Here is a 143608-nt window from a genome sequence, read left to right as displayed (position 1 = left end):
CTAAAGAACTCTGGGAAAAAGCAGTGAAAGCAGAATAAGATGAAATGGAAGAACGAATAAGTACTCTTGAAAGACACAGAAATAAAAAGAACTAAAACAGAAAAGGAAGGAGAAGTACGAAGGAAAAGTACGAAGGAAAAAGACCGAAGAAAGACTTCGGGAACTATCTGACTCCATGAGGAAGGAAATAAGAGTTATAGGAATCCAGAAGGAGAGGAGAGAGATGTAGGAACAGAGAAAATATTCATGGATATATTGAAGAGAACTTCCCAAACGCTAAGAAGGATCTGAAAATTGATATACAAGAAGCAAGAAGAACACCAAACTTCCATGACGAAAGGAAAAATACAGCAAGACACATAATAGTAAAGCTCCCAAGAATCCAAGACAAAGAAAAAATAATGAAACTAAAAGAGGGAAGAAACAGATAACATTCAAAGGGAAACCAATCAGACTGACATCAGACTTCTCTGAAGAAACTACGGGCAAGGAGAGAGTGGAGGGACATAGTCAACAGACTCCAAGAAAACAGATGCCAACCAAGAATACTCTATCCCGCAAAGCTCTCCTTCCTCTTTGAAGAAAGAATATGGACCTTCCCAGACAAACAGAAACTCCGGAATTTCATTGCGACTAAACCCCCACTCCAAAAAATACTACAAGGAGTCCTAAAGCCAGAACCTCAGAGGGACGAATAACAACAAAAGAAGGCCAAAGAAAGTTATTAAAAGAATAAATAAATAAAATCAAAGGAAAGACAAACACAATGGCAAATACAGATGCTAACATATCAATACTAACTCTAAATGTAAATGGACTAAACTCTCCAATAAAAAGACACAGAGTTGCAGGCTGGATTAAGAAACAAAACCCAACCTTTTGCTGTCTCCAGGAAACACATTTAGCTGCAAAAGATAAAAATAGACTCAAAGTTAAAGGATGGAAAACAATTCTACAAGCAAATGGACCAAAAAAGAAGGCAGGAACAGCTATACTCATATCAGATAAAACAGATTTCAAACTTAAAAAGATAAAAAGAGACCCCAGTGGTCATTACATTATGATCAAGGGGATAATACTTCAAGAAGAAATAACACTCATTAACATATATTCACCAAACGAAGGAGCACCAAAATATATCAGACAACTATTGGCATCTCTGAAAACAGACATCAGAGAAAACACATACGTAGTGGGAGACTTCAACACACCACTATCACAATGGATAGATCAACAAGACAAAAAATAAGTAAAGACACTAAAGCTCTAAATAAGGATCTAGAGTGCTTAGGCTTAACAGACATATATAGAACACTAAACCCAAAAAAATCTGAGTATACATTTTTCTCAAGCGCACACGGATCATTCTCTAGGATCGATCATATACTGGGGCACAAGACAAACATCAACAGATACACCAAGATTGAAATCATACCAACCATCTTTTCTGACCATGAAGGCATCAAACTAGAAATAAACCATAAAGAGAAGGCAAGGTATTCTCCTACCTCGTGGAGATTGAAACCCACACTACTGGAAGTCCACTGGACTAACGAGGAGATAAAAGAAGAAATTAAAAAATTCTTTGAATTGAATGACAAGGAGGACACCAATTTCCTAAATGTATGGGATGCAGCAAAAGCAGTAATAAGAGGAAAATATATAGCAATAGATGCTCACATCAAGAAACAAGAAAGAACTCAAAGAAACAACCTAATCTCGAAACTCAAAGATCTAGAAAAAGAACAACAAAATCCCCAAAACCAGTAGAAGAAAAGAAATAATAAAAACCAAAGCAGAAATAAATGAAATCGAAACTAAAAAACAATCCAAAAGATCAATGAAACCAAGAGCTGGTTCTTCGAAAAAATAAATAAAATAGATAAACCTTGCCAGGCTCACAAGGGCAAAAAGGGAGAAAGCACAAATAAATAGGATAATAAATGAAAGAGGAGAAATCACAACGGACACAGCAGAAATCAAAAGAATTATTAATAACTACTATGAACAGTTATATGGAAACAAGTTTAACATCTAGAGGAGATGGACAAATTCCTACAACTCTACAATCACCCAAAGCTAGATAAAGAAGAAATAGAACACCTAAACAGACCAATTACAATTAGCGAAATTGAAATGGTAATCAAAAACCTCCCCAAAAACAAAAGCCCAGGACCTGATGGATTTACAAATGAATTCTACCAAACATTCAGAGACGAATTGGTACCTATCCTTCACAAACTCTTCCAAAAAATTGAGAAGGAAGGTATAATACCTAACACGTTCTATGAAGCCAACATTACACTAATACCAAAACCGAACAAGGACAACACAAAAAAAGAAAACTATAGGCCAATCTCCCTAATGAACACTGATGCAAAAATCCTCAATAAAATTTTAGCTATCAGAATCCAACAGTGTATCCATAAGGTAATTCACCACGACCAAGCAGGATTCATTCCAGGGACACAAGGATGGTTTTAACATCCGAAAATCAATCAACGTTATCCAACACATCAACAAAAAGAAATATAAAAACCATATGATAATATCAATAGATGCTGAGAAAGCTTTCGACAAAGTGCAACACCCATTCATGATAAAAGCCCTTGAAATTCTTGGGATACAGGAACGTACCTCAACATCATAAAGGCCATATATGACAAGCCAACAGCCAGTATCATTCTCAATGGTGAAAAGCTGAAAGCAATTCCATTAAGATCTGGAACAAGACAAGGATGTCCACTTTCACCACTGCTTTTCAATATAATACTGGAAGTCCTAGCCAGAGCAATAAGACAAGAGAAAGACATCCAAGGAATCCAAATAGGAAAAGAAGAAGTCAAACTATCACTCTTTGCAGATGATATGATAATATACATAGAGAACCCCAAAACGCCACAGAAAAACTAATTCAACTCATCAATCAGTTCAGTAAAGTGGCAGGATACAAAATCAACACGCAAAAGTCAGTAGCCTTCCTATATACAAACAATAAATCTGAAGAAGAAGAAATCAAAAAACCATCCCTTTTATTATTGAAACAAAAAAATCAATATTTGGGAATAAATCTAACAAAAGAGGTAAAGGACCTATACAAAGAAAACTATAAAACACTGTTAAAAGAAATAGAAGAAGACACAAAGAAATGGAGAGACATCCCCTGCTCATGGATTGGAGAATAAACATTATTAAATGGCCATCCTTCCAAAGCAATATACAGATTCAATGCTATTCCAATCAAAATTTCAATGTCATTCTTCAAAGAAATAGAACAATTATTGATGAAATTCATATGGAATCACCAAAACCCCGAATAGCCAAAGCTCTCCTGAAAAAAAAGAAGGGAATGGAGGCATCACACTCCCAGACTTCAAACTCTACTACAAAGCCATAATCATCAAAACTGCATGGTATTGGAACAAGAACAGACATACAGACCAATGGAATCGAATAGAAAATCCAGAAATAACCCACAGATTTATGGTCAACTAATCTTTGACAAAGGAGCAAAGACTATGCATTGGAGCAAAGAAAGTTTGTTCAATAAATGGTGCTGGGAAAACTGGGTTGCTACATGCAAAAGAATGAAGCTTGACCACTACCTCACACCATATACAAAAATCAACTCAAAATGGATTAAAGAACTAGACATAAGACCTGAAACCATAAAATACATAGAAGGAAACATAGGTGAAACACTACGTGATTTGCATATCAAAGACATCTTTACAGACACATCACCCAAAGCAGTGATAGTGAAGGCAAAGATCAACAGCTGGGACTACATCAAATTAAAGAGCTTCTGCACAGCAAAAGAGACAATAACAAAAACAAAGAGAAACCCCACCAACTGGGAGAAAATTTTGCACCCAACACTAATGATAAAGGACTGATCACAAAAATCTGCAAAGAGCTGATGAGACTCAACAACAACAAAGAAAATAATCCAGTCAAAAAAATGGACAGAGGAACTAAAAAGAAACTTCTCTGAAGAGGAAATGCGAATGGCCAACAGGCATATGAAAAAATGTTCAACATCACTTGCAATCAGGGAAATGCAAATCAAAACTACCATGAGATACCATCTTACACCAGTGAGAATGGCACATATTAAAAAAACTAGCAACAACAAATGTTGGCGAGGTTGTGGAGAAAAAGGAACTCTTCTGCACTGTTGGTGGGAGTGCAAACTGGTCCAACCACTATGGAGAGCTGTGTGGAGATTTCTGGACCTACTAAACATAGAGCTTCCACAGGATCCAGCAATTCCACTCCTAGGTATTTACCCAAAGAACACAGAAACATCAATTCCAAAGAACACCTGCACCCCTATGTTTATAGCAGCACTATTTACAATAGCTAAGCGTTGGAAACAGCCCAAATGCCCAAAAATAGATGACTGGATCAAGAAGATGTGGTACATATATACCATGGAATATTACTCAGCATTCAAAAAAGATAAACACATGCAATTTGCAGCAACATGGATGACGCTGGAAGGGATCATGCTCAGTGAAATAAGCCAAAAAGAAAAGGAAAAATACCGGATGGTCTCACTCATAGCAGGGATCTAGAAAACTTAAATAAGGGACCAGGAAAATGAATAACTATAAGAAAGTGAAAATCAAAATCAACAAAAACTATGAACCAGAGACACTTTTTGGGGAGTGGGGGGCGGGAGGGAGGGATTGGGGTCAGAATGGGGGGATTGCAATTGTATGGGGAATATAAAAATAAAAATAAAAAAAAAAAAAAAAAAAGAAAGGTCAGGCCTAGAATCTTCTATTGATTCTTTAAGCAAAGCACATTTTTTCCATATACTTGAGTTACTCTCTGTATAAGAAAACCATACAAATGCCTAAATGATTCCAATCAAAATTATTTTTGTTAAAAGTTCTCATTTGCTTGAATCCTTTGAAAAACATAGTGTTTGCAACCCAATCAAGCAATCATTTGAGTCCACTTTCCTTCATCTGAAAATAAAACATAAATGAATGATCTTTGGTCCAAAGATGTAAAAGAATAAAGTCAGAAGATAATGCATACCTATCTAAACATGAAAACCAAAGTGAGTGCTGTTTTTCTGACTCTGATTCTACTAACACATTTCAGAATAACTATGAAGATGAAGACAATTACTATGACTCTTGTGGTTATACAGTCAATGAGCATTTTATGGCCTTTATATACACCTTAACCAGTGTGGTCATTGTTCTGGAATATTTCCTCGCTGATTATGATATTCTCTTTAATTTTTTAGTTTTACAAGTTAGTTCTATTATAACAATTATACTTTCATGGAAGACAATTTGCCCTCTGGAAGATAAGCATCCACAAACCAAACTCAACCAGGTATCTATACTTACAAGCAAAGACATAGTAATAAAGGAAATATGGCGTTTTTGCTTTCTATCAGTCATATATTTTGAACTAAGATAAAGAACACCAGAGGCTCTGCATGTAGCTAAACATTTCACAGGCAAGACTGAAAAAGACACCAGCATAGCACTTTTGTGAAGAAATCAAACTGGTTGTATCACCATCCTAAGGTTTAGGCCTTTGTCTCATGAACTTGAGACAGCTTCACTACTATTAACCAATAAGAACACATGATTTGTGCTCACTTCAGCAGCATGCATATAAAACTGGAAAGTTACAGAGATTAGCACGGCTCCTGCACAGGGATGACTTGCAAATGTATAAAGAGTTCCATATTTTTAAGAGGCTAATTATTGCTACAATGCAATAATAATATATAAAATATTTACATGTTATATAATCTATAAGTTATATATTAAATCACATTATAAGATTATCAAATTAATGTTGTACACCTTAAATTTCTACAGTTATATGCCAAATTTTAATTAAATTTTAACATGTGATAAAAATGTTTCTAAGAGTACTCGTTGCAATCTTGTTGAGAACAATGTGGTATCAGAAAAAAACAACACATGATTTAGATCTCAGGAGGCAAATAAATAGGGGAGAGGAAGATTATACTAGCCTAGAATATTCACTACAAGGACAATCTAGAACAAATTCTCATCCAAATTCTCAAACCTAGTGGGAAAAATTCTAATGTAATCGAACTCATTACATTTGATTCTTAATCACTCAGCTCCGTGGATTTATGAGTGAAAGTAATAATGAGTTTTATATGTAATATAATCAAGTATTCAAAAAAAAAAGAAAATGCTTACTATCAACAGAAACAGATGCAAGCACCTTCTCTAATTCTTCTTCCGGAAAATCAATCCTCAGATCTTTCAGTATAGATTTTACATCATCAACGTCTGTTTTTCCCTTGGTGACTTTGGGTAAGGTCTTTGCATGTTCGCTAACTTCTATCAAAAGAAAATATTTTCAGTTTAGGTACAATCATATTTTAAGTAATTAAATCAAGCCATAAATTAAAAAAAATCAGTATAGATACCTAGATTGTTTTCTGCAAAGGTGACATAACAGTCAACCTTAAAAACTCTCTTTATGTAGGTATTTAACTTTCCCTTAATACACATAAAATAGAAGATCCATTGTAAGGCAAACTCACAGTAGGAACAACCTTTGGGATCTCTGTTTCCTCATCCCACATCCTTTCCTGTGTCCAGTGTCCTCTGCGCTGCTGCCAGTTACTGCCACCTCAATCTGCCTCTTTCCTATTCCTTTATTAAAACGTAACTTGTCTTATACTTGATTCTTTTACTTTGTGCTAAGAATCTTGGTGCACATGGTAATAGATAACTACTCTTCTAGGAGTTGTTATTTAATAATTAGAAACCAATACTAATGCAAGGGAGAATTTTTCCTCACATGCCAGTCTCTCCTCTATTTAATAACAAACATTTTAATAGTGGCTTAATGTCAGGCAATACCTTGAGACGAAAGGTAGGAATTTCTGATGCTAAAAAATACTAGAGAACTTTTCTTTAGAGGGAGAAACTACCCTTCATATTGCTTTATGGAAGCAATTATCAATTCTCTCCAGAGAAAATCTGTATTTGTTGTATAATATGATTCATCTGAATTTCGTACTGTGGGACTCTGGATTGATGACCTCTTACTGTGATGACTGAACTTGCTTGTACAGAGTGCTGAGTATTAGTTTAGTTACTTTATATTCCTCGTATCTGTGACACTGTCTGGTATTTATCTTTCTCCTTCTGGCTTATATCACTTTGCATTATCACTGCAAGCTCCTCCAGGTTGCCACAAATGGCATAAGTTTACCTTTTTTGATTGCTGAGTAAATTTTATTGTGTACATATACCACATCTTTTTCTGATCTACTCATCTGTTTTGAGGCACTTTGGTTGTTTCCATAATTAAGCTATAATAAATAGCACTGCACTAAACATGACAGTGCCAAGTTTCCTTTCAAGTTAGTGTTTTTGAATTTTAGGGGTAGATGCCTAGAAGTGGAATTACTGGATCCAATGGCAGATTCATTTTGAATGTTCTGAGGTACCTCCATACTGCTTTCTATAAGGGCTGGACCAGTTTGCATTCCTACCAGCAGTGTAGAAAGCAATTATCCCTTTTCTCCACATCCTTGCCAGCAGTTCTTGCTTCTGGTCTTTTTGATATGGACTATTCTCACAGGTGTGAGATGATGTCTTATTGTGATCTTAATTTACATTGTGATTTGCATTTTCTTGTTCCCATTGGCTGTTCAAATGTCTTCTTTGGAGAAGTGTCTGTTTAGTTTTTTTTTTAAATTGGATTATTTGTTTTGTTTTTATAGAGCTTTATGAGTTCTTTGTATATCTTTGATATCAATCCTTAGTAAGATGTATGGTGTGCAAATATGAGAAAGTAAAATTTTGAATGGATACCCATGTGTAAAAAACAATCTTTGGTCCATTCTTACTACACATACAAAGATTAACTCATAACGGATCATATATTTAAAATGTAAACCCAAGGTCATAAAAATTTTAGAAGAAAATAAAAAATAAAATCTTTGCAATCTTAGGTGAGGCAAATTTAATACATGATACCAAAAGTATAATCCATAAAAGAAAAAATAGACTCATCAAAATTAAAACTATGTCCTTCTAAAAACAGTTAAGAAAATTAAGAGACAAATTAAAAACTCAGAGAAAATATTTCCAAAGTATATCTTTGATAAAGGACTTGTATCCAGAATATATACAGAAATAAGAAAACAACCCAACTTTAAAATCGGGCAAAAGATTTCAACAGATACTTTACTAAAGAAGACATACAGATGATAAATAAGCATATGAGAAGATAGTCAATGTCATTAGTCATTAAGGAAAGGAAAATTTAAATCACAATGAGTAGGCACTATCAAATTATTAGCTAAAATTAAAAGACTGACTATATCAAGCATTGGGCAAGAATTTGGAGGAAATGAACTCTCATACACTGCTGATGGGAATGTAAAATGGTGTAACTACTTTGGGAAAAAGTTTTGGCAGTTTCTTATACGGTTAAACATACACCTGTCATATGATTGTGCCAATCTACTCCTATGTTATTACCCAGGAGAAATAAAAGCATATATGTGTAATGAGTTATATACAAATGTTCACAGACTCTTTATTCTGAGTAGCCAAAAATTGGAAACAACCTAATGTGTATCACTAGATAAGTACATAAACTATAGTATATCTATAAAATGGAGTACTATCAGTATGAAAAGGAATGAACTGACGATATATACTACAACATAGAGGAATTTCATTATGCCAAGTGAAAAATTCAGCCCCTCCCCACCCCAAAAAAAAATCACATTCACTTATATAAATTTCTGGGAAATGAAAACAAATCTACACCAACAGAAAGCAGAGCAGTGGTTGCCTGAAGATGAAGAAGAGAATGGGGAAGCTAGGACAGATTGCACAGGGGCATGAGGAAGTTTGGAAGGTGAGTGATATGTTCATTATCTTGTTTATGATGATGATTTCATGGGAGTGTGTATATGCCAAATTTTATCTAACTGCAATTTAATTATAAAAATATAGATTTTTGCATGTAATTTCTACCTTATAACATTGTTTTAAAAATAATAGTAATGCCAAAAATCAATGCAAGCCAGACAAATATCTAAAATTAAATACTGACTGACTCACCTTCAAATGTAGGAGCTGACTTATTTGTGTCCAAAGCTTCCAAAATTTGTTTGAGACTTATTGCACTATTTCCTAAAACATAAAGTACAAGGATAGGAAATGGTAATATGTAAATAATGATAATAATAAAGTAATCATAATGGAAATTTGGGGCAGGACAAATTTTATAATTCTGAAAATTCACTAGATTATAAACTAATAGTTCAAAAGTTTTATGTAGAATCTATTCCCTTAAAACAAGAAAAATTCTAACTATATTAATTTATTTGATTGAAATAATTAAAATTTGATGCATATGCTTTATAGATTTTATGCCAAGTAAACAGAGGATGCCTCTTAAAAATATTGCCAAGAAAAAAATATGAAATTTAATTAGCTCTCAATATGTCTATGTTCTCATTATACTTTTAAGATGTAGTTTATCTAAAACATACATATTACAACACATTTCCCAAGCACATAGTAAAACTAGGACTTCGTTAAGCTCAACATAGATTATTCTCTCAAAAATGACTCACCATCAATAGATGCTCGATCCAGAATCTCGTGGAATGTCTTGCTGCTTAATGGAATTCCAGCATTCAAGAGTTGGGAGTACAATTCATCTACAGACATCTTATCATTTTTGATCTTATCAAGAGTTTTCATCTCTTTATATAAATCTGTATATACAAGAAAAATAGGGGACATATGATGAAATTGGGGTGAAGTCATGTTTTGAGACTTAATACCATAGTCTTCAGAGAACTAGGCGTATCAGAAGTAATTCTGAGTTAAAGGACTTTCAAAACACATAAATGGGCCCTGCTTTTTCGTAGACGATTAAGAAGCAAAATTTATAATATCTCTAGCCAGGTAAAAGTTGAGTTTCTTTAAAATTTTTGTACAAGTTCACTTTTTCTCATTAATACTTCTCTCCAAGGGTGTTTCTACTACATGTTCCAGACTTTTATAGACTGCAAAGCATTTCAAGAACAGGTAACAGCTCTTAAATGAGGTTAAGTAGTGTAAATAGAAGACAAGTAGTTGGAGAGAACAAAACTTTGAAAAACATAAAACTGCTATGAACTAAAAGATAGTCACACCCTATCCTGGCATTAGAGAGCTTTTCTTTTTTACCAGTCCACCTACTAGTTTCAGATGCACTAGATTCTTTTCTTTTACATGTTTCACTGTAGGCAAGGAAAATAAGAAGATGGAAATTGACAGAGGTAAAAGAAAATTGTGTTAGAGTCCATGGGGGGAAGGCACATGTACTTTCATAACAATGTACACACTGAGGAAAATTATTTGTTCTAAGAAAGCATATTCTAGGTATGTAATTCTAAATAATTCATTACTCAAAGCATAGATTGACTACAATAAGGAGGAAGGAAGGAAGGAAGGAAGGAAGGAAGGAAGGAAGGAAGGAAGGAAGGAAGGAAGGAAGGAAGGAAGGAAGGAAGGAAGGAAGGAAGGAAGGAAGGAAGGAAGGAAGGCATCCTTAGGAAAATATTGAAAAAAAAAACATAGGAAAACAAGCTACATAGTAGAAAAGGCAGACTACCATAGAATGATCATAGAAACGTGTTAATTTTATTCTACTATACTTACTATGAAATGGTGTTGATGGCTTAGGTGAATTAATAAAAGCATCAATTACATCTTTTAAGATTGTTTTGCTTTCTGCAAAATTAAGAAAGTTTAAATTAAATTTTAAGCTCATTAAAGCATGGACCAGGTATTATTTTCATATTATTCCATTTCAGATGTCTGTACCCATAATGCATAGTAAGAAATACCTTTACATTGTGTGCACACCCACACACACACACACAGTTTCAAGAAATGATACCCTAACCATGTGATGCACACTATCTTCTGATGAATTTCACATTATTCCATTTCCATTTTAAATGCTATCTATGACTTACTAAACTTATTTCACAACCCACTATGTAATCCACAGTTTTAAAAATATACATAGGTTATATAGTACAAAAGCATACATGCAGTGATTTTCATTAAATACAAATTCCTACAAAGAGCATGAGACAATGCATAGAGTTACTCCCTGTGAAGAGGCTCTACATAAGAAAGAAAACAAAAAAAGAGAAAAAAATTTGAAAAAGACTTTTTCTTAGTCGTTTTCTGTTTGGTGAGAAAGAAAAATTAAATTTTCCCTATCATTCCTCCCTACTTGACACTGAAACAAACAAAAACTGTTCCTCAAAGCAAAAATATAAAGCTATGACTCCCCTTACCAAGTACTTGGAATAATGGGATTCAAGACATACTACTTAGGGCCTCCCTGGTGGCACAGGTAGTTGGGTGCGGAGCTGTGAAGCTGTCCGCAGCCTCTGCAGTGCAGGTTCAATCCTGGCAGGCTGCAGAGATACCCACAAGGTGTGGCAGACCTCTCCTGTCTTGCCCATTGCTACTCAGCAGTGTATTTCAGTCTGCCTGTTCCATTCCCTGCTCTGTTTCAGGTAAATCCTCTCACCCTCCCATGCCTCTGGCCTATACCCCGGTTCTTGTATAAATAAATAAATAAATCTTTAAAAAAAAAGACATACTACCTCTAAAATATGGCTCATAAGAATTTTAATTTTTTTTTTAGAATTTTAAATATTTTAAGCAGAAGACATTTGTGAAATGGCAGGTGGAAAGAGGACTCTCACCTCCATGTCCCCTGAAGCAGGTCACAAGACCCTCATGTGAGAGGTACCCTTGCTATACCCAAAGAAAAAGAGCATTATCTCCAAAGGCAGGAAGGTGAGTGACAGGGAGAAGAATCCTAATGAAAAGGCCTGGCTAAGTTCTCCCCAGTTTACTATACTTAGCTCATATCCTTTCCTCCTGTTACATTTTCCCATAACTTTCCACTCATCAAACCCAGCTTTAATTAAAACAGTCAGGTTCAACCACTTGTTCACGTCTTTATTGCCTTTTGAATACTCCCATGTCGTGTCAAATTTATATTAAATACATCTATATGCTTTTCTCTTGTTAATCTGTCTTGTTATAGAGCGCTATTGCTATTGAGAACCTCTAAGGGCAGAAGGAAAAGATCTGTCTGCTGCCCCTAGAGGGGGTGTTCAGGTAACAGAAGCAGGTAATCCGCAGATTGAATGTAGCTGAGATTCAGTCATGTTCACTGGCCTAGATTGTGCTGAGGATTGCCACACAATCCCTAGCACTTCCTTTTTTCTTATACCCAATTTATTAATTTATATTATGTGCCTGACCGCTGTGAACATTTGAGTTAGCTGCCCCAGGCCTAGAAGCCTACTGTAATTTGTTTAAAGAACAGTTACTAGAGCTCTGGGGGCTGTACCTCTTGAGGTGACAGGATGATTTGACCCACCTTAACTCCCTCTCTCCTATTCTAAGCAGTTAGCTTGGCCTTAAGTGGTAGACTAAGAGTTTTTTTTTAAAGACTGCTTTTGCAAAAGCCTAAACTCATTGAAGGAAAGATACCAATGTCTAAAGAGAGAGGAAGAATACCTGCTGAGAGAGAGAGAGAGAGACAGAGACACTAAAGTCACATGGAAAAGAATGAAATTAGTCTGTGGGATTATTCTGTCCCTCAATCTTTCCCCTTATGCCTCACCCCCAGGTGCAAGATCATCATGGGCTTAGAAACATAATGGAAGGAAATTTAAAAGTTCTTCTTCAATCTCCTATTTCCCCTTCCCACAGTATGATGTGACACTGAAATGGGGGAGGGGAGCCCCAATAATGAACCAACTGACCCTCAGGGTTAGATTTAATTTAATTGAAAGAAAATAAATGACTTCAATTTCTAGTACTATAGCAGTTAAGACATCTGAATCAATCCCACCACAAAAACAACTAAAAATTCTAAATAATACATTACTTTTTAAAATTTTTAAAAGCATCAATTTGCTGCCAAGAAAGTAAGAAATTCCCTGACTAAACAATTGATGGAAGCTATAACCAGGAACATGGCAACTGCTTTTCAACTAAGAGTCTGCCAAAGACAAAATGAAAACAAAACAACATCAGACAAACTTTAGTTTGCATTTTTCAAATATTTGTACAAAGCCTAGGTTCTTCCCAAACTGGGAAGTCTGTAACCGAATGCGCCTCTATGGAAAATATGGAGATACCGCAAAAAAAAAAAAAAGGAAATCACATATGATCCAGCACTACCTCTACCCAGAGAATGTGAAAACACTAATACAAGAAGATTGGTGTAACTTATGTTCATAGCAGCATTATCCACAATTGCCAAGGCATGGAACCAAAAAGAGATGACTAAAGAAATTGTAGGATATCCTCAATGGAATACTACCCCGTAATTATAAAAGATGAAATAGTGCCTTTTTGGAAAAAATGGATAGATCTTGAGGTGTGGCACAAGGGGTTAAGCACAGCACTATGAAGCTATCCACAGCCTCTGCAGCATGAGTTCAATCCCCAGCCAGGGCACGACCCACATGGCACAGTGGACCTCTCCTGCCTCGCCCGCTGCTCCCCTCAGCAGTGTATTTCAGTAGATCCTCTTGTTTTGCTCCCCACTCTGTCTCTGGTGAATCCTCTCCCCCAACTCCCACACCTCCGGTCTATATCCCAGTTATTGTATGCATAAATAAATCTTAAAAAAAAATTTAGCCTGTGTGAACATACACACTCTAAATAGGAAACTTCAGAAGTAACTGAAATACTTACTCTCTGTTGCATAGTTCTGTAACACCTTAGATTGCTCTTCATTTAAAGGTTTCTCCAGGCTCTCCAAGGTAGATAAAAGGTCTTTAACTTCAACTTTCCCATCAGAGACACTATTAACAATGTTACGTGTATCTTCTATTCCTATTGTGTATAAGGGGTAGGGGGGCAGAAGGGAGAAGAATAAATATAAGATACTTAGTTGACTATCCAGACAGATAAACATATAACAACCTGGTTTTGGGTGAAATGTAGTATACGTTTTCTGGAATATCTGGTCTTGAGGTTTTGCCTGACTGGAATAGTCTCCAAACTGAAAGTGCCACACAATTTACAGGTTTAAATACTTATACTAATTATGATGGAGGATTATTAGTGCTTTGGTGGTGGACAGGGTATGATAACATCCATTTTCACAGGTGTAGACCTATATATACCCCTAAAACATATTCAGTATTGTGAACCAATGTTTCCTCAGTAAATATAGTTTTAAAAATAACGAATACTTATAACAGAAAGCAAGAAAATTTGAAATATTTACCTTCCTAGTTCAACTCATGATGCTAAACAACACAACAGCAAAATGACCTCAAAGAAAATAATGCCAGAATATTCAAAAACTAAAAAAAAAATCCCTTTTTCTTTTCCCAATGTTTGTAAAGAATGCTAGTGTTGCTGGTGACATACCAATAAATTGGTATTTTATTAACTTAATTTTTGTTACCCACTTATACATGTTAATCTCTTCCATTTCCAAATTATAACCGTCTTGCCATGTCCATTTTTCCCATCATTTTAATTCCTAAAGTTCTCTATTTTACTAGTTATTTTTAAAAACCAAGTTTTGGTTATATGAGTAATTATGTGTGTGTGTGTGTGTTCTATTTCAGTTAACATCTACTTTCAACTTCATTAATTCCTGACTGTAGGGTAAATGAAAAAGTATCAGGCGGGGCCTCCCCGGTGGCGCAGCGGTTGAGCGCTGGGTTGCGAAGCTGCCTGCAGCCTCTGCAGCCGGTTCGATCCCCGGCTGCTCCCCGGCCACCAGAGGAGGGTCCCACATGGCGCGCAGACCTCTCCTGCCGCCCGCTGCTCCCCTCAGCAGTGTACTTCGGTCCTTCTGCCTGCTCTGCTCCCCGCTCTGGCTCTGGTGAATTCTCTCACCCTCCCACGCTTCTGACTGTACCCAGTGCATGTATCAAACAAACAAACAATAAATAAATAAATAAATAAGACATGCCTCTAGAAAATTAAAAAAAAAAAAAAAAGAAAAAGTATCAGGCTTTTCTGCCCTTCCACCTTCAGGATTGATGATGGATCCTTGTGGTCCTGAAAGCATGCCTGATAGCGGGCCTGGAATAGGGTGTGGGCATATGTAGATGGGATTCACCTGGGCTAAGGCTGGGCTTATAAGGGCGGCATCATGGGGATGCCAGCAGAGCAGAAGAAGCAAAGAGTAGAGCTGAAGAGCAGAGAAGCAGAGAGAATGTGAGAGAAGGCCGGGGAGCCCAGAAAGACTGAAGACTTGCCTCCCGTGCCCCCGCCACCCCCCACCTCTGCCTGCCATGTACCTGGTAAATCCCAAAAAAAGCCTGCAAAAGCCCCCAAGGGCTCCAGGACTCTCTCCTCCTTTACTCCGTCTGCTCGGATCATAGAGATCCTGACCTGTGGCCATCCTGCCGCTACACTGACAAATACCTTTATTTGGGGGATGGGGGTCATTTTGCTATTTTTTTTTTATGTTGCTAGTTAACTTCATGTGTTGAACATTTAAGAGAAATTATTTTCATTGTTTCCTAATTTCTAATAGAACTACTATTTTGGCCACACTTTTAATGTTTTGATATGTAGTATTTTCATTGTCACTGTAGTGGCAGAAATGGACGGTACAGGTTTTCTGTGACCCAAGCAGACGGAGTAAAGGAGGAGAGAGTCCTGGAGCCCTTGGTGGCTTTTGCAGGCTTTTATTGGTATTTACCAGGTACATGGCAGGCAGGGGCACTGGGGGGACGGGAGGCTGGCAGGCCTCCCAACCCCAGCAAGTCTTCACTCTTTCTGGGCTCTCTGGCATTCTCTGGTGATCTCTGCTTCTCTGCTCTCTCTGCTTCTACTCATGGTTCTTCTTTCGTTCTGCTTCTGCTGGCGTCCCCGTGATGCTGCCCTTAAAAGCCCAGTCTTAGCCCAGGTGAATCCCATCTACCTATGCCCATACCCTATTCCAAGTGTCCGCCATCAGGCATGCATTCAGGGCTGCAAGTTTCCCTCATCTATCCTAATGGCGGGAGGGCAGAAAAACCTGACATTTTTCTTACCCTACAGTCACCCATTTCTAAGATTATCTAACTTTAGATTTAATTTATTTAAGAGTTTTATTTTATTTATTTATTTATTTTTTAATAATAAATTTTATTTTTATATTCCCCATACAATTGCAACCCCCTTATTTTGACCCCAATCCCTCCCCTCCCGCCCCCTACCCCCATAGAGTGTCTCTGGTTCATAGTTTTTTGTTGGTTTTGATTTTCACTTTCTTATAGTTATTCATTTTCCTGGTCCCTTATTTAAGTTTTCTAGATTCCTGCTATGAGTGAGACCATCCGGTATTTTTCTTTTTCTTTCTGGCTTATTTCGCTGAGCATGATCCCTTCCAGCGCCATCCATGTTGCTGCAAATTGCATGTGTTTATCTTTTTGGAATGCTGAATAATATTTTAGTTTTATTTATTCTTTAATCAAAGAGTTACTTAGAATAGCATTTCCTTCTAATCTTGAAAGCAAATTTTTTCCTAAAAGATTTTAGTTTATTGAAATTTTTCTTGTGATTTAAATACATCATCTTTTTGTGGGAATTCTATAGGTATTTGAAAAGAATGCATATTCTATGTTCTTAGATACAAAGTACTATATGTTTCCTTAATCAAGATTATTAATATCACTTCAATCTAAATTTCTTTCTCAGTCTCCTTCAATCTATTTTTTATCTTTCTATTTAGATTTATGTATTCATCTGAAATAATATATATGGTTTACACACACACATTCCCCTATATATACACCAATCTAGAAATGTGAAGTTTGTTCAAATTCACTTCAAATTTCATACTTACTTTGGGACTCTATAAATTCATCAGAGTTAGCCAATTCTCTGATGAAATCCTTAAAATTCACCATTTCACCTTCAAAAAAAGAAAAAAGTTTAGATATTCTTGTAATAAAAATATTTTGAAGTTATAAAGCCTGGACATTAAAATAAACTGGAAGAATGGCAATCATTTTGTGAAATATGTGATATGTAAAGTACATCCCAAATAAAAGCTACCAGAGATATTACTTTGGAAGTAATACCATTACAATCAATACAATACAGAGTAATATCAATACAATACAAGTAATATCAATACAATTCAAGTAATATCAATACAATTCAATACAAATTCATCCATTTATAAGTAATAAAAATATTTCTGATTTTTAAAAGATATTTGGGTGTATTTCCTTGGGTATTTATGATGAAGTTTCTGAAACCCAAACTTTGGTTTAAAGTGAAAGAATTACTCACCATTAGGGTAAATATTATCCAAAGTTTTCTTTATCGTATTATCTGGTAGAAAGATTCCTATAGCATTTAAATTTTGCTGAAGATCAGAAATGGCTGTAAATCCATTACTGTATGTATTGATGTCATGAAATTGATCTTTATCTCCTAAGAAGACATAATCACCTTCAGTCTTTCCTTTATATTTTAAAGATAAGTGGAAAAATTGCCCAATATATAAAATAATATAAAAGAGAAAAGGGAGTATTTGTATTTATTTATTTACTGTTCCTAAAATAATTTCACAAAGAGCATAAATATAAGTCAGAAAATTGGGAGGAAGGAACAAAAGCACAAGAAAAATAAATACAATGAAAGAAATAGACAAAGTACCTTCCATAAGCTCACATACATAAAATCTGCAGCAATACCAGATATGTATACACCTAAAAATTACTTCAGAAAAATAAAGCAAAAGCTGAAGAACTAAAAGAAGGACTTGATGAATCCACAATCAGAATTGAAGATTTGAACTCTTTGCAATTTATAATTAATAGAACAAGTAAACATCAGTAAGAATTAAAAGATTCAACCAAGCTTTGGAAACAACTTAAGTTCCCATTGACAGATGAGTGGATAATGAATGGATGGCAAATACAAAATAGAATACTAATTAGCTATAACAAGAGATGACATCTTTCCATTTGCCACAATATGGGTGGACCTGGAGGGTATTATTCTAAGTAATATAAGTCAGGAGAAAGAAAAATAATGGTTTCACTGATATGTGGAATAAAAAGGGAAAAATAAAGGAACTGTCAAATGTTAAAAAATTAATCTCCTAATCTCAGAGAAAAACAGATCATCTATCAACAGTAAATTTCTAGCTGTACCAAAGTAAATCTACTCACAATTTTGAGTTTGGGTTAAGTTTAGCAGTGTACCTCATAATTAAAACAAAAAGTATATAATCTAGTCTTGTTCTGCTTTGTCTTCATTCTGTTTCTTAGTTATCTGTGCTTTAACTTTCTAATCCTATATTGTTTTAGCATGAAAGCCACTGTTTGTCTTTCCAGATGTGGGCAGAAAATACATCGTAAATAAAACTCACCCGTGGTATTAGGAATTAATGTATTGGCAACATTAATCATAAATTCTTGAATGGTAATCTTGCCACTCTCTGTAATGCAAAGCAAAATTTAACTGAAGCAACCAGTGTTTGTGAATCAATTAATATAGCTGAAGCTAGTAGTCAAGTTATAACAAGGTAAGAAGCTTGGGAATCAGTTTGTACTATTCCTTCTTTCTTACCTTCTGCATATGTATGAGTGTCAATTTCTGTTCAGTTTATTTTCAAATACTTTTATAATTTATCATTGTGTTAATTAATGCCTCTGCTCTTACAACAGCATCTTTAAAAACCAATTATCATCATATCACTTCCCTCCATTAATTTTCACATGTGGCAAGGGAAGTGAATTTCTTTAAAAAACAAAAAACAACAAGCAACTCCCAATAAGGCAGTGAGAAGATAAACACTATTGGCTTTCATATATGTAAAATTTAAAATGTAAGTAAATAATTTTTAAAAGGCAAGATCACAGAAACAGAGAACAGAGTGGTGGGTGTTGAAAAGTGGGGGAAGAGAAATGGGTGAATTAGTTTTATTTTCTTTTAGCTTAAATAAATTGAAAAAGTAAAAACAAATTTTTTTAATTTGAAAATTTTGTCACTTCCCTGAGCACCAAGTTAGGCAAAAACTACCCAAAAAGATAACAAACACATTGTGGGCAGGAGAGATTATAGACCAATTTTTCTTACACATGTGTTAAAGTCTAAGTAAAATACTAGCAAACAGACTTTAGCAGTACAACCAAAAAACAAAGAAAAAGTTCTAGATGCCATTAAGACATGAATTCTTATTGAGGGAAACTGATTCTCAGAGGAGGAAAGAAAACTTAGATATTACAATGGTTTGTGGCCACAGTACCAAAGCATATATAGTATATTTGGTATTAAAATTCCTGAGTTGAGAGGGTGATAAAAACCAAAATACTTAAAGCATTTCCTTAAGGGAGTGATACATTTTTTAAAAGTTTAAGAAACACTGCTTTAGTCTTTTTGACATGCGCCATTCTCACAGGTGTAAAGTGGTGTCCAGAGTCACTTATATGTGGAATATAGAGAAATAAAACAAAGGATCAGATGAAACCAAAGCAATAATAAAACTCTAGAAATCCGACTATAGGGGCCTCCCTGGTGGCGCAAGGGGTTAAGATGCAACCTATGAAACTATCCACAGCCTCTGCAGCACGAGTTCGATCCCTGGCCAGGGAGCAACCCACATGGCGCAGCAGACCTCTCCTGACTCGCTCGCTGCTCCCCTCAGTGTATTTCAGTATATCTGGCTGTTCTGCTCCCCACCCCGTCTCTGGTGAATCCTCTCCCCACCCCCTCCCTCCCCACACACACCTCTGGCCTGTACCCCAGTTCTTGTATATATAAATAAATCAATCTTAAAAAAATTAAAAAGCTGACTATAGAATTGAGGCTACCAGAGGGGAATAGGAAGAGAAGGGGAGCAAAGTGGGCAGGGGGCCCAAGGGACATAGTGGAGGACTTACTAGTGCCTTAGTGGTGGGTGTGGTGTGGTATCATACACCTGAAGGTCTGACCCTATACCTCTAAATCATGTACAGTATTGCAAACCAATGTTTCCTCAATTTAAAAAAGCCCTGCTTTAGAATAATGGTAGTCACTTAAAGTTACTTTCTACATATTATCCAAAAACCCAAACAAATTAACAGGTAGATCAAATAAAATAACCCACAGACCATGCCTATAGCTTAACTAAAAGATAGAGTTGGGAAATAAAAATCTAAGTCCAAGAGAGTTTGAAACCAAGTGACAGAAGGAAGAATGAAGAAGGATGCTTGTCAGGCAGAAGACATATAATAACACTTAGTGTTCACCCATAAGAAAAGCCTACCCTGGGCCTCCCAGGTGGCGCAGCGGTTGAGCGCTGGGTTGCGAAGCTGCCCGCAGCCTCTGCAGCGTCGGTTCAATCCCCAGCTGCTCCCCGGCCACCGGAGGAGGGTCCCACATGGCGCGCAGACCTCTCCTGCCGCCCGCTGCTCCCCTCAGCAGTGTACTTTGGTCCTTCTGCCTGCTCTGCTCCCCGCTCTGGCGCTGGTGAATTCTCTCACCCTCCCGCGCTTCTGACTGTACCCAGTGCTCGTATAAATAAATAAATAAACCTTTAAAAAAAAAAAAAAAAAAAAAAAAAGCCTACCTACCCTGAGTGGGGAAATAAGAACAGGTCAGAAATCTAATGGATCAGAGCCCTAACCTCTGAGAAAAGAGCATAGAGAAACAAAGGACCCAAATGGCAATCTTGAGAGAGAACAGTATCACAAGGGGTTTGCTGATGAAGAAAAAAAAACAGCTACAGATGCAGTCCCTACTAAATGACATCAAAGGTCAGAAGAATAATAACCATCAAAGGTGAGATTTATTCCAGTAAATGTTCTTTACTGCAGAGACAGAAGAGGGCACTCTTAAACTGTCTAAGTCACCCAATACCTTCAACTCTTCCAACAAATCAGAACAGCAATGGACAAAGGAAGATTTGAAATGAAAGTTGACAAAAATCAGAAAAGAGAAACACAAAGTCACCTCAAAAAATAGACACAGGTAAAGATATGCAAAGTAGAAAGGATATGACTAAAACTGTGTCAAGTAAATAATACTGTATTATTCAAAGTTTTAAGGGACTAGGTCTTAAACGTTCTCACCACAAAAATAGAGGTCAGTCAGCCAACTGGCAGCAATGTCTATTCATCCAGCTAATGTCCCTGATGCCAGTTGTATTAGCGAGACCACTAGCAATACAGACCATAAATCAACAAATCTTTGTCATTTCCCATGCTGATTCTTTCTTTTAGCTGTTGATTCAACTTTGCCCTTCTCTTTGCCCTTCTCTTGTATCCAGTCAATAATATGGAAATCATTATATAAACACCCAGAAACGGTTCATCCAAAAGATCCAGTGAGTAAGAAGTGTTAATGCTACCTCCATTCATTATTATATAATGATTCCAACTGCTGTGTGACCATTTAACAAACCGTTACCTTCATCAGTTTGAAAATCTATAACACCTGTAAACCTAGAAGTTTCTCTTCACTATTTACACTTGTTATACTGTGGTGGCTGTTTCTACAGCAGCCTCTATGGAATAGCTGCTCAAAGTCCATTTAGCTGATTATCTTGCAGCTCTGAGGCACAGCAAAAAAACAGTAATTGTTTTTTGCATTGCTCTTGGATTCTATATCTGTTCCAGATCTAAAAACGAGATATGCTGGGAGCTCTACCTGAAGAAAACGGAACCAACCAAGAAAACCATTGCAATTTAAAAAATAACTGGTGTCTTCTACTGAGAGTTGATGGAAATACTGCCATGTGGGACTTTTTGTCTGCCTTCAAGCACAAGAGCAGCATTAAGTTAAACCTGCTTGCTTTGGGGGGGCTCTAGAGTCAACCTCCTACTCAAAATTAAAAACAAAAATCCCCAACCTCACTTTCCTGTTAAAAGACTAAAGCGAATCCCTACTCTAGGGGATGAAGGAGAATGACTTTCAACACCACACCCACCTGCCTCCTTATGGAGAACTGGGGTCACCCAACCGATAGAAGTGGGTAGAGAAGTAGGATCAGGAATGCAATAGGTAGGTCTCAGCATCCACGCCTCACATCGTGGTATTGACATGAAACGTATATCTCAATTTTTTAAAGAAAAATTCTGTGGAGCTGAGTTTTGGGGTTTTTTTAAACATCTTTTTAAGATCACAAGCCACTAATATGAAGATTGAAAATGAGGATGTCATTACAAATGAGGAACACATCAAAAAGAAAAGAACAACTATCAAGGACAACTATCCAAAAAATCTGAAGTGTCAGATGAAATGGACAAATTCCTACAAAACACCACTTTCAAAAATTAACAAAAAGTAGAATATTTTCTTTGAAATCACATGCAATTTAGGAAATTAAGTCAATAATACAAAACTCTCCCATAAATAAAACTCTAAGACCATATTGGTTCACCTGTGAGCTATACTAAACACTAGAGGAAGAAAAAGTCTCTTCTAGAGAATGGAAAAATAAAGAATACCTCCAATTTATTTTAAAATGCAGCAAGTTAAATAGTCATTAAAATAATGAAATCATTTTTACATTTATAAATCATTTATAAATGATTTTACATTTATAAATCATTTTTACATTTACCTGCTTCTCCGAGTCAACACTATGTACAACCCCACTGAGGTATCCCTGGATATCAGTATACTATAATTTCCACTTGGCAACAGCATCTCCAGGAATTCATTCCACTACATGGAAGGTATTCACAAAATAACGTCACTTCCCAGGAACCACCACTGGATTTCCAAAGCAACAGGATAGGACCTGACTTTCCCCTTTGCTTGGTTCCATGGACCTCAGGGTGAGCCCACCAGTGGTAACTATGTCCCACCCTCTCTGATGGAGGATGTGTTATAGATGCATTCAAACTACTAACCATGTTCAGGTACATGTCTTAATACTTCATTAAGTAAAGTATTAGCTGCATGGAGGTCACTGTTCATCAATAATGTCTTGAGGGCAGGAATATCAATTAGATCATTCTGGAAAACTTGCGTAGTAGATAATAGTAGCTGTGTAGCTGAAAAGAGCAAACAACACCTATATTTATAACAGCACTATTTACAATAGCTAAGCTTTGGAAACAACCCAAATGCCCAAAAATAGACGACTGGATCAAGAAAATGTGGTACATATACACCAAGGAATATTACTCAGCAATCAAAAAAGATAAACAGTGTTACACTGAATTAAAGACTTTTTACATGAACTATTGGTATAGTTTCAAAAAACATTGTGTATTGTAATATCTAACAGTTATTGAGCATTTACTAGGTGCTGGATACTGTTTAAATACTTTTTCTTTACCTATCTAAGTCTTATAATCCAAAGCAGGCAATTATATGACTATTTTTCAGATGAAAAATTGCAATTAGTGAAACTAAGTCATTTACTGAAGAATATATAGATAATAAATGGTAGGGACAGGATTCAAGTTCAGCCACTATAGTTCCAAATCCCATGCTCTAAACTACTGTGCCTTTCAAGTAGTTATATGTAAGTGGTAGACCTCTGTGCCCATGGCTATATAACACTTCACATAAATAATTGTGAAGCATTACAAATAAGCTTTACATCAAAACTATATTGCATTATTTAGCATAAAGTTACTTCACAGAGACAAAATAGATCCCCCCAAAAAGAACTCCATGCTATTTGTATTTGTGTATTTATCTCACAAATTCTGACAGCCTTTGTTACTTTCCAGCATCTTAAAACAGTTGTTGTGGTTGTTGGTGCTGCTTAATTTAGTTCAGATTTTATAGTTATACTTAGCAGGAAAGTTGGTATGATACAAGTTACATAGTGAAAGTTGCAAGGAGATCAAGACTTATAAATAATACTGATTACCTGCTTTGGTAAAGTTACTGTTTAGATTATTCACTAGAAAGGTACAGCACATCTCCTAACCCCCCTGGTATAGGATGGGTTTTTTAACATAGATGCACTCAAACTACCATGTGGTATAGAGGATAAGATAAAGATCAGTGAAATGGAATTGAGAATCCAGAAGTACCCATGTATTTATGAACAATTGATTTTTGACATGGCCATTCAGTGGGGAAAAAATAATCTTTCCAATAAATGATGCTGGGAAAATAGATATCCATATACAAAAGAATTTAAAGCAAACTATTTCACACCAAATGCAAAAATTAATTCAAAATGTATCAAAGATTGAAATGAAAAAGATAAAACTATTAAACCTTTAGAAGAAAACATTAGTGTAAATCTTCATGATAAGGCAACAAAAGAAATGACAAAAGAAAATATAAATTGGACTTCACCCAGTTAAAAAAATTCCATGTTTCAAAGAATGTCATCAAGAAAGAAAAAACACAACTCATAAATGGGAGAAAATGTTTGCAAATCATGAATCTAACAAGGAAGAAATATTCAGAACATATAAAGGACTTTATATATTACAACTTGGCAAATAACGCAATTTTAAAATAAACATAGCATACATATATTTGCGGAAGATATACAAACAGCCAGTAAGCACAGGAAAAGATGCTCAATATCACTAATCATTAGGGAAATGAAAATCAAAACCACATGAGATAATTTATATCCATTAACTAATAATGGCTATAATAAAAAAGACAAGCCATAGCAAGTGTTGGCAAGGATGTAGAAAAGTCATACATTATTGGTGGGAAGGTAAAATGATGCAACTGCTTTGGAAACACTTCATCATTCCTCAAAAAAGTTAAACATGAAGTTACTATATGGACTAGCAATTCCATTAGTAGGTATATACCAAAGAGAAATAAAAGATATATTCACACAAAAGCTTGTACTCAAGGTCTCCCTGGTGGTGCAAAGGGTTAAGCACCACAGTATGAAGCAATCTGCAGCCTCTACAGCACGAGTTCAATCCAGGCCGGCCAGAGAGAAACCCACATGGCAAAGCAGACCTCTCCTGTTCTCACCCGCTGCTACCCTCAACAGTGTATTTCAGCCCGTCTGCCTGTTCTGTTCCGCACTCTGTCTCTGGTGAATCCTCTCACCCTCCCACACAACTGACCTGTACCCCGGTTCTTGTATAAATAAATAAATCTTAAAAAAAAAAACCATAGACTACAAATTAAAAACTTTAAATCCATATATTGATTTTTATATATAATTTTTCGTCTTTATTTTTCAGTCACTGTCCTTTGAAGTATTCACTTACCTTGGGAATCTTTGATTTGTGGATTTTCCTTAATTCCACTTAAGAAATCTTTTAAATCCACCTCATTATTATCTGGAAGGTCAAAATTAAACACACTAATGTTAAACACCTGATATTGAAACAAAGTCTCTGATTGACAACAGTTACCTAGAATTCCATTCTACTTTATTTCCATCTCAAATAATTGAAACTATTTCAATAAAACCTTTCATACTTTTCACACCCATTGAGAGGTTAATAATACCAATAACTAACATTATTTGAGTTCTTATTCAAAAGTAAGAACTTAAGTAACTTTTGGTTTCCTTGTACCTACTAAGCATCATTTTATGGTGCTTTTACATTTATTACCTCATGTCATTTTGACAATAATTCTATGATGCACGTATCCTTACTATGCCTATTTCTAAAATATGAAAGCAAAGAGAGATTATGTAATTTGTCAAGATCACAAATCATCTCTTATTGGTTTGGATCCTATATTTATAATTCCACTATGAGAACCCCAATTCAAAACACAAAAATTCAGGTGAATTGGTGGTGGGAATTTTACAGGAACTACACCAGAGAAGAAAAAGCATGCATTGCACATAAAGGAAGAATGATGATGTAAAATACATATTTAAAAAAACATAAAAATTGATCCAGGTCAATAATAATCTGGAGTGCCTGGCAAAAGTAAGAACCAAACTGCTGAAGAGACATTTTCAAACCTAGAACTCATGGATTTCCATGGAAAGAAAAAACTGGTTAATAGGATAAGTGCAAAATAAAAGGTCACCTAAAACCAATGAAACTCAGCAACTGTATTCCCACATGAATTGATTTTTTTAAGAGTGAATGTGTCTAGGATAGAAAATCAAATACATATTAACTTGAGTCCAAGATGGAAAACAAAAGTAAATATGGCCACTTGGAGGCAAAGCCCAAAATTACATAACTGTTCTTTTAAAATATAGTGGACCTTCAGGTATTTCCTTGAGTTGAAAAACAAAGTGGGACATGTACTATAAAAGGAAGTTGAATCTCTTTGGAAGGAAGATTACATATCAAATTGAAACTGTTAATATCATGTCTTTGTTTTATTATATGATGTTTGATACTTTTCCATCCATGCTTTAAGTAATGAATGGCAATTATCTAAGCATATACAGTATGCAGATGAGAATGGATAATTAAATATGACCGATAAATATTTTTTTAATTGAGATAACATGGGGTTTACAGTGTTGCTTGTGATTTAGAGGTACAGGATTTCCCCCTTTACATGTTGTTACCATCTTACCTCCACCATCAAAAACACCTACAGTCCTCCACAGTAGTCCATTGTGCTCTTCCTTACTTAGATCTCTCTCCTCCCACTCCTACTCTGATAGCCTCAGTTCTGCAGTGAGATTTCTAGGATTTGTTATTAGTTTGGCTTTGAAAGATTTGAAAGGCTATATGCATGCCCATAATCATTGCAATGTTATTTACAATAGCCACACCAATAAATATTTACATTAGTAAAGTGCTTTGACGTTAATTTGTATCAACCCAAGTATCTAGTATGACTTCCTTTAGCATCTTACCCTCATATATAATCTCTAAGACTGCTTCCCCCACATAGGGGGAAAGGAAAGGAATCTCCAGTGAAAAAGATGCTCACCATTGATGTCACAATATTTAAGGGCTTCCCTGAAGTCCTCTTCAGCTAAATTAACATTCAAAGTTTTCAGGGCATGCTCCAAATTAGGTATGCCAATTTTGCCATTATCAACATGTGACAAGATACAAGCAGCTTCCCTAAAATCTGCAAAGATAAATATATACAAAATATTATTGTTTTAAAAAATGCAAAAATATTTGTCCAAAGTCCACTGTAAACTCTCAAATATTTATTTTAACCAAATCTCTGCAGCAAAAAAAGTCAAACATTTTCTATTTATAACCAACAACCCACTTAATTCAAGTAGCATTTGAAAACAAAAAATTTGTGGCAAAGACAATGTGGCGGGTTATCTGAATCTGTTCGTATATAAATACTGAATGAGCTGTAAGCCTTTCTTAGTTAAGTTACGCCTAGCAGATCTAAAGATTTCTATCAACTGATGAGACAAATGAAAACTAAATTTTGGGACTGAAGATTTTGATCCCAGGGCCAAGTTCACACTGTGTTTTTGTGTGAATCAGAAAAAGACATCCCCTTTCTACGTATTAACTTTAAAATAGCACACCTGCAATCTACTTCTAGGGCTCAGGGCTCAGAGCACACATTGGAATATGAACCGCTTTTCAACCTCCACTGTGTGCAAGGCATAATCCATACAACCAAATGGGGCAGCCCTGTTGATATCAGATCAATTTAAAATATAAAACATAATCATTATTAGGTGTTCAATTTTTCATCAATACCATTTCACACTTCATTTCTCCCTCAAAATAAAATTTTTGTATATTTCCATAGTCCAAAAATTGTTGCATTACACCCTCAGGCCTAAATTTTCATGGAGGATACTTGGGGGGAAAAAAGTATCATTTTATGATACTAGTCCTACATCCATTCTACTAACATTTATTTTATACATATTAAGATATGAAATAAAAATTCTCTTATCAAAGAGTGTCTTGGAAATTCCTTGAGGATGGGACTGAATCTATAATGTCTATAAACAAAATGACAATATATTATATAGTTGTACTATCAGAAAAATGTCACAAGATATCATAGAAGTACTGCTTTAGCGAATGAACACTCTGGTAAGTGTTTTGGGGAGGTAAGTGATGTATGTGCTGAGTTTGGTGAGGAAATATTCACAAATCAACAACACATGCAAAGACATAGAACCAGAAGCAAATAGAATTAAAACATATCAAATAGTATGGCTACAGAATAAATACAAATGTAGGAGCATTAAGAAATAAGTCTAAAGAAATAAAAGATTCATTCATTCATTAACTGCCTATTTACCATTATGTGAGTTAACAACAAAAGAGATTTGGAACAATAAATACTATGTAAGTCTTATCAGCTATTACTGAGAGGCTGCTAGAATCAGGATTGTGCTTGATCTAGAGAAACAACAGAAAGTCAAATGGAGACATGGTCCTTCGCCAAAGGTCACTTCTAAACAAGTGGGAGAAAGAAACATTAATCAAATAATCAAAACTATGAATGAATATTTATAATATGAAATAAGAGCTATGACAGACATGGTTTAATAAGAGTATATCACAAAGGAAACTGACCTAGACTAGCAGATAATGATAGGCTTCCCTGAGGAACCAGTCGCTACTCTGAAAGATGAGTTAGCTTTAATTAGACAGAAAGGGCCAGAGAAGAATATTCTAGGGAATATGCAACAACCTTGTGGTAGAAGAATACAGTTTACCTAAAAATTGAAAGGAAGTCAATATAGTTGAAGTACAAAACGCAAGGCTAATGGTACAAAGTTGTGACAGTGAGACAAGGGAAAGTAGGAGTTTGATCTTTATCCTAAAAAGGATGGAAAATGTTATTAATAGGTTGAGGTAACATGATCAAATTACTATTTTGGGGAAAACTCTTGCTATGACTGGAGTGGGCAGAATGGACTAGCAACCAATCCCACTGGTATTTAACAATAAAGAACAAAACTTTTATAAGGAACTTAAAAATAACTTTTATAGGTAACATTTTCTCATTAATATCTAAAGTTCTTACCATCAGCTTTTGGCAATTTCAGATTTGAAGATATAGCCTTTTTCCTAAAATCTGCAAATTTAAAGAGATTAGACCATAAGTAATAGATCTACCTAGTCTGAAAGGAAACCAATGAATAATCAAGATAAAATACTTAAACTCTCAATAACATTTATCATTGATGACCATTCCCTTCTCAAAAATCTTCCTCTGGTGTCCAGAATATTATTCTCTCTTCATGCGCCTCTTCTTAGACTCCTCCATGGATTTGTCATCCTCCAACAGGGTTTTAAATGTGGCCAAGTTTCTAATGCCACAGATACTTTCTTTCTCCCTATGAGGGCAGTCTGAACTGTCCTTTTCTATCTCTGCTTACCAACCTTTGTATTATCTATCTAATCACAGAGTCTTTTCTAAGGACAAATTGTAGTTCACCCTTTCATCTCACACACCCCCTACCAGAAATGCAAATTAATAGGGATTTATTTGAGAGATAAGTGATAGAAATAAAATCTTTCCATTTGCATAGATAGAACAGTTTAGTATGTTGGGGAATTTTATAAGATAACTCTAAGACACTTTTCTCAATCTCAGCATAATTAACATTAGGGCCAGATAATTATTTGGGGTTGGAATTCCTACCCTGTACACTGGAGGATGTTTAGCAGTGTGACTAGCCTCCAATCACCAGATCCAGCTATCCTCTCCAACCAAAACTGCTGTTGGGCTTTGCCAGTTGCATTCTGTGACACAAATCTGATTTTACTTTTTAGCTGAAACCAAATTTAAAGACGGGAGATTAATTTCTAAATATGGGTAAAATCCATTTGGGTACATCCCAGATGAGAATATAGATAGATGAAGTAAATTCTTTGTAAATAGAACAAACAGCAACTCAACATCTTATATATGGAGTGTTATAGAGGCAAACATTTTAGCCTAATTTTTCAATAATAACTTGTACTTCTCAAAGGGCCTTTAAAACTTAAAAAAAAAAAAAGCTAGACAACTATTAACACCTTTCTAAAATTCATAAAAAGGAAAAGAGATAATTTTGAAATGAAATTACTCTAGGAATAAACATTACCTTCAAGGCTATGCAACAATATATATAAATACTTTGAGACCAACTTTACAACCCAGCACAGGAGATCATCCAGTAATTTGATACTGTTATAAATAAGTTTCTGTGGTATATCCCTGAATCTGGTCTAGTAAATCTGGTCTATAGATTTGGTATTATTTAGGAATTAATAATTGGTAAAATAATTTGAAACTCTTAGATAAAAACATAACAGGAATTTTTATTACAAGCTTCTGCTATTTGCTTAATCAACTCACCCTGAATTGAGGAATCATCCAGTATTTCTTGAGGAACATGATCAATGGAATTAATTCTACTGGTGTTTTTTTGTACATCTAAATACTGGTCCTTATCAGACTGGTTACTTTCTTTAATGCAGTCCAATGCCTTCATGGCCTCATTCAATGCTACAAACACAGAGAATATACATACAACATGAAATTCAGTCCCTAGGATCTAAAGCACTGGAACAAAATAACAAAACTGATGGATTTTTAGATTTTCACTCTCCAAAATGGCAGTCATTAGCCATAGCTGGTCGTTTAAGTAACAGAGCAACCTATTCTTCACTCCTAGCTTTCTGTAGTCCCTTACCTTTATCCTTAATTATGTTAAATGTCTTTTTTATGAATGGTTCCTCTGCAAACAAAAATTTATCAAAGTTTCTCTAGTTTTCCTATTAATAAACTCACTATTTCAGTAAATTACCCTTAATTCTTCATAATGGCTCTCAAACCCCAATTTTTTTTTTAAGATTTATTTATTTATTTATACAAGCACTGGGTACAGTCAGAAGTGCGAGAGGATGAGAGAATTCACCAGAGCCAGAGCAGGGAGCAGAGCAGTCAGAAGGACCAAAGTACACTGCTGAGGGGAGCAGCAGGCGGCAGGAGAGGTCTGCGCACCATGTGGGACCCTCACCCAGTGGCCGGGGATCGAACCAGCGCTGCAGAGGCTGCGGGCAGCTTCACAACCCAGCGCTCAACCACTGCACCACTGGGGAGGCCCCCTCAAACCCCAATTCTTCCCCATACCCTTTGCTCTTGTCAGCTAGCTTCACCCAATTTAGAGAAGAATCATAATCTATCATGATTAGCAAATTAACATTAAATATTCAGATTAGGAAATTCATGCCTGACCTCCTTTAGTTTTAAAAAAGAAAATTTCACATTTCTAAAATAATTTATTTTTAAAAAGGCATCCCTCAGGAGTCATTAAAAGAAATGGATAATAAATTACTTTAAATTAGCTAAAGTAAAACTATAAATTAATAGAATATTTTGTTCTATGACATGGTCACTTGACATAGTTTCAAAATCAGGTCACATGAGAAAGAATTGAAGGGAAATTTGAGCCTAGAAAAAAGATGACTTAATGGGAAGGAAAGAAAACATATGAGTTTTCACATTTCCTAATGAAAAGCCCAAATGTAAAATATGGTTCAGGGATGGAAATGTTAAGCAAGATTTCCACCAAATATGTGGAATAATTGTCTACTTTCATAGTTGTTCAAAATTATGGTACAAACTGCCTCAAAAACTTACAAGGATTGCCAAGACCAACAATGGATTGAATTTACATTATATTAGTCTATCCCTGAAACCCACTAATTTAATTTTTAAATAAATATATAAAAATTGAAGAAACTAGTGCACTAGAAAGCTATCAAATCCTGTACTACAGACCTCATACTCTGATCACAATAAGATTAAACATAAAGAGAGATAATAATTAATTCAAATTTTTTGAAATTTAAATCTTTCTCTTAAAGAGCTCTAATATCAAGGAGAAAATCAAAATACACTGGACATATTTTAAAAACAATAATAACAAACAACACTGTTAAAGTTTCACAAAAATGAAAACTGGTGGCTTTAAAATACATTTAATTTTCAGCAAAAATAAAGTAAATTTGTAATTCAAATAATTTAGAAAACCTACCAAAATGGCCATAAGGAATAAAAGGGCATTTTATGAAGATAAAAGCAGAAGTTAATTTTTTAATTGTAAACAAACACTAAAGGTTAATGTAAGAATTAGCGATTCAAAAAGAGAAATAAATGCTTGCTAGCAAATAAAGAAAAGGGATATAGATATAGGTACATATATTCAAGAAAGAGAAAATAACCAGATACAAAAAAAAAATCAAAATTATCAGTACATAGGACTGTACTAATATTCTAATAAAACACCTAAATAATTTCTTAGGAGAATAAAAGTTACCAAAACTGACAAAATAAGACAGAAGATGTTAAAAAAAAAACCCAAATCTATCAAAAACAAAGTCAAAGATGAATAATAAACTAGAAAAATCCTGCAATAGATAAAATATTAACACCCTTATTATATAAAACACTATCTACAAATTCATATGAAAAAGACACAACCTAATTAAATCATGACCAAAGCACATTCACAACATGAAAAATGTTAACTCACTAGTAATTAAATAAAAACATTTAAAACAATAAAAATATTTTCACCATCAGAATATTCAATATACATCACCAGCTATCAAAGTATGAATTCTTACAACCCTTTAGAAGAATAATTAGGTAGTAGCTGTTAGTACCTTATAAATGCATATATTTTAGGCTAGCAGTTTGACTTCCATGGAATTTATCCTACAGGAAAACTTTGTATACATGTGCACAAAGATGTAGATGTATAATACACGCATGTTTATCAAAGTGTTTGTAATAGTGAAAGATTGGAAATAATCTAAATATTCATTAAAAGGGTGGTGGGTAAAATTATAATCCATCCCTATAATGGAATATTATGCAGTCTTTAAAAAAATGAGGTAGCTTATATGATATAATGGAATGGAAACAATAGCCAATTTTTTTTTAATAGAGGCATGTTTTATTTATTTATTTATTTGATTGTTTTTTGTTTATACATGCACTGGGTACAGTCAGAAGTGCGGGAGGGTGAAAGAATTCACCAGAGCCAGAGCAGGGAGCAGAGCAATTAGCCAAATTTTTTAAGGCAATTGTAGGATATTATGGACATAGCAGTCTTATTTTTAAAGAATTTCAGACTAAATATATATTCAGAGACATAATTGTTTAAAAGCTTAAAAGTATATTTATCAAACACTAAGGGGGTATATACAGAGAGAGAGAGATGTGCTTTGTATTTCTTATATTTCTGGGCAATAAATTTTTCACAAAAATTACTATTAGTAAATAATAAAGGCATTTTAATAATAGGAAAAGAGCTCAACCTTGTGATTTTTCCCAATCTTTTTAATCACAAACGCACAATGCTTAAAAGAAAAAAATAAACAATATAGTAAAGCTCACCATAACTGGGAGTATTGAAATACAGATGAAACAAACACTTGGGACAGATGGCAAAGAAGATTCAAACACCAAAGTTAGGGTTTGACTAGATAACATTTGAACAAATCCTGCATTGTGGACTTTCAACAGTTTTACCATAAACTCTTACCAATAAAATTGGAAAATGTCTGGGTGTCTGTCAAAGCCTTTACACAGTCTTTAACATTAATCATGCCATCTTCTGGAAGAAAAAGAGAAAGTTGACAGACAAGAATTCCTGGACAAGGTAATATTTAAAAGCTAGTATCAAAATCAAAATCAGCATACAACTTCTATTTTTTTTAAATAAATTTTATTTTTATATTCCCCATTCAATTGCAACCCCCTTATTTTGACCCCAATCCCTCCCCTCCCCGCCCCCCATCCCCCATTGAGTGTCTCTGGTTCATAGTTTTTTGTTGATTTTGATTTTCACTTTCTTATAGTTATTCATTTTCCTGGTCCTTATTTAAGTTTTCTAGATTCCTGGTATGAGTGAGACCATCTGGTATTTTTCTTTTTCTTTCTGGCTTATTTCGCTGAGCATGATCCCTTCCAGCGCCATCCATAGCATACAACTTTTAAATATTTCTTGAACACTTTATTTATAAGTCTCCTTGAGCTCATTTTTATCCATTATACAATAACCCTACAAGATTATATACTAGTTCTGATTCTATCTGTAAGGGAACCAATACACTAAGATATGTATAAAGACCAATAACTTCACTCTGCTAAAGCAGCAAAGTTAGAGTTTCTATTCACAGGACCTGAATTCCCAAATTATTCCTCAGTCCTTGAATCAAAATATATCTGAGGAAAGAGATTCCAACAACCCGACCCCCTCAAAATTTCAACCTGCTTGCTGAAGGTATCTTCATAACTGCCTAAGAAAAATTTAAAGACTTATATGGAAGATTATGTTTACAACAACATAAGCAAATACCTATAGATATTTGCTCCACAAAGGAATCCCATTTGCTTGAATAAAGACCTTGCACATTTACCTACTAAAAACAAAACAAAGCAAAAGCAAACAAATAACCCAGAGAGTAATATTTAAATGTTTACCAGAAACAAAATCTGATTGAAGAATTTTCTCTGCCTCTTCTGAAGGTGACTTAATCCCAATATTTCTTAGAAAATCTTCCAAGTTCCTCCCAGCTATCATGTCACCTTCAAGCAAATCAAGAGCTGAGACAACCTCCTTTAATTCTAGAAATAGAAAAAAAAATGTTATTTGGTAATTGAACTAACCTCTGATTTAAAAAACAACAGTAGCCATTACTAAAGACATCTGTCAGTGGCAGCTCATAGTTTATTATCATAACCTGCGTGGAGGAATAAGAAACCTCAGCAAAGAACCCAGCCCTCAGGAGATTCTATGCCCAGCAGCACAATATGCAAAGGGTTCTTAGTCTATCATGTTTCATGAATGCTAATGTGAAATTGGCACAACAACAAAAAAAAATTTATATAGCTGAAATTTTCACTGCAATTGTACCAAGTAGTTATTTTTCCGTTAAGCACTAATGGTAGAAAAAATTAACTCATCCTCATTGAGGTGAATTTTAGAATCAAGAGAAATATAAAATATAAAACAGAGGTATCACAAGGACTCATTCCCTGTCCTTCTCAATTCTACCGAAACTGAAATATAACCCAGTATCTGGAATATTGCTTTATTCCCAGTATGTTCAGAGGAGGCAGGATCAAGTCTGATAGACCTGTATTCAAATCTTGCCTCCAAGATCTGTGACCTGCAGCAAGCCATTACTACTTAATCCCTCTATAAAATCCAATAGTCTTACATCTAATATGAGATGATAATGAAATCTACCTCACAACATTGATGTGGAGATTAAATATAATATAGAAAAAAAAGAATAATATTACACATATACTATGGGTTTAACAAAAGTCATATAGAAGTAAAACAATTATTGTTGTTATTACCAACATGAACTAGCTGCAAACAGTAAGCATAGCTTCTTAGAGCCGTAGCTCTTTCCTCATTTCCCTTTCAGTCGTTGGGAGGCAACTGTAGATGGCACCTTGCGCTTTGCCAGCACCTAAAGACCTGTGTCAAGTTTTGCTTCTTTGTTTTAACTAAAATTTGGTTTCCTTTAAAATACTGTTTCCTTACAATCATCTCCTCCCAAGCTCCTCCCAAGCTCCCTACACCCTAGGACGAGGAAACAGAGTAACAGTCTCCTAGCTTTCTGCTGCTATAGTCGGGTGCTTTAGTGATGTCTTCAGTCAAAACCTAGTCCATCCTTTGAGGCTCAGTCCTAGGATTCAACGATGGCACCCTCCCAACACCATCATCTGTTACTTTCTGATCACTCTTTCACATTCTCTGAGGATCTGGGCACTTAGATCAGAATCCTCCCTAAACCCTATTTCATTACCATTCAGCAACAATAAAGATAAATCTAGCCTTAAAGCACCTTTGACCTCAAGGCCAAAAGCCTCCACTTCCTTTCTAAAGTCATTTATACCAGGGACAATTATCTTCATTTTCATCATTACCTAGAACTGCTTGTCCAATCTCTCAAATGTTAAATCACAAGATCAGACACTGACCATAATTCCTTAAAGCTATACGTGTATCTATTTAAGAAAAGCATATAACTCAATTCAAACTATGCCTATTTTCTAAATCCCTCCAAATTTTGCAACAAATAGTCTAGAACAGTGAACTAGTCTTATCAGTTAGTAATGGAGGGAACATTCTGAAAATCAAGTTCCCATATGATAGCCACCCTTACAGGCAGAATTTTCTAAAGACAGCAGGCTCAGGATTGCTATGTTAACTCTTTACATCGCAAGTGGTCCTTCTGAACTCTTCCCTGTGGTTATTAGCCTTACACTGCCCTAGTTGTTAAGATTTCAATGCCACCCCCCACCAATCACTGTGACCATCCTTCAAATTCCTATACCTAACTTAACATCTGTTCTCTTTTTGCAAAAGTTTAATTTTTTTCCTTCCTCCTCATGAAAACTTACCTGTCCAAAATACCGGTTTTTTTGAGCTCTGCTGTCTGATTTCTACATTAACTACATTTACTTAGCACATAATATGTGCCTGATAACAAGGTTACAAACTTTACATGTGTTTTTGCAGTTGATCCCGAGAACTCTGTGAGAAACATGATGTTCTTAGCTTTCTTATTTTTAAAGATGAGGAGACCAGAATGGCCAAGAGAGATTACCCCGCTTGCAAGTCAAAAACCACATGCTACATCTATCATCCTTGAAGGCCCATGCTTTTTTCTAACTCTATGTATTGAGTCTTATAACATTACTAATCTAACTATGGTGCTGTGTTGATGATAATTATGTTATGTGACCCAGGTAACATATTTATATATTAACAGGGAATTCTTAAACACTTTGCTTAACCAAGAGAAAACTCTAATGGTAGGAATATCATATTCCAGGACAGGCTGAAAAGTATTTGTCTACTTCTTTGCACATAGGAATGACTCTACATTTGTGTTTCCTAAACATTTATATGTGTTGTTAATCTTCTCCTGAGAGTGCTCACTGAACAAATGGCCATTTTTTTTATTTTTATTTTTTAAAGATTTATTTATTTATGCATACAAAACTGGGGTACAGGCCAGAGGTGGGGGGTGAGAAAATTCACCAGAGACAGAGTGGGGAGCAGAACAGGCAGACTGACTGAAATACACTGCTGAGGGGAGCAGCGGGCGAGTCGGGAGAGGTCTGCTGCACCATGTGTGTCACCTCCCTGGCAGGGGATTGAATTCATGCTGCAGTGACTGTGGCTAGCTTCATAGGCTGCGTCTTAACCCCTTGCGCCACCAGGGAGGCCCCACAAATGGCCATTTTATTTATTTATTGATTTTTAAAAATATTTATTTATTTATTGATTGATTGATTGAAGCACTGGGTACAGTCAGAAGCGCAGGAGGGTGAGAGAATTCACCAGAGCCAGAGCGGGGAGCAGAGCAGGCAGAAGGACCAAAGTACACTGCTGAGGGGAGCAGCGGGCAGCAGGAGAGGTCTGAGCGCCATGCGGGACCCTCCTCTGGTGGCCGGGGAGCAGCCGGGGATCGAACCGGCGCTGCAGAGGTTGCGGGCAGCTTCACAACCCAGCGCTCAACCGCTGCGCCATCGGGGAGGCCACAAATGGCCATTTTATTTACTTATTTTTTTTTTTAGGGTTTTAAAATTATGCTTTTATTTTGTTTGTTTCGACTCAGCTTCCTACATGTCAGTATAAAATTATAAAGACAGACATGCCTCCTTTTTCTTTATTTTTTTTTTTTTGGACTTTTATGTGGTATTTTATTTATTTTTTATTTTTTTTAATAATAAATTTTATTTTTATATTCCCATACAATTGCAGCCCCCCATTCTGACCCCAATCCCTCCCCTCCCACCCCCGCCCCCTAAAAGTGTCTCTGGTTCATAGTTTTTTGTTGATTTTGATTTTCACTTTCTTATAGTTATTCGTTTTCCTGGTCTCTTATTTAAGTTTTCTAGATTCCTGCTATGAGTGAGACCATCCGGTATTTTTCTTTTTCTTTTTGGCTTATTTCGCTGAGCATGATCCCTTCCAGTGCCATTCATGTTGCTGCAAATTGCATGTGTTTATCTTTTTTGAATGCTGAGTAATATTCCATGGTATATATGTACCACATCTTCTTGATACAGTCATCTATTTTTGGGCATTTGGGTTGTTTCCAAAGCTTAGCTATTGTAAACAGTGCTGCTATAAACATAGGGGTGCAGGTGTTCTTTGGAATTGATGTTTCTGTGTCCTTTGGGTAAATACCTAGGAGTGGAATTGCTGGATCATATGGAAGCTCTATGTTTAGTAGGTCCAGAAATCTCCACACAGCTCTCCACAGTGGTTGGACCAGTTTGCACTCCCACCAACAGTGCAGAAGAGTTCCTTTTTCTCCACAACCTCGCCAACATTTGTTGTTGCTAGTTTTTTTAATATGTGCCATTCTCACTGGTGTAAGATGGTATCTCATGGTAGTTTTGATTTGCATTTCCCTGATGACAAGTGATGTTGAACATTTTTTCATATGCCTGTTGGCCATTTTCATTTCCTCTTCAGAGCAGTTTCTTTTTCGCTCTTCTGCCCATTTTTTGACTGGATTATTTTCTTTGTTGTTGTTGAGTCTCATCAGCTCTTTGCAGATTTTTGTGATCAGTCCTTTATCATTAGTGTTGGGTGCAAAAATGTTCTCCCAGTTGGTGGGGTTTCTCTTTGTTTTTGTTATTGTCTCTTTTGCTGTGCAGAAGCTCTTTAATTTGATGTAGTCCCAGCTGTTTATCTTTGTCTTCACTATCACTGCTTTGGGTGATGTGTCTGTAAAGATGTCTTTGATGTGCAAATCCCGTAGTGTTTCGCCTATATTTCCTTCTATGTATTTTATGGTTTCAGGTCTTATGTCTAGTTCTTTAATCCATTTTGAGTTGATTTTTGTGTATGGTGTGAGGTAGTGGTCAAGCTTCATTCTTTTGCATGTAGCGACCCAGTTTTCCCAGCACCATTTATTGAACAAACTTTCTTTGCTCCAATGCATAGTCTTTGCTCCTTTGTCAAAGATTAGTTGACCATAAATCTGTGGGTTTATTTCTGGATTTTCTATTCGATTCCATTGGTCTGTATGTCTGTTCTTGTTCCAATACCATGCAGTTTTGATGATTATGGCTTTGTAGTAGAGTTTGAAGTCTGGGAGTGTGATGCCTCCATTCCCTTCTTTTTTTTTCAGGAGAGCTTTGGCTATTCGGGGTTTTTTGTGATTCCATATGAATTTCATCAATAATTGTTCTATTTCTTTGAAGAATGACATTGAAATTTTGATTGGAATAGCATTGAATCTGTATATTGCTTTTGGAAGGATGGCCCACAAATGGCCATTTTAAATGACTATTCAAATAAACTATCTTCATTGGTTTTAGTTTTATGTTTTTAACTTTTAAACAAAAATTATAATAAGAAACCTGTGCTGCCAAAATGCCCAGAGTCACTGTATTTAACAAAAACTTTAGGAGAAATTCCAGAAGGAGAGGAGAGAGATGTAGGAACAGAGAAAATATTCCAGGAGATAATTGAAGAGAACTTCCCAAATGCGAAGAAGGAGCTGAAAATTGATATACAAGAAGCAAGAAGAACACCAAACTTCCACGACGAAAGGAAAAACACAGCAAGACACATAATAGTAAAGCTCCCAAGAATCCAGGACAAGGAAAAAATAATGAAGCTGACAAGAGGAAAGAAACAGATAACATTCAAAGGAAAACCAATCAGGCTGACATCAGACTTCTCTGAAGAAACACTACGGGCAAGGAGAGAGTGGAGGGACATAGTCAACAGACTCCAAGAAAACAGATGCCAACCAAGAATACTCTATCCCGCAAAGCTCTCTTTCCTCCATGAAGAAAGAATATGGACCTTCCCAGACAAAGAGAAACTCCGGAATTTCATTACGAATAAACCCCCACTCCAAAAAATACTACAAGGAATCCTAAAGCCAGAACCTCAGAGGGACGAATAACAACGAAAGAAGACCAAAAAAAAAAAAAAGTTATTAAAAGAATAAATAAAATCAAAGGAAAGACAAACATAATGGCAAATACAGATGCTAACATATCAATATTAACTCTAAATGTAAATGGACTAAACTCTTCAATAAAAAGACACAGAGTTGCAGGCTGAATTAAGAAACAAAACCCAACCTTTTGCTGTCTCCAGGAAACACATTTAGCTACAAAAGATAAAAATAGGCTCAAAGTCAAAGGATGGAAAACAATCCTACAAGCAAATGGGCCAAAAAAGAAAGCAGGAACAGCTATACTTATATCAGATAAAACAGACTTCAAACTCAAAAAAATAAAAAGAGACCCCAATGGTCACTACATTATGATTAAGGGGACAATACTTCAAGAAGAAATAACACTCATTAACATATACTCACCAAACGAAAGAGCACCAAAATATATCAGACAACTGTTGTCCTCTCTGAAAACAGACATCAGAGAAAACACATACGTAGTGGGAGATTTCAACACACCACTATCAACAATGGATAGATCAACAAGACAAAAAATAAGTAAAGAAACTAAAGCTCTAAATAAGGACCTAGAGCATTTGGGCTTAACAGACATCTATAGAACACTAAACCCAAAAAAAACGGAGTACACATTTTTCTCAAGCGCACACGGATCATTCTCCAGGATCGATCACATACTGGGGCACAAGACAAACATCAACAGATACACCAAGATTGAAATCATACCAACCATCTTTTCTGACCACGAAGGCATCAAACTAGAAATAAATCATAAAAAGAAGGCAAGGAACTATCCTACCTCATGGAGATTAAAAGCCACACTACTGGAAGACCACTGGACTAACGAGGAGATCAAAGAAGAAATTAAAAAATTCTTTGAATTGAATGACAAGGAGGACACCAATATCCTAAATGTATGGGATGCAGCAAAAGCAGTAATAAGAGGAAAATATATAGCAATAGAAGCTCACATCAAAAAACAAGAAAGAACTCAAAGAAACAACCTAATCTCGAAGCTCAAAGATCTAGAAAAAGAACAACAAAAAAACCCCAAATCCAGTAGAAGAAAAGAAATAATAAAAACCAAAGCAGAAATAAATGAAATTGAAACTAAAAAAACAATCCAAAAGATCAATGAAACCAAGAGCGGGTTCTTTGAAAAAATAAATAAAATAGACAAACCCCTAGCCAGGCTCACAAAGGAAAAAAGGGAGAAAGCACAAATACACAGGATCATAAATGAAAGAGGAGAAATCACAACGGACACAGCAGAAATCAAAAGAATAATCAGTAACTACTATGAACAGTTATATGGAAACAAGTTCAACAATCTAGAGGAGATGGACAAATTCCTACAACTCTACAATCACCCAAAGCTAGATAAAGAAGAAATAGAACACCTAAACAGACCAATTACAAGCAGCGAAATTGAAATGGTAATCAAAAACCTCCCCAAAAACAAAAGCCCAGGACCTGATGGATTTACAAATGAATTCTACCAAACATTCAGAGACGAATTAGTGCCTATCCTTCACAAACTCTTCCAAAAAATTGAGAAGGAAGGGACAATACCAAACACGTTCTATGAAGCCAATATTACACTAATACCAAAACCGAACAAGGACAACACAAAAAAGGAAAACTACAGGCCAATCTCCCTAATGAACACTGATGCAAAAATCCTCAATAAAATTTTAGCTATCAGAAGCCAACAATGTATCCATAAGATAATTCACCACAACCAAGTTGGATTCATTCCAGGGGCACAAGGATGGTTTAACATCCGAAAATCAATCAACGTTATCCAACACATCAACAAAAAGAAATATAAAAACCATATGATAATATCAATAGATGCTGAGAAAGCTTTCGACAAAGTGCAACACCCATTCATGATAAAAGCCCTTGAAATTCTTGGGATACAAGGAACATACCTCAACATCATAAAGGCCATCTATGACAAGCCAACAGCCAGTATCATTCTCAATGGTGAAAAGCTGAAAGCAATTCCATTAAGATCTGGAACAAGACAAGGATGTCCACTCTCACCACTGCTTTTCAATATAATACTGGAAGTCCTAGCCAGAGCAATAAGACAAGAGAAAGACATCCAAGGAATCCAAATAGGAAAAGAAGAAGTCAAACTATCACTATTTGCAGATGATATGATAATATCCATAGAGAACCCCAAAATCTCCACAGAAAAACTAATTCAACTCATCAGTCAGTTCAGTAAAGTGGCAGGATACAAAATCAACACGCAAAAGTCAGTAGCCTTCCTATACACAAACAATAAATCTGAAGAAGAAGAAATCAAAAAAACCACCCCTTTTATTATTGAAACAAAAAAAAAAAATCAAATATTTGGGAATAAATCTAACAAAAGAGGTAAAGGACCTATACAAAGAAAACTATAAAACACTGTTAAAAGAAATAGAAGAATACACAAAGAAATGGAAAGACATCCCCTGCTCATGGATTGGAAGAATAAACATTATTAAAATGGCCATCCTACCAAAAGCAATATACAGATTCAATGCTATTCCAATCAAAATCTCAATGGCATTCTTCAAAGAAATAGAACAATTATTGATGAAATTCATATGGAATCACCAAAAACCCGAATAGCCAAAGCTCTACTGAAAAAAAAAGAAGGAAATGGAGGCATCAAACTCCCAGACTTCAAACTATACTACAAAGCCATAATCATCAAAACTGCATGGTATTGGAACAAGAACAGACATACGGACCAATGGAATCGAATAGAAAATCCAGAAATAAACCCACAGATTTATGGTCAACTAATCTTTGACAAAGGAGCAAAGACTATGCATTGGAGCAAAGAAAGTTTGTTCAATAAATGGTGCTGGGAAAACTGGGTCGCTACATGCAAAAGAATGAAGCTTGACCACTACCTCACACCATACACAAAAATCAACTCAAAATGGATTAAAGAACTAGACATAAGACCTGAAACCATAAAATACATAGAAGGAAATATAGGCGAAACACTACGGGATTTGCACATCAAAGACATCTTTACAGACACATCACCCAAAGCAGTGATAGTGAAGACAAAGATAAACAGCTGGGACTACATCAAATTAAAGAGCTTCTGCACAGCAAAAGAGACAATAACAAAAACAAAGAGAAACCCCACCAACTGGGAGAACATTTTTGCACCCAACACTAATGATAAAGGACTGATCACAAAAATCTGCAAAGAGCTGATGAGACTCAGCAACAACAAAGAAAATAATCCAGTCAAAAAATGGGCAGAAGAGCTAAAAAGAAACTTCTCTGAAGAGGAAATGCAAATGGCCAACAGACATATAAAAAAATGTTCAACATCACTTGCAATCAGGGAAATGCAAATCAAAACTACCATGAGATACCATCTCACACCAGTGAGAATGGCACATATTAAAAAAACTAGCAACAACAAATGTTGGCGAGGATGTGGAGAAAAAGGAACTCTTCTGCACTGTTGGTGGGAGTGCAAACTGGTCCAACCACTATGGAGAGCTGTGTGGAGATTTCTGGACCTACTAAACATAGAGCTTCCATATGATCCAGCAATTCCACTCCTAGGTATTTACCCAAAGGACACAGAAACATCAATTCCAAAGAGCACCTGCACCCCTATGTTTATAGCAGCACTGTTTACAATAGCTAAGCTTTGGAAACAACCCAAATGCCCAAAAGTAGATGACTGGATCAAGAAGATGTGGTACATATATACCATGGAATATTACTCAGCATTCAAAAAAGATAAACACATGCAATTTGCAGCAACATGGATGGCGCTGGAAGGGATCATGCTCAGCGAAATAAGCCAAAAAGAAAAAGATAAATACCGGATGGTCTCACTCATAGCAGGAATCTAGAAAACTTAAATAAGGGACCAGGAAAATGAATATAAGAAAGTGAAAATCAAAATCAACAAAAAACTATGAACCAGAGACACTTTTTGGGGGTGGGGGGCGGGAGGGGAAGGATTGGGGTCAGAATGGGGCGTTTGCAATTGTATGGGGGAATATAAAAATAAAATTTAATATTAAAAAAAAAAAATAGAACAGAAAAATAAATAAATAAATAAATAAATAAATAAATAAATAAATAAATAAAAAAAAACACATAAAACACCCTGGTTGCTGCTCTGTATGTAACAGCTCAAAAAAAAAAAAAATAAAAATAAAAAAATAAAAAAATTGAAAGCATCCATTCAAAAAGATGTACACTTAATAGTCACAAATAATCCACTACTTACCTTCTAACCTGGAGGCATCACACATGTTTTTTACCACTTTTGCAAATTCATCAGTTTGTACTTTGTCACCTTTGGCAAGAAAAATATTTTTGATAGATCAGCTTCACTAAGCAAGTCAAGATCCACAGAGGCAATCTATTAAAATGTAAATCATTAGATGTACTCATAATAATTATATTTCCTTTTCATATTGTTGAGTAACCAGAGATTAATTTAATGCAATGAATAAATCTTAAGATTATTTTAAAATCTAATAAAAATAATAAAAAACAAAAACATGTGTATATATAAAATCTTCACATCATACACTTCAAAAATATATAATCACATTTGCCAATTATTCCCTCATAAATTTGAGGAAAACAAAAACAAACATAAACAAGATTATTTAAAAATCTTAAATCAGGTTAAATTTTCAATTTCCATCAATCAAGAGAAACTGCATACTCACCATATTCTTACAGATGAAATTAAGTTACAAACCTCAGTCAGTTAACCTTTCAAATGTTAGCAAATAAAAATTCTCTACCAGATAACCTAAAAGACCTTCCAACACCAAGTGATTCTCCAACTATTACCATCCACAGAGGAAAAGAGAAGGGAAAAGTACTTGTCAAGTACTCATCAACCTCTCACCTCAAATATCCCAACAAACAAAACTATCAAACACTTGAAGTCCAAAATTACCAGTCTCAATTACATAGGAGATTAAAAAGAGATAAGTAATGTTCATAGAGAAAGACAGTTTTTGAACAAAGGCCCCAGACAGCATGCTTGCGTGCTAGAATACTTGTGCATACACATTCCTCACGAAAAAGTACAAAAGTACATTTGTAATGTCAAGGTATTAATAATAACAGGGAGTGGCAAAGCCCTGTACTCTCCCCTGCATGAAGAATATTGTCAGTATATGATGGAGTCTTATTTTAAACTTTGTAGTCTACATTATCGGTTTTATAGAATTATTGTGAACTTTCATTTTGCTTGGATCTTTCTTTACTTGCTAAGTAGAGGTAGCAGCCCACAGGAAATGTGTTTTTCTAGCAAATTAAATAAAAGCCTTTTTCAACAAAACAGTATGGATATCCCAAGTAGTATTACCATAAAACTGGAATAGAGCTCAGCATTTCCTAATAATGCTGTGTTCACTAGGCTATGCCATTTTCCAGTAACATGTTACCCACTTCAAGGTAGTCAATGCATAACTGATCAATTTAGAATAATAATGAGTTAGATACTAATATGTTTCTATAGGACAGCCAAATAATTTGAGCTTTATTTATAGTTCCTAAGTGTATATATCAGTGTGTATATATCAAATGCAAGATACAAGGACAAATACAGGCTAATAAAAAATAAAACCGCATTCTTGTGTATCTTTCAGTTTTAGGATTTGGAATACATACCATCAATTGTTGATAATTTCAGTGCAGCTAGGAACTCATCTTTTTTTAAATTTCTATTCAAACTAGACAGACTGTTCCATAGATCAGGAGCACTGATAGTCTCTTGGCTGAGATTGCGGAGGTTTTCAACAGTATCAGACAATACTAAAAGATAGATAAAATACAAGTTTTCAATATGTTTGTCCAAGAAATTAATACAGTGGAATAGTCAGGAATTAAAGTTTTATGGTTAAGAAAAAACAAATACAACATAAATTAACTGCCAATTTTCAAATATTAAAATACAACAGAATATTTAACACACAATTAGTGTGTCTTTGAGGATTCTGAAATATCTCAAGAACTTATTGAGTCCTCAGCTCTGAATAATCATCATAAAGAATAATTTTCATTGAAATATAAATTTACAAAAGTCTGAATTCACAAAGCTTTATCCAATTGATAAAACCAAGAATTAAATAGATTTGCTCTATATCTCTTCCCCTCCCCAAATTTTCCCTGGATCCTACCTCCTCTTCAATCTACCACACTGCAGCCCATGGGAAAAAATTTTTGTTTTTATTAAAATTCCAATAGAAAACCTTTTGCAGGTGTTTAAGAGGGGAGTGAAAATCTCTTATTATAAATGAGTAAAAGATCACTCTGTTGTTATATAGAAAATCGACTGACTGGAAGATTGGGCAGCTAGAAACTAAATAATTCTGAGAATAATATGACAGTGGCTTTAACAAGTGATGGTGAGAAAGATAATGAGAAGTGGACAAATACTGGATGTATTTTGAGAATGTAGCTCAAAATTTTATTTGTCTTCTATACAAGGGAACATAATAGATTAAAAGATTATTTGTGCTGTCAGTCACTTCATTTTTCTGAGGAATTTCAATTTCTCGGAGATCAAGCTTACCAGCACAGAGTTGTAGCATGCATGGTATCTAATTCATATCTGTAACTACAGAGGAACTGAATGAAAGGCTAAGGAGGTTAGAGCTGTGAAGAACTCCCAGGATTGAGACCTGAGCAGCTGGGTGGATAGTGGTGTCACTAACAGAGAAGAAAGATTAGGGAGAGAGAAGTTTATTGAAGAACAAGAATCATGTTTATGGACATTGTTTGCTATAAATAGGGAACTGAAAGGCTCTAGATATTAAAGCAGGATGATCACTCAGGAAGAGCCTGAACAGAGTCTGGAATCATGCTAATACTTAAGAGGCAGCAGAAAAGAAGCAGATAGCAAACGAGACCCAAAAGTCATAAATATACAATGAAATATTACTCAGTTATGAGAAACAAGGAAATCCTATCATTTGGGACACATGAATGGACCTTCAGGGCATTATGCTAAGTGAGATAAATCAGACAGAGAAAAACAGATGTTACATAAGCTCACTTAATTGCAGAATCTTAAGAAGTCAAATTCACAGATACAGTAAAATAGTGGTTATTGGGTCTGAGTAGGTGGGGAAATTAGGAAGATACTGGTCAAAGGGCACCAATTTGCAATTAGAAGACAAATAAATTCTGGGGATATAATGCACAGCAATGTGATTATAGTTAACTGTACTGGACTATATGCCTGAAAGTTGCCTAAAGACTAATCTTAAATATTCTTACCACAAAAAAAAAAAAAGGTATAATAAGTGTGTGATGGGGTGGAGATGTTAGTTAACATTATGGTGATAATCATGTTGCAACATATAGGTGCATCAAATCAACACTAACATGATGTCATATGTCAATTATATCTCAATTTTTGTTAAGGAAGAGCTAGGCAGGTGTGAGGGAAATTAGGAGACTATAACTTCAGATATGAATAAGATAATACAACTCTGTGCTGATAAAACTTATTTCCATGACAAAGTAAATAATCTTTTAATCTATTATGTTCCCTTGTATAGAAGACAAATAAAATCTATTTACAAGGTAAAAAAAAAAGCTGTTATTTAAAATGTGCTATTCTGTAATATGTAAGCACAATATAATACAGTGCCATTTTTAGCACTTTTATTTTTATTGAGGTAATGATAGTTTACAACACTATATATTGTTTAGAGGTAGCCCTGACTTTTAAACTATCTTCATTTAAAATATACATATATAATCTTACATTTCTTAAGAATGAGATTCTTAGTGGCAACAGCTATCTTTTTCATCCTAGCATACTCACAGTTTAACAAAAAGCCGGGTACATAATACTGGCTCAGTAAATGTTACTGAATAGAACGGCTGCAGCCAGAAATTCTACATATTGGTACTTAGCTGTAGTCACTAAATGGCATCACTTTCCCAAAGTGAGAAGACGTTTTAAATCTTCCCTCCAAGGAATTTCATATACATGGCTCTATTTCTCTATAATATCCTCACTACAGTAAGTGAAGATAACAAGGTCAAGAGTATGGTAACTTTCAATTCACTTGCACAAGAATGTTGTTCTAGATTTAGGGATCAGCAACAGAGAAGATTAAGGTCAAACTTAATAGCAGTAAGTCAGGCATTTTACTTTTCTGATGACTAGCTCTTTCAGTATATTATACTCTTCTAAAACTTTTCAAACCGTTTGGTCCACAAAAGTGCTACATATGATGCTTTTGCATGCATACATAATTTTTCAGGGACGTGCTCTATGTTGTTCATCACAGTATCAACAAATTCTTTAAAATTCACTTTGTTCATTTCTAAAGGGAAAAGAACATATTTTCTTCAGGACCTTCAAATATTAAATCATGACAAATACTGAATCATGCAAATCAAATTATATATCATCTAATACTAACCACTAAAAACATGAGCATAAGAAGAAAAAAGCAATTCAACTTACAGGCAAAAAGTGAAAACTGAAAACCACAAAGAAAATCAATTAAAATTCTTCTTTTCAGAAGCATCCAACATTTTAAACTTTTAACTTACATTATCTTGCCTTGACCTTGCAACAGCTAAGATATGAGAATGAAGAATTAGAATTATTTTACATGTTTTTTTTTTTAAATCTACTTAAACATGCTATCATAATTGTTTTTCCAAGGTCCCAAAAGGAAAGACAAGATCAAAAATTAGGAGCAAGTTCTTTTGACTCCTGGTTTCTCCTACATCAGGTGGTAGCATCACACCAATATGCTCCTGTTATTTATGTGTATTTTTTTTTTTAAAGATTTATGTATTTATTTATACAAGCACTGGGTACAGTCAGAAGCACGGGAGGGTGAGAGAATTCACCAGAGCCAGTGTGGGGAGCAGAGCAGGCAGAAGGACCAAAGTACACTGCTGAGGGGAGCAGCGGGAGGCAGGAGAGCTCTGCGCACCATGTGGGACCCTCCTTGGGTGGCCGGGGAGCAGCCGGGGATCAAACCGGCGCTGCCTAGGCTGCCGGCTGCTTCGCAACCCAGCGCTCAACCACTGCGCCACCGGGGAGGCCCTATTTATGTGTATTTTAACAAAAGTCTTATATTCGCCACACAGGTCTTAACACAACTCTGATTTGTGCTTATTTCTTTTTTATATTTTATTATGAAAAAATTAAAAAGCACCTTATAATGAGCTTTTTATTATGAAAAATTAAAAAGTAACATGTGTACCCTCCATAACTGGAAATATTATCAACTTACAATCATTTTTTAAAATTACTGCAGTAACATTGTTTTATATCATCAGTTTCAGGTGTATAGCATTATAAACCACTATCTGTATATACTACATTATGTTTGTCACCAAAAGTCTAGCTTCCATCCTTCACCATATAACTTACTCTTTTTGCCTGATTTACCTACTCTTCTACCCGGTTCTCTTCCAGTAACCAGTATGTTGTTCTCATAGTTTGTGTTTTGTCTTGTTTATTCATGTATCTTCCATGCAGTGTTTATATTCAAGTGGTGCTCGTCTTTCTCTATCTTATGCTTAGCATAGTATACTCTAGGTTCATCCATATTGTTGCAAATGGCAGAATTTCATTTTTTATAATAGCTAAATAATATTCCATTGTGTATATATACCACATCTTTATCTAATCATCTGTTGATGGATACTTAGGTTGTTTCGAACTCTTGGCTATTGTGAATAAATGCTGTGATGAACAGGGGGTGCATATATTTCTTCAAATTAGTGTTCTCATATTCTTCAGGTAAATACCCAGCTGTTAATTTTTAGAGGAATCCCCACACTGTTTTCCATAAGGGCTGCATCAATTTTACATCCCAGCAACAAAGAGGGTTTGCTTTTTCCACATCTTCACCAAAAGCTGTTTCTTCTCTTTTTGATAATAATAGCCATTCTTATTTCATCTACAACCCCGCTATTTGTCTAATTCACTCCTACACTTTCCCTTTACAAAGGTTGCTGCTTTGTTACAGGGGCACAGGCACTTAAAACTGGTACCTTTATTATGAATTGTGAGCTTTGACAAAATAAAGAGTTCTTTTTTGCCTTATTTAATGCCTTTTGTCCTGACTTCTACCTTTTCAGAAAAAAAAAAATCACAAATCTTACTTTATTTTTCTTTGTACTTTTCCCTAGGGAAAAAATATCTGAAAAGACTATTAATATTGATAATTTCTGGAAAATGGGCTTTGATTTTTTTTGTACTTTTAAGTATATTTGTACTTTTCTGTATTAGCTTATTTTTAATACTTTTTTCTAATAAAAATAATAAAGTCATCATTCAGAAGAAAAACAGTAAACCGACCCTCTTCTCAGATGTGTATCCAGTTTTTCTGAAAACATATCTCTTACCATCAACTTTAATCAACTCCATGGTTTTCTCAAATTCTGGCTTAGAAAGATAAATGCCAAGGTTTTGAAGAGATGTATTCAAATCCTCAAAATCAACATTTTCATTTTTAATTTTATCGATGGCTTTAATGACATTCTTCACCACTGAAAATAAAGCAGTATGCTGATAAGCATTAAATATAAGTCAAAAGGAAAATGTCAATGGTCGTAAATTTTAGTTCTAACACTAAAAATTGGCAAAAATCTTCAGAAACGTTGAAATTAAAGGCATTACCAGAATCTTTGATAACATAAAAATCAACAATTTACAAAATCAGAGTCAAAAATTACCACTTAGCTTTGCTATATAGTCTCTGTATTGAAGGACGCATCAATTTAATTGTACTGACAATACAACTAAAATTCCATAGAAACAGAATGTTACATAATTTTGCCATTTAATTCTATAGCAATTTTAAATTGCTTAACAGTCTGTTTCTCAGTAGCAGAAACAGAATTTAAATTGAAAAATTGGGATAAGGCTCTGTAGCAAAACAGGAATTACTTAGTCCTAGTTAAATTTTTGTTTCCCTTGTGTAAATAAAAATATTATTACCTGGAAATAATGTTTTTTATAATACTTTGGAATCTGTGCCTCACAAATTTGGGGAGTAGTCCCTGTATAAAATTTAAACTGATAAATTTTTACTGCTCAGATAATACTGAACACTGGGTGGAGAACATAGAGATTTACTTCCACCTGGTAAAGTAGCTTTTAATGAAGGGTGCACTATGGAGACTGTATCTGAAGGGGGAGATCTATGCTTCCAAAATATTAACAACACTGTAAACCAATATTTCAATTAAAAATTGAAATAAAAAAATTTTTAAATCTGATATTTGTGTCATAAAGTAATTCCTATTGAAGGCAAGATAAAAGTTCATCTTTCTTTTTAAGTATACGGATAAATAAGAGGAAATAAAAACAGTAACCTTTAATAGACTTCATTTCTCATTTTAATCTTGCTGAAAAATAATCGACTATTTGTATATTTGTACATAAAAAATGAAACAAAGGCTAGATGATTGTGGTAATAGTTGTATAACTCTCTAAGTTTAATAAAATCAATGCAAGGGTGAACTTCATGTATGTAAATTTACCTGAATAGAATTGTTATTGAAAAATAATTCTAAAATAAAGGAAACCAAACCAATATTTTATTCAAACAATTTCCTCATAAAAAATTTAAATCTAGTCACTCAGCAACTGGTAACAAAGGGACAAATTACCTATTTGTCCTCCTTGTTGTCTATGACTATTATTGTATGTTTATGTAGCACTTTTCAGTTTGTAAGATCCACATAACAACCCTATAAGCAACTTAGCTATTACTACCCTCATACAGCAAGTCAATCCAAAAAAGCAAACTCAATTCAGTTTTAAACCTTATTTTCCTCAACCTAACTTCAAGGTATTTTTAAAATACATGTCCTACCTACCATCATGTTCAGGAAGACTTTGCTCCTTAGAGAGAGCACTTAAAAAGTCATCTAACTTCATCATCCCATCTTCTGTAAAATAAAGAAATTAGATTATCAGTCTTTGTATTTTTGCCTAAAAGGAAAATTCACATTTTAATACAACTATGAAAAAATTACTTGATCCTTTACTTCATCATCATCCTATTTCTTCTTCACATTTGTTTCCCTACATAAATCTTTCTAAATTAGGTCAATTCATTTCATTTCAGCAGTTACTGAGAGCATACTAGTGCCAAGAACTAAGTGCCAAGAACTAATTTTCTTTAAAAAATTGATATTATCAATCTCTCACCATTTCTATCAGTGTTTGTCACAATTTTCTGGAACTCTTTATCTGATAAAGTAATTCCTATTGAAGGCAAGATAGACTGAAGTTCTTCTGCAGCAATGTAATCTTCCTGGAGTTTACTGATTGCTTCAAGGACATTTTCTAAATACACAAAATGTGAAGGATGACTCAGCAACAGAATTTATGTCTTAAACAATAATTGTATAATAATAAGTAATCAAAAAGCAATTTTTATCTACTTATAAAAAGAATGCTTTTTCTCTCCATATTACAATTATATCTTAACCGTTCTCGTATAATTCAAACACAAAAGAGTTCTGAAATTCTATAAGCATTTATAAACTATTTGTTTGGAGGAATAACCTGCTCCAGAGATCCAGCCAGTGCTGCTGCTTATGTCTGAATATAATAGAATGAATGAGTCCAAAAATCAAAGCCACAGTACCAGAATCATTACCCTGAAGTACCAGAAGTGGTGGTTACAGAGTATTGACAACTGAAATGCATATGACTACCTAACGGGTTTGCATCATGTCTGTAATAATTCAAGAACTCAAGGACTTAGATTTTGATGTATATGTAAATGTTTACATTTTTGTTTCTTAGAGGTATGAAATAATTTTTTATTTTATTTTTAATATATATATTACATCATTGTTCATTTTTGCATATATATATATCCTATATATATATATATAGAGAGAGAGAGAGAGGATACTGACCCAATGCATTAACTGTAGTTTTTTCCTTAAATGTACCCTGTTTAGGGAGGCTGGAATGACTTCTCTCAGATGGTTCCTGAAGTTTTGGGATATTAATAGTATCACTTTTATCCAGGGACTTTTTGAGTCTGCTAATACTCTTCAAGTTCTGTGGTTTTGATTTTGAACCATGAATTTCAGCTTTCTCCACACTTCTCTTAAAGTTTACTCCTTCCTTTGAATGTGGTTCCTGGAATCTTATGTCACTGCTATCAACCCCATCCAGGTATTTTCTTGTTTGCACCGTTCTTTTTGAGTCTTTAAATTCAAGGTCATTTTTCTCCATAATTTTATGATATTGGAGGTCATTTCCACTAAATCTTTGGGATAACAGTTGAGATGATTTAGATGAAAAAGTGTCTCTCCTCTTATATTTTCCATGGCTTCCTAACACATTTGATAACTTTTTGTCTAAAGTAGTTTCATCCAAGGTTGACCCTTCCATGATAGCTAAGAAGAAAAGAAACATATTCAATTATTTCCTTTACCTGTACAATGTGTAATATTTTAAAAAATATAATAGTTTAGTTTTCATGCAAGCTATTTAAGAAACTATAAGTTGCTTTAATACATAAAACATAGTAAGTCGAAAAAACTAACAGAGCCGGTAGCCAAAAGATTGAATTATTAACTAAGTTAAATGCAATATGTGGGCTTGCCATATTAAAATACTTCCATGCAAATCTGTTCAAAGTTACTATGGCACAGCACAGGAAAGTAAAACCTGAACAGAACCTGCTGGTCTGAATGATTAGAGGAAACAGAAACAATCCAGAAGGCCAAAGAGTCTAGAATGTGAGAGCACAATGCTAAAAGAGAGAAATGCTGAGCCCTGAAGATCATCAGTGAGATTTATTTGAACCTTTAGCAGAATATTGATCTGCACATATATGAGAAGAAACTACCCCCAAAACAAGGAAAGAACTACCAGAAAAGTGTAGGTAGGATAATCCTTGCAGCTGAGAATTGAGAATGATTTATGATCCCACCAGTCAGGGCAAAAAAAACCTCATAATACATGGAGCATATGTAGATTTATCTGAAGAATGCTATCTTAGTGGGGAGTTAAATTAGCATGAAAATCGAGATGACGCTTAGAAAGCTAAAAAGCAAGGCTCAAAAGGATCCAGCTGATATTTCAAGTAACTCACTGCATCAGATCAAACTCCAACACTATTCATGGAAGTATTACAAAATCCAATGGCAGCAACACAAACTTCACAACAGGCAGCATCCCATCAAAAATTAACAGTCATATGAAATAATCATAATCAGTAGGAAAATGAATAGAAACTTACCCAGAAATGGTAGAACTTTTGGAATTATCACACAACTACATTGACACAGTGATTGAAAGCATATTTTATATGTTTAGAATGGTAGAGGAATATATGAGCATGTGGTTTTTATTATCTTTCTTTTTCTGAGAAATAAATGGTTCAGCTGTAATAGTCACATAAACCTATTAATATAAATATAGCATGTCTTAAGACTGGTAATTTCTTTTTTGCATTTTGTTCTGAATTCATAAACTTTTCTTGTTTTGAGTGACCAGGATCTGCAGCAATGTTGTATTTTTTTTTCCAGCAAAGTTAATGTGTTCACATTTTCTCTCCCCTTGATACCAACACAGCATGAAAATAGTGATAGTATTTTTTTTTACTACTTATCTCAGAGTCTATTTTTGCATAACTTCCATAGGGATTTTGTCTGCTTAAACTAAAACAATTAGCTATGAGTGTCATTGTGTGGCTTTGAATGGAATCTTCCAGAAAGTTGAAACAGAGCTGAACCAAGAAGAGGAGAACCTGTTGCTTTGTCTGCAGGTTCCAGAGACCTCCAAAGGAGGTGAGGAAGCTGCCTCCATGGGCAGGAATGGACAATCTGGAAAAAGAAAAAGCCCTGGTACCCTCGAGAAGAGGAAGCCCAGGTGGAGTCTGATGAGACCAACTTTGTTCTTGAAGCCTACATGGACCGGATGTCAAGAGTTCGCTCTGATCCTTTATGGAGTATTCCAACAAAGCCAGCTAAAATTGCTGTTTAGTTATTCTGCCCTGTGATTTCATACAAAAATAGGTAATATGGTTTAAAAGTAGATTTGGTTTGCAAACTTTTACTATGCTGTTGAAACAATTGGGATCAAAGTTGAGAGAAACTGTTTTGCATAAATTCAATCAATTTTAATATTTTTCCTGTGATTTGATATCTTTGCTGCTTTGTTTTGTTTTTTTGTTTGTTTGTTTGTTTTTTGTTTTAAAAGATTTATTTATTTATTTATAGAAGCACTGGGTACAGTCAGAAGCACGGGAGGGTGAGAGAATTCACCAGAGCCAGAGCGGGGAGCAGAGCAGGCAGAAGGACTGAAGTACACTGCTGAGGGGAGCAGCGGGCGGCAGGAGAGGTCTGCGCGCCATGTGGGACCCTCCTCTGGTGGCCGGGGAGCAGCCGGGGATCGAATGGGCGCTGCAGAGGTTGCAGGCAGCTTCGCAACCCAGCGCTCAACCGCTACGCCACCGGGGAGGCCCTGCTGCTTTGTTTGGCTAATGCCTCCAGATGGTTTTTTTTTTTTATTCTTCTTTTTTTTTTTTGGCTTGGACTGATAAAGTATTTCCTGGAATGGAGGACTTTTGCTTTCCACATGGACAATACCTGGAGAGACTGGTTTACTTTCCAATGGGAACCCTGAGAAAAATTTTCATCTGAGTCTGTACCCCAGCATACATACATTTGATCTTCAACACCATGGAAATGGTGGCAAAAAGTGAAAGGGGGAATTGTTAGGGGGAAAGGATGTCCTGAGCTAATTCCATACAGGCTTTGTGGATGCCACCCCCACTCACCCCCAGTGTCCATCAAGACACTGGGAACTACAAATCCCAGGATCCCCAAAGGGAAATTGTGAGGACCTAAGGGCGGAGTTAAGCAGCCATTTTCTCTGTTTGTAAATAAAAACTAGCCATGTTAGTGGGGTTGGGCGCACTTGGCTCATGCTCTTGGCTAGGCAGGTTTGGTCTCCGCCGGTCATTTGGGATTCCAGGTCAGCGGAACGTAGGACACATTTAAGAATTTATCTCCCTCTTTTCTCCCTGAGTTGTACATTTCCTCATTCCCCTTCCCTTGTAAATAAACCTTTTGTTAACCTTTAAAAAATAAAAAAAATGAATGATGTAAAAAATTTAAAAATTAATAATAAAATTAATTAAATAAATAAATATAGCACATCTTCAAATAATGTCATTTCATTCAGCATCATTTCTTTATAATGTTGATTATAAAAAAAATCAATTCCCAGTTAGGGCCACTGTGTGGAGTTTGCACATTCTTCCCACATTGTCATGGATTTTCTCAGGGTATTCTGGTTTCCTCCCACATCCCAAAGAATTACATGTTAGCTTCACAGGCATGTCTGCATTGCTCCAGCACAAACAAGGGTGTGAGTGTGCCCTGTGAGTCAATGGTGTCCTGTCAGGATTGGTCCTTGATCTACTGAAATAGATTCGAGTCACCATGACTCCAAAACTGAAAAAAGCATGATGGAAACTAAATGAATTAAATGATTATTTAATAATTAAGTAATTTGTAAAAACACAAATTATTATTTAATATTAGAAGTGTTTGAGAGCTTTAGAAATTTGGTGGTGTTTTGTGGTCAGAAATATATCATAGGAACTTAACTTGTGTTTATATCAATTTTGCTTAGTAAAATTGGTTTGCTTATACATTGTTTCACTTAAAGTGACAGTTCCAAGAACCTATCCACAAGACTTACTGTACTGAATTAAAAATTACTCAAATTACCATATAATTATATTGGGAGGATGGATGGGTATGGGATGATGTAGTGGGAACAGGAAAAGTGAAACAGAGCAATGTTATTTTTTCATAGTAGTGAGTTTACTACGTCTACCTAAAATTTTAAAAATCAACAAGTAGAAATATAAACATACTTATCAAATAATCAGTTAAAACATTTAAAATACTTGCCTCAGGAAAAGGTGAGGGGAAGATCGAGCAAAGGGCTGCTTTATTGCAGCTGTTCTTATAGAACTATATGATTCTTAATATTATGTACATAAATAATCATGACCAAATGGTATTTGGACAAATGAAAGAATGAATAAGGAGTGACATGATGTGCAAAAAGAAGAGAACAAAAACAATGCATTTAGTGAAGAAAAACTAAATAACAAATGATAGTAAAGAGCATACTAAAAATTTTTAAACAATGTCAGCATGTCAGAATGATCCATAAATTGCAAATTAAATATTCATCTTTTTTATGTTACTACTTTGTTTCAAAATTGATTTTATGTTGCAAAATATTAAGGGAAAGATAAAAGCAGAAAAAATATGCAATCATTATATTATGTAATCTATATTCTTTAGGTATATTTAGGGTTTTTTAAGAGTTACAGTAAAAGGTTCAGAGAAGACTTTCAAACCTGATATAAAATTAAAACCTACAATTAGGATTTAATTTAGAGGCAATTTATTTATGGATAAAATTTGTTATAGCAACAAAAGCTAACTTACAAACAGCCTCATATTGTTGCTGTAGTTCATCCAAAGTAAATATAATATCCCCAATATCCACCGTGAAGTTACCTGCAACAGAAAGATTAACTTCAAATACTGCATTTTCTTTTTAATACAAATATAGCTGCCATTCTATTCTAATATGTAAACAACACAGAAATGTGTGGAAGTAGAAATAAAGGATCAGCTATTATGAGTTTTGAGTATACCTGGAACTGTGAATTAATAATTCAGTACACACTAAAACATAAGACTAAGACCTTTTTTTCTCCTTAATAAAAGAGCTTCCCATCACAAGAAGTTAGTCACAATTTAAGGTCCAAAGCTAGGAAATCAGGATACTTTGTTGAGAATATTTGCGTTGATGTACATCAGAAATATTGGCCTGTGGGTTTCTCTTTTCATGATGTCCTTGTCTGATTTTGGTAATGCTGGCGTCAAAAAAAGAAAATGAGTTAGGAAGCATTTCCTTCCCTTCAATTTTCTATAAGCATTTGAGAGTAATAGATATTTGAATTCTGGTTTTGGACTTTTGTTTTGGGGCGGCTTCTTATTCCTGTTTCAATTTCCTTACTAGGGGTCAGTCTGTTCACATTTTCTATTTCTTCATGATTCAGCCTGGGAAGGTTGTACAAGTCCAATAATTTCTCTATTTATTCTAGGTTATCCAACTTGTTGGCATATTGATGTTCATAGTAGCCTCTTATAATCTGTTATATTTTTATGGTATCCATTGTACTCTATTTTATTTCTGATTTATTTTGAGTCATCTCTGTTTTCCTTAGTAAATATAGTTAAAGATGTCAATTTTGTTTAGTTTCCCAAAGAACCAGCTCTTAGTTTCAATGATCTTTTATTATACTGTTTCTATTCTATAAAATAGAGACTTTGCGGCCTCTATTTCTGTTCTGAGTTGTATGGTTTCCCTCCTTGTACTAATGTTGTGTTCATTTGTTCTTTTCCTAGTTTATAGATGTGATATCAGGTTATTTATTTGTACTTTTTTCTTGTTTGTTGAAATAAGCTTATATTGCTTTACACTCCCATCTTAGTACTGCTTTGTTGTAGCCCCAAAACCAGTAAGTTCCATTTTCATTTGTGTTCAGGTATTTTTTTTTATTCCACCCTGGAATAAAAAACTATTCAGTTATTCTCTGCAAAATGTAGATTTCCCTAAATGTTACAAATATATTTTCTAATCAAAGTTGCAAGACTAAGTTGAAAATTCAAGAAATTCAGTTCTCAAAACTTGTAGGACCAATGCCCTTGACACTATAGAAACTACCTCTCCATAAAGACAAGACATGACTACTGAAAAAGAGAGATAAAGTTTTTCAAGAAAAAATTCATTTTTCTCTTAGATTCTTACCAAATATAACAAAATACAACATTCTTAAAAATGTTTCCTTTATTTTTCCTTGACTATCTCTTATGATAGACATCAGTATAGAGTGTTGATGGCAAAAGGCAAGAATCAACAGAGAAAAGGAGAAGAATGAATCAGAAAACTGTTATCCAAGAAAGATATAGACAAATATATCATTTCAAATAACTCACGGTCAATACTAGCATGAGCTAACACTTCCTGTAAAATTTCAGGAATTACAGGGATAGCCATGCTATCCAAAACAGTAGCCACTTCATCAACAGCAACTCGACCACCCTTTATCCTATGAAAAATCTTCAAGGCATTCTGAAATGCTGAAAAAAAAAACACAGCAATTAACAAAGAAATTATTGGGAAAAAAAAACAAAGAAATTATTGTAGCATGAGAATCAATAGCTTTTCTTGGAGGGTCTAATTTGTGTCAATAAGCTACCAAGAGAAAAATACTTTACATAGGCACAGGGTTTTCTAAAAATTTACCTGCAAGTAGGAATTTTCCCAATTCTGGCCACATTTCTAGTATAAAATACTGTTGCTGCTATCATTAATACTGATATAATAATACCAATAATAGTTAGTATTTACTATCAATAAATGCTATTTATGTTTGACACTGTGCTAAAAGCTATTTATCTCATTAAATTTATAATAGGTATATAAAATAAAAACTATTATCACCCTTACACTATACATAAGGAAACCATGGTTTATGAAATCCCTCTTTTGATCCCACAGATAGAAAATGGAAAAGCCAGAATTTTAATCTACTAGTCTTAGTCTTGAATGCTTACCCTTAATCATTCTACTGTACTCACCTCTTAGTTAAAACTTAACTAAAACAATTTCATACCAGTGGTATAACCTACAAATAGCAAGACAACTTAATCCAAAATTTGGGATAGTCATTAATGGCCTAAAAATATAATAAAGAAAAGATAGTATAAAAGATTCATATAAATCAGTTATGATCAAAATCATTCTACAATTTTGAAGAACTTTTACCTGGATCCTGAGAGACCAAATAAGAAACATCATTCACTGCCTTCAGGAAATCTGTAAAAGGCAGTATCCCATTAACTAAAAGAAGAAACAGAAGATGGGGAAAAAAACCTCCATCAGTAAATTTATCAGCAAACCCACTAATAAGATTAAAATGCAATTTTATAATGTGAATAGAATTAACTTTTATAAGAATGCCATAGTCTACACACAAGAGCAATCAGTATTAAATATTGAATGTAAAAAGAATACTTACCAGAAAAATATTTATGTATTGTAATTGTGTAGCAAACAATAAAGCAATAATAAAGGTTGATATAGACTAGGAATGGAGACACTGCAGTGCTCTTTGCTCAAGGCTGTAATTTTTATATTTGTAACTAGGTACAAAAGATAGATGTAACATGCTAATCTTACATACACATGATTTTACCTTAAAGGAGAGGACTATTTCTTCCAGAAAAGCCCTCTATACTATTGATTATGGGGGAGATTATGGATCCAGTTGAGATTCAAATGAAAGTTCTGTCTCACAGAATTCTCTCTCTCTCTCCCTCCAGATCTCTCTCCTCTCTCTCTCTATCTCACACACACACACATTGCATCAAGACAAATGCACAAAGTATCTCATAACATATAAACCATCCCTACCCCAAAAACCAACTCATTTTTCATATAAAGAATAATGGTTATTTCTTAATAGAAAAATATTTAAATTTTACAAGTGAAAATTTCAGTAAAAATTTTCGGTTTAGCTTGAATAAGAGTTGAAACTTATGGAGTGGCTTTTTCATGTTAATGCACAGATCATCTCTGATAGCAACTAGAGCTGAAAATCCAGACTTTAAAAGTGTGCCACAGCACAGAATCATATTTTATATGATTATTAGCTATCTGTATATATATATATATATATATATATATATATAGCCTTTTATGTGACACATTTGTCCATGTGTCTTGTTCATTTTTCTTTTCTATTGCTTGTTACTGATTGATATGAGTTCTTCAAACATTCTAAAAAGTAATCCTTTGTCAGTTGGGTGAATTGCAAAATATCTCCAAGTTTGTAACTTGTCTTTTTACTTTAAAGCATCTTTTGATAAATAATAGTTCTTAATTTTAATGCAATCAAATATATCAAATTAATCTCTCCTTTTATACTCAAACTTTTGGCCTTGTTTCAGAAAATTCTCCCTACCCCATTCATTTTATACTCATGCAGTTAGCAAGAATTAAAAGTCTGAAAATAACAAATGTCGTCATAGTCGGGACTATGTCATCATCCAATCCAGTGATCAAACACTCCATAACCGAAGACCAATTTTTAAATATCATTACTATAAATAAGCTAAAAACGTTCTTATAATAAATTTAGTTTTCCTAGCATTTGCAATTAATCTGGTCAACATATAATTTATATCCATGTTTTGTAGACCCTAAACTTACAGTGAAAATATAAAACTTACCATCAACATCAGTAGTTGTTAGTGCCTTTCGCATTTCTGAATCACTGAGAGAAATCTTCAAGATGTGAAGGATCATTGGCAGATCATTTACATAAATTTTACCTCTTCGAATTTTACTAAAAATTTTACAGGCTTTCTGAAGTGCTAAACACACATAACAGAACAATTAATTCAACAGAATAATTCCTATTCCCCCCACCTACTGTTAATAAAAGAAAAAGAATAGTCATTAAAAATTAAAGAGGAGAAAAATTTTTGTTACAATTTGCTGCTTTAAAATCAATCTTGTGACTTAGTCCATTTGGAGCCAGTGACACCTCTAAGTATATGAGTCTCCTAAAGAATTCTCAGAAAGTACCAGAAAAGTCCTGCAAAGCTCAAATAGTCAAAGGCTTCTTCATCTTTCCTGGGAATTTTAAATCCTTCTTCTGCACTCCTGTATCATTTAGTATGTACATCAGCTAACACTCTTGGTATTGTGATGGCTTGCCATAATATCCCTCACTAAACTGTCAGCTCCAGGGAGCAGAATTTTTCATTTTTCTAGTCCTGGTGTCTAATTCCAAACAGTTTCTTAAAAATGTGACACTTTGTTTACAGAAAAAAGGCAACAGATGACAGTGCTAAATACAAAAGAAAGACTAAAAATTGGATAAAAGTGACTTTAATAACAGGAATTGTAGTAGAGTTTTTGAGATAGAAATCAGATTTCAATGAAGTGAAAAGTAAACAGCAATTAGTGATCAGCTCTCAATAAATTTATCTGAAAAACAAAGAGTATAAAATTGACACAACATAATGCCTGAGGAAGTGGAAGAATACTGAATCAAAGACAATGAAAAGTGAAGGGAGTAGTCCCATAATCTTTTTTAATGAGACAATAGGGAATGATTGGACATTGTTTACAGGTAAATTTATAGGTAGAAAAAGCAAGGAGTTCAGGAAGAATCTGTTCTTTATTAATTCTCTGTGATAAAGCAAGTCATCTCTTTTTAAGAGCTGAAAAACTAGATGATGGGATTAAGGATTTGAAGATAGGAATGAAAGTTTGAACAGCCACAAAAGGAAACAGGAGAGGGATCTGATCAAAATGTAAAGGGAACGCCAACTGGTGCTAAGTGAAGTAAGAGAAATACAAATGATCTCACTTATATGTAGAATCATTTAAAAAAACAAACTCGGGGCCTCCCCGGTGGCACAGCGGTTGAGCGCTGGGTTGCGAAGCTGCCCGTGGCCTCTGCGGCGCCGGTTCGATCCCCGGCTGCTCCCCGGCCACCAGAGGAGGGTCCCACATGGCGCGCAGACCTCTTCTGCCGCCCGCTGCTCCCCTCAGCAGTGTACTTCGGTCCTTCTGCCTGCTCTGCTCCCTGCTCTGACTCTGGTGAATTCTCTCACCCTCCCGTGCTTCTGACTGTACCCAGTGCATGTATAAACAAAAAACCAAAAAACAAACAAACAAACAAATAAATAAATAAAGCATGCCTCTATAAAAAAAAAAAAAAAAAAGTAAAAAAACAAACTCATAGAATAAGGAGCCAAATCTGTGGTTACCAGAGGCAATGTGTGGGGAGTAGATGAATTGAATGAAGGTGTTCAAAAAGAACAACTTTTCAGCTCTAAGATAAATAATTACTGGGAATGTAATGCACAATGTAATGGATATAGTTAACACTGCTAATGGGATAACTGAAATTTGCTTTAAAAAGTAGTAGATTCTCGGGACTCCCCAGTGGTGCAGCAGTTGAGCTGCCTGCAGCCTCTGCAGCGCCGGTTCAATCCCCGGCCACCAGGCGAGGGTCCCACATGGCACAGCAGACCTCTCCTGCTGTGCCCGCTGCTCCCCTCACCAGTGTACTTAGTCAGTCTGCCTGTTCTGCTCCCCACTCTGGCTGTGGTGGATTCTCTCACCCTCCCGCCCTTCTGACTGTACCCAGTGCTTGTATAAATAAATTAATTAATTAAAAAAAAAAGTAGTAGATTCTGAGAGTTCTTACCACATGAAAAAAACTTTTATTTTATTTTCTTTTTTGTATCTCTATAAGATAATAGGTGTTAACTAAACTTACCATGGGAATCATTTCACAATATATGTGTTAAGCCATGATGCTATATACTATAAACTTACACATATAAGTAAACTTACACATAAGTGCTATACACCAATTATATCTCAATAAAACTGTGGGTAGAGAAGAAATTGTGCCAAGTAACTCCATAAACATCAGAGTGGCCCAAGATAGAAGAAAGTGCAAGTCATGAAGTGAAGGGAAATATAAACCTTAATATTAAGATACCAAGGACTAAATTCTAGAGTATCAGTGAGTCTAGTGCTTACTAATTTATTCACTATACATAACATGCAGACTTTTTTCCAAAAAATAAAAAAATGAACCAGAATAAGCATATTATATTTTGCCCATCTTACCAATAAAAAAAGATATTTATGAATTAAATTATCTATTTAAGCTTGCTCACAGCCAGCAGCATTTGTTATGTCATGCAATATTAGTTGTTAGCATAAGCCATTAGGAGTAAAGAAAGAGACACTAGCTACTAAAACAATTCCTAAGAATCACACAATAAGGAAGTTTTTGAAAGAAATTCCAGAACCAATTAATTACCACTTAATTCTTCTGAGGAAAAATGTCCTATAGGTACTTCTTCATACAATGTCTGGGACAGGTTATAAAGCACTTCATTTCTCCTGTCAAAGAAACAGACACATTAGGGAGCATCAAGGGACTCTGGCGATGGTGCATGGGCAAATTGGTGGTGGGGATTCTACACCTGAGAGGAGAAAGCAAACACTGTACAAAAATGAACAATGATGTAAAATATAAATAAATAAATTATATTTAAAAAATTTTAAATATGCAAAAAAAGAGAAAGCTTCAAATAAACCAAACACACACATACAGAGGCAAACATACAAAGAGCCCATTTAAATATTAGCAAACCTAAGAATAGGCTGAGATTCTCCAGCATATTATTCTATAAGAACTTTTCCAAAACAACTGTCCAAGTGATAGTGAATTACATATTCTTTACATGAGTATTACCACCTTGTTTCTTTTAGACATTTCTCTATGGAGCAGAATATACTCTAGTGGGTAAGTAGTACCCATGATCTACTATCCTTTAGCTGTGATCCAATTTTCCTACTCTTAATTCAGGTCACAGCAAATTTTACAAAAATTTATCATAATAAGGCAAATCAGAATGTCTTTAAACAGCCAAAGAATCCCGGATTTAATAAATTGGTAGTAAAAACATCTCAAAATGGTAATTCATCTGATCCCATAACTTGTAAATAACTGAAATCAAAATGTTAAATATTGGAAAAAATCTTAAGAGTCCTCCAATTAATACATAATTCTTGTACAGATGTGGAAACTGAGGCCCAAAGATATAAAGTGAATTGTACACGTGTAGCATGTGAGGTCAATGAGGACTCAATTCTAAGTTTCAATCCCACACATAATTTGCAAAGTTATACACCATCCTCCCTAAGAACATAGTCTCTTAGTTTGAAAAAAACATTTGGCATACTTTACATGAAAGGAATAGTTGATTCTGGAAAGAAAACCCTCAAATCTGAACACAACATTTAAGCAAGTAATAAAATACAATGATTTAGATACCGAGTAAGAGAGGAAGATGTACAATGGGGTGATAAAGTCTTGTGAACAGTGTACTGATTCAGCAACTTGCATGAAGAGTGTTCTTTCATAGCCATCTTCTGCTTTGATGGCTTCATAGAAGGGGCAATCTAGAGGCAAAAGCAAGAATGTTGGTATCTGATATCACAATGGTAAACCAGCATTCTTGGTTTAATTAAAAGATAATTTTACCTAGGGCCCTCACTTAACTATACTTCTGACATAAAATTGCTTTTTGTAATTAAATTTCAAGTAATTTATACTAAAATTTTAAATAAATATACAGTATTCTTTTGTAAAACCACACTTTTCTTAAGTATGTAACTAATCATTTCCTAATTAAATGGGGTCAATTTAAAGTAATGGATTTTATAAACCAGAGCAAATCTATGATAGAGTGAACACAAGACCACCAGATTAGAGGTTACATATAGAAGCTCTGATTGTGTGAGCAAAATATCATTGAGAACCAACACAGTTATTGAAATAATGTAGATAATTTTGCTTTTATGACTGGAAAAAATATCCACTTAACATTTCACGTGATCCAAAACATGACCCAAAAAAGGTAAGCAGCTAGGCAGAATTTTTTCAAATCCCACCTTAGGTAATAAATATTAAAATTATAGGTATCTTCAATTTTACATAGAACCTAGGGCCTCGACTTTTAAAAACCATGCAAGGTATAGACAGAAGACTCTCAAGCTATACAAGCTTGACAGGAATTGGTACTGAGATCATAGAGGCAATGTCTTCAAAAGGCAATGTTCTCAGCAAGAATGGGCCAGAAAAAAAAAAAATGTATCCTCTCATAGAAGGAGTATGCAGAGTAAAATATGTCTTTCTCTCAACTCCAGTTTGGGAGGGGTAGAGAGAGAACTCCTCTTGATTAGTTACAGCCATAGTTTTGCCCAAACTTCAGTTTAGAATTCAAATCTACACTAAATATATGAACAAGGAAAGTAGAAAAAAAACACTCAGTTAACATAGTCCCAAATTTGTAACACCTCTGGAGTGCATGGCAGAAGTGAACTTGACTGGAGGAGGACACTCTAAACCCAGTGGGGCAGGAGGAAGAGGAGTAAGGGAAAGTGTAGAATGAAAAAAAAAAACATTTAATATTAGCACGTTAGCAATCCAGCTGCCCCACCTCCAGGGAAGTCTGTGGGACTTCAAGATGCACATTTGTAACTAAACACAGAAGGAGGAGAGATTCTGTGACAGTGACCATTAACATACTCAAAGTACCATTGCCTCACTAGACTTCTGGCATAACAGTTTTTTTTTAATTTATTTTTAATTTAAATTTTATTTTTATATTCCCCATACAATCACAACCCCCTTATTTTGACCCCAAGCTCTCCTCTCCCCACCCCCCACTCCCCATAGAGAGTCTCTTGTTCATAGTTATTTGTTGATTTTGATATTTTCTTTCTTATAGTTATTCTTTTTCCTGGTCCCTTATTTAAGTTTTCTAGATTCCTGCTATGAGTGAGACCATCCGGTATTTTTAACAGTTTTTGACTCATTTGGATTGCCAGTTTCTGAAACTCCTGAAAGAACACACCAAAAAGATGCCAGCCAGTACCAGTGGCACAGTGTCCCAACGCATAAGGCAAATTAGAAGACAGGCAGCAGGGAAAAGAAAAACTACAAGCAAAGTAGCCAGCCAGTACCAGTGGCACAGTGTCCCAACACATAAGGCAAATTAGAAGACAGGCAGCAGGGAAAAGAAAAACTAAAAGCAAAGTAGCAACGCCTCAGAAAAAAGACACACCACACAAAAAAAACCCACCCACCAGCTTGCAACTACGGTGACTTGGAAGAACTTCTGGCCTTCCAGAAAAAGATTTTAAAATTGCCGTGATGAAAAAACTGATGGAAGTCATTAAAGAAAACAATGCTCAGAGAAGAATGAAATTGAGTCCTTAAAGAGGGAAGTAAAAGAAATGCGGGAGATCAAAGAATTAATGGAGGTGCTAAAGAACTCTGGGAAAAGCAATGAAAGCAGAATAGATGAAATGGAAGAACGAATAAGTACTCTTGAAGACACAGAAATAAAAAGAACCAAAACAGAAAAGGAAAGAGAAGTACGAAGGAAAAAGACCGAAGAAAGACTTCGGGAACTATCTGACTCCATGAGGAAAGGAAATATAAGAGTTATAGGAATCCCATAAGGAGAAGAGAGAGATGTAGGAACAGAGAAAATATTCAAGGAAATAATTGAAGAGAACTTCCCAAATGTGAAGAAGGAGCTGAAAATTGATATATAAGAAGCAAGAAGAACACCAAACTTCCATGACGAAAGGAAAAATACAGCAAGACACATAATAGTAAAGCTCCCAAGAATCCAAGACAAGGAAAAAATAATGAAGCTGGCAAGAGGGAAGAAACAGATAACATTCAAAGGAAAACCAATCAGACTGACATCAGACTTCTCTGAAGAAACACTATGGGCAAGGAGAGGGTGGAGGGATATAGTCAACAGACTTCAAGACAACAGATGCCAACCAAGAATACTCTATCCTGCAAAGCTTTCCTTTCTTTGTGAAGAAAGAATAAGGAGCTTCCCAGACAAACAGAAACTCTGGAATTTTATTACGACTAAACCCCCACTCCAAAAAATACTACAAGGAGTCCTAAAGCCAGAACCTCAGAGGGACGAATAACAATGAAAGAAGGCCAAAAAAAAAAAAAGTTATTAAAAGAATAAATAAATAAAATCAAAAGAAAGACAAACACAATGGCAAATACAGATGCTAACATATCAATATTAATTCTAAATGTAAATGGACTAAATAAACTCTTCAATAAAAAGACAGAGTCAGTCACAGGCTGGATTAAGAAACAAAACCCAACCTTTTGCTGTCTCCAGGAAACACATTTAGCTACAAAAGATAAAAACAGACTCAAAGTTAAAGGATGGAAAACAATCCTACAAGCAAAAGGACCAAAAAAGAAAGCAGGAACAGCTCTACTTATATCAGATAAAACAGATTTCAAATTCAAAAATGTAAAAAGAGACCCCAATGGTCACTACATTATGATCAAGGGGACAATACTTCAAGAAGAAATAACACTCATTAATATATATTCACCAAATGAAGGAGCACCAAAAAATATCAGACAACTATTATCATCTTTGAAAACAGACATCAGAGAAAACACATACGTAGTGGGAGACTTCAACACACCACTATCCACAATGGATAGATCAACAAGACAAAAAATAAGTAAAGACACTAAAGCTCTAAATAAGGATCTAGAGCGCTTGGGCTTAACAGACATCTATAGAACACTAAACCCAAAAAAATCTGAGTACACATTTTTCTCAAGCGCACATGGATCATTCTCCAGGATAGATCACATACTGGGACCCAAGACAAACATCAACAGATACACCAAGATTGAAATCATACCAACCATCTTTTCTGACCATGAAGGCATCAAACTAGAAATAAACCATAAAAAGAAGGCAAGGAAATCTCCTACCTCATGGAGATTGAAAACCACACTACTGGAAGACCACTGGACTAATGAGGAGATCAAAGAAGAAATTTAAAAGTTCTATGAATTGAGCCTCCCCGGTGGCGCAGCGGTTGAGCGCTGGGTTGTGAAGCTGCCCGCAGCCTCTGCAGCGCCGGTTCGATGCCCGGCTGCTCCCTGGCTGCTCCCCGGCCACCGGAGGAGGGTCCCACATGGCATGCAGACCTCATCTGCCGCCCGCTGCTCCCCTCAGCAGTGTACTTCGGTCCTTCTGCCTGCTCTGCTCCCCGCTCTGGCTCTGGTGAATTCTTTCACCCTCCCGTGCTCCTGACTGTACCCAGTGCTTGTATAAATAAATAAATCTTTTTTAAAAAAAATAAATAAATAAAAATTCTTTGAATTGAATGACAGGGAGGACACCAATTTCCTAAATGTATGGGATGCAACAAAAGCAGTAATAAGAGGAAAATATATAGCAATAGAGGCTCACATCAAGAAACAAGAAAGAACTCAAAAAAACAACCTAATCTCTAAGCTCAAAGATCTAGAAAAAGAACAACAAAAAAACCCCAAAACCAGTAGAAGAAAAGAAATAATAAAAACCAAAGCAGAAATAAATGTAATCGAAACTAAAAAAACAATCCAAAAGATCAATGAAACCAAGAGCTGGTTCTTCGAAAAAATAAATAAAATAGACAAACCCCTAACCAGGCTCACAAAGGAAAAAAGGGAAAAAGCACAAATAAACAGGATCATAAATGAAAGAGGAGAAATCACAACGGACACAGCAGAAATCAAAAGAATAATCAGAAACTACTATGAACAGTTATATGGAAACAAGTTCAACAATCTAGAGGAGATGGACAAATTCCTACAACTCTACAATCACCCAAAGCTAGATAAAGAAGAAATAGAACACCTAAACAGACCAATTACAGGCAGCGAAATTGAAATGGTAATCAAAAACCTCCCCAAAACCAAAAGCCCAGGACCTGATGGATTTACAAATTAATTCTACCAAACGTTCAGAAACAAATTAGTGCCTATCCTTCACAAACTCTTCCAAAAAATTGAGAAGGAAGGGATAATACCTAACACATTCTATGAAGCCAACATTACACTAATACCAAAACCGAACAAGGACAACACAAAAAAAGAAAACTACAGGCCAATCCCCCTAATGAACACTGATGCAAAAATCCTCAATGAAATTTTACCTATCAGAATCCAACAATGTATCCATAAGATAATTCACCACGACCAAGTAGGATTCATGCCAGGAACACAAGGATGGTTCAACATCCGAAAATCAATCAACGTTATCCAACACATCAACAAAAAGAAATATAAAAATCATATGATAATATCAATAGATGCCGAGAAAGCTTTCAACAAAGTGCAACACCCATTCATGATAAAAGCCCTTGAAATTCTTGGGATACAAGGAACATACCTCAACATCATAAAGGCCATATATGACAAGCCAACAGCCAGTATCATTCTCAATGGTGAAAAGCTGAAAGCAATTCCATTAAGATCTGGAACAAGACAAGGATGTCCACTCTCACCACTGCTTTTCAATATAATACTGGAAGTCCTAGCCAGAGCAATAAGACAAGAGAAAGACATACAAGGAATCCAAATAGGAAAAGAAGAAGTCAAACTATCACTATTTGCAGATGATATGATAATATCCATAGAGAACCCCAAAAACTCCACAGAAAAACTAATTCAACTCATCAATCAGTTCAGTAATGTGGCAGGATACAAAATCAACACGCAAAAGTCAGTAGCCTTCCTATACACAAACAATAAATCTGAAGAAGAAGAAATAAAAAAAAAAAAAAACCCATCCCTTTTATTATCAAAACAAAAAAAAATCAAATACTTGGGAATAAATCTAACAAAAGAGGTAAAGGACCTATACAAAGAAAACTATAAAACACTGTTAAAAGAAATAGAAGAAGACACAAAGAAATGGAAAGACAGCCCCTGCTCTTGGATTGGAAGAATAAACATTATTAAAATGGCCATCCTACCAAAAGCAATATACAGATTCAATGCTATTCCAATCAAAATTTCAATGTCATTCTTCAAAGAAATAGAACAATTATTGATGAAATTCATATGAATCACCAAAAACCCCGAATAGCCAAAGCTCTCCTGAAAAAAAAAGAAGGGAATGGAGGCATCACACTCCCAGACTTCAAACTATACTACAAAGCCATAATCATCAAAACTGCATGGTATTGGAACAAGAACAGACACACAGACCAATGGAATTGAATAGAAAATCCAGAAATAAACCCACAGATTTATGGTCAACTAATCTTTGACAAAGGAGCAAAGAATATGCAATGGAGCAAAGAAAGTTGGTTCAACAAATGGTGCTGGGAAAACTGGGTCGCTACATGCAAAAAAATGAAGCTTGACTACTACCTAACACCATGCACAAAAACCAACTCAAAATGGATTAAAGAACTAGACATAAGACCTGAAACCATAAAATACATAGAAAGAAATATAGGCAAAACACTACATGATATGCACATCAAAGACATCTTTACAGACACATCACCCAAAGCAGTGATAGTGAAGGCAAAGATCAACAGCTGGGACTACATCAAATTAAAGAGCTTCTGCACAGCAAAAGAGACAATAACAAAAACAAAGAGAAACCCCACCGACTGGGAGAACATTTTTGCACACAACACTAATGATAAAGGACGGATCACAAAAATCTACAAAGAGCTGATGAGACTCAACAAAAACAAAGAAAATAATCCAGTCAAAAAATGGGTAGAAGAGCTAAAAAGAAACTTCTCTGAAGAGGAAATGCAAATGGCCAACAGGCATATGAAAAAATGTTCAACATCACTTGTAATCAGGGAAATGCAAATCAAAACTACAATGAGATACCATCTTATGCCAGTGAGAATGGCACATATTAAAAAAAACTAGCAACAACAAATGTTGGCGAGGTTGTGGAGAAAAAGGAACTCTCCTGCACTGCTGGTGGGAGTGCAAACTGATCCAACCACTATGGAGAGCTGTGTGGAGATTTCTTGACCTACTAAACATAGAGCTTCCATATGATCCAGCAATTCCACTCCTAGGTATTTACCCAAAAGACACAGAAACATCAATTCCAAAGAGCACCTGTACCCCTATGTTCATCGCAGCACTATTTACAATAGCTAAGCTTTGGAAACAACCCAAATGCCCAAAAATAGATGACTGGATCAAGAAGATGTGGTCCATATACACCATGGAATATTACTCAGCATTCAAAAAAGATAAACACATGCAATTTGCAGCAACATGGATGGAGCTGGAAGGGCTCATGCTCAGCGAAATAAGCCAGAAAGAAAAAGAAACTACCGGATGGTCTCACTCATAGCAGGAATCTAGAAAACTTAAATAAGGAACCAGGAAAAAGAGTAACTATAAGAAAGAAAATATCAAAATCAACAAACAACTATGAACCAGAGACACTCTATGGGGGGTGGGGGGCGGAGAAAGGAGAGCTTGGGGTCAAAATAAGGGGATTGTAATTGTATGGGGAATATAAAAATAAAATTTAACTTAAAAAATAATAAATAAATAAGGAAATAGAAATGATTCAAACATGAAAAAAAAAAGATTAGCACTTTAACACTTGGACTAAATCATAATGAATGTTTGATGGCTAAGGAAAACACTTGAAAGCAAAAGAAATATTTCCATATCTTTATTTACCTCGGGTCTTTTAGTATGTAGTTGCACTTGTAAATTTTTCCTTCTCCTGACTATTTTCCCTCCTGAAATAGCAGAGGATTTTTCATCTTCACATAGGAGTATTGATGTTTCATACCTAAATTGCATAGAAAATTGGAATAATTCCTGAATTGTTTTCTTCCTTTTTCTTTTCATATTTTATTTATGGAAATTTACAAACATATATAAAGGTATACAGAATAATGTGCTGATATCGCTCATGTATCCATCACCCACCTTTAAAATGTACAATCCTATTTCATCCTTAACTCGACTGCCACTCCCATTCCTTATTATTTTGAAGCAAATTCCAGTATCAATTATTTCATGCGTAGATATTCTAATATGTGTTTCCACAAGGTGTTTTTCAATAATTATCCTATTTTCTTATTGATTTTTAAAATTTCTGCTTCTCTATAGAATTGAGGCTACCAGAGGGGGAAGAGATGGGGAGAAAAAATTGGGGAAGGTACACAATGGACCATGGTAGACAAAAGGTGCTTTGGTGAGGAGTGTGATGTGTAACATACACTGTTCACAATAGCCACAGTATGGAAACAATGCCCAACAAATGATGAATGGATTAAGAAGATGTGGAGGGAATTCCACACAGATTCAATGTAATCCCTATCCCTTCAGCTTTGTTAAAAAAAAAAAAAAGAGAGCTGTAAAAAACAAATCAATGTAATCTTTCCATTTGCAACAACATGAAGGGATTTGAGGGAATTATGCTAGGTGAAATAAATCACAATGAGAAAGACAAATACTGCATGATTTCCTTCACTTGTGGAATATAAGGGGAAAAATTGAACAAATGAAACAAAAACAAATACTTAAGACTCTGACAACAAAGCAGTGGGTACTAGAAGGTAAAAGGGGAAGATGGAATAGCTTGGTAGTGGATGGTGGCTAGATATTTGGTGGTGGGTGTAATATAGAATATACAATTGCTGAAATGAGAAACTATACACCTGAAATCTATGCAGTGTTGTAAACTGTTACTCAATAAAAAAACAAAAACAATGCAAAAAAAAAAAGACTCAAGTATAAGCTGCCTCCAAGAGACACTCTTAAGTTTTAAGGAAACACACAGACTGAAAGTTGAAGGAATGGAAAAGGTTCCTCCATGCAAATGAAAGCCAAAGAGGTCACAAGTAGCTATAATTATAGCTGACAAAATAAATTTTAATGCATGTTTTTATGCCAAAGACTGTGATAAGAGATAGACAATCATCATATAATGATACAGGACTGAAATAATCAAAAGAATTTAGCAATTATAATTATTTATACACTCATAATACAGGAGCAGCACAAAGATATATAAAGAAAATATTAATGGTACTGAAGGTAAAGACAACAATATAATAATAGCAGGGGAAACTTCAACATCCACTATTAATAATGGATATATAATCCAGCTAGAAAATCAAATGGAAACATTAGAATTAAATAAGACATTAGACCAGATGAACTGAATAGATATATACAGAACTTTCTATACAACAACAGAAGAATACACATTCTTCTCAAGCGTACAAGAATTCTCCAGGATAGATCATTTGTTAGGCACAAAACAAGTCTTTAAAAACTTAAGTAGATTACAATCATATGAAGCATCTTTCCAGACCACATAGTATGAAACTGGAAATCAATTACAAGGACAAAACCAGGAAAATCACAAATATGTGGAGATTAAATGACATTCTTCTGAACCACCAATGGGGCAAAGGAAAAATCAAAAGGGAATTTAAAAGTATCTTGAGACAAATTAAAATGAAAATACAATATATGAAAGCTAATTGGATGCAACAAAAGCAATTCTAAGAGTGAAGTTTAGTGATAAATGACTACGGAAAGAAAAAAGAAAGCTCTCAAGCAAACAATCTAACTTTATACATCAAAGAGCTAGGGGGGAATAAACTAAGCTCAGAGTTAGCAGAAGGAAGGAAAAAAGATCAGAGCAGAAATAAATTAAACACTAAAAAAAAAGACAATAGAAAAGATTGATGAAACTAAGAACTGGTGTTTTCAAAAGGTAAACAAAGGTAACAAAGATTAGCTGGACTAAGAAAAAAGAGGACTCATGAATAAAATGGAAATGGAAGAGGAAACATTACAAGTGATAACACAGAAATACTAAAAACCCAGTTCTCCCCCTGTATTTCTCCTTTACTCTCAACTACTGCCACACTCGCAATGCTTCTGACACCAAATTGGAAGGGAAGGGGATTCCCTACCAAACAATTCTTTGCAACACCAGCCAGATGCCCCTCCATTAAACTCAGTTCTCACATCATCTACTCGGAGATAGCGTTAGATCCCACAGGTTAAGGACTTTATCTCATGAGACTGCGCCAAAACTCACTTCAGATGCCTTTTGCAAGTCCAGGCTGTCACCTATGCTTCTGGCAATCAGAAATTTCTACAACCCCTTCCTTGGGTTTGCTAAATTTGCTAAAGGGGCTCACAGAATTTGGAAAAACAGTTACATGTTTACCAGTTTATTAAAGGATATGATAAAGGATACAAATGAACAGCTAGATGAAGGGTGAAGTCTGGGAGGGTCCTGAGTACAGAACTCCTATCCTCACAGACTTGGGGTGTATCACCTTCCTGTTACATGGATGTGCTCACCAACCTGGATTATGTCTGAACTCCCCACTACTAGGATTTTTACAGAACTTCATATAGGTATAACCAATTATTAACTCCATTTCCATTCTCTTTTCCCTGTGAAGGGCTTCATTTTGGGTTCTCTTAAGCTTGCAAAAGTATATCCCATTAAGTACAATCAGAGTTTAACTTGCATTTTTTTGTGTTCTGGCTTCCAACACCTAAATTGAGGTGAAAATCTCTTTTCTATCATTTTAGAAAAGGTGATGTATTTTTTGCTGTCAATATTCTTTGATGGTAAGTTGGTTGCAGAAGAACTAGAACCATCACAGGATAACTCAATATTTTCTTCTCCCTAGGGAGCAATCAAGAGCCACGGTCAGTCATATTCTCTTTGCATATAAATTAAATAAGACATCTGAGTCAAATCTTTCACTAAAATGCTATTTTACTAAACTGGTTTATTGTTTTAATTAGTTTTCCATGGATTTTTTTAGGGTTCTCTTTATATGTTATCATATCATCTGCAAATAATGATAGTTTTACTTCTTTCCCTATTTGGACTGCTTGTATGTCTTTCTCTTGCCTAACTGCTCTAGCTAGGATTTCCAGTATTGTATTGAAAAGCTGTAGTGAGTGTGGATATCCTTGTATTGTTCTAGAAGTTGAAAGAAAGGCTTTGTTTTTCATCACTAAGAATGATGTTAGCTGTAGGTTTGTTGTATATGGCTTTTGTTATGTTCAGGTACACACCTTTTATCCTGAGTATTTCAAGGGCCTTCATCATAAATGGATATTGGACTTCATCAAATGCTTTCTCAGTATCTATTGATAAGATCATATGGTTTTTATTTTTCTTTTTGTTGATATGCTGAATTATAGTAATTGATTTTCAGATGTTGAGCCATCTTGTATCCCTAGAATAAATCCCACTTGGTCATGGTGTATAATACTTCTGATGCATTGTTGGATTCAGTTTGCTAAGATTTTATTGAGGATTTTTGCATCTGTGTTTATTAGGGAGTTGGCCTGTGGTGGGTTTTTTTTTTTGTTTTTTTTTTTTTTTTTGTTGTTGTTTTTTGTCTTTGGTTTCAGTATTAGTATAATAATGGCTTTGTAAAATGTATTTGGTAGTATTACTTTCTCAATTTTTTGAAAGAGTTTTTGTAGGACAGGCACTAGTTTATCTTTGAACCATCTGGTCCTGGGCTTTTGTTTGGGAGAGGGTTTTAATTACTGTTTTGATTTCACTGCCTGTAATTGGTTTGTTTAAGTTTTCTATTTCTTCTCTATTCAGCTTTGGATGATTGTATAGTTCTAAGAATTTGTCCATCTCCTCTAGATTTTTCAACTTGTTTGCATATAAATGTTCATAGTAATCTCTAATTATCCTCTGGATTTCTGCTGTGTCTGTTGCAATTTCTCCTCTTTCATTTATGATCCTATTTATTTGAGTTTTGCCCCTTTTTTTTCTTTGTGAGCCTTGCTAGAGGGAAAACAGTGAAAATTAAGGGAATCTCCTCACTCTTTTGCTTCTGGAAAATGGATTAACGCAAAGAATCCTGGTTCCCATATGATTTAGTTAAGACTTAAAATGGATGACACCTCTTTGTTTGCCTATGACAAAGTCAAACATACAAACACCCTCAAAATTGCTTTTCTTTGCCTCATAAATGATTAGCTGAACAGTGTCATCCTGCTGATTAATCAGACAAAAATGCTTTTTAACCAAACTTTGGTAAAGATTCTCTCCTTCCTCCAGGCATTTGAACTTTGGCTCACCCTCAGCCTGAGCCAGCACACAGCCTCTCCAGAGAATACTGTGACCTCAGAGTGAAACATAAAGTATTTAATTAGTAAAGGAAAACCTGAATTTTTTCAGAGAAAATGGCTTATTTAAGTATCTTGGGGTAGGTAGAACTTGATAGAAAGTCCACATGGCTAAGGTATAAAGAATGAAGAAGTGAACCTGTTATGACTGGAGAGGGAGATTGTGACAGAATATAAAGAGCTTTGCAAACCTAAGTAATGGATTTTGATCTAAATACTAAATACTAAATACCACATGGCTAAGGTATAAAGAATGAAGAAGTGAACCTGTTATGACTGGAGAGGGAAATTGTGACAGAATATAAAGAGCTTTGCAAACCTAAGTAATGGATTTTGATCTAAATACTAAAAGTAAAATTATTGAAACAAAAAAACAAAAAAAACATTCTCCAGTACACTTACCCAATCACACCACTCTTTCATCCCACTTTCCCATATCCAGTTCATCTATCCTTCTTTACTCCTCTCTATGAAATAAAATCCCTTTTTTGCCTAGTTATTGAGATGTCTGCAGATCTTTTGATCACAGGTTTTGCTATTGAAACAGTGCCCCCTCCTCTTATTTCATTAAATCCTTTTCCTCCCTTATGACAATCCTTTAGAAAAAAGTGCCTTCTTATCAAGTTCAGATTTTTTTTTTATTCAATACAGATCTGACCAATGGATAGCAGCATCCCCTGAATCAGATAAGAAGACTAAAAAAACTTGCTATCTTTTACATTACCTTTATACTAGACTCCTATATCATTGATTACATTACCTACAGCCTCTCCTGTAAATTAAATCTGGTCTCCTGAAAAATTATCCTGGTCTTTATCCCCAAAAAGACTTATAATACACCACAAAAATATCTCTTGATACTGCATGGATTACTGGGATAAGATTTTAATATATGACCACTAGAAGAACTCAAAAGTCACTTCGGTTATTAGACAAGATCCTATGACCTTATCACTCTAGGAATTTGCTTACTGATTATGGATGTGAGGTAATATAAACTAATAAAGGAAAGGAATAAATCTTTAGAAAGTTTTGAAAAAATACCTGGCAGAGTAAATGTATTTTAGTTTCCATCTTTCTGTTTAGAGATAAATTCTTCCCTTGAAACCTCTAAGGTCTTCAACAAGTGTAAATGAGAAATAGCACAAAAGGATTTCCTGCAGAGAGAGAGAGAGAGAGAGAGAGAGAGAGAGAGAGAATGAAAAAAATCATGAATCATATACCTGTTTAGGAAATTTAAGCAACTATATTTACCTACCTAACTGAAGTCTTACCTTCAATGTAACACTTATGGCATATCTAATAGACATTTCCCCTACCCAGATCTGTGTACAAAAGTTAGAAAAAGCAATTAATAGATCATAAATAACAAAGGACCATTCAATCATTCAATCCCTTAATTTTACCTTTTGTGGTATTAGGAGAAGTAGATAAATCCAAATTCAAATGGCATGAAATGTAGAGGATTTCTGTAATATTTATTCAATGAAGCCCAGGGAACAGAAGTGATAACAGCAGTAATCACTAATGTTGGCAGCTAACTATGTAAGACATTACAATTAACACTTTGACAAGAATTATTTCTTCTCTTCTTCACAACTCTTCTTTAAGAAATTATTGTTTTCCTTACTTTAAAGATGAGAAGAATAAAGACTTAGATCAAGTTGCCCAAAATTACAGTCAACAAAGAGTGGAGTCAGGATTTGAATTCAGGCAGCTTGATTCAAGAGCCCACAGTCTTCAAGACCACACATTGCCTCTTAAAACAATACCATTGCAAACAAAAGATATCTTAGCCTGTTTCAACCAAAGATTTCCACCTTGTGTAAATGTGATAACCAATACTTAGAAATTGCCAAAATTTTCATATTTTTTTCACTCATATCTGAGTCACATTTGACAAACTATTACATTAGTTAAATTTTCATATTATAAAGTATTAACTGTAAGTGTTAATATTCCTATATGATAGAGATAATACTTAAATTTCCTATTTATTTCTGAAGGATACTATTTTCTGTTTATTACTGTTGAATGTGGTATATCCAGGATCCCTGAAATTCAAAATACATTAAAAAATAAAATGAAAAAAATGAAATCAGATTAAAAATACCCATATCAGCAGATATTAGGAAGCTATACAGGTTTCTCAAGCAATTCACTCCAGGTAATCTCTTCTAGATCTTCTCTAAACAGTTCAATCTTCACTTCTAAACTTCCTGGGCATAGCACTTACCACCTTTGCTATTCTTCTTGTCTTCATTGTTCAACTGGCACTAGTCATTTGTCTTATATTTTTATTTAAATATATACCACATAGATAGCTGTTATATCAATTATAGTCTAAATTTCTAAAGAAAGGACAAGATATAATTCTTTGAAATATTACTCAAAGTACCAAGCACTAGGCCATATATATATGTGTGTGTGTGAGTGTGTGTGTGTATATATATATAAAAAATACTACATTATGTTATATGTATAATGAATAAAGGGAGAAAAAGAAGAAAGGAATTCATCCCCCCACTGAACTAACCAAGAGTTCTTAAGTCACCAACTACTTAATTAAGCAGAGTAAACATGATTTAAGTAATTTTTGAAAGGAAGAATTGTTTGATAACTTATTAATCTGCTTATCAAGTTGGCAGGTCTTAGCTAGATGAATCAAGCACCACATAACCCTCTCCAAGCTAAGAGGAAAAAAAAAAAGAGCACAGAAAGTTTCTTCCCCTGACAACAGGCTTTTCAACTCTTTTATTACTGGAACATATATATACACCCTCTTCTCCATCTATTCATTGATCCCTCTTCCCATGAATTAAATGCAAATATATTTCATTATTGTTATGTGCTAGGTAGGCTCTCTTCCAGGCTCCCAGGAAAACAGTGAGCAAAACAGAAAAATAAACATTCTTGCCCTAATGAAGTTTACATTTTAGTCAGGAGGAGAGACAATAAAATAAGGAAAACATGTTATCTATAATAAGCACTAAGGGGGAAGAACAAAGAAGGGAAGGATAATATGAATTATTATGGGGGGGTGTTAGAGATGCAGGAAACAGATAAAGGTTCCCTACTGAATGGGAGTCTTTTGAGTACAGACCTGAAAGAATTAAAGCAGAGAATCAATGAATATAGGGAAGGGTATTTCAGTTAGTGAGAAAAGCAAGCATAAAAGCTCTGAAGCAAGGAGCCTGAATAGTCAAGGAACGGTGGGAAGGCCCAAGAGGCTGAAGCAGAGAAAGCAAATGGGGAAAGAAGAGGAGATGCGAGATTTCAAGGGAGGGAGGCAGATCATGGAGAGTCTCTTGATGAAGATAAGCACTTTAGTTTGTACTCTGAGAAGATGGAAGCCATGCAGTTTCCATCAGAGAGATGACATGATCTAAAGTCCTTTCTGAAAGAATCACTGTAGTTTCTATGGAGAAAAATCAGGTAGGTCTGATTTCCTAAAAACCAAGGGGAAAAAAACATGCTTCAAAAGAATGAGTAATAATTAGTGACAAATCTACTGTTAAGTAAAATGAGTACTGAATGACTCATTAGGTTTTGCAATGTGGAGAAGACCAACAACCTTAAGGCAGCCATTTGGATGGTACACCATGAAGATAAGGTCCTAAGAGTAAATTCAAGAGAGAATAAGGGAGAAAAGCTGGAGACAGTAGAGAGGGCTCTTTGAAGGAATTGTTCTCTAAAGGGAAAGCGAAATAGGGTAGTAGCTAAAGCATGTTCATATACTGATAGGAATGATCTGGTAGGGGAGCAAAAAAGTGATCATACAGGAGGGTAAAATGATTCTCACGCGGGAGACAATATTCTCAAGTAGGAGAAAACAGATGGGGTTTAGGGAACAAGAAGAGGGTTTAGCCTCAGCGAAGAACGTACATGTTAATAGGAGATATGACAGAGTAACTGGGCATAATTACACCTAAAGTATGTGAGATGTGTTTATGGGACGCTGTGGAAACCATCTCTAATTGTTCTAGTTTTCTTACTGAACCAAGAAGAAAGAATAAGGGTGTGGAAAGGAGTTGCGAGACTGTTGAGATGAGAGGCATTATAATAAAATAATGATCAAGGAGAGTGGAAGAACTAATAATCCAGGGGAATCTCGGGGCCTCCTGAGCTTACCAATCATGAACTTAGAGTGAAACCAATAAGCATGGTTGTTTTTCTCCAGCACCTTCAAAACAGAAATGCTGGCACTCAGAACGCAGAGATCTAGATTTAATCTATGATTTAGCCAAGAAAGTAAAAGGAACTGAAAAAGTGACTAGGAAACGGGGTGAGGGGTGGGGGAGGCTGTAAGGGAATGGTTTTAATTATTGACCAGGAAACTAAAATTGAGTAGGCAGGTGAGAAGTAAGAACAACAGCAGGTGACTTTTTTTTTTTTTTAAATATCCTCAAATGGGAGGATTCCTTGTTTATTGTTCAATTGCAGATTGACCTGAAAAATCTAGTCTAATTCTTTAATTAGATTGAGGGAACTGATACACAGAGGCTGTTATTTGCTCACACATTCTGCACAAAAAATGGTATCAAACCCAGGCCTCTGACTCCCGAACCCAAACCCCCAAATCCACTGCTTCTTAGTAAACCAGCAGGGAGAGCCGAGGCAGAAAAAGGAAGAATCCAAAAAAACTCCCAAAGTATAATATTTGTTTTGATTTCATTTAGTGCTTTAAATTTCATTTAAAGCACATTGTGCTTTCACAGTCACACTTATGTGGCGACCTGCCTGTCCCCACCTTCACAGACCAACTGGCTGCTGCTTTCTAATCACTATAGGGTGACACCCCATAAAGAACAGCCCGGCTTTATTATAATTAGTCTTTTTCCTGGTCCCTTATTTAGGTTTTCTAAATTCCTGCTATGAATGAGAACACCTGGTATTTTTCTTTTTCTTTCTGACTTATTTCTCTGAGCATGATCCCTTCCAGCCCCATCCATGTTGCTACAAATTGCATGAGTTTATCTTTTTTGATTGCTGAGTAATATTCCATTGTGTATATGTACCACATCTTCTTGATCGAGTCATAAAGTAAAATTCAAAATCAACAAGCAACTATAAACCAGCGACACACTGGGGGGCGGGGAGGAGGGATTAGGGTCAAAATAAGGGGGGTGGGAATTGTATGGGGACTATAAACAAGATGAAAATGCATACATTGTGCAAAAATGAAAAATGATGTAAAAAATATATAAAATAAAATAAAAATAAATACACAACAACAACAAAAGAACGGCCGGGCTTTCCTCTCACACCACCTCCCTCACAGCCACCCTCCCTCGCGCTTCCAGCACCGTGGCCCGCATGTCCACAACCAGGAACTGCACCCACAACTTCACTCCATCTCCTGCCATTAACGCTCCACCATCACATGGGTCACCCCCATTATCGTCCATGCATAAGGAATGTGGGTGAGCATCCTCCTCATACAGGCCCCTACGCCCCGGGGGACTCCACGGGCTGTGCCCTGAGGCAGCGTGTGACTTCTTTGGAGAGAGGAGACTTGGAGCCAATAACTAGAGAATGAAGCGTCCCAGGAGGGACCTCAGTGTCTGCGCAGCGCTCAGGGTCGTTCCCGACCACATGACCTCCAGACCTTCTAGAATGATCGACACTTCTGAGGGACCTCAGGAACAGGCCTGTGATCCCGCAGGCTGCCCCTGGTCTGTCACCTGACTGCCCTTTCTGGAACCTGGGCCCCAGTCCGTTACTGCTCTACTCCGTCCCTCGCACGCTGTCGCCCTCTCGCCCTCCGCCTGGAGGCTCTTCCCTTCTCCTCAGTCAGTCTCGCCTCCCTACTCGGTGGCCTGACGGGGACTCCCCGCCCCCCGCCCCCCCTCACCGCCGGCAGTCGGCTCCTCGGCCGCGGGCAGGTGCCACCTGCGGGCCTCAGCCGCTCCCGCGCCCGGCGCTCTCGGGCTCCGCCTTCCAGACTCCCGCGCCGCGAGGCCCCGCCCCGGGCCTGCTCGGGCTCGACGCTCCGCCCACCGAGCCGCCCCGGGGAGCGCGGGGCCAGCGCACGGCCGCCCCTCCGCACCCGCCGCTCGCGGGCTCCCGCGCGGCCGGCCTCCCGCCGCCTGCCGCCTGCCGCGCCGCGGCCCGGCCGCCCCACCTCACAAGGGCCTGTGACCTCACCCGGCGCCTGGGCCCGCGCGCGCTGCCCGCCTCCCGGCGCCGCGTCTCGTCCCGCGCGCCCGCACCTGCTCTCCCGGGCGCTGCCCGCCCCCGGCGCCCGGGCCCGGGAACCTGAGCCCCCTGCAGTGTTCGCCTCTGGCCAGGCTTTGCCTCCCTCCCGCCCTCCCTGGTGAAGAGGCCCGTCCTTCTCGCTTGGTCAACGGCTCGAAGCCGTTTGTCCCACCGCTTTACGTTTTCTGAAAGTTGTTCCCGCTGCCTTCCAGGGGCCGAAGGATGGCTTTTGAGAGTAAGAAAGCCATGCGCCCTCCCAGAAATGGCATTTGCTGGGCATCGCCTGCTCCTCTCGTTCACCTCTCGCTGTCGGTGAGGGGCCGCGGCGCGCTCACCTGCAAGGGAGGCCCGCAGATCGTGTTTATTCTGAGTCGCGTGCGCCCAACTAAAAATCAAGAGTCTGATACTATGTGAAAAGGGGAAAAGATTCTGGAGCACAATTCATAATCTGTCACAAAGTGGTTATCAGAATCAGGAACAGCAAATCAATATTGTTCTTTTTCTTAAAATATTTCCATTGGCTGCTAAAGGACCTTTCTGCAACCATCACTGACCTCTCCAAAGAATCGTGCCAAATTGTGTATGAATCATGGGGAAACCCAACTAATAGATCAGAGGGGGAAAATATGAAACTTTTCTCTTACAAAGTCCTTTTCAGGGACACTGCTAAAGAATAATTTATAATGGAGGTTTTGCCTAAAAACTCTTAAATTTCCTAAATGTTCCTCTCTATATACCACGTGTGTACGTTAGTGTACTGTCAGAAAATACACATCTGATTAAAAATGTTTCTTTTATGCAGGAGATTGGAGAGACATCACTAGGACATTAGCAGCTGCAAAGAGTGCAATCATATTCCTGACCAATGTTTTCCTTTCACATACAAACATTCCTGAGAACCACGTGAAGTGGATTTTTAAATTTTCTTTAACAATGTGGTTAACCCCAATCACATACATTTAAGACTGCCTCCATATGTGGTCGTCAAACTAAAATTAGGGATATATGTTTCCAGAAATACATGTATTTGCATATAAATATATATACATATGCATATTACAAACCAAATAGAAGTTATTTTCAAAAGTATTAAGTGACTTCAAATATATACTATTTTTCCTTACATCATTATAAAACATAAAAATGAACATACTGTAATTTCAAGATGATCTATTTAAAATGGTCCATGTGGTCACTAGCTACTATAGAGGTCGGACTACAGAAGTCAAGAGTTAAAGGATTACAAATATGATTTGACATACAGCTTTTCACTTCATTTTCACATAAAATCCTCCATTTTCATAGACATTTAGTCATCAGTCACCATCATGTAAATAAAACAAAGTAAATCTTACAAATTTTCACCATAAAAGGTCTGTCTGTGTTCACATAATCTTTTTATGATGTCATGCATTGTACTGTGTTTAAAAAAAATGTACATTATGGAAAGAATGTAGGACTCAAAGGCAGAGATTACCTTATGAGTGCTCTGTAAAGTACTTCAGTCCCACACTGTTGGTGCTAAATAAAATTTAAATAACAAAAAATGGAATTCTAAAGTCTTATTTCTGCATCCTCTAAGACATTAATGTTAACAATTAATGCTGTAAGAGTATTTTCTAGCTTCAGCTTGATGCACATAAAAAGTTTTAGGTGCCTGCCAAGTATCCTATTGGCAGTTTTTTCTCTGTGATTCTGAACTATTACTTCTTTTAGTTTTTCATGGAAATTTGTGGCTGTGAGTGAACCCAAGAAGCCTGTGATCATTTAACTTGGGAAATAGAACAAAAGTAGATCTTTATGTTTTGTGGACATATATTTGATTTTCTGAAGACAATTTCTGTAAGACAATTTCTGTTCTTAACCTTAAAGTAATTGAGCTGAGCTGACTTGCTGTAAACTTCTAAGCTAGGAATCAGTTGTTCTCAAACTGGATCATGCATCAGAATTACCAGGAGGGCTTATTTAAAAAAAAAAAAAAAATCACTGGGCTCCACCCCCAAAGTTTCTGACTCTGCAGTTCTGGAATGGGGCCTGTAAATATGCATTCCTAACATTCCCCAATTGCTATTAATGCTGCTGGTTCTAGAACCATACTGTGAGACCCACGGCCCTAAATCAAAGTTAGGTATTTAAATGATGCTGTAAATAACTCGCCATTAAACCTTTATTTTACCAATTTGTGCTTTCTGCAAATAAAACCTAGGTTAAATGGACAATCTGATCTGTGAGATTACATGTGGTCTGAAATAATCTCCAGTTTGAAAAACAAAAACTCCTAGAACAGTAACAACCTACTCACTTTTAAAATGTTATTAAAGTCTAAAAAAAAAGTTCCAGTTCCTATGGTAGTCATCATTCTGTTACATTTGGAAACATGTTTGTTCTAAAATAATCATTTCTGAGGCAATGACACTTATTCTTTTCACCCAAAGGAAACCGAAATAACAACACAGGAAGCACAGGGCAGCCATAGGCCATTAAATGAAAGCACATTTAATTCACTGTTGCACAACTCAAACACAAGGAGTGGTTAGGCAGTCAGGACGACACTTAAGTAAATTCACGAATACTTAACAAAGAGAAGTATCTTGAAATCATGGATCATCTAGAAACAACTGAGAGGTAAAGGACAGACTCCTTATGTGACAACTTGTCAGGAATGTTCAAAGTTTTGCATTATTGTCCATGAACCCTGAGATTGAAAATAAATTATTTCCAGAAGAGATGGGCACAAATACCTTCTTTGGGTAGTGTTGTTAGATGCTAAAATACTGCTTAGATGTTCACCCTACATGATGGCAAAACTGACTGCTACTTGCTATTTCATGAATACAACTCTGAGCTCTCCCCACACATAAATAAACAGTACTGGTCTTCAAGGCCATAAGCCTCATTCCAGAAGCTTAGGCAAGGTTCCTACTGATTTTTTTCATCCTTGGGATGGATACATATGCTTCCACCTCTGATAGAGTTTCTTCATATAATATATCTCAAAAAATGTCCAACCACTACTTTCATGTACTCTTGGCTCTATAGCTGAAGGCTACAGCCAAGTTCTAAACATCTTGGAACTGTGCTCAACCCTCCCCCATTTATCTGTCTACCCCTTTACTACCCCCTACAGCAAGCAATAATCCATGAATGAGACAGGGCTTGGTCATTTGCCCCATTCCCAGTTTAAGACTTATTTTCAGTATTAACTGAGACACAGAACGTGGACACAGAATACACCTTTCAACTACTTCTGGATGCCTCATCACCTAATACATGGATGCGAAAGTGTGCAAAGTGAATTTAGAAATAATAACACAGTGGAGATGTTATCTGCTAACAAAAGTTGGAGAAGGGGTTCTAAGAGAGGACAGAATGAGGCTGGTTTATTGAGAAGGGTAATATGGAATGATATCTCTTGCCAATGCCAGGTCTCTCATACCTCCCAACTGAAATAACATAGAGTTTCAACATCCCACAAAATCTGCAGGTTTGATGCCATAGTATGGCCCAGCAGCTTAGGATGTTAACACTTAAAGAGACCTTCTAGACTATCTGGACGAAACCTATCACTAAACAATGGAGTCCCAGAGAAAGAAGTGATAACCTTAATTAAGGTCAAAGATTCCTTGGTTGCAATAGTGAGGCCAGGACTTATATTTTCTGATCATCAGACAACTGTTAACTGGTCCGTCCTTTCTTCCTCAAAGGGAAAGGATGGTTGTTAATATTGAACTGGCATGTCCATATGTTCATCCCCACAGGTATTTAGGATAAGAAAGACCTTACAGACCCAGAAACTGGGCAGCAACTTGCTATGAATGATGCCAAAGGGGAGTGCCTCTACCCTGATCGAGTCTGTGATTTTTTTTTATATTCTCCTTCCTCCTCATCAAATAAAATCACAGATATAATGCAAGTGTGTTTATATACATGTTCCTTTAGGTTACGCTAGCCTCATCGTGGTTTCAGGTGCCCAATGAGTAAAAGTATGTAGAATTGCACTTGTGGCCTCTCAGATTAAAGACTGAGTTAAAATGAGGTTGCCCAGTCATTAGAATAGGCCACATATGCTGAAACAACTGGCCCGTCATTTCACCCTGGACTTAAGTCCAGCGGACTCAGAGACCCACGGTAGAGATTCCTTCATAAGACACCCAAGAGGTAGATAAATGCAATTAGCCCCATGGATGAATATAGCACATAAACCCAGGGTTGGGCTTGTGGAGGTGCTGTAGACAAGGAGCAGAATACCTGAAGAGGGGGGGAGGGGGAGGAGAGGGAGCCAGACCTCTAGTTCTAACCATAGCACTCTTCCTGGGAGAAATTCCCACATAGCAACTGTCTATAACAGTGAGAGTGAGCACGCTAGAGGTAAAGAGGTGGTGCTGGTCCAAGGGTAACACACCTCAAGATTAGAACTGCTTATGAGGGCAAATCTGAAGGACTCTGATCATGATTTGCAGACCCTGGCATACATGACCCCTGAGGGGGCCTGCCCTCCTCACACCCAAGGGACTGAAGAATTAGGTAGCAAGGACTCCCCTTCAGAGAGAACCATGCTGGACTGAGGTGATGGTTAAACGCATAGGCAGCTCTGGCAGTTCTGCTCTCTCCAGATTCCTCCTTCCACTTGAGGGAAGGGGAAGAAGACGGGGGGTTCAGGTGAGACAACAGTCTGCAAAACCCAGTAGTTCCCACCATAGCCACTGAGACCAAGGACCAAAATCTCAGGTAGAGTCAAAGTTTGCTATTTCTTCCTCTGGAATAGAGGCCTCGGCCCTGCCCTTCTCTACAGGGAGAACGGCACAAGAAGGAAAGTTGACTTCTCACTGAGGTAATGAAAAACATCTGTTTAGCTATGTAGGCCACTCTCAGGTAAAGCAGGAAGAATCCCTGAAGAGAGTTTCTGAGGACGAAGGCTGAGGAGCTCTATCTGGAACACATCGCAAATTTTAAATTACACATTCCCCCAGCACATGCACACACACACAGGCACAGAGACCCACACTCCCACGTGCTGACATTCTCCCAACCCACCCCACTCCGAGCCCCCAGTCCTGCCCCACAGTTAGTGTCCCTGTAAACATGGTAGCAGAGACGCCCACAATCCTGGGACAGTCTGACAGTGATCTGAGGAAGGCAGCTGGTCACTAAGTGCCCCGGTAGGTGATGTTGGTGAAGGTGGAAGTGGCCTCTTTATACAGTGGGTTGTTGGCCTGCAGAGAGGACAGAAGAGTGTGTTACAGCGAATCCTCAATTCTTTCCTCCCCTCAAGTTTATCTTTTGTCTGAGAAGTTTGCTCTCTGGAATACCACTGATAAACAGCTTAACACTCATTTTAGTCTCACATTCACTCTTCAGATGGAAATTGGGAGGAAATAAGAGGAGAGAGAAGGTAGAATGCCATGCTGCTACTATTTCTAAAAGGCTGACCCCAAAAGTAACTCCTGTCATAACCTAATTGCCTCCTATAGCCATAAAATGTACTTCTCTGTACTCAATTTCTGATCTACAAATCGGGAATAATATTGCCTACCACATAGGGTTGTTGCAGGGATGAAAAAATTAATACATAAAAAGCATTTAGATCAGTTCCTGACACATGGTAAATCCTCAAAAATGTTAGCTTTTATTGTATTTTTTTTTTGGTTGTGTTTAATGCTTTGGACTTTGTTAGTATGTAATGTACTGTATATCCTTAATACAGGATTCTCTAGTTTGTCCTGTCTCCCTCAATGGAAGAATAAGTTGCCTTTTTCATCTCTCAACAGTGTTCAGAGCAGAGCTTGGTCCTATTTTGCTCAGTCACACTCACTGGTGTGGCCCATGGTCACTAGGGATAGAGAGAGAATCAGGTGGTTTTCAGGAGGTATAAGGACCATGGAACAGTCTGACCACCTTGCAATTTCCAGAAAAGCGCCTACCTGGGAAACTGTGGTGCTGGCTAGCCTGACCACCTAAGCTTCTGCCGCCTCCACCTCAAAAAAAAAAAAAAAAAAAAGCCCTGCCCAGCCCAGCCTCTTACCGTGTCCCATTTTGCTCTAGCTCTCTCTTCCTCAAATTTAGCAAACTCCTTCCGGTCATGGATGGTGATGAGGAGCTTCCAGATGAGCAGAGTAGCAAGGCCAATGAGCAGAATGGCCCCCATCACTGAAAGCAGGACCACCAGGATGTCAGGGCCCTTGGGACACTCTGTCAGGAGAGAATACAGAGCAGGGTGGTTGTGAAGGGAGCAGAAATCACTGGAACTGGCTATGGATAAGACTGTCTTGACAAAGTACTAGAAAGTTCTCTAAAAGGAACAGAATTTATAAAATGAGCTGATTAATTTTTTCAAGGCGTGGTCAAATCTTTAGGGTGGTCATCTGTTCTGAGTATGGTAAACAGAGACTGTGGGCACCTGCTTTTGAGCCTCGCTAGTGGCACAGGGGTTAAGTCTTAGCACTATCAAGCTATTGACAGCCACTGCGGCACTGCGGCATGTGTTCAATCCCCGGCCAGGGAACTAACCCACATGGTGCAGCAGACCTCTCCTGCCTTCGCCCGCTGCTCCCCTCAGCAGTGTATTTCAGTCAATCCACCTGTTCTGTTCCCCACTCTGTCTCTGGTGAATCCTCTCACTCACAGTCCCCCTTCCTCCCGTTCCCCACCCCCCCCCCCGCACCTCTGGCCTGTACCTGAGTTCTCATATGCATAAATAAATAAATCTTTAAATAAATAAATGAACTTCAGCTGCAGTTACTGCTGGTGTTTCTTCTAACTGGCTGTTTCTCCGATTTACTACCCTAGCTCTTGTAGGCATTTAAGTTTGTCACCCTGATTCAGATATTTATATCCCTGAAAACTGGGAACCTAAGGACCTGGTTAGCAACTTAGAGACGAGGAGGCCTGCCAACCAAGACAATATTTTGGGTTCCTTCCCAAAATATTTAGTCATCTAAAATCCTAGCCCTATTGAGAGCCGACTTCCTGTTCAACCCCAGTCAACACAGACAGAGGAGCGTCACCCTGTGGGAGCCAAGCTGAGTTTACCCTGGAGAGCTCTGCTTCCCATAAACCGCAGGTGTCTGATGGTGATCTGGCTCCAGAGACTGCTCAGGTGTTATGTAATTAGGTGTTTGTGTGCGAGTGTTGATATGTCTGGAGAGGAACTCACTCCCACTTTCCACACTGTCTCCAACCCTCTCTAAACACACACCCTGTGCTCACCACATACCACTCAAAAACAAGCATCACCACAAACCCACGCTGGCTATTTCCCAAGCCATCAAATTACAACCTGTCTGTAATTAAAGAAACGCCTGTATAGAGGCTATGAGGTTCCAGTGTCTGGGTGCCCTGGAGTCAAGGGACCCAGTTCTTCCGGGAAAAGCAATTGTGAATTCTCTGGGAGCCTGAGATAGAGCTGACCCTCAAGCCTCAAAGAGGATTTTGTTATGCTGTTAGGAGGTGGGACCTAGCTTAAGCTAGCAATAAAGCCTTTTTGCTTTTGCATCTCTGGCTCCGTGTGGTCTTTGGGAACCCTGGACGGAGTGGAGGTGCCAACTCCTAACAATGCTAGGGTGGGCAGGACAGGTAGAATGCCAGGAGGTCTTGGGGAGAAAGGGTGGAAATCAGTTATCTTCGCTGGAAAGGGTGGATAGTTGGATTCCTGGAAGCCGAAAATAAATCAGGTGGTCTCTGGAGCACCACCGGCCACAGTGGGAAGCACCCATGAAGGGCCATCCAAGGTCACAGAAGGGTTGGCAGTTTTGATAAACAACACAGGAAGTCCAGTTAAATTCGAATTTCAAATAAACACTGAATAACTTGTTAGCATAGGTATGTGCCAAATGTTGCACAGGGTATTTTATCAGGTGACTCTATCTGGGAGTGATAAGGCCCAGCTCCAGGGAACCCCTCCCATGTGGGCTGATCAGTGCCTGGCCCCTGGCAAACCCCAGGGAGTCCTCCCTTGACTGCCCAGCAGCAGCCTCATAAAATGCCAAGAGAGCATCCTCAAGTGCATCCCCAGGGCCCCTGGGCCTCCCTGGTGGCACAGGGAGTTGGGTCTCGGTGATATGTAGCTATCAGCAGCCACTGAAACATGAGTTTGATCCCTGGCCAGGGAGCTGACCCACATGGCACAGCAGACCTCTCCTGTCTCGCCCACTGCTCCCCTCAGCAGTATATTTCAGTAGATCTGCCTGTTCTGCTCCCCACTCTGTCTCTGGTGAACCCTCTCACCCTCCCTACACCTCTAGCCTGTACCCCAGTTCTTGTATGCATAAATAAATAAATCTTAAAAAAAAAGTCAGGGCCCCTGAAAACGGTTCAGAGTGATGGTGAGAGGAGACGCGGAACTTGGAATTCTAGAGCAACAAGATAGGAAATGTGGGTCTGGGTACCATCTCCTAATGTGGAAAAAGGAGTCTACTGGCAGTCAGCCAGAAACGTTCCCCCCTGGGGGTTACTTAGACCCTTCCAGGGTATCATCATCTTTGTTCCCCATAAGTCCAGTCACCAAATACCAAGCCAAATGATTCTGGTAATCAGGACATCCAGCAAAGATCATTACAATAAACAGACGAAGTGATGTTAAACCAGAAAGTAAGAACACCCCACCCTTCTGAAATGAGAAGGGACAAAGGTACAGGTAGGGGGTAGAATGTGGAAAAGTCCACGTTCACACCTGTGGATGGGAAAGTGTGAGATGTCGTGACTAAATGAACCCCTCCTGCTCCCCGAAGATGCATACCCAGGCTCTCCTCTCTTCCCTGCCCCACACCCACTTTCCCTGGGTACCTTCCTTCTCCCTTGTAAGGGGTGAGCGCTCTAGGAAAGGTATGTGAACAGTATCACAGATGCGGGCCCTTTGCTCTCCACCACCCATGGGGACAGCCACACCCTGGGCGACACAGATATAGCAGCTCTTCCCCCACCTCCACCTCCTTCCCTCTCCAAGCAGCCAGAATTCTTCCCACAGATATCAAGATGTTTATAAGCCCGCCTGATTCCCGGGAATCACAGGTCCTATGAATTCATTCAAAACCATTTAAGAAATACTATCTCTGTAGATGTCTGAGCCTAGTATGCGGATATCACAATAGATAAGACAGACACAGCCCCTGTGTTATGACCTAAGGAGGGAAACAAATGATTAAAGAAGCAATTTAAGGGCATGATAAAGGCCCCCAAAGCTGCTGTGAGAAGCAAACAGGAACACCAGACCTGCTCAGGGTCTGAGAAGGCCCCGTAGGGGATGTGATGTGTCGAAAGCAAAGTCACCTAGAGGTGGTTGTATCACAACCACCAGGAGCGCTATCAAAAAGCTGAGGCAGAAGCTGTATAGAAGTAGCCACAGCGCTCTGGGTATTTTTTTTTTTTTTGCATGTTTTCATTTTTAACTTTATTTTATTATTTTTTTAATTTTATATATTTTTACATCATTTTTTTATTTTTGCACAATGTATGCATTTTCATCTTGGTTACAGTCCCCATACAATTCCCACGCCCCCTTGTTTTGATCCTACTCTCTCCTCCCCGCCCTGTAGTGTGTCTCTGGTTATAGTGCTTGTTGATTTCGATTTTCACTTTATTATCACATAAGTTGGAGAACCACTGCTCAAAAGCAGGGGGGAGATGGCCCATGAGCCAAATAAGCGTGTCACCTGTTTTTGAAAATAAAGCCACGCCCCCTCATTTACATGAGCTTACGGCCACTTTCCTGCTTCCAAGGCAGAGTTGAGTAGTCAAGGCCAAGGCCAAAGGGCCCTCAAACTTCAAGGTGTAATATGGGGGCCCCTCACAGAAAAAGCTCACAGGTCCCATCCCATAGCCCTCTCCCTCTGCAAGGTCACTGATTTACATGCCTCTCTCCCCTGTAGCCTGTGAGCGCCGCATCTGCCTCTGTGATATTCCCAGAAGCTGGTACAGTGCCTGGTTTATAAAAAGTATTCAAAAAATATTTTCTCATGATTCATAGCTCAGTCTATTGTTTAAAGAAAAGGAAGGAGATGAAGGCAGTAAGGAAAAGCAAGCAATCTACGTGCTGCAGGGTGACAAACCTATAGTTTGTGTGGGTGGGATGAGCTCCTGCCTCCAGAGGGCCTTGAGAGCGAGCACTACCTCCTCAATGTTCTGGGCAGCCATGGGTTGGTGCCTCAAACCCTTCCCATGTCTCCTGCTGACCCTGAGAAGGTCTTCTGCTCAAACCAGAAGCAGCAGGCAGGTTGCTCCTGGCACCCATGTAATTTTTAGTAGAGACATACCTTGTGCTGGAAAGCCCTAGAATTTATATTCTTGGATTCTTAACATTATCATCTCAAAAAACGTTCCTTGAGGGGGTGCATACCTATCTTCTTCCTCTCCTTGCCCACCTTATTTTCCTGTCCTCGATTAGCAAGTCACTTTCTTGCTAATATTTGTATTACTACATTCTTCCATATGCAGATGACAAGCTCTAGGCTCACCTGTTAGGGCAGGTCTAGCCTGGCTGTTCTATATAGGAGCATAAGGAGTGGAAACCACGGTCTAACACTGTTCTCCACCTCTCTGGGAGCAGGTTGGGGTCCTCAGGACTCACTCACCTGGTTCTTCCACCACATACAGGATGGACTTTCCACTGGAGTCTTCATAGTACTGGAACCTGACAACACAATCATCCTCGTTCTTGTAGGTGCAGTTCACGGCATCCTTGCCCGTGTCCTCTGAGAGAATGAAAAATGGGTTAATGCCTGGAAGGTGGGGCCACCCCACAGACCCCACTCATAAGATTTCTGGGAATATAGGGGGCAGGAAACGCTATACCCGACATTAGGCAAGAAGTCTACACTTAAGACGGCCGACAGCTGCCTCCAGATCACCCTGGTTGATGTGCTTTGTCCCTCACGGGCCATTTTTGGTTCTCATTCCTTTCCGTAGAAAGGACATCACATAACAGTGTTACATAATTTGACCCAAACCAGCCTCTACTGCCTACCAGTTGTAAGGTCTTGGGTAAGTTACTTGACTTCATCAAGTCTCTCTTCCTGAATGAAAGGAAGAGGATGCACCCCTCTCCCAGGGTTGGTGGAGTATTAAACAGCAAGAGTAAACAGTGCCTCCCACACAGTGGGTGTTCCCTCCCTCTCTTTCCTTTCTCTGCTTGCTCGGTGAGCTAAACAGACTGTGCACTCAGCCCTTCTACTTCTATATGTTTCTATTTCTGCTTCTGACCCTGTGTTCCACTCCTGACCCTGTGTTGCTCTCCAGAACCAAACTCTCCTCTCTTATTCACATCATGTTTTGCAGGCTTCACCCCTCCTAATTCTAAGACCTGCTGTTCTGACAGGGAAACTGTGGGTTGCCCTCCACCGGGGGGGTAACCCTGCACTATGCCCTACGATGATGAAACCCAGTGGGTAAAACTGACACACAGTGAGCAAAAGTACCCACGTCACACAGCAAGTGATGGAACCAGATAAGATCCAGCACATCCTGCAGACTTGAACTCAATAAGCCCTCGGTGATGGGGCCTCCCTGGTGGTGCAAGGGGTTAAGACGCAACCTGTGAAAGTGTCTGCAACTGCTGCAGCACCAGTTCAATCCCCAGCCAGGGAGCTACCCTGGCTGGTGCATGGTGCAGCCGACCTTTCCTGACTTGCCTGCTGCTCCCCTCTGCAGTGTATTTCAATCTGCCTGTTCTGTTCCCCACTCCAGTCTCTGGTGAATCTTCTCTCACCCTCCATACCTCTGGCCTGTACCCCAGCTCTTGTATGCATAAATAAATAAATCTTTAAAAAAAAAAAGCCTCGTCGAGTTGTGGTATCACCACAGTATGTGGCAAGAGTAGTATTTCAAAACTTACTTCTAATCTTAACTAATTTTCGTGGGTAAATTACTTAACTTTTCTGAGATTCAATTTCCTCTTGCACAAAATGAAGAGAAAAATAGTATTATATAGTCCTACTTTACTAGGTCATAGGGGAAGAAGAAAAAGTGCATGAAAAAAATACTTTCATAATTTTTCTAAGTTATAAAATTCCATACAAAAAGCATTTATTTTTATTATTATCATGGCTGAATGGGGGAGCAGAAAAAATACTTATCAACTAACTTGTAACACCCATCTGGGCTAGACAATAATAAAGATTCCTTGCATCTCAGTAGCCTCTTCCCCAGGAACTAATCATAGCAAGCCCAGTCTCCTCCAGAGGAAGAACTGCCTCTTCAAACTCAACACCCAAAGAGCTACCCTCACCCCAGCTGCACTTCTGATATTAGCCAATATGACTGTTTTCCATGACACCCAGAAATGTTTTCCTGTAACAACTCAACCTAGAAGCTGACTGGCTGTGGCTCTCACTGAAAAAATGTGGTTCCTGCTTTCGTAAGCGACTGCTATCTCCCTGGCACCACCCAACCAGATAACCCGACCCAAATAACGACATCAAATGCTCTCACAGCTGCCCAGCATCTCTTTAAGTCAAGATGAAGTATAAACCAGAATAACTGTAGGCGAGAGTTTTGCTCACCACTCCATTTCTATACGCCCCATTCCAGGAGGGCACCAGAGAGCCAAATGGACTTTAGGACAGTGATCTTGATTACAAATCCACAACCAGCAAAGTGTGCACCTTGGCTTTGCTCAATACTTACTCTCAGCTGAGCAGACTTAGCAAATGCTTACTAGCTGACTAAGGGAACTCAGTCCTGCTCCTCAGTTCCTTCATCTGCAAGATGAGGTGTATTATCTTCCTTCCCTTGGGGAGGAAAATTAGGGTTGCCTGATTTATTGGAAGGATCTTACTGACTCTGTGGTGTCTGGGAAGCAGATGGGGGAGGTCTCCTGAACACATTAGTAGGAACACAGGAGGACTCTCCAAGAGTCAGCACTTGGCCTGCGCCTACTGTATACCAAGTATGCATGCCATTCCTTTGAGGTATACATGACTCCAACGCTTCACAGGTGGGAGTTAGCTAGGTGCTGGGAGGGAGCAGAGGGCTTGAGAGCCGGCTAGGTGCAGCTTTGCGTGCGCTGAACTTACGGAGCTCCTTCACAGACTCAATCTCATCGCGGCAGTAACGGCTGCAGGTATTTTCCTCATGGAGGGCTCCCCGGTTAAACTTCTTGCATTCCACACACTCCCTGCAGGAGAAGGGACACAGGATGAAGGCAACGGAGGAGCAGGACTAAGTGCGGTTCAGTCTAACCCTCGGCCTGCTCTACCTCAGAAAACAAATTAAAATGTCTGTGAGAAAACCTTGGGGGCCCAGGTGGCCAAGTCTGGGGCTCAGCAGTGGAACCACCCTCCTCACCCATAGGGCGGGCCTAGCTGGCAGAGGTTCCCAGGTCCTTTGTACAACTTCTTCAGGTTCCACCCAGGGCCAGGACAGGAGGCAAACCCCAGACCACTTCTGGGAGCCTGAAAGTCTTTGGGGACTCAGGACAAAATGAAAACGTCAGGTCAAGACTGAGCGTAGAGCATCAACCAAGCGTGGGCCCTTCTCAGCACAGTCCCCTGACACTGCAGGCCCATGAATCCAGTCCTCTGGACACAGTAAGAGAAGCGGCCTTGACACACATGCTGACAGCCGCTTCCCACCCAGGTGGGTGAGGTTTGCCCTGGTGAAATTCTCCTGTTCCATATAGTGTTGTTTGTAACTCCAGCCCCTGCATCTCCCACAGATCAGAATGTCAGCACTGGAACGTTCCCCAGAAGTTATCTGGGTTAGCCTTCCTCCCAACTCAGAGGGCTCCAGGATGTTACCCTATAAAAGGGGGTTTCTCCAAGCGGAGTCCAGCCAGTGCTATTGAGCCCCTTCATGGTCAGCTGTACTTCTGACTTTCCACAAAGCTGGCAGTGGAAAAAAGAAAGGCAAGCGAGCCACCCCCTTGGGGCAAACTCCTCTCCCTCGATGGAACCTGGAAAGTTGGGGACTTGCCCCCTCCCAGACACCCAGCTCTCTCCAACTCACTTCTCTGCACTCACTTCTTAAAGGTGCAGGCATCGGGGCAGGTGGGACACTTCTCACAGGTGTCCCCATAGGAGCCGGGCTGGATGCAGGTGCAGCTGCCGCACTCGCACTTGCCGCGGCCACTGCACAGCAGGCCATTGCTGGACATGCAGGTGTCGGTGCGCATGGTGCAGTTGCAGTAGTAGCCAGTCCAGTCGGAGTCGCACAGGCAGTCCCCACAGCTGCACTGGCCATGGCCTGAAAGCACACAGCCCCAGGGGCCGGCCAGCTGGTAAGGGACCACCCCAGGCCACGGGCTGCACACCCTGCTCTGCTAGCTAGACAGATGATGGTCCTCCTGGCTGGCGAGCAACTGGCTCATCACCAGGGGTGCCCTGCCCAGAGGGGACGATTCTCCAGGTGTCCCAAGGTATGACAGGAAAAGGCCCGAGCTCACCGGAGGGCAAAAGAGTCTCAGAAGCTAAGTCTCCCAGTTCTCCAACCCTTTTTCTTGCCCAATACTGAATCCTTCTGCCTTCTCTGCCAGGCTCCAGTTTGTGGGCTAGTGATGAGCTTTTTAGCCCTGCAGGCTGGGATGGCACTAAGCCCAGAGAGGGCACTCAGTGGCCTTGGTAGTGTAACTTGATGTTGGCAAAGGCCCCTCATGTCCCAAAACTCTGACATAGGGCTGCTGCCCTCTTCTACCTGACCTGAGAGGCCCCATGGGATTAGACAACAATAAAGGCCCCATTTGAACAAGCTGGCCCCCTCTAGCAGAGAATAAAAAGCCTCCTCTCGGCTTGCTGAAGGTCAGGGTTGTTAGATAAAACCCATGAATGCCATAGAGAAAAGCAGCAAGAAAATAAGAGAAGCTAAATGAATGAGAGTTTTCCTAAGGTGAGCAGCAGCAGAGACAACCACTAGCAACGACCTCAGGCAGCCTCCTGCAGGTGTCTGTCGACCTCCTTCCTTTCTGGATCTGCACTCAAAGGCCCCAGAAACCACTCATCTGTCTCTCGGGCTCACCAACGCCATTGCCTTTCCTGTCCTGATCCTCTTCTCAACCTCACCTTGGCACACATCACAGGTATCCTTGAGAAGTGTGGTGTGACAGCCTCCAGAGGTGTTTAGAGAAAAGAATGGTACCTATTTTGCAAACTAACCATGGAGACAAATATTCCCAATGGACAGAACTAGGCAGACAGTTGACTTGGCCTGGGGAGGTCAGGAAAAGTTACAGAGAAGAAGGAACATTTGAGTTGGGCCTGGAAGGGTGAGTAGGAATTTGACAATGGTCACCTGGTGGAAGGGAACAGCATGAATGGAAGTATGAGGGGGTGAGAACAGTGCAGATGGGCAGTTTACTGTGGTCGTAAGTGTGTGAGTTGTGATGGGAGGCAGAGCTGAAGGCAGGTTGACCCAATTTTGAAGATCTTGAGTGTTGAGCTGAGGTCTTTGGACTTGATCCCTGGACAATGTGGAGTGTTTGTAGATCTTTAAGCATGGGAGTGGCGGGACCTAGCTGACTGAGGCTTTAAAACAATGCTTCTCAACTGGGGGGAAGGGGCTGTTTTGTTTCCCAGGGGACATTTGACAACATCTTGGAACATTTTTGTCACAGCTGGAAAGTTGTTACTAATAATTAATGGAGAGAAGCCAGGGACCCCACTAAACATCCTACAACACACAGGACAGTCCCCACAATAAAGAATTATTGGCCCCAAATGCAGTAAGGGCTGAATTTGGGAGCCCATGTTTTAGAAGGTGATTCTGGCTGCAAAGAAGGATGCACTGAATTGAAGGTGCCCTAGAGAGGAGGAGATGAAATGTCTGCCCCCAGGAAGATGGGGAACACGCTCATCTGCCCCTGCTACCAAGTCTGTCTATGGAGCAGCGAAACCAGACTGGCAGGAGGGTGGGGAAAGAGAAAGACTGCCCGAGCTTGTGGCAAGAAACCTGGTACAAATGACTTACTGAGGAAGTGGGGCGGGGGTGGAAGGAAGCAGATAGGAGTCAACAGCTGATAGGAATGTGGCTCAGCAGGGACCCCCTTCAGTCTGACTCCACAGTGGGCTCAGAGCATGAACAGCACCCCAGAGCTAGCCTCACTGGAGGCAAAGGAACTGGCCTGTGAAACCTCTTGCCCATAGGTCACTGGCAGTTCTCAGAGAAGGGGCAGTTATGAGCTTTACCAGCTGCCTGAAAAGCAGCTGGAGGATGTGTGAGCCAGCCAGCGACTGGGCTCCACAGTGCCCACTATCCCTAGTTTTTGTCCACGGCTCCCGGGGAAAGGCCCACCCAGCAGTTGCCTGGCAGACTCAGAGGCCTCCACTTCCTCAGATACCCTTGTCCTATTGCTTCTTTTGTGGGTTAAACAAAGTGATCTTTGAGAAAAGGGTCTGCCAGGCCAGCCAAGGAATGAGGTTAGGAATGGAAGCCGCAGGCCAGAGCCAGCAGGCTGACCCCAAGCCCTGGCAGGGTCAGCCCTTAAAAGGAAGCCACAGTGTGGTAATGTCACAGGACAGGCCCTCCTCCAGCAAAAGGGAGGCTGAGCCTGAGTTCAGAGGGAAGTCAGAGGAGGTGGGTAAGAAATGAGGGCAAAGTGTAAAGAGGAGGAGGCAGGGAGGAAGGAAGGCAGCATGGGGGTGAGGAGTGGGAGAGGAAAGCGCCATTATTCCAAGGGAGAGGGAAGGCAATGGCTCTCCCTGTGGAGCCTGACCTTCTGAGCTGATGCATCACTCGCTCCTCTCCTTAAGAGCCAGCTCTGCCTCTGATACCCCACCTCTTCCATAAAACCACCAGGTCTCCCTGCCCACAGTGAATCTCTCTGAAAGACCCCTATAAGACCCCTGAGGACACTGCACTTTCAGGATCTGGCAGCTCTGCCTCGTGCTGTGAATTACCCTTAGATAATTTCCTCAAGGGTAAAACTATCTTATTCACACCTCTCTGTCCCACAACAACAGACAGCACAGGACCAGGCTCAGGGGAAAGCCTGGCCAAACTATGTTCATGGATAAGGCAGGTGGAAGAGTTCCTTGAGGAAAACGACATATACCCTGATATTTAAGGCAGGGGTGCTGACAACAGACCATCATGGAGATCATGCATCTAGTGGCTAGGGCAGAAGGGAGAGGTAGGGGCTAGAGAGACCACCGAGTCACACACTCCTGCTCATGAGCCCCTGCTTGTGGCAAGACCACACGGCCAGCAGCTCCAGGGAGGGACAAAGGTGAGCTGGGCTAGGAGTCTGAGAGGTGAGCGATCACGCCTGACCCCTGTTCACCCACAGGGACCGAGCACCTGGTACACAATGGGACAACACATGTCCCTGGGTTTCTGACACTGGAGAAAGTGATGACAGCACCACAGGGTCCACACCTGGGGCCTGGCAGGAAGTGGTGGAGAGCGGCCACTGAGAGGCTGCCTGGGATCCCTCATGAATGGGCTGGAGCTCGTGAGGACGAGCTGTTCTCACACCAGTGGGAGACAGGAACCGAGGGCCATTGACCCAGGCAGTTTTGTTTTGTGGCTGCAGTGGGGCCGGCAGCCAAAGGAAACAAACTCTGGCCAGGATCCCTCCCATACTGCCTCACGCCAGACCAGGATCCCCAGGGCTCCCTCGTCCCTGGTGCCCCCAAGATGCTCTCTGTGAGCCTCCCCTAAGGCAGCCCTCTCCCCCCAACAGGAAAAAGAAATTCTGCCATTGGAGTGGAACACCATCTACTCAGCCCTGCCCACTGAGCCTCACGGGGTCCACCTGGAGCCCTGGCCTATGTTGCCAGAGGCTGCAGGTGTGTGAGAATGTGTGGGTCCCAGGACGGCGGAGAGGGGTACAGGCCTACTCACCGGAGCACATCTCCCCTTTGTAGCGGACACAGGAGAAGTCGTCACACTCACAGTACTTGCCCGTGATCTTGCCAAAGTCGCTGCTGTGGCAGACACACTGCCCACAGAGGCACTCGCCACGCTGGCTGCAGACCGGCTGGCCCTCACGGGGGCTGCACTCATCCTGCTGCGAAGGCCGGTAGTCCTCTTCCGAGCACTCACACTGGGACCCCAGCCAGCCAGGCCCGCAGCGGCACACCCCACACTCGAAGGTCCCATTGCCATTGTTGCAGCGGCTGCTGGCAGGCTCCGCCTGGGCCTGGCAGGCGCAGTCACAGTCGAAGGTCACCTGGACAGTGAGACTGTCCTTGAAGCCCACAGGCTTGACGGTGAAGGACTTCTCCTTCTCCTGGGGGCAGCCCCGCACCTTGGCCTCGATGCTGAAGCTCACCTGGATTAAAAAGCAAGATCATATTTCAACACAGGTAGGCCCAGTTAACATGCCAGCCCTGATAGGAAGCTGCTCCCTGCCCTGACAAAGATGCCCAAACTGGGTGTGGTATCCTTCTGCTACCTGGAGTTCTCCTGCCTTCCTTCTACGTAGGTTCGCAAGGCCAACGCACAAGCCCCAGGAGAGTTGTGCAGGGTGGCATATCTGGCTGGGTACAGAGACATGGTCCACAGTCAGGAGACAGGTGTGTGTTTTTATGCCACAGGTGAAATCAAGCAGCTCAAGTGTCATCCTGTGACCCTCTGCGTTGGCCACTGAGTGAGCTGGCCTGATGGCATTACATCAGTGAGATGAAGCTCTCTTTTGCACCACACAATGCCACACTGTGTGCAAGCTCAGGCCCTGCTGTTCAATTTCCACATAACATTGCATCATCACTCATGCAATCAAATGCATTTTAGGCTGATATTTCTTACAAGGGGTGTGTGCACATGTGCCGAGAATACGGAGTCAGGTGGATGGAGATAGAGATCTACATAAGGGGAAAAAAATTCTTAAAACTATAAGGGTACATAGAGATACAGATGAGAGGTAGAGAGAGAGATATCCCCTTCCATCTGTCCCCCTTCACAAAACTCTTAAGCAGAAGCTAAGGAAAAATATTCTTCAATGAAGGAAAGCTCCTGAGGGAAAAGTGAACATTTACATTCAGAAATTCCCAAGGCAGGCATTTTCACTGTTCCATTTGCTGTTGAAGCTTCAGCAGCCAGAACAATGGCTGCCACGAAGTCCATGCTCAGCAAACACTCAAAGCTAACGCTGTTCTTTCAGCAATATCTAGTGGAGCGGGGGAAAGGCATTACCTTGGAGAAGGCTGGAGACTAGTTAGGAGCCTTCTGAAGGTAAGTATTTTCATTTGCAATTAAGTATGCATGAACCAACAGCCATGGCCTAGATGCAAGTTTTTAAAAACTTATGACGTCTACTTAACAGAGAGTTGAAGCACCCACTTCAGAGGAAGTGGGTGGCACCTCCATGCATCTGCTGGTAATGACCTTCAGGAAGAAGGCTCAGAGAAAGAAGGGGCAGGGCACCCACAGTCACTCAGAGGCGCGGGCCAGGGTCAGCCCCTGCACAGCCAACTCACCGTGTCTCCAATCTTGAGTCCAACACAAGACTTGAGGCCTGGGATGACCTCGTTGTTGAGGCAGGTGGCATTGAAGGACAGAGACAACTCCTCGGGCAGGTCACGCACTTCCAGCTCCACTTTAGAGCGGATTTTCTGAGCAGAAGAAGGAAAAGGAAGAAAAGCATGTGTGCTGTGAGGCAACTGGTAAAAGTCAATTCTATCCCAGGCAAAACCTACCTGGTGGCCCTGGACTCCCCCTGGCAGTGCCAGATGCTGAGGTTCACCGCAAGCTGCCAGGGCACCGCAGAAGCCTATTTCCTGGCCAGGGCCTGTTCCTTCTCAGTGTTCCCATTTGTGTCAAGGTGAATCCAAGTAAAATCTAAACAAGCTCTACCAACCTGCAGGCCTCATGGACATGCAATGGGGGGTGCCAGTCTGGGCACCTTTGAGCACTTTCCACATAATTTTTAATCAGTCTCACCTTCCCCATGACTCAGCTACCTCTTTTCTCTATTGTTGGAGCCCAGCTCTCCTGCATCCTCCACCCCCCCACCCCCCCCACTAATTTCAGGGCTCTGCTTCTTTCTCATTACCATCCCGATCTTCTCTTTCCCTCCCACCTGCTTGAAGCGCTCCCCTGTTCTCCTGACACCCCCTGGCATTCCTTTCTGGGCTAAATTCTTTCTCAAAAGGTTGCATCTGCCCACTGTTGCCATCATCTAACTTCTGGGAGAACAAAAGGGAGGCAGCGAGGGCTGCATGGTGGAGTGGCAGCCAGGCCACTGTGCCCTCCCAAAAACATGCCAAACAGGCCCATTCTAAGGCAAAACACTTACCCCATAAGCATCAACAATTAGCTGGAGAACATTGCTGGAATCAGCAGACAGGACCCCCACTGTGGTCCCTGGGATGAGTTCACTGTAGTTCTAGAAAGGAAGACCCAGAGGTCCAGAGCTGACTGAGTATCAGTGATAACCTCCAAAAGCCCTCCCCAAATCAGACTGAGGATCTTGAAATGAACACTGAGGGAAGGAAGAGATGATTTACTTGTCACTGCCAGCAATCTATGTGGCAGTTTTTCAGCCCTGAGCAAAACTATAGAGAACACCTCACACCTCTCAGCCCACTGAATTTCCCCACTCCACCACTACAAAATCAACCCCCAGCCAGCTAGGTGGGAGGAGGAGCAGACAGAGGCAGGAGAGAGGAATCATTAGCTCCTGGGAACATGTCTTTCCTGGTTGGGGATCGTGGCCAGTGCTAGCCAGGGCTATCTCCCAGGAACACGTCCCCACCCCCACTCCAGGAAGCCCCAAAGACATAGTCACCTGGTAGAGGTTGACGACCCTTTCCGTCACTGCAAAGATCAAATTGATGTTTTTCTGGGATAGCTTCTCAGTCATCAGACCCAGAGAGGGATAATCCTGGAAAGAGGGAGGAGATGGAGGTTAGTAAGGGGTCTCACGTAGCCCCCTGGGTTCTAAGCCTTAGAATTTGGCTGTCTGGAGCTGTGGTCCAGCCAGTGATGGTGCTCACGGCTTTTCACCCACGACCAAATCAAGGCAAGAAGGGTTAGCAGAAGCACAAAATCAGCAAGAGATGAGAACTCCAGTAAGAGATGAAGAGGTACAGCCTGGTGGTGTCAAAACTAAGCCCTTTTCTTCCTACTCAGGTTTGACGCACTCACACCATGGAGCAGCTTCCTCCTGTCTTGGAGTAACAGACACACACCTTTACCTCACACTCGTGGCCTCAGCGTGTGGCCACACACCTTTACCTCAGCGTGTGGCCTCAATCTTCCTTTCTAACCATCACTTACCCCTCTCCCTCTTCCACTTACCACAGACCTGGCTCACTCTATTTCTCCCACCGGGATGGGCTTCTTCAGTAAACCTCCACGTGGAGGACTCAGATCAAGTCCCACATTCCCCACAAGGCTCCCCTAAGCACCCCAACTTATAATACACCTGTCTCCTTTGATGACTTCAAGCCTTATTGACTATGCCACCCAGTTAGCGCTGACCATGTACCTTGTCTTATTAGTAATATATCTCCTCAACTAAACCGAAAACTCCCTAAGGGGAAGACCTATAGACTCTCAGGACCTCTGCTCCTGATAAGGTACCTTGCATAGAGGGGGGTCAATAGTTACTGGATCACCCATTGCCAGGTAGTGCTTAACTTGGATATTACTGATACCAAGGAATTCAAGCAACACTGGGTATGTGAGTAAGTTGTGAACACATCCCTGGGATCCTAGCTCTTACAAGGAGCTCATGAAATCATCCAGCTCAGGCTCCCGTTTACACAGATATACCTTTAAGCCACCTAGAAGAGGTAGTTGCTCTACTGTCTTTCAGAGATGAAGAATTCTCACCTCCCCCAAGATGCCCAGAGTATCAGCATCCTAAGGGTCTGTACGTTTTCTTTACTGCTTATGACAATTTCTTCTGTTTTCATTTCAACTTCTTTTCTCTTATGTAACCATGTACAGCCATAGAAGACATAAGAAGTCTTCTCATGCATCATTAAATCATCCTTTGCCTCCTTTCCTTCATACTAAATGACTGAGTCCTTTAACCTTCCCCCATATGACCTGCTCTCTGTGCTTGCGATGATTTTTGATCTTTTTCCTCTATTGTCTTCCAATAAGGGCATGGAATTCCAAGAAAGGGCTAATCAGTGCAGAGTGAAGAGAAAGGCTGGCTTTCCAGCTGGATCTGTGAAAGCTCTTTGGGTCCATTCTGAAAGCTACGCTGCTGCTGAAGGCTGTAAAGTGGTGGAAACACTGACCATGGTCAGGGCCATCTCTAATTCTCTAGTGGTTGTGCAGGTTGTACCCTGAAGGAGCGTTTTCAGTTGGTAGGGGTGGGAGCAGGAAGAAATGAACCCCACACCCTGCCCAGAGTATGGGCTGCCATTTTTATATTCACAGAGACTCTACCAGGCTTAGGGCAGCACTGGCCGTGGTGAACAGGAACCACATGTTGTACGCAGAATCTCACCATGGTCGTGGAGGCAGAGTAGTGGTTGTCACGGCCAACATGGCACTGCCCGTCGTTGGGCTTCACAATGCCCGCCAGCCTTCCATCCAGTGCTATATGAGTCTTTGCATCGGTGGTGAACACCAACAGGTGGGATGCATCACTCCTCCAGCCAATCTTTTCCTGTTTAAAAAAAATAAAGGGCCAAAAAGAGAAAGAAGTTTAGCCCACCGTAGGCAAGATCCAGGGACACTCCTGCCTCGGGGCAGGATGAGACGTCTCTGAGAAAGGCCTTCATCCCAACCCTTGGAGCACCAACTGGAGCTTTCCATCTTGGGACTTCGGGGTTTGTGTTCTCTTAAGAAAACAGTCTCATAGCTGAACACCTTTTCAACTTCAAATTGAAATAACTTCTCTGATGATAGTCACATGACCCATCTAGAAATCCACCTGCATCCGCAGAGCTGGGCTAGAAGAAATCCCATCTGAACAGCTGTGCACTTGGCTGAGGTCATGAGAACCCAGCCCTGACACTGGTACACTTCCAGAGATGCTGGAGAGAGCCCTCCCCGGAGGACACCAGGACTTTTGAGGTTCAAACAAATGTCAGTTCTAGCCAGGAAGGGAAACCAACTGTGTACTAGGAGCAACTTATTGCTCAAACCATAGGACCTCTGCCTAGTTCCAGCCTCTTGCTGCACACAGACATCTGCACTGTTGAGCCACTTCCTTCCCCATTTTGACATGTGAGAACCACACCTGGCACTCCAAGCCCTCTGAACTCACATCACAGACTGTAGCCTGCATGATGGCATCGAAGCCGCCCTCAGGGGCATCTCGGTTCCGGGACACACTCTGCTTCCTCACTTCCTCATTGAAGCGAGTCACCTGGTCCGTTAGCGTCAGCACGTGTTTATAGCCAAACATGGGCAAACAGGTGGTCTTCATACTGGAGAGGGAGGGAGACACCATGATGGAAAAGGCTGCATGGGAAGGGGAGTAGGAGGCAGTAAATACAGACAGTGGTTATAATAACCAGCTCTATAATAACCACCAGTGGCAGATGGTCCCCCCAACCCTCAAATACCTAGGCCCCATATTGACCTTACCTGCTGCTAGCCTAAATGATATGGAACTAGACTGCTTGGGTTCAAATCCCAGCTCTTAAGGCAATACACTAAGCAAAATAAGTCAGAAGGATAAAGATAAATATCAGATAGTTTCACTTATGGGGGAATATAAGAAAACCAAACAAAGGGTCAGGAAACAGACAAAACTTGCAAGATGACCATAGACTTGAGGCATACAGCTGGGGAGAGGTAGGGAGAAGGGTCGAAACAGGAGAGGGAAGAACACAAGGACTACGGTGATGGATCTCGGGTGTTGTGGCAGTGGAAGAACTATGGGGGCTACGCCTGAGGGGAGAAATCAAATATTGTCCAAAGATGAACAACCATGTAAGACGATAAATAAATCTCAGTTTAAAAAACTAAAAATTAATTAAACATTAAAAACAAATAAAAAATAAATTTCATATTAACACCTACTTTTAAACAGAAGGATGCATTAATTAAATGCCTTGTTGCAAGTTTTATAAGCGCTGTTAGAAAAATAACATCTCACCAAAAAAAATCCCAGCTCCTCCATTTATTAGTCATGGGGTCTCGGGCAAGATGCTCTATAGTTCAGCTACAAAAATGGGGACATGGGCTCCCTGGTGGCGCAGTGGGTTGAGCGCAGCGCTGTGAAGCTGTCTGCAGCCTCTGCAGTGCAGGTTTGATCCCGGCCAGCCAGGGAAATTCCCACATGGCACAGCAGACCTCTCCTGTCGCACCCGCTGCTCCCCTCAGCAGTGTATTTCAGTCAGTCTGCCTGTTCTGTTCCCCACTCTGTCTCTGATGAATCCTCTCACCCCCCGTGCATCTGGCCTGCACCCCAATTCTTGTATGAATAAATAAATCATTTTTAAAAAATGGGGACATGACAGCACATAACTTATAAGAGGTGTTGTGAGGCTTCAATGAGTTAATAAACACAAGCACTCTGATTGGAGGGAGACTTATTTGTTATCACCTTATGCTTAACACTTCTCTGAAGTAACACCAACACAAACATATGGCAAATGTTCATGGGTCACTAAATGTCCCTGCACCATTAATAAATAGGTCTGTGCCAGAGAGGACTATTTCTGTACCCAGCCTAATTAATTTGTTAGTTAAATTGATGACTGACAGCGTAGTGGGGAAATACAGAACCCAGACAGGAGGTTAAAAGATACATCATATAACTCTGAAAACACAAAAAGTCTTACCCATGTCAGACTCAGTCACTGTCATTTTAAATTAGGAAAGCACATGGATTTGCATGGCCTCCACCAATTAAATAAACAAGTCACTCAATCAATTATAAACCAAAGTGTCAACAGAGGCACACTTTATCAATTTACAGATGATTCAATGGTTCAATAAGTATAATTTCCATTTTTCTAGGACTTTATTTTAATGCTGCATCTTAATCCTTGTAGGATTCATACATTTGAGGAGTAGGAGGACACTGGAATCAATCCTTCTGAAGCCATAATTCCTCTATCTACTTATCCACAAATTTATCTTTACTTTTGGGCCTTCCTGGTGGTGCAAAGGGTTAAGACGCAACCTATGAAACTATCCACAGCCACTGCAGCATGAGTTCGATCCCCAGCCAGGGAGCTACCCACATGTTGCAGCAGACCTCTCCTGTCTCAACCCCTGCTCCCCTCAGCAGTGTATTCCAGTCAGTCTGCCTGTTCTGTTCCCCACTCTGTCTCTGGTGAATCCTCTCACCCTCCACACCTCTGGCCTGTACCCCAGTTCTTTTATGCATAAATAAATAAATAAATAAATCTTAAAAAAAAAAGAAAAGAAAAGAAATAGCCAGCATTATATTTACCAAAAAAAAAAAATTAATCTTTGCTTTTGACATCATTTCCTCCCATTCTTGCCTTTTTATTTGTAACCAAGATCAAGATGCTGATGGATTTTCTTTCTAGGTCTCCTAGCCTTGGATTCCATTAACACAAACTTCAGATCAACAGGCCCACTCCCTTGCCAGACAGGAAGACCAAGGCCAAGAGGAAATGTGATTTGGCCAGAAGGCGGCCAACAGATACCCAAGAACTAGAATCAGGAATCAGGATGTGGCCCTGCCTGGGGTCAAGTGTAGGGGTGCTACTCTGGCTTCCAGAGAAGGGACTTACTCATAGCAAGGATTTTTGAGGGCCGCTGGTGGGGAGATGTACATGTACGGTGACACGGGTTTGTCCACAAAGGCCCCAAAGCCAATCCGCAGGTTACTGGTGAGCTTGCGCATCTGAGAGGCCAGCTTAGTGCCCAGGTTCTGTATGCTGGACAGATCGTCTTTCATGGAGTAAGACAGGTCCATCAAGTAATAGATATCCACAGGGTAGTCCTCCACCTGCCGGACTTGGACGGAGAAACTCTTCGAATCATCTAGAAGACAGAAGAATGGAACTTTTCCTCCTCTTTCTCCCTCCAAGTGGATTTGGACATTGTTGGGATTAAGTAACTTCTTGATCAAATCAAAAGTAAAAGCCCTGGTCTCTTCTCTCCCCTTGCAGTTTTATTTCTCTTTCAATCTCTTGATTCCTCCCCCCATTTTAACCTCTTCTTTTCCATTCTAAAACTCTCCATCCTCTCTAAATGACCAGCTGTTTAAACCTCTAAGTCTCAAGGATCTACCGCCCTGAGTCACAGAAGTTTTGGCACTTTCTACGCTTCAAACCCTACAAAAGGCAGGAGGCAGGAAACTGCGCCCCTTATCAGTGCTTTTACTTTCCAAGGCTTCAGTGACCCACCATACGATGACATAATACAAAAAATGTAATAACTTTTATTACTTTATCATGTTTTAAGAGATCTATCTTGTTATTAATTATTATTGTTAATGTCTTACGGTGCCTAATTTCTAAATTAAACTTTATCATAGGTATGGATACATAGCAGGTCCTCAAATAATATCATTTCAATCAATATCATTTCATTATACCTTTGATGAGAAAAAAAAAACCTTCATTCCTGTCTAGGGTATCTGTCTGGAGTTCATAAGCTCCTCATGTCTGTGTGGGTTTTCTCTGAGTGCTCTGATTTCCTCCTATATCTCAAAGATGTGCACATTAGGTTCATGGGTGTGTCTCAATTATCCATGTCTCAATTATCCCAACCTGAGTGAATGTGGGGATGTAGGTGTGAGTGCACCCTGTGATGGGAGAGCATCCCATTCAGGGTTGGGTCCTGCCTTTGCCCTGAGCTGCCACCAGAACAGGCTGCAGCCACCTGCAATGCTGAACTAGAATAAGTTGGAAAATGAATGAATGAATGAATGCAAATTATTGTTTAATATTAGAATTGTTTGGGGTTTTTATTTTAGAAGTTCAGTTATATTTTCATGACCAAAAATATGCCTTAGTTAAATATGCCTTAGGAACTTAACTCTTGTTTACATCAAATTGCCAGTGTTAAAATTTGGTTTCATTTTATGTTGTTTCACTTAAAATCTCAGTTTCCAATAACCAATCAATCCCATTAAGAGAGGACTTAGTGTGTAGGGAAAAAGTAAAGTTTTTATATATATATATATATATATATATATATATATACACACACACACACATATATGTATATATACATACTCACAAGTGTGTGTGTGTGTGTGTGTGTGTGTGTGTGTGTGTCCACTGAGTACTGTTCTCAGTTTCAGGCATCTGCTGGGGCATTGAAATTCATCCACTGTAGAAAAGGGGGGACTACTGTATGTCCTACTCTTTGAATCCCATACACCTATCACATGCCTTGCACAAAGAAAGTACTTTCTTAAATTCTTCTTGATCTAATTGAAAAGCCAAAGTCAATGCTTCAAAAAGCCAGTCCCTTAATCTAATTCTTCCTCCTTCTAATGTTCTGAGCCTATTTTCTCTGCCCCTGTGCTCCTGTGCCAATATCACATGAAAAGGGGACTTAAAATTGCTTTCTTATCTTATATCTCATTTCAGCCTCAATACAAAGCTACAAGCTTTGTATAAAACAGACTTTGGGGGAAAGAAACAAATGTTTTTTGAAGACCTACTATGTTAGGAGGGTTAAGTAACTTACTCAAGGTCAAATAGCTAATACATGGAAGAACTGAGATTCAAATTCAGATCTGACTCAAAGTCTCAACATCTTCCATTTTCTTGCATTCTGCACATAATTTCCCCTCATCCCTCATCCCCTCCTCCCTCATTTCTGTTTTGAGCTGTTTCCTGCTCAGGTTTCCTGCCCAGACTGCCACTGTGCCCTGTTCCCATCTGCCCAGGCCCTCTGCCCATAAGTGCCCCAGCCCTACCTGGCCGTAACCGCAGTGCAATCCTCTGGGGACTGACTTGAACAACCTGGGAGCTGTCTCCAGAGCCCTTGTCACTGAGGGGCCTGGCCTCCAGGATCCTGGCCTCACTGACGGGGAACTCAATGGACTCCAGGGCACACTTATCCTTCAGCAGATTCTCCTTCAGGTCGCATCGGGGTGAGCCCAGAGGCAGGGCCTGTAAGACAGGAGACCAAGGGCAAGTCTGTGATAAGAGCTGCAGGGTCTCCCCGCACCTGCAGGCCCTGCCACCTCCCAGAGGCCTGGAGCTCACCCGGCACTTGGAGCCAAACCAGCATAAATGAACTGGCCCAGTCCTTCCCAAGAAGGCCGCTTGCGAGCCCATTGGGAAGCTGAAGCCTCCAAAGGCCGCATGGGTGACTACACATGGACTGGAAGCTCAGAAGTGGAGCAGAACAATAATAGACCTTTATCAAACTGCGAGAAACCCACTTGTGGGTCCCAAAATCAATTCAGGGGATCTCAGTCACCTGGTTATTAAAATGCAATAGAATAGAATAGAAAGTATCAATGTGTATAAATAGAAAAAGTAAATATTGTTTTGGACACATTTATATATTGGGGAGAGGTGTACAATACATGTAATAAATAATGATAGACAATGTGTTTCTTTTGTAGGTCAGAGTCAAAACACTTGGGAGATGCTGCGTTAAGGCACTGGCTGGGGTGGGCAATCCATGAGGGCAGGGGCTGTGCGTGTCTTGCCCCCTCTCTATTCCTAGCACCCCTTAGGACTTAACACAAAGGAGGCAGAGACAGGGGTGAAGAGCACAGGAGGAGGTTGGCTGAGACCACATCTCAGCTTTGCCACTTACTGGCCAACTGGTTCCTAGGGTGGTCACGTAACCTCCCCAAATCCACTTTCCTCAGCTTCAACACGAAGACAATGACAGTCTCATCCTCACAAGGATGTTACACAGGACTAAACATGCCAGTGCACACAGAACACCTGGCTGTTAGTTCTTGTAATGAGAGGCTCCATCAACAATTCCTGGGGGGCTCCCTGGTGGCCTAGGGGTTAAGTCTCAGCATAATCACCATTGTGGCCTGAGTTCCATCCCCGGCCAGGAAGCTACCCACATGGTGCAGCAGACCTCTCCTGTCTCCCCCGCTGCTCCCCTCAGCAGTGTGTTTCAGTCAGTCTGCCTGTTTTGCTCCCCACTCTGCCTCTGGTGAATCCTCTCACCCCCCACACCTCTGGCCTGTATCCCAGTTCTTGTATGCATAAATAAATAATAAATAAATTTAAAAAAATTTCCATCATGAATGGATGTTGAATTTTAAAAAAATAGGGGAAAATATAGTTCCTGGGGAAATCATTTATGAGTGATCTGCACACGCTTGGGCAAGCATCATGATGCCTGTCCCATGGCCTAAGCTTCCTCTTGGCCCCCTGATAAGGACAAGTGGAGCACCCTCCCGAGACCATGGCAAGCATCCCTTGGCTCTCTGGGGGCTCCATGTGCCTTTACACCTCAGTGTTGACCTGCCATAGCAGAAAGCACACGGGAATCAGATTCAATCCTAGGTCTGCCACTAGTTAGCCAAGTGACCTCAGATAAATCCTTTCATTTCTGTGTGCCTCAGTTTTCCCACCTGTTTGATAAGGAGTGGGGGGACTAGGTGACATGATGTTTTCAGTCCCTTCCTGCTCTGACATTCACAAAGTGAGCCAGCATTATGGGGACACCAACCCACAAGGGGGGCCCTTACCCTGCTGAGGGCACTGGCTGCCAACGTTGGAAAACACCTCCCAGGACTATTTCACAATATCTGGGCCCTCAGGTCCTTGACATCCCTGACCGCCATCCCGCCTCCAGCCATATCCAGAAGTCAGCTGAATAACCAGCCAGTAGCCCAGGACGGCTATGTCAACCACTTTTGAGCACTTGCTGCATGGCCAGCTCTGAGATAAGCACTTGACATGGATTCTTGCCATCCCCCTGATGATGGTTCTGCGATGCTGGAACCAGGATTCTTTTACAAGTGAGGAACCGAGGCTTGGCACTTTCAGAAACATGGAACCCAACCTTACAGGGAAGGAACATGAGACTTGGAGAAGTTAAGTCATCTGCCCAAGTTACAAAGGTAGGAAGTGTCAGAAGTGAGACCCTAACTCAAATGTCCGACTAATTCTCCCATGAAATGCAAGCTGTGTTTCATTCTAGGATAGAGTGAGAGTCCAGCAGAAAAGCAGGACGTGGCAGTGATGGTCCTGGAAAGAGCCACACCCGAGAGTGCCCCAATGAGGGACTTGAGAGGTAGGGGGAGGGTAGATAACATTCTGCCTCCTCAGGCCCCTGGGTGACTGGTAGGAGCACTTCCAGGGAAGGGACTGGGCTTCAAGGAGTCATCCACACTTGAAAATCAGGACCCTAACTGAAGACACCCCCAGACTCTCCCTCGCCTCCTAGCCCTCCTCCACATGAACAACACCAATGGCATCATAAACCAATGTGTCTGCCCCCAAAAGTCATAAGTTAAATCCTAGCCCTCAAGATGATGGTATTGGGGTGGGGGGTGGGCCTTGGAGGTCACATCACCCTTTCTGCATGTGAGGACACTTGGCAAGAAGACCACGTGGCACAGAATTTGCTGGGCCCTTGATCTTGGGATTCCCAGCCTCCAGAAACGTGAGAAATAAATGACGGTTGTTAAGCCACCCACCCTAAGGTTTTTTTGCTACAGCCACCTGAACGGGCTGAGATTAATGGCATGAGGGTCACCCTAACCCAGGCAAAGAGTGGAGAGGACTTCTGGAAGCCAGCAGCTTCCTTCTTTCTCTCTCAGCCTCACAGGTTTGAGGGCAGAGAAATGCATGAGCCACGGGAAACAGTGTAAGACTAAGTCTTCCTGGCCTTAAAAGATTCCAGCAAGGACATCGAGGGTCTTCCAACTCGCTGAGAGAAATGAACATCCTCGCCCACACCCAGAGCAGCAGTGGGGAGGACTCACAGCACTTGGAATTTTGTGCCCAAACTCTTCTTACGGCCCCTGCCTTTCTCTCCCCACCCCTCCCCTAGGAAAGCAGCATCTTTCCTGCTCAAAAGCTCCCCCCTGTATCTCTGATCCCAGTTGCCCACAAAGCCCCAGGAAGAAAACCTTCCCAAAAAGGCAATGATTGGACAGACCGAGATGCACTGAGGAGTTGATCCTTCCCAGAGCTGAGACTGGGAAGAAGAGAGGGGAGGAGGAGGCCAAGAAAATGAATGAGAACAACCCCCAAAGGGACTCATCCACGAGGAAGAGAATGCTTTGGCAGGGGGATTCCTCGGCCCTGCTTGCTAACATGACAGTGCCTTTGAGGAGGCTTGAAATGAGAGGCCTTGCTAATGATCTGTAGGCTCCTTATGAACTTCCTTAGAAATGTAAATACTAAGAAACAAAGCTGTCTCCCTCCCTCCCTTCTGCGGTCACTGACATGAGAAGTCAGGAACATAGCAGGCCAGGCCCCAGCCAAGCTCTCCCTGAGAGCCTCTTGTCCCAGAAACAGAGTGACCTCAACACACTCAGGCAACCTTCCCTTTCTTGACAACACAGGCTGAGAAGGGAGAAGAAATATCGCCAGGTTACTTAGAAAATGGGAAGGAAGGGAGAGGAATATTCAAGTCCCAGCTTCCAGTAAAACCGGATATTACATAAAAAGGGCAAAAATAACCAAGACCCAAGGGAAGATCATAAACACCGAGGTGGGAAGTCCCAGCCCACGTGCTGCATGAGCTGAATTCCCTCCCTTTCCTGGGAGAGCAACACATGCTATTAGTCGCATTTTCCATGAATCCCATTTTGGAAATTGTGCAAGTTCAGGCTGAATGACTATCACCTTTCCTATCTCACAGGGTTGATCAGGATTACCAAACACTCCAGCTCAAATAAACTCACATTGCTCTTTTGACTGACATCTGGTGAGGACAAGAAATCACCTGACTGTAGAGACAGAAGTAGTGTGAAGGGAACAGACTAGAGGAGAGGAAAGGGAACGTATTTTTGTTTATAGTTATTGGCATTCACGCCCCACTGGTTGAAGGGGAAGGAGCACTTTTAATATTACACTCACACAATAACAAGGTGCAGCAAAACTCTCAGGCTGAACATTTATCCTTCAGATTTAAAAAAAGTAGAAAGACCAAGTAACAGTGAAATAAGAATAAAATTACGTTAGGAAAGGAATTATAGTGGCCTAAATTTTCCTCTGCAGATGAAGAGAAGAACATGGAAAGGAAGTTCTACTGGAATTTTCTGCTTTCCAGGACCCAAGCCCGTTCTTACGTTGGATGTCAGGCTGAGTCCACTTTTGATGTACACTCTGGACAATATGAGAATCCTGAGTACTTCCCTTCACCTTGGGTTTGCCAAATTCAGGGGACTTACTTATACTAAAGAGTTATTGGTTGTTTAATTCCTATTTAACTGGGTGTCCTGTATCACATCGGCAACATCACCAGCACCTCCACACACCATAACCCAGATGACCAGCTGCTTTGATTTGCCAGATCTTCTATCATAACCATTCATTCTGATGCAATAGGTCCAGGGTCCATGCTGGGAAATTTTTATATTTAATTAGCACCCATGGTGATTCTCACCACCAGGCAAGTTTGGAAGGTTCTAGATTCCATCATGGTACCACTGAGATCAAGACCAGAAGTTGAATCTCTGTGTGGGGCCAGCCTCTGTGCTAGATTCAGGGCCCAGAGATCGCACACACCCCAACCCGTGTCAGCATCGGAAGCCCCTCCCCCTGCCCCCCAGGAACACACCCTAGGCAGATGGGCCAGCTTTCCTACTGCCAAGCGCTTGCTCTCCACACCCAGCCGTCCTCTAGGACCAAGGGAGAGCGGAGCCCAACCAGTTGTTTTTCCAGGCACTGCCAACCCAGCCTGCAGCTGGGGGCGCAGGCCAAGAGCAGAGGGCTCTCCAGGGCGGATTAGGCAACAAATCACATACAAAATGGCCCAGACGGTACAGTTTTGGGTTTTTAAGTCAACGACCAAGGCACTTTCAGCAGTGAAACTCAGCCTGTGCAGGGAAAGTCCTCAGGAAAAAAATAGCAGCCCTGCTCAGGTTCCAGCCTGGGATTCCCACCTCCCAGTTCCAGTGTGGGGGAGGGGAAGAGGGAGTAGGGGTGTCACACTTGGTCCCCCAGTGGGCTCCTCCACTGTGCCACTCCCCCCCACCCCTTGCACAGAGATAGTTGTAGTCACTCGCTCCGCCCTTGGCCTCTCCTACTTTCCTATTTATATTCCATTCGTCTAAGAAAATATCTTCTTGGACCTCCTACCTCCCCTCATCACTTTTCTTTGGTCCTAGCTGGACCCATTTCCTCTCTGACTCTACTACCCATTCCTCGACTGGTCCTGCCTCATCTTTGATTTTACCCTGCACCTTCCATCCCTGCCCTCTTCCCCCCCCCCCCCCCCCCCCCCCCGCCTACTCCAGGGGACAGGATTCACCAGTCATCAATAAATATTCTATACTTGCGCCTCCAAAATGGAGTCACGCAACCTAAGGGCTTTGACCAAGCCCCAGCATTCCACAGACACGTGACTTGTCCTGTGCTGCCCAAGAGAGGGGACAGACACCCTGAGAACGTCTTCTTTTACCCCAGACTCTGGGCCACAGTTGCCTGCATCTCCTCTTGCTTGGGGCTGACAAGGAGGGGCGGAGGAGCGGGGAGCTACCTTTGACTGGGCTAGGACTTCTCCCTGGCTCCTTCTCTGTCCCAGCAGCTTAGGTCACCCAGTCCAGTGAGGCACCCTCCCCACACAGTCTCACTTCTTCCAGGATTAAGTTACTGAATTCCAACTTCCTTGTCAAAGCGGCTTAATAATACCATGATGGCAACCCAGGGAGGCATCCTAAGGCCAGTGAGAAGGGAGGCGGCCACCTCACACTTGAGCAGCCAGCTCAGCCCAGAGGGGTGGAGAACCTGTGGGGGTGGAGGGGAAGGGCTCCCCCCACCCCCTCCCTGCCCCAGGGAATGTTTCATTTGCTAAATGAAGTCAATGTGGCCCAGATGTTGGGCAGCTGCCTCTGGAAGCAGTTCCCGTGCTGAACTGCACAGAGGCCAAGGCGGTGTGTTGTGGCAATCCTCCTCTGGGGGATAAACACAGCCTCCACGCTCACATCCCCCATCCCCCAACCAGCCTGCCAGGGAGGCTGCCTTATTAGGAAACTCAGCTGATTGGGAAGAAAAGCAGACAGAGAGAATGCATGCGGGGCTGGGATAGAGCCATCTTAAGACCACAAAGGACTGGGACATCTGTGGTAACAGATGGCCCCTCAGGTGACCGTAGAACAGCCAGCAGGAGTCCAGGTAACCACCTGTGGGGAGGATGGAGAGATAGGCCAATGACTCAGCCTCAGACTCTGAAATTACTGAAATCTCTCCAGCCATATTCACCCCTCACCCCATACATACACACCCCAGCTCATGCCAGCACCAAATTCCCATCCCAGCCACAAACAGCCATTCCCTCAGACACATTCATTCTCCAAGGCCCCAGACACAACAAACGCTCTGCCCAGACACAGCTAACTCTTTCCTGTTGCTCCCCCCCTACCCCCATCCTGACAAATTGGTCCAGCTCCTTTCCTCATTGACACCTAGGAGTCCCCATCATCAGAGAGGACATGGGAGGAGAGATCCACTATCTAAACACTCCCCCCACAAATGCAAGGTTTCTCTTTTATTTACCCTTTTAAACTGCTAGATGTTTTCAAGCAGCATCCTTTCTGTTCCTATAGCCCTTGCCTGCCTCTGCCGTCGAGATCCGAGGCCCTGGTTCCCAGAGGGTTCCATTGCAGCAAAAGGCAAGCAAAGTGTGTCACGGGGTAACAGTGACTATGGTGAGGCCAGGAGACCCCATCAATCAGGCCAAGGACAAGGCCATGTGGCCAGGAGGGTGATCCCAGCCACATCCCCCGAGACAGCTCACTTCAATATCCATCCAAGGGAAGGCTTCAACTAGATTTGCTCAGAAGAGACAAGAAGTTTGTGTATCTCGGAGGGAGGTGAGACGGCATGGTCAGTACAAGGCAGTCTGGGAATGAAGTGAGGCCGGGTATCTGCTCCTTACCTCGTCCGAGCACCAGGCACACATGGGACTCACAGCCAGACATTGCTGGCAGGAGCTCACGCCTCGTGTGGTACAGATGTTGGGCCCTGCAGCAGAGAGAAAAAGCAATGAGTGCCCAGTTTGGCTCAAAGAAGTAACTGGCTGCCCCATCCTTCCCGACATCCCCAAATGTCCAGGTTTACCTCTCTTAGATGCACACAAACACATCCTACCCATACCATAGACATTTACCAAACACCAGCTTTTTGCTAAGGAAGATGTAGAATGAGGAATATCTGGACAAATTTATCAGCTCCTTGAATTGATGAGGCTACAGTGATGGTAACTGATGGGGCAAAGCTGAGCCATGGCCCCAAAGTGTCAGATGATAACTGATGGCAAGGCTGTAATTAACAATGATTTGACACCCACATTATTCCAATGAATGGCTGAGGCCCAGTGCAAAGGTGAGGTGCCCTCTGTCCACTACACAGAGGATCCAAGGCCCAGACAGTCGGGTGGGGGTGACTCCCCAGCAGTGCCCCACAGGTCTGCCGGGGAAAGCAACTCCTCTGAAATCATCTCTGGCTTCCAGATACATACATTCTGGGATCGAGCACAGACTGTTTCAGGCAGAAGTGGGCTGATGTGAGCTGGAATGTTGGAGTCCAAAGGCCTGTATTTGAGTTCTAAATGCTCTTCTTACCAGTCTTGCCATGACCTCGAACAGCTCAATTCATGTCTGAAATGATCATATCTATCCCGTAGGATTGGTGCAAGAATTTGATGAGGTTAAGGAGAAGCATTTGGAATACTACAAACTACCATTTAAATAGGAACAATCTTCAATCTTCATGCTGTCAGAGGCTGACAGAGAAAAGACTGGGGGAGGCAGAGCAGGGGGTTGGGAGGAGCAGAAACAACCAGGGAGATCAAAATAGCCCCAAGAACACCAGGCATCTGCTGAGATAGGGGCCACCATTGGTCCTGCTTCCCCTCACTCTGCCTCCTGGCCTCAGTCAGACAAACCCCAACACTGTGGTGGCCCCTAGAAGGCCTTTCCCAACAGGAGGAGCAGGATGAGGCAGCCTGTGCTTCCCTGTGGCAGTCACCCTCACAATTTCTTTATCCAGTTTTCTAAAGCGACCCTTTTGCCCACAGCTCGTAAGACCTGCAAAGTGATTTTTGAAGAAATCACCCAGACCACTGTGGATACCCCCAAAACTTTCATGGTGCTGAATGTCTGTCCATTTTATTACCATGTGACTAAACTCCCTTCCAACATCTGGACAAAAATATACCCAGAAAATGTGCATGTAAACACACACACACACACACACACACACACAGAGCAATGTTAAGAAAATTATCCAGATTTTGGAAATAAAGCGAGTAGGTATCCTTTCAATGCAGTACAGGGTGTTAAACTCCCATCTTTGGGGATTATCTGATTTTCTAAGGATATGTACCTTTGACTTCTACCAATGAGGCAATTTTACCAACTTATTAGAGGTCACCTTGCAGAAAACCACTAACAATGAAAATGATTCTTGATGAGAACAATGTAGCTGATTCTTGGTCAACAGCATTGTAAATGGTTTCTGCCTGGTAGAAAAGGTAGCCCCCAAAGGTGAGTGTTTATTGCCTGGTAGAACATTAACCAATGTTTAATCTATTAGATAATTTATTTTAGCATTCCTATAAATGTCCTTCTTCAAATTCTCTGTTGAACTGGTCTTAACATCAGTTCTCTCATTAGTTAAGTTGAATAAAATCTTTGACATTTGTTGATTTGATATTTGCATGGATTCATACTTACAATTCTTTGAAAATTACACTTTAACAGAAAGTGTCTCAAGGTCTCACTAGGGGGGCAGAGGGTACACACACAATTAGTAGATTGTGGGGCTCACTGAGTCACCCACTAAGAATGTGGCTGGGGGAGTCATTTAATTCTTCTCAGTCTCAATTTCTTCAACTCTAATAATCCTAACATACCATAATTATTTTTCTGTCTGTCTTCACACTGTCACCCAACAGATTTTCAGCCTCTGGAGGCCTGCCCTGCCCTGTTCAGTCCAAACCAGCCCAGTCCTGGCTCAACAGAGATCCTCAACAAATATATTTTGGAGCAAATTGAAATGTTTGGACTCTGTCGGTTTTATTTCCTTGTTTTAAGCAACTGAGTTCATTTCTCCAAGTTACATAAAGAATTCCAACATAAAACATGTCAATGGGTTGAAAGAGTTCCTCAGACAATTTAAACTTTCATTCCCCTAAAAGCACTGAGCTAAATGTGGAGTCTTCAAGCATTCCTGGAAGTCCCAGGTTGCTCAAGGCATCTTGAATCTGTCTGACTTCCAAGGTCTCCCTGATTCTGCACATGGGGTCACTACAAGTCCGTGAGAAGGGACGTGGAGCTCCAGCCTCTGACTCAACAGCAGCCTCAGCATTATCTGAGCACCTGGAAGTTGCAGGACTGTGAGGTGGGGGTGATGACAGGGGCTCCAGTCTTGGCCCTAAAGCACCAAGGCCCCCTGCTGAGCTGGGACAGCCCTAAGCCCACCACTATCTGTAAAGAAAGAGGAGAGGTAGGCTGTGGATTCAGAATCCAGAATGTCCAGAACCAGCAATGTCACCAGGAAGCAGCCCTGCCACCATTTAGTTCACAGCTGCTCTTTCTTCCCAGTCAGATGTGAACATAGCTTTCTTCCCAGCTATGTGAACATAGCTCTTCACTGCCTTACTGAGAGTTCTGAGAGGAGGAGCAGCGCCTGAGATATTTTAGGTATCAGCCTCCCTCTTTGAACTTTCCATGGGAATTGGCAAGGTGGGGGGTAGATTTCTGGATATAAAGGCCATCAATGTTTACTAGGGAAAGGAGAACCAAAAGGAGGGCCCCCCCCCCCAAAAGAGTCAGGAGAGACAAGAGGACCTTGGGTGGTGTGGGCACTGTCAAATTGTTTTTGAAAACTTCCCAGTCTCTCCACTTATCCATTCATTCGCAAATTAGCATTCCCCCATGAGTCCTTGACTTGTAGCCACAATAGAAGGCCTTGCCAGATGGGAAATAAATAACAGCATGTCCCAGAAACAGGCAGTCCCTGACCCCAGAGAATGAGGCAGTGGCTGGGATCTGTTCTTTAGGAAATCAGGCCTGGAGGGGTCATGGTTACCCGGTTCCCCTTACCTCCTCTTCTTAATGAATCACAGGTTGATTTCGTGAGAAAGAGTGGTCTCCCCTAGTCCCGCCACCAAGACCTGCCACCAAGGGCAGTTTCCCTGGAATGCAGCGGCTGAAAGTGACTGACTCATGGGAGTCTGGCCCTGGGACATGCTGATTCAATGAGCTGCTGCTCCCAGGCCACCCTCCCTCCTGAGCATGTGGAAGGAGTTGGGGCCTCTGTTTCCATTCATAAGAACCTATGCTCCTGCTCAGCCTCAGCCCTGCGGACCTTCATCAAACTTTGTCATTGAAAAGAACTAACAACTCCTAGGACCCCTTTCTGCTGACTGTTCAGCCAGAGCAAGGAAACAAGGTGGACTGGCCCTGGTCCTCACGGGGTGGTTGTCAGGCTTGAATGAACTGAGCATCCCTGTCAAATGTAAGTCTGACAGCAGGAGCACAGAAGGCACTTAGTTTAGTAAGTGCTGCTGCGGTGGTTTGCAACGCTGGTGTAGTTGCTGGTTTTATCCTGAGCTCCAAGCTGTTGAAGAAATGAATGCTTGACATTTTTTCCCCTGAAGTGAACAAGTGAACAGGACACTACACACTGAGCTGCAAATGGGGGGTGGTGGGGGTGAGGAGCACAGAGTCAGAAACCATCAGGCTAGTATAAAATGATCAATTTTCAACTTTGGCTTCTCCGTGGAGTTTGGAATGTTAGTGCCCCTGGAGGCAGGGCCAAGAAAAGAAGGCCAGTTAGAAAAGACAGCCAGGACCAGTCCAGCAGTTTGCCTGGAAAGCAGAAGGCTGTGGTTTGGCATATGGGTCAGAGTCACAGAAGCAGAAAAAAAACAAAGGGTGGGAAAAATGGAGAGAAAAGGAGGGAACAAGAAGGGAGCTGGAATCAGTGGAAGTTACAATACATCAAAGAGAGTTATTTTGAGGCCATGTTGTCCAACGAAACAGGATGTCAGAACGCAGAAATGGGCCACCCTAGTGAGCCAGGGGGCTTGGGGAGAAGGCTCAGGCGCAGGGAGAGGTGTTTAGTCTAGGGAAGGGAGGGCAGTCTCCACTGCAGACACCACTGAAGTCTTTCTAACTATCTGCCAGAGACGGCTTCTGGCTTGGGTCCCCAGCTCAGCTACTGACCTTTGACTGGTCACTTCCCACTTAGGCCCATGGGGACACGAGATGACTCAGGGGATGGCTGGTCTTCCGCCACAGTTACCTACTGAGTGAATCACTGAAGAAGAAAACAACCCACACTAACTGCCTATGTACACGCAAGCAGTTATTAGAATAATTTATTAAGGAAGTTAAGCTTTGTTCCCTCACTGTGTGTAGCAGCAGCTCAGTAATCCAAGGAAGGAGAACAAGCCAGGAAGGTGAAGTTCAAGGTAAGACGCACCTGTGTGCTCTGAGCAAAAAGCTCCAGTATCACCCAAAGCCGTAGGAAGCCCAAACTACCATACGGGATGCATCCTGGTTTTGGAGAATTTTTTTTTTTAATGTTCTTTAAGTGCATAGAAACCAATGAAATATGGCATCTAACACCCTAAGGCTTTTGTGTATAATTTCCCTCTACTAATATCAAAATGTGTTTTGGGTTGAACTGTGTCCCCTCAAAAGATATATTGAAATCCTGTGCCCCGGTACCTACAGTTGTGACCTTATTTGGAAATAGGATCTTTGCAGATATACTTAACATGAGGTCATTAGGGTGGGCCCTAATCACAGATGACTGATGTCATAGAAGAGGAAAGCGCCACATGGAGACAGACACACAGGGAGAGGCAGGCGAGGTAGAGGCACAGAGGGGAGTGATGGACCCCAGGGAGGTGGAGGCCGTGGAGTGCCAGTCGCCACGGGAAGAGGAAGAGGCAAAGGAAGATTCCATCCAGAGTTTCAGAGGGAGCGAGGCCCCGCTGATACCTTGATTTCAGATTTCTAGCCTCCAATGCAGGAAATTTCTGTTCTTTGAAGCCACCCGTGACAACGATGATAGCTGGAGCTGAGTATCCATAGCCAATAGGAATGATTTTCAGGAACACTGTCCTGAAATGCTTTGCATGAGTGAGAAAATTCAGCAGGGGGTGAAAATTTTGCTCTCAGGAAAGAGAGGCAAGGAGAGAAGGAGGGAGAGAGGGGAAGGCGGGAAAGGGAAAGAAGAGAAAGAAGGGAAGAAAGAAGGAAAGGAAAATCTGCTGGGGTCAATCAACCTATGGATAAAGGCAAAGCGGTTACTGGAGCTGTAGTCTCTTCTACCAACACACACCGCGGCGGCAGCACTCACCCATTCACCCATTCACTCAAATATTCACGGAGTGCCTCCCGTGCCCAGGGTGCTGCTAGGCGCTAGTTCACACTGATGAACTAAACAAACTCTCGTGGAGCTGAAATTTTAGTGAAGATGAAAAACATAAACATAGGCGCGCACACACAAGTGCACTTTCAAGCAATGGCAAACACTTCATTTTTTTTTTAGATGTATTTATTTATGCATACAAGAGCTGGGGTACAAGCCAGAGGTGGGAGGTGGTGGTGAGAGGGTTCACCAGAGACAGAGTGGGGAGCAGAACAAGCAGACTGACTGAAATACACTGCTGAGGGGAGCAGCGGGCGAGACAGGAGAGGTCTGCGGCGCCATGTGGATTGCTCCCTGGCCAGGGATCCAACTCATGCTGCAGAGACTGCGGGCTGCTTCATAGTGCAGTGCTTAACCCCCTGCACCACCAGGGAGGCCCCCAGGGGCAAACACTTTAGACAAATAAAGCAGGATAAAGGGATAACATCAATGAGAAGAGGGCATCTGCTTTACAGAAGGTGCTGAGGAAAGACCTCCCTGAGTGGCAATTTCAAAAAGATATGCGAACAGGGAAAGAACTAGGGAATGAGGTTTCCAGAAAGAACCCATGATAAGAACAAAACAAAAATAAACAAATAGGAGGGAGAAAGAGGGAAGAAGAGAGGAAGAGAGACAGATGAAGAAGCAGCCAGGGACCAGCACACACAGCACACAGGGCAGCTGGAGGCCATGGCGAGGCTACAACTTTCCTTCTCCCCAAGCCGAGCCGGGAAACCACAGGAGGGAGCTAAGCAGTGGTGAGATGAAAAGGACTGTCCTGGCCACTTGGAAGGAGGGCAGGCGGCAGGGCAAGGGGAGCTGTAAGAAGCTGTTGCAATAATCCAAGCGGCTGGGAGCAGGAATCTAGACTAGGAAGGTAGTGGTGTTGAAAGTGTGGTCAGACCCCAGCGAAGCTGTAAGGACCTGCTGGTGGGTGACACACAGAGCGAGACAGAACAACAGGATCCGCTCTGAGGATCCTGTCCTGGGGAAGTTCGAATGTTCTAGGCGCTGGCCATGCCTGGCCCCAGCTCCCAGGCAGCAGGCCCTGCCCTTGTCAGTGGGGCCAGATCATCTCAGGTTGTCATCTCCGGCTTGGCTCACCAGGCAGCCTTGGCTCACCAGGCATCAGCCCCTCCTTGCACAGAGTCCTGCTTTCTGTATGGTTGTGGCCTCAAGGTTATACCTAACCCCTGAGAACCACCACAAGGGCAGGGGTGGTAAGACAATGCACACTATCACTGTGTTAAGTGGGATCCGTGGCGGGGAGTGTCAGTAGGCAGAAAACCTCAGGTCTAAAGCCACCTTCACCATCCCCCTGGCTGGGTGACCTCAGCCACATCCCTGCATCTACCCAGTGCTCCTGCTAAGGCTCAGAGACTGATTTGCTGTCACATCCCTGTTCACAAGCTTATCGTTCATTGCTCCTTAGGATTCAACAGGCAAACCCAGCCACACCAGCCAAGCACTGGAGACCCCAAACAGCTACTTACTTCCTTTCCCCCCAGGCTCCCGGTTATGGATATAATACTTTCCTTCTGAGTAGTCAGGATTCAATGAAGTAACAGAAAGGAAAGCACCACCGCTAGTGGATGTTGGCGTCCATCCTCGTTATCTTTAATCACTTTCTGCACTAGGAATGCCCATTCCTCAGGGCCAGGAGACAGAGGGCCCTTTGTCTCCAAAGATGCTGTGAAGAAATGGCAGGACAGGAGATGGGAGCCTTCAGGATCAGACCCGCCAGTGCCACTAAATTAGTCATGTGATCTTGTGAAGCCTCTTCACCTCTCAGGGTTTCCCCCTGTTTACCTGTAAAAGTAATCCTGTTGGACAAATGAGCTTCAAAGTGCTGCCAGCCCAGGAAAGAGTGGCTAAGACTCTAGGAGGCCTGGCATCCCAGCCCTCAAGACCCCTCACACAATGCACAAGGGTCCATTTCTTCTTAATGACCTAGCTGACATTTGATGATAATGCTGCATTTCAAATTCTGGAAAATTTTATCAGCATGGGCCCATCTCCCATCTGACTCACGCAGTACAGAGGCGGCAAGGCTATACCAAGCTCTTTCTGAGGTCCTGGCCAGCAGCACCCCGCTGGTGACCTCCCTGGCATCCAGCTGGCTGTCCAGTTCTGTTACTTCTCCTCCTCCACTTCATATCTTGTGGGTGTGCGCAACAGGCAAGGGATTCTATCACCAGTCCTGGCCGCCAGCCTGCCTTGGCAGGAAGGCAAATTGATCCCACAGGTTTTTAGGACTATTTGGCCAAAGATATTAAAGTTTAAATGTAAAAGATTCATGCCCTTTGATCCAGCAACTTTACTTAGAGAAGTTCAGCCTACAGAAACAGGAGCGCAGAGGTGCATAAAAATGACCACAGCTTAGGCCTCCCTGGTGGCCAAGGGGTTAAGATGCAACCTATGAAGCTGTCCGCAGCCACTGCAACACGAGTTCGATCCCGAGCCAGGGAGCTACCAACATGGCGCAGCAGACCTCTCCTGACTTACCCGCTGCTCCTCTCAGCAGTGTATTTCAGTCAATCCGCCTGTTCAGTTCCCCACTGTGTCTCTGGTGAATCCTCTCACCCCCCCCCACCTCTGGCCTGTACCCCAGCTCTTGTATGCATAATAAATAAATCTTTAGGAAAAAAAAAGGTCACAGCTACTCCCTGCACCTTTGTTCGTTGTAGCAAGTAATTGGGAATGAGCCCATTATCTTCCAATGGAGAACTGGTCAAATCAATTCTGGTTTTGCCATATATGGCCCCCTAGCTAGAATTAAAGGTTTTTGGAATAAATGATGAGATGTCATTAATCACATGAAAAGAAGCCTAGCATATAGTACTAAGAGATAATTATCCTGGGCCTCCCTGGTGGTGCAGGCAGTTGAGAGCAGCGTTGTGAAGCTGTCCGCAGCCTCTGCCATGCCAGTTCAGTCCCCACCAGCCTCGGAGCAACCTACATGGAGAGCAGACCTCTCCTGTCATGCCCGCTGCTCCCCTTAGCAGTATATTTCGTCAGTCTGCCTATTCTGTTCCCCACTCTGTCTCTGGTGAATCCTCTCACCCTCCCACTGCATCTGGCCTGTACCCTGGTTCTTGTATAAATAAAATAAATCTTTTACAAAGAAAGAGATAATGATTCTATAGTGAATGTCCACAATGGTTATCATGAAGGGCAATACTATACGGAACCTGTAGTTGCTACATTACTCTATTTCTGAACTGCTTGACTTTCTTTGACAACAAACTTAATTGCTTTTATAAGCTGAAAGAAAATGAAAGCTAATTTGAAATGTCCTTTGTCTTGCTTCCCTTTTGACATTTGGATTCATTTAAATGAAGGCTCCCCCAGAGTCTGTCAGGCTTTCAAGAAACCAGAGCACCTTCAGCATCAAAACCCCACAGCCTCTAGGCAGCCCAGAGTTCAGCAGGGGCCAAGAATAGACTTTGTCCAACCCACTCCCAGAGCCTTCAGGAGCCACCTGGAGAGAGGGTAACCTGTTCTCAACTTGCGTTGATAGAAGCTCAGAACAGAGACACCAGACTCCCCTCCACTTCTGATATTCAAACGCAAGCCTCAAAGGGAGATCCAGCAAAGGTTTCATCTGAGTTTATCAGGTGTGGTAGAGAAAGCAGGGGTGGCCACCACAGAACCAAGCTTTCTCTAACCGCGAACCCATTAGCAAAGAGAGTTAGGGTTGACTACAGGGACTTTTAAAGTGGCTATTGAATGTGTCTCTGGAAACTTCTGGAGCCTCCTTCTAGAGCAAAGTCTTTCAAGTTTGTTTTAAACATCAGAATCTCACTTCCCCTCTCCACACCCCTCCCCAAAAAAAGTAATTTGGAATTCCAAATTACTAATCAGTTAAAGGAGAAAGTGGTCCAGTTAAAGGTGGGAGGGGCTCCTCCCACTTTGCAGCCTCTGGGACACCAAGAGCCTGAGGTCCAGAGATGAGGTGACCGGTTCATTATCACCCAGAAAATTGATGAAAACGCCCGCAGAGCCGAGAGCCAAACAGCGGTTTCTCAGTTGCATAACCTCACTTCTTTTTACACTGTGTTCTTTTCCTATACTAAAGGAAGTGGCTTCCGTAAGTTTAACAGATATAACACAGATTTGGAGGTAAGAATAAACACCACAAGCATGCCATTATATAACACACACACGCCATTATATAAGCAAGGAGAAAACAGGTTTACTAGTGGACATTATAACGCAATTGAATCTGAGGGAAAGTCATAATTTTGCTCTTCAATTCAATTTTCTTATAATGAGTATATACACCATATCTTTTTTCCTCCCTGAATCTTTGAACATCTTCACTAACTAAGAAATGCTGGGGAGGGTGTGGTCTTTTTGTCAGACTATGACAGAAAAACAGGCAGACTTAGGGTGAGTTGCTTTTCTCAGAGAGGCTACCAAAAATTTTAAATGATTGATTAGCGCCAGGTTGACTTAGCAGCTTCTGGTTCCAAGGACTATGACATACTATACATTTGGCCACAACATAACCATTGTTTTTAGGACTAAGAACAGTAAAAGTGCTGGTTACTACAAAATCCTCTTCCATAACCTAACAATATTACTGCTTGGCACTTGGGAAATCTCATGGCTTCTACGTGGCCCAAATGCATCAATCCAATTACAGGACTCACAAATTCAAAGTTGAATGGCACCCCTAAGGTTTAACAGATCTGGCCTCTCTGGGTAACTGCCTCAACAACAGCAGAAGATGGAGACGCCTCAGATGACCTCTGAGCATCCCGATGCTCAGGACAATGTGGATGAATCTCAGGTGTATCATCCAAAGTGAAAGTAGCCCCACTTACAAGTCTCCATGCTGTGTAAACTCACTTATATGACGTGCTACAAAAGGTACAACTGCAGGGACAGGAAACAGACCAGAGGCTTCGAAGAATGAAAGGTGGGGACAGGAAATTGATGATGGAAGAACTAGCAGGAACTCATGGAGAGATGGAAATATGCTGTATCTTGACTATGGTGACAGTTACCCGGCTGTATGCATCTGACAACATTCATAGACCTGTAGGCATCAAACAGACAGATTTTATTCTATGTTTATTGTATATGAATAAACCTAACTTTTAAAAAAGAGTGTCCTTGGAGATGCGGTATACATGGCGAAAAAAGGCAGATTTCATTAATTTTTGCTGGAGAGTTTCATATTTGTGTAAACACCAGCAGTTTCCACCAGAGAACAGGCAGGCATTTCCCTGCTCCCATCTGCATTTTCACAAGTGACCTGTGCTCCACCATGCACTTGAGCTTCCCACTCAGGAAGGGCCAGGGTTCCAGAGTAAGAAGACGAGGTGAGGGGTAAAGCACAAGCCAGCCCTGTGGGCAGCCGAGTGGGCTGATCAAGCCAGTGGTTTATCCCTGAAGCTGCTCAGTCACTCCCCCCATTAATTATCTGTCTGCTGATTCATGAGTTGTGGTTTCTGTGGACGTGCTTCCTGGTTTTTCCTGCCAACCAGGACAGAAGGATTCTTGGGGCTGCAGGGGATGATAACCAGAGATCCCAAGTAGGGTGGGGAGTTGTGGAGGAGGAATTTCTATTAGGAAATTCCAGAGTCACAACCAGACTCCCCTCCCCCTCTTCACTACTGCCCCCTGGCCCCACCTAATGTATCCCCAGGAGGCCTCTGCCTCCTCACTCTTGCAGCGTCCAGGGCAGTAAAGGAGAATGCTGCCCTCCTGTGCCTTTCAATCCAAGAAGGAGGAAAAGGCAGACACCTCACAGAGGGTCCCCTAACTTTCTAACACCCTCAAGTCCAAGGTCTAAGTGGTACAATTGAGCAGAGGTTGAAAGCGCAAAGAACTCATGGTCTTGGCATGTTCTAATATTGTGTGGAATGCCCAGTTGGGGAGCACCTGGCGATCTTCTAGGAATGAACTCCTATGCTAGGTTTCTCAAAATGAGGCCTATCACCTCTAGATAGATGCCTCTTCAGAGCACTCCAGAGATATTTATGCTGCCACAAGCGTGTCAGTCACCGGGCATAGCATATTGAATAAAATAGACATTAGCTTCTTCTCATGATACTGCACACTTGGATATATCTTAACTTTCCTCTTTTTCTAGAGATGGGACTTAGGGTTTTTGCGTGGAAAAAGCAGAAGTGTGACCCTCTCTTCTCCATAGGTCAGAGAAGCTGGGAGATGCCACACCACCAGTGAGGCGTGAACTGAAGTGAGAAAGGGTCTCCTGTCACATAGGTCTGGAGAAAAGGACCCAAGGGTGTCATCCTGGGACTCTGAATAGCACTGATGCCCAAGCAGTAGCAGCTCTTACCTCCAACCCATGGTAAATGCCAAGGATAGAAAGATAATGAGAATGGTACTTGGTAACTATGGAACACTCTTTTGCACCTTTATTTCATCGAGGTATTGTTCTGCCCATTTCACAGATAAAGAAACTGAGAGCCCAAGAAATTAAGTCTTACCCAAGGCCAGACAAGCAGTAAGAGGCAAAGTCAAAAACTGAACCCACCTCTGACTGGCTGTAACCACAGTTGTCCCTTGTCCCATCCTAGAGCCGTACCCCATGTCTCCTGTCTCTCCAGGCCTCTGGGTTCCTGTGAGGCTTTGGTTGACCTGCTTGAGCCTCTATCACACGAGATGCTTTAGCCGTAACTTAAATGGCCCTCTAATGCCTCATCTGTAGCTCTTCCTTCATCCAGATATTGTTCAGAACAGAATGGAGAGGAAGCACATGGACGACAGGACTTTGGTGGTCCATGTGCTAAGCTACCTGAAGGGCGATTCTATCACTCTAAAATATAAACAACGATGTAAACCAACTTACTCAGCAAAAAATGTTTAAACTTATTTTGTTCATAGATTGTGGTGGTGGTTTCACAGATGTATACTTAACTCCCAACTCATCACACTGTCTACATTAAATAAATACAGCTTTCTGTAGTTGCCAGGAAATAAACTCAGAAGGAGGAACCAGCACCCCAGCTCAAAACCAATCATCTTAGGTGGCGATCACCAATAAAATGTATTCTCCTTTAGGTCTTAGGTAAAATGAAAATCTATATATGAGGCTTACAGCAGGGGTTGGTGGGGGAGAGGGATCAAAACAGGAGGGTACAAAGCACGGTGCTGATGGTCACAGGTGTTACGGTGGTGGGAGAACTATGCGGACTACACCTCAGGGGAGAAATCAACTACTGGTCAAAAATACCAGTGATGTAAGAAAATTAATTAATTTTTAAAATAAAGTCAAAACAAAGGGAAAAAATGAAGATCTATATACGGAGAAGTCACAAAATCTAACACTTCTTGGGCGAAGCTAAAAATACCACCTTTGTATGCAAAAGCAGAACTCAATTCCACACTCAAACAACCTTTCTCCTTCCCATTCCAGCCTCTCTGTGGCGCCCACCTGGTTCTTTCGGTGATGAATCACTTTGTGCGTCCTCATACAACTCTGCTACTCTCACCCAAGCACCTCTTTCCTGGGGTTCTGAGGATGCCTGCACCCCAGTCACCAACACTAGGATGAAGCTTAAAATATAAGGGGGAGGGCTTGTGCCCGGGGCCTTATTACTCTGGAGGGCCCACTAGGGCGCCCCTGCTCTTAAACACCACCCTCCTCCTCTTCTGCAAGGAGCCCGGGGTGGGGGTGGGAGGCAGCTCAGCACAACCATCCCCACTGCTGGGATCACCCATTCACACCTGTGATCAAATAAATATGGCTTTCTGCAGTCAATCAGCTACCATCAATAAAGAATTGTTAAAATATTGGTGTCCTGCCTGTGCGCATGCATGACATCCACACGTCTTCACGGCTGTCATCAATGTATTTTTGACGCTTTGAAATGAACTTCTCAATTTAAAAAAAAATAATAACTTTTGCAGGATCTAAACTGTCTTATCACTCTTTTATTAAAAGTGCATCTCTGCGCCCTTGTGCATCCTCTGCAGAGGATCGCCCGGCGGACCTGCAGGCAGAGTCCTCCCCAGGAAGGTCACCAGGACTCGGGGAGGACCAGGGGCAGCGCCCCGGGCTGCGCTCTGCTCGGCCCCCGCCCTCTCCCCAGACCAGGGGAGCCGGGCGGGCCGGTGCGGCGCTGAGGCTGTGTGCTGGCGCCGAGAGACAAAGCCGGGGACGCGAGCCAGATCGAGGGACCCTTGGCGCGGCTCCTCGCGCAGACTTAAAATTTTTCGGATGCGGGTGGGTCCCGGAGCAGAGGCACCGCGGCCACCCCGGCCACCGGGAGGGGGGAGAAGCCCGCGTCCTGCTCCGAGTCGCTCCCGCGGGGAGTCAACCAGTTAAACAAAAACAAAAACTTGGGGGAAAGTGTAAGACAAGGGGGAAAGAAACGTCTGGGGACCAGCAAATCCGCGCGCGCTCGCACGAAGAAGTTGCAAACTCCTCGGCCACGGCGCGGGGACAGCCCCGGGGCGCTCAGCTCGCCCGGCCACCCCGCCGGCCCCGGGACCACCTGCGCTCGGAGGTGCCCGCCTCGCCCCGCGCACCCCCAGCGGCCCCGGCAGGCAACATCCCCGCTCGGGACTGCGGAGCCCCGAGAACCCGCCCGCAGGGTCCTCGCTCCGGCTCCGCTGGGCCAGGAAAGTCCAGCTCCGGGGTCCGACGGTCCCAGCCTGGCCCCGAGCGCCCCGAGCGCCCCGAGCGCCCCGCGCAGGACCCGCCCGCCGAGTCTCCCCGCCCCAAGTCTGCAGCCTTGGCCGCGGCAGGATGCGCGGCGCGGGTCCCCCCACAGCGGCGCGCCCGCCTCGCGGGGACCTCACTCACCTCCGGCACCGACGCCCGCCAGCGCCCCCAGCACCAGCGCCGCGGCCCAGAGAGGCCGCGCCCGCATCGCGTCCGCCCGCGCCCGCCCGGCCCACAGCGCGCGGCCCGAGTCCGCTTTTCCCGCAGCCGGAGGGGAGGCGCGCGGTGGGTGGGACGCAGTGGGCGGGCCGCGGACTCGCCCTTCCTCTCTTCCCCGACCCCGCGCTGGAGAGGGGCGGTGGGAAACCGCGACCGCCTGCTGCCTGCCCAGCCCGAGGGGGAATGATCCGCCCGCTCGCGGGGGAGCCCAGGTTGGGCATCTCGTTCTCAAGGGTCTGCGCCCCAGTCCATAGTATGCTCAGGGCAGGAGCCTGCGGCCCTTGTCCTGACCTAATCCTGCCTCCTGGGAGACACCCACACAGTGTTTCACCCAGGTCCTCAGGCGTATCTTGAGTTTTATTCATTCACTTAGTTGGCCCACCTTGCCCACCTGGTGCCCGTCTAGTCCTTCATAAAAAGAAACAGGCTCCAAATGGGGTCACTTAGGCCAAGCCCCACCAAGCCTCAATACCTAACCTAACTGCAGTTTCAGCCCCTTCCAGGAGTGGAATTCAAAACCAATCAGTATCAGTCTGGAATTTTCTAATCAATACTTCTAAGTAGAACCAGGTAAGACCCCTGCCTTTTTGGCCCCTAAGAGAAGATAACCTTGCCTGAGACAATCCTTTGTTTTGTATTTGCTAATAACTTCCATGCACTCCAACTTCCATTTCTGCCTGTAAAACACTTCTTCACAAGTATAGTAATAATAAATTATATACAACAGATTGTGGGTTTTCATTGTTGAGCGGGATGAGTATGTTATCATCCCTTGAAGAGTTTTGAATTTTGTTCTATTCGGCAGTTATATCACTGACAGATTATTTTGATCAAGTCAAGTGTGATTTTATTCTTTTTTCAGAGATGGTTTTTGTTGTTGTTTGTTTGAAGGGGTTGTGTGTGTGTGTGTGTGTGTGTGTGTGTCTAGTGTGAAGATGTGGGTTTTTTTTTTTTATTTTAATTTTTAATGGTCCTTACTCCTAAGGGGTGGACTTCCTGTATCAACTAAGTACTCCAGTTGTCCAGTGAGATCTCTCCACACTCCCTAGGCTAAAACTCCAACACCTCCAAGCCATGTGCAGGAACCAGTGTCCTGCTGAGCTCTCAGCTACTCCCTGCCGGCCCCCAGAGGGTCTCCCAGTGTACCAGAGACCTGGGAACACCCACACAGACTTCTGGGGGGGGGGCTTTTCTGTTTAGCTCCTTCCTCTTTAAAAGCTTTCCCCACAAGATTAGCCTGGAAGTCTAATCTACACTCTTAAACTCAGTGAGACCAAGGGACCAAGAAGCCCTTAAGGTAGAGCAAGAAGGCTCTACCTTCTTGCACCGCAATCCAGAAAGCTCCCCCAGATAGAAAGCTAGGCAGATGTAAGGTTCACTTCATGTGTTTCCCTTCCCACGAGGATACTATTTCTGTTGCCTGTGTTCACTATTCAAAGCAGCTCCTCAAATGCATTGTTGTTTACTGTGGGAGAGTAGGTCCCCTTCCAGCAACACCATCATAATCACTTCTGTGGTTATTTATTTACTTCCACTTCTTCCATCACTGTTGGACAGTGAGATCCTTGAGTGCAGGGATTGTAGATTATTATCTTTGTATTTCCTAGAAGGCCCTCAGTAAATGAAAGAATATTTCCTACTTTTGACCTTCTTAGCAGCCACTGATAATTAACTTTAATAAAATATTAATCAAGCAAAGATGCTGGAGAAACTGAGTGTCTATTCTGTGATTTGCCCACATGCCATGCTGCTGGGTGGTATGGTCAGGAGGGGCATCCAGGAGGTAGAAGACCTTCTCTGAGCTCCATTTAAAAGACAAGAGTCACATTATCTGCCCCCTTGCCTGACATTAAATAGACAACAAAATAGGAATCCTTTCCCTTCACTGTTGCTGCCTATCACTGGCCCCTGGGCAATGTTGGCCAAATTGAGGCAGAAGGATGTTATCGGCCATGGACAGAGTCCTTGCTGGTCATCAGCAGTGTGCCCGGTGGGAAAGCCCGACTCCTATTCATTGTCACTACTGCAAGTTGGAGCAACCAGATAATGTGACCGTTTCCTAAGCCTCTTGCCGACCAGGCCATGCGCACTTCCCCTCGGTGCTAAAGTTAAAGTCAGAGCTTTCTGGATTTAGGTCCTTGTCTCACTTCTTACCTAGATGATCTTGAAAAATTCTACAAATCCTCTCTTTACTCTTTTTCTTTGTAAAAAGTAATGATCTGTTCCCTGCTATTTTTTCCACCCCTGGTTCCACTCAACCCCCTCCCAACACACCCACATGGTCCTGAGGTCCTGCAAGAACATGGATGTGAAAGTTCTTTGGAATCCAAAAAGCACAGTGGAATATGTTCATATTGTTATTATTTGTGGAGAGATTGTAGCTCTCTCAAAGCAGATCCATTCCTCAGTTAAGGAGGCTAAGTGTGGAGTAGTGGATTGGCTCAGAATCTTCTCCTCCCACACATTTGGCAGAGGCTCTTTGGTCCATTGAGAGATGAGCCAGCTGTTCCTCTGGCTTGAAAGAAAATGGGTTTTTCAGAGTCCACACTGATTAAAAATGGCATAGCATAGACTTTCTGGACTTGGGGGAGTTATCTGAGAAAAGGCCCCTAGAATTTTATCAAGGTAATTGTGGAGGGGTAAAGTTAGCATTGGCATTTAATATTCATTCACCACACACACACACACACACACACACATATAGCATCAACTGTGTGCCAGGTCCTTCTTGGGATACTAAGGGTGTGGTGGTGGGAAGAACACCGGCCCTGCTCTGCCAGGGCCCAGCTGAGACAAGCAAACTTTGCCTTGCAGTGAAGCTTCTCTCTCATCCACAGGTGAGAAGAAAACACAAGAGCCCAGGAACTTTCCATCCCAGCTCTGCATATTCCTGGCCAAACCTGGATTCAAGCTCTGTGCCCACTGAGAGCATCACATGATTGTTCACACCCCATCTCAAACCAATGCAGACCCCTTACCACCTTCTTGATAAATATTGATCAGCCTCATTACTCCCCATAATAACTCATTTTACAAAGCTAAAAACTAAGGTGGGAAGAGTTGAACTGGTAATTATTTTTGCTGTTTTGTTGTTGTTCTAACTATCATTTATTTTGTGGTTATTATGTGCAAAGTGCTATGCTAAGAATGCCTTCAGAATTCATTAGTCAGGGCCTCCCTAGTGGCGCAGGGATTAAAGTCTCAGCACTATCAAGCTATAGCCAGCCACTGCAACATGAGGTCAATCCCCAGCAAGGAACTGACCCACCTGGCACAACAGACCTCCCCTGTCTCACCCGCTGCTCCCCTCAGCAATGTATTTCAGTCAATCTGCCTGTTCTGTTCCCCACTCTGTCTCTGGTGAGTCCTCTCACTCTCCCACATCTTTGGCCTACCCCCGGTTTTTGTATGCATAAATAAAAAAAATTATTAGTCAGCACAAAATAGGCATGGGAATCCTGAGTTTAAGTGAAAAAAAAAATGGAGGTTCAGAGAGATGGAGTAATTAGCTCAAGTTATTAGCTCCACCAGGCAGACTGCTGATGACCAGAGACTAAGTGGGCAAAGCTGGGATTAAAAAACAGATCAGTCTTACTCTAAAAGCCATGGTCTCCCTTCCTATGAGTATAGGGTGCTGGACACCCCCACATGTTTCAAGAGGGCATTGCCATGTGAATTGGAGAAACCCCTACTGGAATAGAGCATTCTTAGATTCTCCATTTCTGAGATAAAATGTCCATAAAGCAAAATTTTTCCCTAGGGTCCCTCAGCCCAGATCAAGTTCAGGAATTCTGTGCACCTAGCCCAAGAAGGCACACAGGCCCTCAGAAAAAGAATTTTCCTCACCCTGCCTCCCTTAAAGCTGCTCTATTTCCAGGTCCTGGCCACTTCCTGCCTTAATTATTACAAGAAACTCACCAGCCATGCCCAGCTGACTCCTGAGATATGACAACCACACCGGAAAAACCTGGGCATGGGACCAAGGTCTGGACAAACAGCAGGCTCCTGGGAATCAGCTTCCTGAAAGAATGATCAAGAGTGGGGTGACTGTGAGCTGGGAGTGTGACAGGCAGTCTGCCTCACTCTCCCATGACTCTGGCTGTTTCAACCCAGCCAGGCCTCCAGTCTGGGCCCTGACCTGGATGAGGCCTGAGGAGAGCCCAATCCTTCTCCTTCACCTTGCTTCTCCCACCAGGCCCCTGGCAGGAGCGCCTGGACCTCTCTGGCCCTCCTTTTCCCCTCTCCCTCTCCCTTCTTCTCCCCTCATGCTCCTTCTCTCTTCAGGGGCTCAGACACCTGACCCCACATGCTGCTTGCCCCATCCCCAGGGAGTGTCTCACACTCACTATTCATCTGTCTTCTTCACCCATTTCTTTGCTCCTTCAGAACTCTACCTCTTCACACCCTTCCCTAAATGCCCAGAGGATTTTGTATTTGGTAAAACCTTCAGACTGGGACCAACCTACTTAATGAATACCTTGCTTTCTAGAGCTTTCCTTTGTCCAGATTGCCAAGCCTCCGAATCCTACTGGGCAATCCACTGAGTGAAATTTAAGTTAAGATGCTGGTAATGGTGCATGGGTGAATAGGTGAAGGAAATTCTATGGGGACTACATCTTGGGGGGGGGGGTTAAAAAGCAAACATTTTTTAAAAATGAACAATGATGTTAAATATATATATAAATAAAAAAAAATCTAAACGTAAAAAAAAGATGCCTAAGTTGTGATGGCACCACAGCTAACAGCTACGGGGGGCTTGTTATGTGCTAGGCTGGTGCTACTTTAAACTTGTTGTTTGTAAAAACCCTCTTAGCTCCCTGGAAGAAGGTGGGTATTATTTTTATCCCCATTTTCCAGATGAGTGCACTGAAGTGGGAGAGGGACTGTGACTTCCACCAGGTCATTCAGTGGTAAATTTACTTACTTCAATTCCAAACCCTGGCCTTCTGGTTTTAGAACCCAAACACTCAATAATCAAGCCATATGCAGGCACCTTCAATGGCTACCCTTCAAAACATGAGACATATTGGATAGTTATGACACTGTGAGCAGGTGACCATGGATGTCCTTTGAGGTAAGGGGGCAAAACTCTCAATGTCCCTCAAACACTATTTATATCATGGCAGAAGATGAGGAGACTCATCATAGTATTGCCAAAGGCAATGGTAGCTTCACAGGTTATAAGCTGTAAGTCCAAGCCCTATTCACCTGGCAATTTTTAATTATATTTTATCAAGATAGAAAACAAAAGCAAATTCTACCAGAGGTGTGTCGGGGAGAGCAAAAGGGGGAGGGGGCCAATGAACTATGGGGAAGGGCTAGGGTGCTCTGGTGCTGGGTGCAGTTCGGTAACATATATCTGAAAAGGTGTGCTCCTATACCTTGGAATCATGTACAGTTGATTTAGAGGTTGCAAACCAGCATCACCTCAACTAAAAAAAAAAAAAATACAATAAAAATAAAACAAAGGTGAATGAAAAATAGGTAGTATAGTAAGACTATTCCTAACAAGTCCAGATCCCCAGAAAAAAGAAATGTAGTAACATGTCCACCTAAGCTGCAAATCATATTGCAGAAGTGACTCACTGTCCCCCTTCACTAAATTCCCTTAAATACTCTCTTCCTGCTCCAACAATCCAGAAACTTATCTCAACCAGATGCCATAAAGACCAGAGGGGCAGGGCCACAGAGAAATGACTCCTCATACCACCTGCCCAGCTGGGCCCCAAAGCAGAATTCCCCATTTCCTCTGAGGTCTGCTCCCCAGGAAGCGTCTCTGACTCACCTTGGTGTTTCTGCTCTCATTTTATTCCATGCTGGTTTGATTTTGTTTTTTTGAACCCACTTGCAGGTTTGTGCCAAGGGACCTGGCGCTGTGCTCTCCTCTTCCTGTCCCTCCCTATTATCCGGCGTTGGGTGTCCAGGAAGATGCAGACACCCAAGGACGAATTTTGAGAGCAAGGGAAGAAAAAGAGATCAGACTCATTAGAGCAGGAGTTTCTCCTTTACACAAAAGGAAACAGAAGTCCAGCCTGAGAGAGCCACAGGGCAAGGCGACAGCTTGGCAAGCGGTGAGGGAAAACCAGGTGGCACTCAGTATCTACCTGAGGGCACTGCAGCAGTGCTTAAGAATGAAGGCTTAGAAGTGAGAGACATTCCTGAAGTTTCTGCCCAGTCAGTGAGTGCTCTGGCAGCAGTCACCGGCTTCTAGCAGCCTTTGTTTCCCCCTCTGTAGAATGGGGATAATCAGGTCCATCCTGTCCACGTGCTGGGAAGAGCCACTGAACCGTGCCCACGAAGCATTGGAAGAGCATCAGCACAGGGTGAGCATGCAGTGGAGACAGCTGCTGTGATGATAAACACTGTTCCTCTCCCCATGTGTTTCCCAGGTAGATCAGTCATTTGAGGGTGTTTTTCCCCCCCAAAAAAATAGTAGTTCTTTCATTTTCCTTCTTTTGCTAGAGCTGATTCTCCTGCCTGGAACACCCTTCCTTACAGAGTTAATACTTCAGTCTTTACTATGTTACAGACACTGTTTCAATTGCTTTATATGTATTCACTCACTGGATCATTGGAAAAAATAGATAGGGCTGGGAATACTATTTTTTTTAAGATTTATTTATTTATGCATACAACCTGGGGTACAGGCCAAAGGTGCGGGGGGTGAGAGGATTCACCAGAGACAGTGGGGAACAGAACAGAGGGCCAGGAATACTATTATACACACTTAATAGACAAGGAATTGGAGGTTTGAAGAGACTGAAAAGCCTGCCTGAGATCACACAGCTCATGAATGACCTCTATCCTAACCCTGAGGCTCTTAACCACTGCCCTCTCTTGCTTCCCTGGGTGATGACAACAGCACTCCTACCTTCTAGGGTTTCTCCCCAACCCCCAACTCCGCCCCACCCCTGTCTTCTACAGTTTCAATGCCAGCTTCTTCTCCAAAGAGACTTCTCTAATCTCCTCCCTGGAAATGATCCTGTTACTCATTTTCTAATTCCCCCACTTCTTTGGTATCTATCCTACAACATTTGCCTTTCTGTTGATACTTTTTTATTTGCACACCGACCCACTTTGTTTACCTAGCATTTGATATTCTTTGAGGGCATGACCCAAGCCCTATTCAATTTCATAAACCCCAAAGCCTGACGAAAAAAATGCCAGCTGCCTTTATTAAACACTAGGCACTGGCAAAACATCACAAGACTAAATTCTAAATTAAAAGGAAAACTTCAGTACCCACAATAAATTGCATCAAGTAAGTGATTGTGAAACAAATGCTCTAGTGCGTTCTCCACATTCCAACTGGTCGCCAAGATTTTTAACACTAGATCTTTAACCTCTGGCTTCTCCTTAAAGTGGAGGGCACAGATGGGCAGGGTTGAGGGCTACAATGTGGGTGGGGATGGAATGGAAGAAGTGTTAGGGCGAAGGCAGACATTTCTGGAATCTCCTTGGAAGCCCAGATGGGGACATTGAAGGAGCCCTGAGACCAGTACTGTAGATGTGCTCTTTCAGGTCCTTGGAGGCCAAGATCGAAGTCCCACATGACACAGAGAAACCTGAGATTCAGACACCCTCAGCTCCCTGCCCCTATAGCAACCCTGAACAATGAACAGAGTTTGGCTGCAAAATGGCTCTTGGCTGCAAAATGACATGCCTGCCCCTAATGACTAATATATAGATTTATGTCAGGGGGCCTCCCTGGTGGTGCAAGGGGTTAAGACGCAGCACTGTGAAGCAATCCACAGCCACTGCAGCACGAGTTCAATCCCAGGCCAGGGAGCTACCCACATGGCACAGCAGACCTCTCCTGACTCGCCCACTGCTCCCCTCAGCAGTGTATTTCAGTGAATCTGCCTGTTCTGCTCCCTACTCTGTCTCTGGTGAATCCTCTCACCCCCTACACCTCTAAGCCTGCACCCCAGCTCTTATATGCATAAATAAATAAATCTTGGGGTAAAAAAAAGAAATACAACTGTAGAATTGAGGTTCCCAGAGGAGAAGCAAAAGAGAGAGGGGACCTAACAGTCTGTGGAGGAGGAGGATGGCTGCCTTGGTGGTGAGTGTGGTGTGGTAACACACATCTGAAGAAGTGTGAACCCATACCCCTAAATCCTGTAGGGTGTTGTAAACCAAGAGTACCTCAATAAAAAAGAATATAATTTTAAAAGAAAAGAAATATCAAACCGGTTGGAGAGTGAGTGTGTGGTGCTGCCCACCAGGAAGATCCCATCCACAGGGACCCCCCATCTAAGGGAGGAAGCCCAGTGGAGGCTGGGGGAGCCTGATAAAGTAAATGGAACCAAAAGTGACCCCAGGGGGGAGGTGAGCCTGTGGGCCCTGCACGCTAGCTGGGGGTGCAGGCCCATTGCATGTCCAGCAGCGTCCAAAACAATATCCCAGGGCTTGGTAGGAATGCTTGTCCAGCTAAAAGGCAGGACTGCACAGGAAGCAAAAATAAAAGGTAGAATTTCTCTCTCAAACGAAGTGTGGCTGCAGGGCTGGTCGGGGAGAGGCGGAAGTGAAGGGCGTCCTGGGAGGGTTTGAGCGCCCGGGAGGAAAGCTGGGCGCACCAGATGCAGTGTCCACACACTCAGGGGCAAGATAAACAGAATCCCACAAAGCCTCTGTGTCCTCTTTTAACCTTTTTTGGGTCTTTGACCTTTTTGAAAAAATGACCAAAAGATACAAATTCCCTTCTTGGAAAAACAGCATAAATGTGCCCACAAAGATCTTTTATGGTTAAGAGTCTCTGCTCCTACTAACAGAGGAATGGATGCTATCAAGAAGGAACTGCAAACAACTAAATAAGGAAACCCATGGGGAAGGGACTCCAAAGGGGCAGCCTGAGCTGAGGAAAGAACCCTGTAGCTCCTCTACCTGACCCATGGGCGAAGGGCCGGCCGCGAGCTAACTGTGAACATGAAGTTGGGGCACAGAGCCATGAGAACAGGACCAAGAGGGCGTAAGGTTAAAATGAGGTGGAATTGTTTTTATTTTTTTTTTTTTTTTTTTTTTTAATAGAGGCATGTTTTATTTATTTATTTATTTGTTTGTTTATACATGCACTGGGTACAGTCAGAAGCGCGGGAGGGTGAGAGAATTCACCAGAGCCAGAGCGGGAGCAGAGCAGGCAGAAGGACCGAAGCACACTGCTGAGAGGAGCAGCGGGCGGCAGGAGAGGTCTGCGCGCCATGTGGGACCCTCCTCTGGTGGCCGGGGAGCAGCCGGGGATCGAACCGGCGCCGCAGAGGCCGCGGGCAGCTTCGCAGCCCAGCGCTCAACCGCTGCGCCACCAGGGAGGCCCCTGGAATTGTTTTTAATGTTAAAATGAACAAACAATACGCTGCCCTTCGGTCTAGCAATGTGACCAAGTCAAACTCCCCAACCTCCGCTTGGCCTCAGAGCCATCTTTTCTGTGAAGAAGATTGATTTCCAGACTCTGACATGTGGCTCCACATTGCTAAGTGGGCACTGAGAGCCCATGTTTGCCAGTAATGGATATCGTTAATGTGTTCAAGAAACTTGGTTTGTAGCCAGGGGCCCCAGGAGATGCTAAGCTGGTGAAAGAGGGGTATGGTCTGAGATTTGGGGGATCCATTTGGAAGACAAATCCAGGATGGAAACCTCAGGGGTGTAAAAATCAGATTCCCACTAGAAAGCTATGTCAGGGTTTTTTTCTCCAAATGGGAATTGGCCTGGGGAAATAATGAGGTTCACATTGTGGTAGGTATTCAAGTGGACAATGGCTGATCATTTTATAGTGTTTTTGGGAAGGGTTTGACCTAGAGGGCTGGCACCTGAAGGCTGATGATTCTGTGGTTCCACAGATTAGAACAGAAAAGAATGGGTATTTTCCCAGCTTACATTTATATTTTCTAACTTCCCTTTTTACCTCTGGATAGGTACGCCTCTCTCCTGAGTGTGATGCCTACTCACCTCTCCACTTTCTGTCCTTCTGCCCTTCTCCTCATCTCTTGTTCCCTTCTCTGGTTCTTTTTATCACTCTTCTTTTGCCCTTTTTTATTTCTTCTAGCCAATCCTAAAGGGCAGGGGCTGTGGGGACAGTTGACAAAGAACAAGGTATCTGTGCTTCCTGTCTAGAATGTCTCTCCCCAGGTTCTCGTCAATTTATAACCCATCAGGATTGCCACACCTCTTCCATGAAGCCCTCTTTAATCATTCCTCCTCCTCCGAGCTCCCAGTGCTCTGTCCTCACTCCTCTCTCTCAATCCTTAGACATATACTGCCTGGTGTCATTTCTTTGTTTTATCTTATGACATAGCTTAAATTGTCACGTGCTGATCATTTTTCCTCTAGTAGAGTATAGACTCATGGGGTGAAAGACCATGAGTGACTTTGTTTATTTCCTAGACAACCTACTCTTGTGCATTCCATAATTATTTTGAATAGATGATTTTTACTCTCAACGTTCTAAACACATATACACAATAAGGGTGAAAACAAAATAAGTGGGCTAAAGCTGAATATAGCAAGAGGTAGTTAGTTGAGTTCTAAATGGTCCATATCAGAGAGATGGAAGGGACAGCAAATCAACCCCTTTAGTTTGGAACTGAAGCTGAGCATGTGGCTTAGGAGCAGAACTGGACTAGATGCCAGGTCTTCACGTCCAAAATAGTGCCTTCTCTTTGACCTCTCATTGCAAAACCTTTGTGGAGGTACTGAAGCAAGCTAACTAACCTTGTGAGTCTTTGAAAGTGAACAAGACCTTCATCTACCTGAAGGCATTGAAATAAACTGACACCTCAAGTCCCTGGAGACTGGCTATGTGACACCACATTTGGGTGTCCCTTTGGAAGAGAGCTGCTGCAATTGTGCCATCTAGTGGTAATAGGTTGCTATTGCATGGGCAATCTCCAACACATTCTCCCTTAAAAGACAGAGCAACCATAGCCAAAGCATGATGCTAAATGCTGCAGAGGTGAGTGACTCTGCTCTAAGTCTCCAAGGACTCCTCCAGCTCTGACATCTTCAGCTGCCATTTGGCAGTTGTGTTAAGGAGACTAAATTGCGGCCATCTGCTGCTCAGCAGACCTCTGGCAGTGTGGAAAACCTCAGTGAGCCCAACCCGGGCTGTGGAAATCAGTTGAATGGGCAGCAAGAGGGAGGAAAAGAGATGGATCAAGAGGTCATGGGTGAGAAGGAGGGATACTGACAGAGAGGATGGGGGTCAGCCAGCGGCAGCAAGAGGTGTTTCTAGAGTAGGAGCAAAGAAAGGAAGGCCTTAGAAACTAGACAGAAATCTTATAAGCCTTAGTGTGAATTTGGAAGTCGTTCCTGAGGACTTTCGTGAAAATGGACGTTAGAAATACTCTTTTTTTTCCATTTATTATTATTTTTTTATTTTATATATTTTTACATCATTTTTCATTTTTGCACAATGTATGCATTTTCATCTTGGTAATAGTCCCCGTACGATTCCCACGCCCCCCCCCCCACTTACTCATCCCGCCTACTCACTCATCCCGCCTGCCCCGTAGTGTGTCTCTGGTTTATAGTTGCTTATTGATTTTGATTTTTTTCAAAGATCTGTTTATTTATGCATACAAGAGCTGGGTACATGCCAGAGATGCGGGGGTGAGAGGATTCACCAGAGACAGAGTGGGGAACAGAACAGGCAGATTGACCGAAATACTCTGCTGAGGGGAGCAGCGGGTGAGACAGGAGAGGTCTGCTGAGTCATGTGGGTTGCTCCGTGGCTGGCCGG

The 143608-nt window shown here is 40.7% G+C and overlaps 2 protein-coding genes and 1 non-coding gene across 5 annotated transcripts; 1 reads left to right on the top strand and 2 right to left on the bottom strand.

Annotated features, from left to right (window-relative positions):
- The first annotated feature begins 5620 nt into the window (after positions 1–5620).
- On the top strand, positions 5621–5722 carry LOC119233104 (U6 spliceosomal RNA). Its single transcript, XR_005122264.1, has one exon. It is a non-coding gene; the product is annotated as a U6 spliceosomal RNA (small nuclear RNA).
- Positions 5723–22599: 16877 nt separating this feature from the next.
- Positions 22600–77607, bottom strand: EFCAB13 (EF-hand calcium binding domain 13). 3 transcript variants are annotated; one of them, XM_054688649.1, is made up of 24 exons: positions 77566–77607; positions 74886–75046; positions 72058–72172; positions 64816–64943; positions 63796–63878; positions 61175–61318; positions 59709–59783; positions 58877–59020; positions 57317–57388; positions 52745–53233; positions 52026–52163; positions 51692–51763; positions 50213–50356; positions 48091–48165; positions 45494–45637; positions 44088–44156; positions 34329–34472; positions 33388–33459; positions 30189–30338; positions 28869–28919; positions 26835–26978; positions 25187–25258; positions 22886–23029; positions 22600–22697 (listed from the first exon to the last, which is right to left on the bottom strand). In XM_054688649.1, the coding sequence occupies exons 1-24, from the start codon at positions 77593–77595 to the stop codon at positions 22690–22692; spliced, it is 2868 nt and encodes a 955-aa protein (XP_054544624.1). In that variant the 5' UTR covers positions 77596–77607; the 3' UTR covers positions 22600–22689. The 3 variants fall into 3 exon arrangements, 2 of the variants coding, with proteins under 2 accessions (XP_054544624.1, XP_037349846.1); XM_037493949.2 differs by lacking the exon at positions 22600–22697 and having other exon boundaries at positions 22881–23029; XR_008549424.1 differs by lacking the exons at positions 22600–22697; positions 22886–23029; positions 25187–25258; positions 26835–26978 and adding an exon at positions 29490–29620 and having other exon boundaries at positions 28881–28919.
- Positions 77608–77641: 34 nt separating this feature from the next.
- On the bottom strand, positions 77642–131863 carry ITGB3 (integrin subunit beta 3). Its single transcript, XM_037491897.2, has 16 exons — positions 131797–131863; positions 117523–117608; positions 110405–110600; positions 108261–108513; positions 105812–105974; positions 105047–105208; positions 103370–103465; positions 102878–102967; positions 102060–102194; positions 100483–100912; positions 96669–96891; positions 95724–95824; positions 93285–93404; positions 88742–88908; positions 83873–87932; positions 77642–77678 (listed from the first exon to the last, which is right to left on the bottom strand). Exons 1-15 carry the CDS (start codon positions 131861–131863, stop codon positions 87867–87869), a joined length of 2355 nt encoding a protein of 784 aa, XP_037347794.1. The 3' UTR covers positions 77642–77678; positions 83873–87866.
- Between the last annotated feature and the right edge of the window lie 11745 nt (positions 131864–143608).

This window comes from Talpa occidentalis, unplaced genomic scaffold (assembly GCF_014898055.3).
Source record: "Talpa occidentalis isolate TD23 unplaced genomic scaffold, MPIMG_talOcc4v2.1 talOcc4.7, whole genome shotgun sequence".
NCBI lineage: Eukaryota > Metazoa > Chordata > Mammalia > Eulipotyphla > Talpidae > Talpa > Talpa occidentalis.
The sequence above is the reverse complement of the archived record's forward strand: the minus strand, read 5'-3'. Positions and strand labels throughout refer to the sequence as shown.

Bases quoted from the DNA above. Each gene is read 5' to 3' on its own strand.
- ITGB3 (XM_037491897.2), bottom strand. From the start codon at position 131,863: ATGCGGGCGCGGCCTCTCTGGGCCGCGGCGCTGGTGCTGGGGGCGCTG. The intron at 103,466-105,046 runs GTGAGATTCTGC...CCCTCTTTCCAG, and splicing joins ACTCTGCCTCCACGACCATG to GATTATCCCTCTCTGGGTCT. The intron at 88,909-93,284 runs GTGAGTGAGTCC...CTCTCCTGACAG, and splicing joins GTATGTGGTGGAAGAACCAG to AGTGTCCCAAGGGCCCTGAC.
- EFCAB13 (XM_054688649.1), bottom strand. From the start codon at position 77,595: ATGGAAACTAAAATACATTTACTCTGCCAG. The intron at 45,638-48,090 runs GTATGCATGCAA...TCTATCTTTTAG, and splicing joins GCACGTCCCTGAAAAATTAT to TATTGTCTGATACTGTTGAA. The intron at 25,259-26,834 runs GTGAGCATCTTT...TTGACCTTCCAG, and splicing joins TAAATATTGTGACATCAATG to ATAATAATGAGGTGGATTTA.